Here is a 144,179-nt window from a genome sequence, read left to right as displayed (position 1 = left end):
AACGTACTAACGCTTCCAGACAAGGTTTTGGTAATAACTGGTATCTTGTCTCTTCTTTGAAATTCTATTTTGTGGATTTTTTATGGTCATATATACTGACTTCCTTTTGCTTAGAAGTAAGACTAAAGATTAAACAATTTTGTCCTCAACAAGAGTTAATTACTTAAGACAATTCAATTAAAGTAAGAATTATCGAAATACTGTTCAAATGTTGATAATGATTATTAATTTTGACCTGTCATTCACAACCATCTGAACTTTTGCACATTTCTACAGATACTTGTAAACTTGTTATTTCTTTATTGATTCACCTGTGCATCTTTAAACTAAAAGACACAAAAACGAATCTTCTTTAGATACCTTTAAGTGTGGCAATATATTTCGAAAATATTTGCTTTTTAATAAATACTCAATTAATAAATAAATTTTTCAATTAATAAATAAATTGAACTCGTAAACTTTTATGTAGCATTGCTGTTTATCGTTGTTTACTAGTAGTATACTACTTGAAGTAGAATTAACCTACTCGTCTCCCGAGTATAATAAGACACTTTGTATGAGATTTTATGTTCACAATGGAGTCGTGCCTAATGTTTTATAATATGGTAATAATATTAGTGAAATATTTTCAAAGTTTTAATTTGAAGATACTGAAAGGCACTTTAATTCCTATCGTTGCTAATAAATATAGTTTCTCTTTTAAAAAGTTTGTTCTAAATATGTTATTGAAGCTATTTTGTAATTTGCAGCAGCAAGACATATGAACAAAGGGAACTAAGATAGACATGTATAACTGCGAGTTCTATAACAGAGATACATAATTTCAGGAAAGCAACATCAATCTACAAAAGTGCGATTTCCAAAGTAAAAATTTACTTATCCCATGCATAAAACATCCACCATATGAGTATTACAAAACATGAAAGCAGTAAGACTTGAAAAACAATAAAAGTAAGAAAGTAAAACTAGGAAAAAACAATGACGAAAATGCACTTGAACGTCTAAAACGATGTACTACAATGTTGTACTTAGCGCTACCACAATGCCATGGCCATTCATCTTGTAGAAATGAATATGCGTTCAGTAACGCCACTCTAAAAATTAGCCGAAGACATATTAAGTGAATTTCAGATTTGCTTCAGTAATAATATTTTACATTCAATTAGATCGATTATTAAAACCAGTAAACTGCAAACGAGAGCTGATACTTTCAACTACAGTATGCATTCTTTTTTATCTCTACGAGATATAGCATTCAAATGTGCAACGTCTTTTGACAGCAAATGAACGGCTGTAAAATGGAGAAGATAAACATTCATGAACTGTGAAAAGAAACAATTATAAAAATATGCAGGATTTCAATGTCATTTTTTCTGGAATGTACTAGCGAGTTTTCAAATTTCTCTGTCCCTCAGGGAGATCTGGAAGAAGAAACTACATCCAATACATTAATTAAAATCTTATATGTTAGAAAAGAAACTGAAGGATGATTTAATTGAGGGAAAAATCTGCAGCGGAAAACACACTTCTTTACATAATTCATTTCCTAATGATTTTACTGTATATGAAAACATGATGAAATAACAATCAACATTTTGCAATGTACTATGAAGCACTGGCAAACAGAAAACGGAAATATTCAACCAGTTGATTTTCTAAAGTTGTCTATTATTTTCTACGTTTTTACATGATATAGTTCTGATAACGTAGTTTCAAATGCCATAACAATTAAAATACAAAATAGTATATTTTAAATATTTCTACTACACAGTACACTACACAACTTCTTTTTATATTGCTAAGTTACTTACCATTGTTACTTAGCGTAAATATCGACCAAACATATACATAATTCTCTGAAACTCAACTCAGATTCTGAGAATAAGTTTCAACGAAAATCCTGTGACACCACTATGTACTCTAATATCGTATCATATTTGAACAGGCAGCACGCCACAGAACCAACATTTCTTTATGTTGAAAATTAAATGTTACTTTTAGCACTAACATAAGAATGAATAATAATATTTCAAACTAGATATAATGTTTAAGGTTTGTGTGAAACCCTTGAGATCATACTCTTCTTTGGACATCCGCCACATATGAATAATGTGAAGGACTTTAGTTTGATATTATCACACGTTTCCAGTCATCAAAAGTACTTGTTTTAATTTTACGGAGATATGGCGTCTTTATGATGCCCTATGGTATCTTATCAGCTACATTTCCTGTGCAACTGATCTCACCAAGTCGATGTCTAGTATCTCGCCCAAACACGGTTTCCAAATTTACTTACAAGTCGCTAAATCTAGCGGATTTGGAAAGGTGAATGACGTCAAAAGATTTCCAAAAGTGACTGACGACGTCTTCAGGTTGTTGTTAGCTGAAACGTTTTGCGTTACTCAAAATCCACATTCTCTTTAACTTTTGGAATATATTGTAGACAAAATTGGCAATTTCTTCATTGGGAGTCATAGTTGGTGGGAGAATGGATTTGCTAAGTTATAGAAATACATAAATAAACTGTTGAATCGTAAAAATAGTGAAAGATTGAGAATAAACACAGTGGCAGTTTCACATATTGGCAAAAGAAGAATAGGCAGAGTAGATCACGAACCTCCGCCGCCATCTTGAAACCCGTCATTTTGAAATATGTGAAATTTTGTAATGGAAAGACAGTCATGTGGCACACATGTTACGGCTGAATTTTGATCAGAAATGCAACACTGCTGTCCATTTTGCAATATCACCAACCATTTATGAATTATGGCCTATTTTATCCCTTTGGATACCATCACAACACTGCTCGAAATGATCACCCTGTGCAATAATGGTGTGTGCCACACTCCCTTTCCACTCCTCATACACAGCCAGCAATGTATTTTTAGGCACAGTACATGCATCCTCAATCCGCTGAAAAGGATATGGTAAATTCCGGTTATTGACCGAGTATAATATGGCCTGAAGGTGATCCCAGCGGAGGAATTCTAGATCCAGAGAGCGTGGTGACCATTCCACCGATTTTCGAATCCAGTACCACCTCCCAAGTATTTGTTGATCCAAGTACTCCCCGCACCCCATGGGAAGGATTCCATACTGCTGGAAGAACACTGGATGTGAACCGCCCTCCGACAACACTGACAGTAGAATATCCTCATCCAGCAGCCGTAGGTATTGCTTGGCTTTCAGAGTGCCGTAGATGAAGAATGGGACAATGACCATCGTGCCAAGACTGCCACACCATACTATAACCTGTTGACCACCAACTATCCCTTTTGTATCACTCCAATGAGGATTATTTCAACTCCAGTTTTGGTTTTGTTTGTGGTTTTGTTTGTTTACTTCTCCGTGGACGTAAAATTCACCTCGTCGGAGAACAGAACGGTCAAGGGGAAATATGGATTGTTTGCCAGTTGTGCTGTTGCCCATTCTGTAAACTGTACACGATGGTCTGGGCCGTCCTCTGTTAGATGCTTGTGAATCTGCAGTTTGTATGGATGCCATTTATTAGTGGGAAATATCCTCCGAATAGAATGCTCGACTAACTTCACATGCGTTTGATAAACACCGTGTGCTACGTTGAGAGATTTTACTCAAGAATGTGTAAACAACGACAGTGGTTTCCTCATCTGTAGACGTTTTCAGAATACCAGTGGGATGTCTCTAGTCCACAGAACCCATCTCTCGGAATTTGCTGATCAGTTTAGCTACACCATTGTCGGATATGGGCTTCCTTTCTGGGTGTATAGTATTAAACTCCGCAGCCACCACACACGACTTGCGATTTCCACACATCAAGATGATCGCAATACATTCGTGTGTCGTTAGCACTATTTGTCAGTCACTAGAATCTGCAAAGATAAACCAGTTAATAATCCATCAATGGTTAGTGATATAAGAAAACAGACAGCAGCATTGCATTCCTGACCAAAATACAGTTGTAGCATGTATGCTCCATGACTACCTTTTCATTTCAAAAAATGTCACAGATTTCAAAATGACGGATTTAAAGATGGCAGCAAAGGTTGGTGATCTACTCTGTCTATTCTTCTTTTCCTAATATATGAAACAATGACCGTTTGTAATGTCATTCTTTCACTTTTTAACCATTCAACACTGTTTATTTATGTATTTTTACAAGATAGCATAGCCTTTCTCCCACGAACTTTGATCCTCCCTCCGTTTCGTATGATACTCATACGCTATAACTCTGAACATACACATATTTTCACATCCTCTATCTGGCGCACTTTGTCCAGTCCCGCAACTAGATTTATCCATTTGGACCCTTTACTTGTTAGGCACGAAACGGTTTATTGATATGTTCCCTTGAATTCAATTGTGGGCTATCTTAAATGAATAAAGTTATTTTTAAAGTAAATAAAACACTGAAGTTGTTATTTTGTAATAATTCATAGAATTATGCTTTTTGTTGTTTCCTACACACCTTTCCAATTTAAGGCTATTCTCCGTGTTCCAGGTAAGTTTTAAACTAATACCAAAGATACACGGAATGTATTTAACTAATATTTCCAATTGTTGCTTGCTTTAACTGAATCGTGCCTACACCCTAAGTCAACTAATTATAAGGAATCTTAAAGTAAATAATTTTTCTCTATATGGTTTGCCTTTTTCTTTCTTTTTTTGAGAGACAAGCACGAGTTATTTTAACGTTCGTTTCCAGAGCTTGATTTTTAGTACAGTCATTCAATTGCTTCTTTTCAGAATAAGTTATAGCGTAGATACAGTACAATTTGTAGGTTGTTTGGAAGCGAAGAAAATACTGAGTTTTCTATTATATATTTTTCAATATTCTTTTATTAAATACTACGACAGTTAGCAATCAAATCGTTTCCATGGAGATTGTTGCCAAGTCTCCAACGGTTTGATGGAGATTTCTTCAGCTCTCTCTGGCCACCATTATCTAGCTTCAACCTACGTCACTACGAGTGAAGGAAAATAACTCAAGATCTACTTGATTTATCACCATCAATTTTGGACAGGATGTGGAAAATCATAAGGTTAAAGTAAAGTTTCTTGATGTTGTTACATCCAAAATAGAAGTTTTAAAAATAAACCATTATGTTTTTACGTTAATCACTAAATAAAGATGGAGAAAGCAAGAAGTAGTCTCCTACAGTGTATTATTAATTCTAAGGTTATATTTTTCTCCACTTATACTACTTACTAAAAAAACCTGGAAATCTTAAAAATTAATTACAACTTCCGATTTCAATATTGAACTCAAAAGATCAAAAATATAAGACATATCGAGAAACGTTCTTATTCTTTTCTTGAATCAAATTAGCGCTCTAAATTATATATCAACCTTTCTCTTAACCCTTTATTCAACCCTTAAGTGGAAGCAATCTAAACACCTCCGGTTTCTGTATTGGCTACTGTAGAATAAAATGATATAAACAGAGAGATGTGATATAGAAAGAGTTTGTAACAAATTAAGGATATCAAGAGTATATTTCATCTTCATTTTAATTTCTCTACTAAAACCGAAAGTGACAGAAATATGTCACTATCTTCACCAATATTAAGTACGAATATACCAATTGCACAATGCATACTTTTTTACGTGTTGTTTAAGTACCCTGCTAATTATTCGTTAAAATGGTTACTCAAAATACAGGGTTAGGTTTCAAGTTTTTTTTTTTTTTTTTTTTGTTTATTTCTTGGTAAATCTACAGTAGAAGGTAGCCTAAGTTTATTCTAAGCATAGTTGCTTTACGCAGTTTTTATAATCCTATTTTAAAAAAATACTTTTTTCCTTTAAAGTTGATATTATTTTTTTTAAAAAAAATGTTATTTTTTAAATATATTTACTGTTCTATGTTTCAAGAGAGGTCTGGAAAGAGAAGCGAACGATCGAAAACAAAATCACAATCTTGGCATTCTAAATCAAGGCAAAAAATACAAAACAAAGATTTCCGCTTACCGCTAACCTATAGCGTAATTCAATTTCCCACTACAACTATTAACAAAAGTGTTTACAATACGCACTTAATGACAGACTTCTCTTCAGAACTGAAACACCATGCAAATGTACTCAGATTTGTATAATTATAATGTGGAACAAGAAACATAATTTTGATTTTGAAGAAAGAAATTATTAAATAAAATAATCAGAATATCAACACTACCTTCAATGGTATTTCACTCAAACGAAATACATTGTATGATATACTACTCAAAATTTGAGGAATCATTGTCATACTTAGTTGCAATATTTTAAGACTATTCAAACATTCGTATTTCTACATGTAAACGTATTTAAAGTAATATTAAACACGTGTAGTTGAGTACCCTAATAACGTTGCGTAACTAAAAATGTCATATTATTAAATAATACTCTTCTATAACATTCAATATCATACATACCTTTAGAGGTCATTCAATATCATACATACCAATATCATACTTTGCATTTTTGTAGACATTTTCCGCGACCTTTGGAGAAAATGCGCTTCAATGCAATTCCCTGGAATTTCATGGTGAAACCTTTACAATGTAGGTTACATTTTAAAAATCTTCTTGCTTCCTGTAAAATGTGTATAAAAGATGGACGTTTCTCTTCAAAATATCAGTTTATTCTGTACTATACTGAATTAAACATTACTAAACGACAAGAATCAAAATGGTAACCTTTTTACGAGTTGATACCAAAACATTCAATAAGTCTTAGCTCAGTTGCTAACAAGTTATTTTAGACATATATTTACTCCTCAGCACATTCGTTCTATACAAACTATATTTGTATGTATACATAACAACAGATCAAGATGTGTAGCGTTATTTACAAAAAAAAATAAATAATACTGTGGGGACTAGTGTAGTCTTAAATAAGTTGGACGTAATTAACTTAATTTTATACAAAGTCACAGAAATATGTTTCTGATGCAAATTCACTTTTCTATCGTTGATATGAAGATTAAATACTTTATCCTTTCTTCAAAAAATAATTATTTCGTTAATGTATCTTCAATAATGGCATTTTACAGTCTTTTATGTTGTTTCAAGTATAATTCTACAGTAAGGAAAATTCATTACTTTGAAATGTGTACTTAACAGGAACGAAAGAGTTTCGGACAGATAGTTAAGACTTATACATTAAAACCCTCAGCAATTGAACCTTAAAGGAAACTTAAAGGAAGGAAAGATATATCAATGTTTAATAATATAGAAGAGTTGTAATCTGTGTTTATACGATCATACACTATAATTATTGTTACGGTTACTAATAAAAGTCGACTTCTATTTGCAGGTGTCATCTTCTATCATTTTATGTGTGGCTTTGTTGTTTGTCTCAGCGAATGGTAAGGAATTATCTTTAATCAATTTCTGATTAAACTACATTAACTTAGATTAATTATAATCGACATTCAATAATAATTTGAAAGCTGATTTTCATGATTATGCTGAATGCTCCATTCTAGAGCTATTGAAAGTAAGCAGAAAAAGATTTACGTTTACTTGCATCTTATTCGCAGGCTCATGATATCCAATCGTTTAAAATATCGCACTATTCGAAGCATAGGTAAAAAGTTAATCAAAATAATTCATTTGGCAATCACACATTTTTGTCATTTCTGAGCTATTAACTGGAAATCACGAAGAAACTTACATGCACAATGTGTTTTCCCACAACAAATTTCAGCAAGTGTTTAAGATGCTGGTTGAATTAGTAAATAATTGGAGAGATATCGGGAGAATACGGTGGGTAAGGATCCGTTCCATTTAGCAACTCACGGAGCCTTGTATTATTATTTGCAAGACTTTTGACGAGCAATGTCACAAAGCGTAAGGACACTACCTTTATTAAATATTACTGTATGCTGCATACTACGCATTTTACTGATCACTGTAGCAGTTAGGTTAATGGATACACATTGCTTGAGAAAAAGATAATATGTTAGACAATTGGTCACTTTTGTGAGTAGGCAGGTAGTTAGAAAATTTTCCTCCAAGTTTATCATAATCCATTCATTGTTTTAACCGTTTAAGATTGAAAAACGTATCAATATTTCATAATTCAATACGGAAATCTTTCCCGGATTACTCTTAATATCACAAAACTGCATATCTATAAACAGTGATTGTGTTTGAAAGATGCAAACACAAGTGGCTCCCAGTAGCCCATTTTTATCACTTTACCTATAGCACGGGGTCACTGAATGACTATGGGATGCAGTATGTCTACCTTGTCTGCAATCGCACGATATAATCCGACATCCGACAGGCCTCTTCAATATATTTTCTCACGACCTCATACAAACTTTTTCGCCAGTTTTCCGGATTCCACTTTGAAATTCTCTCACAGTGCGAAAAAAAATATAAAGACAACGGGAATGGTGCGCTTGTCCGTTATTCCTGGTCAGAAATACAAATTGTTTGCTATGTTGTGAAGAGTGGTCCAGTAAAAATGCATCAGAGAAAATCACTCGAAATTGCTTTCCCACAATAATCTAATTTTATATGACCCTGTTCAACATCCCACTCTTTTGTGATTGTCTTGGTACTTCAGTGTTTTCCTATACATGTAAAAACTTTGTTGCTTTCTAATATGACCTTGGTCTATTCCTGTGTTAGATAATGACATTGGCACCATGTGTTAAAGCAGATATTTTATTCACGGGAACCTAATTACAGCTCGAAATGTTCCAATCTTAATAGTAGTGCTATTGTTGTGCAAGATTTCTACTCAGTGAATTATTATGTGAGTTTGCATAATATACCTGGGTAGATAAATCAGTTTACAATTATGTATCAGGTATTGTACGTTCAGTTCATAGCATAGAATCAGTTCAATATGACTTACTGCTGTCCCCATGATTTGATTTAATATGAAAGTGGTTGCCGGGTTGAATCTAAACTCCGGGGCTATTACTGTTCTTGGCTATATTGAAATATAATAGTGCTCCATCCGAGAATTATAATTATAGATATAATTAAGGAAAATTAAATGTACCCTCCATTTCTAACTTCGATCATTAGTCATTCTTTTCCAGATTGTATTAAATTATAATTTAGCACGACTTGACGTTCTTGGAAGGTAATACATTAAATTAGTTAAATATGTGTTATACAGGAAAAATGAATTATATTTTGACTAACGTTAATCTTCTAAATGAATGTACAATAAAGGTCTGGTTACTTTAACCTCATTAAAATCATAGGAAAGGATATATACTTTAAATTAGTTTAAACCAATAAACACAAAAATTTACTTTATACTAGTATTAGTAGTTTATAATTAATTAATTTTATTACTTTCTTTCCTGAAGTTGAAACCCCATTATATATTACTAATAATATGTATACTCCGCAGCTGTACAACATGGTGCTACTGGAGTAAGCGTTCAAAATAATAACCGAATCGTTTCTGGAAGTGTACCAGTTGTTGGACATGGACAGGTCACTGGAGTTAGCAGTCAAAATCACAATAGAATCTCCGTCGGAACAACTCCAGTTGTTGGACACGGTCTTGCCACAGGAGTAAGCAGCCAAAACAATAACAGAATTTCTATTGCCACGATGCCAGTAGTTGCTACATATGGAGGTTACGGACTAGAAGGGAGAATTGGTTTAACTGGACTAGGACTTGGTGGATATGGACTCAGTGGGTCATACGGACTTACTGCAGGATACGGACTTACCAGCTCTGGAATTGGAGGATACGGCAGTGGGCTGAATGTGTATGGTCTCGGAAGCTATGGAATTGGTGGAGTGGGTCTTATTGGGCAAAGATCTCTTGGATATGGTTTGCAAGGAATCGTGTACTAAGGCTCCATGTGAAAAGAGTATTAACATTATTAATAAATAAATAAAATGTAAAACTTCAGACAAAATAATAATAAAATAGGTAACTAAAAGCGAAATGATTTTAATTCCCTAGAAATTGCTACATAAGCTATTACCTTGCATTATCTGGTATTTCTACATTACATTAAAATTTTGAATATAAATATATTCCACTTTTTTAAAGAGAATATTGAGTTCCGCAAATGAAAATAAAAATAATAATATAATTAAAATGATATATTTTAATTAAATAGATAAAATAGTCAAAACACCGATATCGAAGTTTAGTTGTGTAATATAAGGAAATTGAACACATTTGTGTCTAATATATCAGTATGATATATAAAAAGGAGTTAATACTATACATTAGTACAGTTATAATATACCGTAGTGTAAAAATAGATTCATGCGAAATAAGCCAAAAAGCTCAAGCACCAAAATATATCTATCCACAGAGATATGATTTGTCTAATACTAAAATAAACTAGTAAATATAAACTCGGTGTAAAACAGAAGTATGTATCACTCGAATTTTTAACGTGTTAAAACAAGCTCATCCTAACTTTAATTTCTAAATTGTGTTCGTGTAAGTTTGAAAATGAAAAGAAAATTACTCCTATTGAAGCGCTTTCCACTATTTACACACTACAGGTTTTTGTTTCTTTTATGGTGTATGTACAAAATATCGTGCCTAAACATTTCAGTCTGAATATCTCCACCCAAGATACAAAAGGCAAAATTTCGCTTGACGAAATCTCGATGTGCAAGGTCTCGCATGTGATTATCTTGACGACCCGACGTCTCGCTTACCAAAAATTTAGGGTACAAAATTTCACCTGAAAAAATTTCAAATTTCATTACGCCAAAACTCGCAGCTGGATATCTCCTATGAGCAGAACCTCGACATAGCAAGATATAAGTTTCTGAGTTTCAAATAATAATAATAATAATAATAATAATAATAATAATAATAATAATAATAATAATAATAATAATAATATGAGGAAAATACTTAATTTAGACATTAAAATTAAGTAGCCAAAACAAATCGATGGTTTAAAATAAAATTAAATATAGTCTGAAATAAACGCGAATTAGGAATAATATTATCCAACTTACAATATTTTAGTTCAATTGTTTGTTGAGAGTGATTTGTAAATCCCATTGGTGCTTTTACATTTGTGTCAATCGTGAAATATATATAAAATTCCTTAAGCTGGAAAGATGGAACACTGCATATAAATTCCTCATTAATAAGAGCTAGAGCGTGTTCAAGCATTTCCGGTAACGCAGGCCTTAAAGTTGGCAACTCCTATGTTTTCTCCCCTTTTTCAAATCAATATAAATATTTTTAGAGGAATAACACTATACAGTTACGATCTTTAGGATAAAGGAGACGGATGATTAATAAAAGTGAAAGATTGACAAAACAATTGAACCCAGGACCACGATTACTAAAGTCACACACGTGACGTTTGTGGACGGGACCTGGACAGATGTCCATATCTCAGAATGTACGTAAAATAACGGAATGTGTAATAATACATATACTATCTCCGGGAGGATAATCCATTTTATAGAGATGACCAGCAAAATATTAAACGATGACGTTTTATCGTAGGCAACATTTCTTAACATGGATCAGTCAAGATTATGATTCGCAAAGTTATGGCCATGCGACATTGTGGACCATGAGTTTGTGGGTTCAACGTTTTGCTGCAGGTTTTGTCCCAAAATCTTCCTTTATACTGTAAGGTGGTCTTTTAATGATATGACTAGGAACTGACTGCACAATTTATTTTCTCATATATAGTCTACAAATTTCAAACCGGAAGGTGGTTCCATTTCAGACTTTACATCTTATTTGATTTGATTTATTGATTTGATTTATTGACATACAGGGTGTCCGAGAAGTCCTTCCCTGATTACAGAAATTGATAACTCAGGCTAGAAATAAGATAGAAATATGAAACTGGTGTTGAATTGTTTACAAACTATAAATGATTTTGTCTGTGTTAGGTTTGTTGTGTTTTACCAAGTCTCAATTTTATTTGTTTTAGGTTTGTAGTACGTAAGTAATAAGCCCAAGAAGCCATGCCGACCAACCAGGAGAAGGCACAGTGTGTCCTGTGGTACATGAGACACGATCACCAACCACGGTGCAGAGACAGTTCCAGACAACATTTGGGAGGACTCCACCTGATGTCAAGAGCATTAAAGCCTGGTATGAGAAGTTCAAGAACACAGGGTTGGTTGCTGACCTTCCGAGGTCTGGTCGACCAAGAACCTCAGCAGACACGGTGGAGGCTGTGCGGCAGTCTTTTCTGAGAAGTCCTAAGAAATCGGTGCGCAGGGCCTCACGTGAATTACAGATGCCAAAAAGCTCTATCCATGACATTTTACACTAACGTTTATTGTTTCGTGCTTACAAAGTGCAACTCGTTCAGGCCTTGTTGCACGACGACGGTACACGTCGATATGACTTTGCGGTCAAAATGCTATCACGTATTGAGGACGATAATGGTTATCTCAGACGAATTGCCTTTTCCGACGAAGCGACATTCTTTGTCAGTGGAGTCGTGAATCGCCATAATGTACGCATTTGGGGTTCAGAACCCCCCAGGGAGGTCAGGGAGTTCACCAGAGGCAGTCCAAAGGTGAAAGTTTGGTGCGCGTTATTGCACGATCGAATTATCGGGCCATTCTTCTTCGCTAAGGATTCCATCACATCTGCAGTGTACCTGGATATGTTGCAGCTGTATTCTGTTCCTCAGCTGCTTCAGTATCGCCCCGATGTCGTTTTTCAGCAAGCCGTGCACCACCTCATTGAGGTTTGGACGTCCGTGCCTATCTCGATAGGACATTTCCTGGGCGATGGATTGGTCTTGATGGACCAATAGCTTGGCCTCCACGCTCTCCTGACATAACCCCATTAGACTTCTTTTTATGGGGTTATGTCAAGGATGAGGTCTACCGAACACGTGTACCAGATCTTGAAACCCTGCAGCAAAGAATAACCACAGTCGTTGCATCGATCCCTCCAGTGATGTTGGCTAATGTGTGGATGGAAATTGAATATCGCCTAGATGTGCTACGTACTACCAAGGGTGCTCATGTGGAAGTGTACTGATGTGACCAAAACTTTTATAGTTTGTAAACAATTCAACACCAGTTTCATATTTCTATCTTATTTCTAGCCTGAGTTATCAATTTCTGTATTCGGGGAAGGACTTCTCGGACACCCTGTATAACACAACAGGCACAGGCCTAATTACAGTGATACATAGTACTTCGTTATACAGATTATATAGGTTAATAAAGCTATTGGTAATAATTACACTTGTCTTACAAAGTTAATAGACTTCTTAAAACTACTTACATCCATTGCCAGTACATCCAGGTTGAAATTTTCTTTAACTAACCTGTTGTAGGTTGCACTAACTCTCCATATAGGAGATCTGCTTAAAACGTTTGTTTTCGCTGTCATACAAAAAAATGTATTTTTTGAAGCAGTGCACAATTTAATGGATGGTACCTGGATACTTATTTTTTCGTTAAGATCAGGACAGTCTATTTTGCCATGAAAGAGTTTGTGTAAAAACAATAAATCAATATTTCTTCTCCTGAGTTCTAATGTTTCAAAATTAAAATTTTCAACAAGGTGAATGTAGCTTTCAACTTTTGGATAGAATTTTGTTTTCTTAAGGGTAAGAAGCCTTAAAAACTAATTTTGAGTACGCTCAATCAAGAATGAGTATTTCTGTATATTAGGGTTCCATATATTACTACAATATTCTAATTTCGACCTGACGTATGCATAATACAGCACAATTAAAGTTTGATCGTTTTGAAAATCTTTACTGACTCGATAAATATATCCCAGGGTTTTGTAGGCTTCTTTGCAAATAGTTTTAATATGTTGAATAAAGGTTAATTTTGAGTCAAAAATAACTCCCAAATCCCTTATAAAATCAAGCTTTTTTAGTTTTTCCCTAATATTGAATAAATTTTTCTTTTCTAGCGAATGTTAAATAACTGCATTTACGAACATTTAACTTAAATTTATTGTTTTTTACACCAAATTTCAAGATTTTGTAAGTCACTCTGAAGTTCTAAACAGTCCTGAATTGTTTCAATTCTGTTGAATATTTTAAGGTCATCAGCAAAGAGTAGATTTTTAGAAAACTGAAAGCACTCAGGAGGATCATTTACCGCCAAAATGAAAAGTAAAGGTCCCAGATTCGAGCCTTGAGGGACTCCAGATGTTGCATGAAAGATTTGAGATTTATGATTACGATACAATACAGTTTGTTTACGATTTTGAAGGTAGGAAGCAAAATATTGCAGAGTTGATTTCGAGAATTTAAAGGATAGCATCAAGTAATTTCTCATAGTCAGAACAATATTGGTACAAACATAAGTGAAATAAATGTACTTTAAAGCAAGGCTTTCTTGAACCATTTGATTTTGTTATAATTTGTTTCATTAATATGTAATAAGTCTCAATTTCAAATTCGAGTTTAGATCTGACATGAGTTTTGTATAGTTCTATATATGTGTCGTTCTTGGATGACGCTTATCTTCTAACTAAATTGCTATTACTAGCCAATTACTATGTTTTCATATTTAATATCACTCACATTAAGACTGAAATGAATTTGAAAAATTGCAATAGCATTAATAATAATAATAGCGAAATATTGTTCTTATTGTGAAATATCTATAATTCCATCTAAGATCTTTTGAATATGTAGTAAAAAATCATAACTGTGAGTTATCTCGTTGCTTTCCTTGTTTTGCGAAAGCCTCTGATCACCAAGTTCTTTTTTTTACACAAATCAGAATAAAGAGGTTCTTCAAGTAGTGAGGATGAACATGAATATCCTCAGTAATTTGTACTGAGCGATTGCGAAAATGAAAGTTTAACCCGATAATTCTCCACTTGTAGATAATACCTCTTTTACAATGTTTACATTACCGATCAAGAGTGTCTAAGCACCTTGGAATTTTGGATATTTCTACTGTGAACCTAATTATTCCGCAGGATTTTTTTCACCATGTCTTAGTAATATTCATAAATATTGTTTAATAAATTTTACATATTACAATGGCTGGATCTGAGTTTGAGTAATACTGCAGATAATAGTCTTATTTTATATTTTACAAAATAAAAAAGCAATTTAAACTAGTTACTATATTGTATACACAAAAGGTTAAAAGGTAGAATAGAATGCTGATATTCTGTGAAAGATATTGATATAAGGAGAGCAGAAAATAGAAAAAATGTAGAGTTTTCGATACCTGGGTAGTATTATTAGAGATGACATGAAATGTCAACGCGAAATAAAAGCAATGATACAAACGGCAAAATAAGCCTTTAGGAGGAAGAAAATACTATTTTCTGTAACCTTTAATAAAGATTTCAGATAAAAACTGATGAAGCATTGTACATGTGAAATATTGTACTGAATGGGTCAGAAACATGGACATTTCGCAAAAATGATGTAAAACTATCGAAATCTTTCGAAATGTAGGTTTGAAGAGGAATGGACAGAATTAAGTGTGTCGATCGTGAAACAAATGAGAAGTTGTTAGAAATAATAGGGAGGAAAGAGCAATTTTAGATATTATTAAGAAAAAAAGAGAAACATGTTGGGACATTGTTCAAGATCAAAGTGTATCATGACTGACGTGCTAGAGGTTCCTACGTGGCAAAATAGAGATGAACAGGGCGCAGGAGATTACAATTAATATACGATATCAATAAAAATGTACGTGAAGATGAAGAGGTAAGCGGAAGACTTGGAGCATGGAAGCTTTTCAGCTGCAGCAAATGACATGTCAATTATGGCAGAATACCTACGATGGTAATATCTGCGACAGACAATTTAAAGAAATTAATATTTACATTCTTTGCAGTTCTTTATACTTCGTTATAAGTTTACCTTGAAAATATGAAAGTTCTGTAACTTAGACAGTGTGTATTCTAACTTCTCTGCCTAATGGTCTCTTAGTGTGGTCGTATATGTAGTGCTCATCGTTGGTACTTCAACAAGCAACACTGGTAAAGTGCTTTCGAAATGTGATGTTGACTTTTAAAAATGATAACATCAGTTGAGTATACGTGATAAATTTATTTCCCTTTAAAATTGCTGTCAGTCTACGGCCTATGTTTGTCTATAGTCTTTAGACAAAGCTTGTATATTCCACGTGTTTGACACTTCTGTTTAAACTGCGCATTAGCGATATATTGTCAATTATAATTATATTTGGGGTATAATAGTGTACAATGTAGAACGTAGGAACAAACGGGAGATTCTACAGGAAATTCACGCACACTCTCGTTGTTTACCGCAAACCCAAGATACTGGAAGAGGACCAGGATCCTCACAAATCAGGAGTAAGCGCTCGGCAACTTCACGGATTCAAAATACATGAATGTAGCAATGTGAACCATGGCCAAAAATTAAATTATATGTAGAAATATAAATATTTCAGATACATTATGGTTTTATGACACTTGTAGCTCTTATGATACACTTGGTAAATATAGATGATGGTGTTAATGCAGTGGTATACCAGAAAAAGTGTATGAATTCTTGAAATTAACTGTACAATTAACAATGCAATTTCATTTCAGCAGATTTTGAAGATTCTCCGAACAAGTTAATACTTTATTCAACACTCCAAAATTACAACGGATTTTAACTTCCGATAATCTCTGCCACGCTAAACCTGTGTGCTAAGTAAGTGAACGGAAACAAACCAAACGTATTTATAAGTTACTATTGCATGATGAAAACCTTACGAAGTTAATGGAATTAATGCATATATCGTAATTTATTTCTTGGTAACAAAATGTTTTAATTTCCTGACTTTTAATGATTTTCTCGTTATTTACTCAAGCGTAAACCTTTAATTAAATTATTTGATGAAATTGCTACTGCTGCTATTACAATTTAAGAATGCAGGTTCCAAACAACTATTTGTACTTATGAGGACTTTGGGAATCGAGATACTTTAGTAAATACTTAGAATTATTCCACACACCATGTACTTAGAATTATTCCACATACTCAGAATTATTTTGACTTTCTTTCCGTTCTTTTGCATATAAACGGGTACGAAATTGTGGGTAATGCATATTTGTACAACACACAACGTACTATCCAGAACAATGAATACTTTTATTGTAAGTATCATTTATCTTTAATCATAACTTCTTATTTTCATGATTTTATTAACACTACCTCTTTAATATTAGTTTGCTTGGAATTCTCTGTATTAATTACACTGCACTTACTTTAGAAAGTTTATTAGTTTGTAGCGTAGTTATTTATTAAAACTGTGCAAGAAGAAGGGATCACAGAATATTTCTAATTTGATAAATTCCAACTCACAGATACTACACAATATACATCGTCTCTCACCCAATCTTTTGCTCTTGTTGTAAGTTTTTAAAATATAAAATGAAATATCTCAATGTAACGTCTCATGATTATATTCTTTAGACTAAAGAAGACAATGATTGAAGCAACTGAAAGATGACTGAAGAATTGGTGAAATAAGAGTGTATGCAAACGAGAATATCCGAGAAAAATCATAGACGTGCTATTGTACTCGACTAACTTACTTGGTCGGGAATCGAATCAGGGACCTTACGTACAGAAGTGAGTTCTCTACCACTAAACCACAGTGGCACCATAATATTGAGTACAAATAAATCAATCCGACATTTATATTATAGAAATTTAGTAAACAGCATCTTCAATATACCTTGCATTTACTCCAATGGTTAGAATTTTCAGTTATATATATATCCTGCTTCATTCATTACATTTGATTTAGATTACATTTGGCGTGGAATGATCAGAAATCATGGAAGTGAATAAAACATTTCTGTTCTGTAAATTATGCAGACTCAAATATCAATTTTCCAAATAAGAAACTAGGTGTTATCTTAAAACATATTTATTTTTTAATTTTATAAAATAGATTATATATGTACGCTGTGGAAAAGAAATTCTACATTGAAAATAAGTAATTGTTTTCTAACCGAAAAAAATCTGCTTTCGCTCTTCTGCTTTACAAGAAGAAACATAGCAATTCAATGACACTTTATGGAAAAACAAAAGCGTTTAGAAGTCTAAGCACTATATTCAGGATAAATCTGTTCCATAATTACAAAAATTAATCCGTGAAGTTAAAAAAATTAGATATATTCAGGGTCGTGCAATTTTATTCTTTAAATTTTTAATACTGTAATTGCAATATACATCATTGAATATTAAGTCTGGTCAGGAACGAAACTGTGTTTGGTACAAGTTTGAATGCGATTTGTTTACTTTTGTACTATTACCTGAATTCGAAGTAGTGAATCAATTAGTCTCCGTAACATGATTACCTATAGAAACCTGAATAAGAAATACGAGTTTGTGCATTCTGTTTACGAAAGTTTAAGTATATAACAAACTTTGCAGTTTCCGTACAAAATCAAACAATTCTCGTTCATCGTCTCTTCCGTATTGGACAAAATCTTTTCGACAGGATTGTTACGTTAATTGGGCATACCACTGCCATGAGAAATGACCTGAAATCGTTGAACGTTACTTGGAAATTATTTTCAAAAAAAGTTAGGAAGAAAGTAGTTATATACGAGGGTGATTCGGAAAGTGAAGAACGTTTTGCGCTAGCGGGTGCGCGTGTTCCTCCACCCCCGCTGCCGCTGGGTTATTGACCTGGGCATGCTTTAGCCTCAGTCTGGCACCAGCTGCGATCCGCTACGGTCCGTCATTGCTTCGCTGTGCGACTGTAAAATGTGCGATACAATTACTGATCCCGCCAAGTGTGAGATTCGTAGTGTGATAAGATTTTTGAATGCACGAAAAGTGCGTCCGATAGAAATTTATAGACAAATCACTGAGGTGTATGGAAATGTAATGAATGAAGCATCAGTTCGTAAATGGTGCATTATGTGTAATGACGGACGGACGAATGTGCACGATGAGGAACGCTCGGGCCGGCCTTCTGTTGTGACTGACGAACTCAAAGGAAGAATTGAGCGGAAAATTCAAGAGGATAGGCGATTCACTATTGATGGGCTGCACGGGTGGAAGCCACTACGGCAGCGATGATGAACTTAAGGAAGCTGTTAGTGATTGGTTCAACAGTTTGGCGGCAACTGTGCATGCCGAAGGCATAGAAAAACTTGTACCACGGTATGACAAGTGCTTAAATTTACACGGCGACTATGTCGAAAAGTAACTTAAGTATCACATAGTATGTAACACAAATTTCGCCTTTGTATATCAGTTATTAAAGTGTTTATACAAAAACGTTCTTTACTTTCCGAATGATCCTCGTATAACAGTATTTCAGGTAAATTAATGCAATTTATTGTATTTTTCTGGTTGAATATTTGGTCATTTATGAAAACAATGTTGTAAGACATTGACTGTGTAGAATGACGTTTTAGAATTTACAGAAATAATTCTTATTGAAGTGGTTAGTGTTTCGTCAAAAATTTTCTTTGTTGTTCAGGATACGACGTATACTATTGCTAGTAGTGTATTCGTAAATGTACTATCGATGGTACACATCAAGAAGGAATACAAACGCAAAACGTGAAAAAGTTTATACTTCTCATATGCAATTACACACACACACACACTCACCCCCATATATATATGTATATATATATATATATATATATATATATATATATATATATATATATATATATATATAACTTACTAGAGAATATTACAGATGATATTTATTTATTCTCATTATTGTAAAACCATTAAGTTTAAGAGCTAATTTCACCTTGTAAAGGTAACACTTATTTCAAGTTCTGTTGGCATATTTTAGTGTAATAGCGTATCAAAAACTAAATTGTCTTTCACTACGAGATTATGCATGACTATTTGTTTAGAACTTGTTCAGTTCTAACGGTATGAGAGTAAAAGAAAACACACAAAGACTGTTTTTACTGCATTAACAATCTCAATAAACTGTTGCATGACTGCGGAAGGACGAAACGGACAGTGAATAGACGGTGTGATATGCTATGCTGCTTGTATCATACTTTTCCATGAAGCATGTTATATTCTATATTAAATTGTAAAAATTGTGTTTTGCGTTTAATAAGTGTTACCGTTAGATTATACAATATAATATTTACTTGTTATTGTAACTGTTACTTTTAGGTAATATTCGCCCTCATCGCTCTCGTATCATCTGCTTATGCAGTTAGCATCCTTGGGGGAGTAAATGGCGTCGACTACTACGTAAGGAATTATAAAATAATTGGTTTTATAGAAATAATTTTGTGAAACCTTGGGAAATAGATCAAAACCAAACTACTTTCTTTTATATATTTTGTAGTTCGAAAGCTACGTTTATCGAACTTTAATTAATATTACAAATATTTAATATATATTACTAATATCTAACACAAAGCTTAAATATTAAATTCTTTGTAATGTTCTACCGACTATGTTCGAATAATTCATTAATGACCTTATGTTTAGTTTTAAGTAATTATGGAACATAACGCATACCTTATTAAGTTCCGCTTAAATGCATGGTTTGTTTGAATAATTGTTTACATTTGAGCGTAGATGGTGCAGCTCCTATTTTCGATGAATTCTTTGAAAGAAGTTTATTTTCTTCATGGCAACCAGAAAACTCTAATTCAGTCAAAGGAATGCAAGATGACTCTAAGATAAGCAATTCGTTAATAATAATAATAATAATAATAATAATAATAATAATAATAATAATAATAATAATAATAATAATAACAATAATTATTATTATAATTATAAACTACTTTCTCGTTAAAGTAACAAGAAAGTTACAATTTTTCACTCAAAGCCCCCTTTAACCTTTTACTGTCGTTTTGAGTGTAGATTCTAGAAAATGTACTTTCAATTTAAACTAATATAGTTATAAAATTATATACTTGTGTTATACTGAAATCAATAAAGTACAGGATGAGGTGGATCACGGGGTTCAAGAGCTTAACAGAAAATTGAACGTTTATAAACTAGAAAATTTACAGAACTTAGAATATCAAGCCTTCAGAAACTATAAACACAAATTCATCAAATAGTTATTCACTTATATAAAGATGGCTGTTTATACAATATGTGTTATTCAGTGTAAGGTCATGAAATTAAATACTTGGCCGTTATAATTAAGTAATTACAAAATACCAACATACGAGAATTTTTTTTCTTTAATTTCTTCACAATCAGAGAATTATTATACAATCTAGAACTAAATTCCAGGATGATCAGTCAGATATTTTACAATCAATTTGAAAAATTCAAGTCACTGTATCAAATGAAGGACTAATACGTAGGTGTTATTATTATCTAGTTAGTTTAAAACTTGTTGCCAATATTTTTCTTTAAAGTTAGATAAATCGTACTGTGTTAGGTTTGAGATCTAAAAATATGTTTAACTTTCATGTGACCTACATCGCTCAGCTATATAAAGCAATAAACATTGTGTCTTTTTGAAAGAAATGAACTTTCTATACTTATTTTAAAAAGCGATATCTCATTTCCAAATTGGTCTAATGATATAAAACACAAAAAATAATATACAACTGGATAAAATATTTATAGAAATTTCAATTAATGACCACTAAACCATTCATAGTATAACGAAACGGCTGGTTTTGAAATACTTATGTTACGTATTTAAAATCGCACTTTTTCATTTTTAGTTAACAATATTTTAAAATATGGTTAATAATTAAATTATATATAAAAATAGAAGTATCTCAGATACATTATGGTTTTATGACACTCGTAGCTCTTATGATGCATATGGTAAATATAGATGGGAGTTTTAATAGCAATGGCACACAAGAATAAAGTATATGCATTCTTGAAATACACTGTGCAATTAAAAACTTGATTTCATTGCAGCACATTTTGAAGATTCTTCCTACAAGTTAATTCTGTATTCAACACTCCATTATTTCATCGGATTTATTATAATATCGGTTGTATTAAAATATTACACACAACATATTTATTGGTTCTTTAAAATTCATTTTAGGCTTACCCGCGGTACCAGTTCGGTTATGCTGTGAGCGATCAACTCACAGGAGACAACAAGCAGCAGACCGAAGTTCGTGATGGTCCAGTTGTCAGAGGACAATACAGCCTTGTTGAACCTGATGGCAGCAGAAGGATTGTTACATACAATGCTGATGACATCAATGGTTTCAATGCCATAGTGAGGAGAATTGGTGGCAATCTTCTCGCTGGAGTCGGAGGTTATGGAATCCTTGGCTAAGTTTACAAAAGCAGTTACTATGTAAGCTGGACAAAATAAAAAAAGATAAGGCATTAATTACCTTGTTGTTATTTGTGAAATAAGAAATTGAATTATAATTATGATTAAATGTAATTGTATGATGCGTATTATATTTATAAACACTTAGTTCATACAATATTATATATTAAAATGTGAGTCAATCTTGGACTATATATAAATAATGAATATCTCTCCCGGGAAGCCCAGGATAATCATTTCTATAGTCTAGAATATTTAAAATATTCCAATAACAGTCTTGCGAATTTGGAGAATTACTATTGCTAAACTAAAAAAGATAATTAAAAATTCAGATTACTGGTTTAATCGTGAGATCCTGTCTGAAAAGCTTTGGTTCTTTATTACTGTGAAATGGTCTTTTTAATATATCTAAAGGAACGATTTCCATAAATGAAGATGAAGAATAGAAAGATATTTTGAAATACAAACTAGGTGTTACATAGAAGATAAAATTTAAGAATCACTTGATTTCTCTGCTAATGTACATTAGTATTACTTTCCATTTTCATTTATCAGCAAATATTGTTCATGAAAACACTTTAAACGCGCTAGCTCTTCTAGACAAGTTTTGGTAACTATAATTATGCTCTCTTCTGAAATTTCATTACGAGACTTTTTATGATCTTATATATTGACTTGCTTTTACTTTGAAGTAATATTGAAGAAACATTTGAGTTTTCAGCAAGAGACAATTACTTCAGACAATTCTATTAAAGATTGTCTGAATTACGAAGTATTGTTTAACTGATTATAATGGGTATATGCTAAACTTAATACACCTTTATTTATCCGCTTGCGCATCTTTAGATTAAATGCAACTTTATTTTTCTTACATGCCTATTACTGTAGAAAAATAATGCGAAAATATTTACTTCTGTTTAAATACTAAGAGTGTACCGAGAAAATGTACAGCCTAGTACATGCAATATTTGTTATATTTGCGGGAGTACCTGACTGCTAAAATTAGTCCGCTCAAATAGTAATATATTTTCTTTGATTTGAAAATTTTCAGATGTTTCTTGGATTTTAAAACATTTGAGAATTCTATGTAAAACATTTATTATCATTTCAAAGCGAGGTTCATTCTACAGCAAATGCTGTGCGAACCGCGAACAAAAAGCATTGATAATAATAATACAAAATTCAAATATATTTTTGTACTCTTAAAGTCGTTCTTGATAAATTGTGATGCGGTTTCAAATATTCCTCAACGTTAAATATATGTCGCTGAGATGAACAGTGATACTTCCGATGCTATGACATGCGACATGAGGGAGGAGGATATATAAAATCATCGTAAATGACGGACACTCGTACTGAGTCCGTAGGGTTCGGCGTCACTGAGATGAACAGTAACAGTTTCGATGCCGTTTTATTCCAACTTCTGCTACGCAACTTTGGGTATTGGGAGATATATTAAAATGATGAAAAATGAACGATATCAAAAAGTACTTCTGTAATAATAAAAATTGATTGAATAAAGGAAAATATTACTAACAAAGTCCTTTTTAACCGAGCGAAGTGGGTAATTGACGCTAGTGAATATATAAATATGAAGGAATGGGAACATTACTCGACGTTTTAAATCCTCAATACTTTGAAACGTTTTCTTGGACTAACCTTATTATTTTTCATGAAGAGAGAAACATTTACCATTATATCGTTAGGATACCAAATATATGCTAATAGAAATTTGAGTTACCATATTGAGATGTTTTTAGCGAGAAGATTATACGACAGCTATTTTAATTTGAGAATGAACGCGTACACTTTCATGTATCATTGCTATCTGACACACAATCAAATTTATACGTCTTGCGAATAAAATAAAAAATAAATAAGAATATTGCTGAACAAGACTGTACTTGTTTAATAAAAACACATTGACATCTGATGTTTTGATCTTCTAGACAAGATTCTCATCAGACGTACAGTGTTTCTATTTATCATTGCTATCAGCCATTGGTTCTAGAAAGATGCCGTTTCAAATAAACTTCAAAGACAAAAGCATGAAACAAAAATACTTTGTATAAAGGTGTTTTGTTTTTAAAAGAAGTGGAACTAATATTTCGGAATATGCCAAAATATTGGTGAAATATTTTCAAAGTTATTTAACCGGAGACACTATAAGATATTTTTATTTATACCATTGCAACTAAATATACTTTTTATTTTAAGAAGTTTGTTCTAAATGTTATTGAAGCTATTTTCTAATTGCAACAATAAAACATATGAATAAAAAAGATCTATGATGTACATAATGACTGCTATTTCTATATCTGAGCTACGAAGCACTCAAGAATGTAACGTCAATCTTCAATAGTGCAATAGAGCATGAACTTAGTAGTACTGATCAAATTGGATGAAACATTAGTCATGTAAAAATTACAACATGCGAAAGGAGTAACACCTGTTAAACGACACTGAAAGTAAGAATATAAGGGATAAAAGTAAGGAAACAAAGATAGTGAAAACATTCCGAAGTCCACAACGAACCAATAGAATGTTATATCTGGCAATATCACAATACTATGGTCATTCATCTGGCAGGCAAACGAGAAAGGTTGAGTTACACCTTTATAAAACTACACATGTGATGTTTTTAGTGAATTTTAGATTGGCTTCAGTTATGAAATTTTACACTCGGGGAGTTGAAGTGTTGAAAATGGTAACTGAAACTGGAAGCTTATACTTACAACTGAATTATTTATTCTTCTTTAACTGTGCGGTATGTAACATTGAAATTTGAAACTCCTTTTGTTAACAGACGAAGCGATATAGGATGGAGGAGAGAAATGTTCATAAAATGTGGAAGGAAACAATTATCAAAATATGAAGAATTTCAATGCCATATTTTTTCCCTGGTATGCTCTAATGAGCGTTGAACTTTCTGTGTCTCTCAAAACGTTCTCCTAAAGGAAAGCACATCAAATATAATAATTAAAATATTTTTTAAGAAAAACTGAAGGGCGATTTAATTGAGCAAAAAACCTAAAAAGATATTCATTTATTAATACGTGCACGTTTCTTTATACAATTCGTTTCCTAGTGATGTTACTGTGCATGAAAACGTATCCAAGATAATATAACGATCATATTTTTTGCAAAAATATTGAAACATTGGCAAATAGAAAACGAAAAAATGCGATTAGTTGACCTTTTAAAGTGGTTTATTATTGCCTAAGTTATTTTATTATATACTTCTAATAATGTAGTCTCAAAAGCAATAACATTTAAATGCAAAAATATATTTCAAATATTTCTACAACGCAGTACACAACAGAAGTTGTTCTTCTAATGTAAGTTACTTACCAAGAAACACACATAATTTTCTGAAACTCAAGTCAGATTCTTAGAACATATTTTAAAGAAAATCCTGTGATACTACAATGTACTCTAATATCCTATTATACTTCAGCAGTTACCATGCTACACAACCAAGATTTTGTTTATGTTGAAAATTGAATATGTTACTTTTAGCACTAACTCAAACCTAAATAATAATACTTCAAAGTCAATGTCATGTTTAAGAATCGTGTGACTTCTCGTCTTGGGCTCAAGCCACACATGAACATGGAACGTAGTTTGAAATAACATGAACGAAAAATCATTTGGTACTGTCACACATTTCCAGTCATCAAAAGTTCATGTTTCATTTTTACGGAGCTATTGGCGTCGTGATAATGCGTTATGGTGTCTTATTAGTGGCCTTGCCTGTGCAACTCAACCCAACAAGTTCATGTCCAGTATTTCGCGTAGTCATTGTTTCCAAATTTACTGAAAAATCGCTAAATTGCTAAATCACTGATTTGGAGAGGTAAATGACGACAAGATTTTCAAAAGTGATTACGATTGTTTCATCTTGCTGTTAGCTGAAACCTTTAGCGTTACTGAAAATCCATTTTCTCTTTGACTTTTGGAATATCTTCTTGGTAAAATTGCCCTTTTTGGTGATTTATAGTTAAAAGATAAATCGATATTACTTACTAAAGATGTTCGGAATTTGTGATTTTGAAGACGTGGTACAAACATAAAATTCAGAGCTACCTAAGCGTTTTAGGCAAATAAACAATCACGTGATCCTCTCTTTTGAGCTCTCTAGTCGATGTCCTGTTTATATATGTTTTCTCTATTTGCTAAACAAAAAGAGAAAGTAAAAGAGAATTAGGCTTCAATTCGATAAAGGAGCTTTAACAAATTTTGGAGTTGAATTTAGGAGTAATTTTCCAATACTAGTCGACAATAGTACACAGACAATTGCGATTTTCTACTTAAACTTGGGAGATGTTTCACAAGTTATTTTATAATTTGCAAAGCAGTTGTATGACAGATCTAAGTGATCCTCAGCTTTAGTGTTCGGAGGGATTTGCACTGATAGTTCTTCTTGTACCATTACTTCTTTACATCGATGTAACCTTTATCATGAATTTTGTTTGCTGTTACCATTTCGGATATTGTTCCTTACGAGATACTTAAGGTATTTGCATTTCCGTCACGCTCCGACCAAATTACCAAGAATCAACAGTTTGGTCTCTTTGGAAATCGGAGATTTCACTATTTTACATGACTAATGTGTGAATAACTCAGTATCGCTGTCCATTTAATGCTCCTTGTGTAGTGCTGAGTTTATTCAAAGATACCACATCGCTAAGGCCCATTATTCTAATGAATATCTAATGAAGAAACGTTTATCTTAAATCAATAAACATGAAATACATATTCCTTGTTTCAATTATATAGCGGAGTAGCAAATTTTTTGATACGATGAGAATGTGGGTGAAAACCGAACTACCCATGGAAACAAACAGGCACGATATTACCCACCACTTGTTTGGCGTTTCAGAAGAACCCTCGTATTTGCATGTTCACATAATTTTATTGCCTTAAGCAGTGTTGAAAATTATACTAATGTTTATTCCCTCTCCTGGTACAGATGATATTTCAATAACCATGATCAGGAAAATCCTACCGCATGTACTTAATCCTATCACTGACATTTTTAATTACTCTCTTGCCACAGGTACTTTTCCCAGAGTATGGAAACTCGCTAAGGTCCGCCCACTTCCAAAAAAGAACAACGCTGATAATATTGGAGACTATCGTCCTATCAGTGTCCTTCCCGTGCTTTCAAAAGTTTTTGAATATATTGTAAATGATCAAATTCGGGAATACTTAACAACAAATAATTTATTGGATACATTTCAATCTGGTTTTCGAAGAAATCATAGCACATGCACTGCACTAGTAAACGTAACGTAGGATATAAGATGGGCTATTGATAACAGAAAACTGACGCTCCTTACTCTTCTTGACTATAGTAAGGCATTTCAAACAATTGATTTTGACATATTACTTCATTATTGTTTAATTTTTCTGAATCAGTGGTTAAATGGTTTCATTCTTACCTTCACGAACGTAAACAAAGAGTAGTGATCAATCAGGATCACATATCGACATGGCATTGTATCAACAGTGGAGTGCCGCAGGGTAGCGTACTAGGTCCCCTTCTCTTTGCCCTTTACATTAACGATCTCCCTAAAATTCTCACCTATTGTAAATACCATATTTACGCTGATGATTTTCAGTTATTTGCTCCTTTTCCCCAACAAGATATTAATAATGCGATTCAGGAAATAAATACTGAGTTAAACAAAATCAGCGATTGGTCTACGGCTCATGGGTTAAAATTAAATGCAACAAAATCGCAGTGCATCTTAATTGGCTCCCCAAGAATTCTTTCTTCTATTAATATCCATCAGCTCCCAAATATAAAATTGTCCAATACTGTTATTCCATTCTCTACAACTGTCAAAAATTTGGGAGTCATAATAAATCAAAATCTCTCCTGGTCAGATCAATTAAATGGAGTTTGTAAGAGAGCATTTGGTGCCCTACATACGCTAAATCTACTAGGAAATTTTTTACCAATATCTTTGAAGATCAAACTTGTCAAGGTACTGGTGTTCCCACATCTTGACTATTGCGACTCAGTATATTCTGATCTAACAGAAAATCAATCAAAACGCTTGCAAAGAGTACAAAATGCCTGCATTAGATTCATTTTCAATATAACTTACAGGGAACATCTCACATCTTCTTATAAAAAACTGTCATGGCTGACGTTAGTTGGAAGAAGAAATTTACATAATCTTACCCTATTGTACAAAATACTTACTACGTCAGAACCATCGTATCTAGCCCGTAGATTTTTATATTTATCAGACTTTCATACTAGAAGCACAAGATCACAAGATAATTTCTTGCTCTCCATACCCAGTCACAATTCTGATTCATACTCAAAATCCTTCACAGTAAGTACTACACGCCTCTGGAACAGTTTACCTCAATTAATACATAACGTTTCCACAGTTGCCAAATTTAAAAAATCTGTAAATTCCCTTCTCTTAAGTAAAGATAAGGATACTGGTAGCACATGAGGCATCTTCGTTTTACCAGATTATTAATAACCCATATATGAACACACAAGCAATAGGTAACCTATGTTAATTTGTACATCTTATATGTTCATACTTCTAGTACCGCTATATGCAATATGCAATTTTAGTTTTCTCCATGTTATTTTTATTTCCTCTATTGTATATTATTTTTCAATTTTTGTTTTTGAAGTGGTTAACCATTTTTTACTTAAGTAGTATATTCGTTTTTTATGTGGTTCAGTATTCTTCTTTTGTAATTGTTAATATTTTCTATATATTGGTATTTTTTTAAATATATCTAATGTATGCACGTGGTTAAGTGCTCGGAGAAGGCTGCAGAGCCTTAACTTCGCCACGTAAAAGAAGTCATAAATAAATAAATAAATAAATTTGCCGTAAACGATAAAATAATTTATTATCTATTAGAAACTATATAAGTAGTTAGGAGTGATACTTACCTAAGAGATTTTTTAAATGTAAACTTAGAAAACAATTCAAACTTCAAACGCTTGTAGCTTCGCTCCATCTATTCTTCATCTCATATTGTAACAATACTATTCAACGCAATGATATTTTTAATGTGCATTGCCTCGACCGTCTCAGTTTTGTTCTTAATATGAGACAAGCTTCCAAGTTTTTTGTTTATAACACTGAAACTTCTTCAATTTGCAATCTTAATAATAAGCTCCTATTGTAACTTTTTGTTAAACTTGTAGATTTGAAATATGTAATAATGTAATTAATATTATTTTTAAAAAAGCTTAACGATATTGTTCATATTTTGCTATTATACAGTATACTAAGTGATTTTCCCCTGTTCATATTTGCTTCTTAGTTCATTTCAGGGATTTTTATATATTCCTTTAGATTTAAACGTTGCTCCAATTTAAAAGGCACACTGTACATCCGATGATGTATTAGTCAGAGTCTTATTGATATTTCCTCTAATTATCATTTTTGCTCTGATTTCAAGGTTTTTAAGAAGATATATTAAGTAAAAGGAAAAAAGAACATTTTAAATAACTGGATATTAAAGTTTATGAACCAATATTATTGAAATATATACTTTTCTATATTACGCAAGATTTTAATTTTGTTACACATTAAAAGGGGATAATAAAACCTGAGCTAATCACTCACTCAGTTAATGTATCAGTAGTAACAAAATTACGTTTTTCAAATTTAATAACATTTATTTTTAGGGATGTATGCTATTACAGTGTACTGAATTTCAATTGTACAATTCGTATAAGTTTTAGAAGAACTTCACTAACACGTATTGTTAGTTTGCGTTTAGTTTAGCTCCTGTCTTAGTCACGAAATTATTTATTGTTTCATTTGCTTGAATTCAATCATGGGCTATCTCAAATCAGTCAAATGGTGACTAAAGAAAATCAGACATTAGAGCTCTTATTTTGTTTTAATAATTCATGGAGTTGTGCTTTCTTTTGTCTTCTATACGCTGTTCCAGTTTATTGCCAATCTCAGTATTCCTGGTAAGTTTCAAAATAATACCAAAAATACATAGATTGTATTTGACTAATATTTACTATTGTTGTTTAGTTTGACTAAGGACTCGAGTCTACAACTAAAGTCAACTAGTGATATTTACACTTGGTGTAAAAAAAAGTGGTTTTTCTGTGGAGTTTGAATATAAACATGAATTATTTTTACGTTTGTTTTCAGAGTTTACTTTTCTAGAACCATAATTCCACTGCTTCTTTTCAGAATAACGTATATCACAATCGTTACTTGAAGTTGTTCGAAAGAGTAGAAAAATATAATTATGTTCTTACTATACTATCTACAATATTTTATATTAAAGTTTATGACAGTTAACAATCGAACAGATCCTGTGGTGATTTTATTCAAGTCTCCAATGGTTTGATGCAGATTTTCAAAGCTCCCTAATCATTACGATACATCTTCAACTCCGTCACTCCCAGTGACAAAAATATCTCAAGACGTCATGAGCTACTTCATTTATCAGCATCAATTTTGGACAGAATGTGGAAGATGGAACGTTATAAATCAAGTTTGCTGATGTTATATCGAATCCAGAAGTGCTAAAAACCAACCATTACGTCTAGTCATTAAACAAAGAAATAGAAAGCGAGAAGTAGTTTCCTACAGTCTACTATTAATCCCAAAGTTATAATTTTTCTCCTCCTTTAACTCCAAAGTAGTAGAAATTTATTACAACTTCCTGTTTCTGTATTGATCTAGGTAAAGCAGAAACTATAAAGAGTTATCAAGAAAAGATTTTTTCTTGAGTAAAATTAGTGTTCTTGGAATATCTTCTATCTTCCATCTTATGTGCTACTTCTGATATCAATATTAATTGAGAAAATAAAATTTGGTACAAACCACACTTCTTTACCTGGTGTTTACATGGCACTGTTACTTGTTCCTTAAAATAGTTGCTCAAAATACAGGGATGTAGTTTCAAGTTTTTTCTTCTTTTACAGTAGGACGTAATCTCAGTATATTCTAACGTAGCTTTGTTTTTACACATATTTGTTGTAATAATTTTTAAAAATAGAAAGAAAACAGCGACTTGCATATTTTGCGACTTTTTTATTTAAAAGGTCCTTTTCTTTAAAAATACATGTTTTTAAATATATATAGACCTCTGTGATTCAACAGAGTTCTGGAAGAGAAGCATATTAGAGACAGTGAAATTATGGTCTTGGCATGCAAGGTAAAGACAACTTCTACAAATCCAACACTTATCCTTACCACTAAACATATAACGTAGTTCAATTTACAGTAACTACTAACAAAAGTATTTACCACTGGTGCTTAAGAAGAAACTACTCTTAAGAACCGAAATTTCATGCAAATGTTCTCAGATTCATATAATTTGTAATTTCGGACAAGTTATAAAATAATAGAGATTTAAGAAAGGATATATAACATAAAATAATCGGAATAACAATAATATTTTGAATGTTATTTCACCCAAGCGAAATACATTCCATTATATTAATTACATAAAATTTGAGGAATCATGGTCATAGTTAGTTATAACATTCTAAAACTCTCGGAACTTCCGTACGTTTAGTTGAAAACGTATCTAAATCAATCCTAAAAAACATGTAGTTAAATATCCTAATAAAGTTACGGGACTAAGAATGTCATATTTAGAAATAATACTCCCCTAGAAGTTTCAATATTATACATAGATTTAAGGTCTTATTTCCAACTTTACACATTTGAGATATTTTCTCCATCATTTAGAGAAAGTGTGTTTCAATGCAACTCAATGGAATCCCAAAGTGAAATCTTTACAATGTAAGTTACATTCTATTAAAAATCTCTCTTCTTGTTTCCTGTAAATTGCGTATAAAAGAGGAAAATTACATCTTCAAATTATCAGTTCATTCTATACTAAAGTGAATTAAACAATCGTTCACGACTAGAATAAAAATGGCAAGTTTGTACGAGTTTATACCAAAAATATCCAATATTGTTTAGCTAAGCTGTTATCAAGTTTTAGTTCTACTAGATGTAATAATCAAGAAATTCGTTCGTACATAATAAAAGATCAAGCTTTGTAGGTTTATTTACAAAATTATGTAATACAATGGGGAATAGACGAGCCGTAAATAAGTTAGACATAATTAACTTAATTATATAGAACTCTACAAAAATGATTGTGATGCAAATTTACCATTTTAGTTTTGATATACTTTATTTTCATTTAGAAAATAATTATTTTGTTAGTGTGCCTTAAACGAACAATGACGTAATTTTTTTTTTTTTATGATCTGCCATATATAATTCTACAGTAAGGAAAAGGCATTACTTCGCAATATGTACATGTAGAAAAGGAAAAAGATTTGTTAAAATCTTTTAGATTCTTATTGACCAACACCGTCAGAAATTCAAGCTTAAAAAAAGGATAAATCAATCATTAATAATATCGACAACTTGTTGCCAGTGGTTATATCATGATATATTATAATTATTATTACTGTTTCTAATAAAAATCAACTTATGTTTCCAGCTCTCGTCTTCTATCACTTTAACTTTGGCTTTGTTGTTTGTCTTAGCGAATGGTAAGAAATTATTATTAATACATTTTATTTAAAATTAATTAACTTAGATTTATTAACGTCAGCATACAATAATAAATTTAAAGCTGCTTTTAACGATTCTGCTGAATGCATTATTGTAGAGCTATAGGAAGTAAATAGTAAGCGTTGGAAGTTTATTTGCATTTTATTTGCTGCTGCACAATAGCCAATCGCTTAATACTATGCATTATTAGATGTATACAGCAAGTTATTAATGATTGTGCTGACCTACTCTGGTAATTTATGTAATTTGCTTTCGATGTGCCTTGACAAATGTACAACCAAAAACTAGGGAAGTTACAATATTACACAGCCAGTTTGTGGATGCAGGAAAGTTACAAATAAAGAATTGTCCGATAATTCTGTCGAAGATGATGTAGGTTCTGGCGAATGAAATATCTACCACATTTATGTTATTTTAAATGCCGGTGAACTGACAGGTAGAATATCTGGCTAATCAAATTATTTCCTTTGGCAACCATACATAATTATAATTTCTGAGTCAAGGATTTCATTGCGTGGACAATGCAATATGGAGTTTGTAATGCAAATAACTTCTCAAAACTAGGTTCAACTTCCCAATCGTTAGGAAAAATGTTTCCTCTCAAAAAGCGTAATAAACGAATTAGAATGTTTCTTATTTATAAATCACAATTATGCCATTTAGGTTAAAGAAGACAGCAATGACTAGAAATGAATAAATTTGTAGAGTGGAAAAAGTGAGAGGAAACGAAAAAAAACGAAGAAAACCAATGTATAAGGTTTTTCTCGATTACAAATCTCAACAAAACTTTAATATGCTTGCAGAAGTAATAAATAATGAAGATATATATCGAAAGAATACGGAAGGTAAGGATGAGCTCCATATTTCCTACAGCAACTCATGGAGGCATGCACCGTTCTTTGCAAGACTCGTGATAGAGCAATGTCATGCGACGTAAAGACAGCACGTCGATCAATGTTAAATATTTCTCGATCTTATATGCTGTACATTTCATGGAGCACTATAGTAATGAGGTTGATGGTTACTCGTTGCTGAGAAAGGTATGATCCATTTGGGAATTGACTACACACAAGGGATAACAGTTTCTGTCAGTAGAGAGATGATTTAGAAAATCATCTTGGAAATTCAACATGATCTGGTCATTTGGGACGTAAAACTCAAAGATTTCATATATATATATATATATATATATATATATATATATATATATATATATATATATATATATATATATATATATATATAAGTTAATTATAGAAAAAAATAAATTATATGTGACCTATGTTAATCTTTTAAATATTTTCGAGATAAAAATCGGATGACTTTAAACTCGTTAAAACCTTGTCAAATTAGATTTAGTTTAAATAACTTTAAATCAGTGAGTAAATGGATTAACTTTATATTAGTATTAGTCATTTTTTTGGGTAATTAACTTAATTCTTTATTTCCTGGGTTAAAACTTCCATATACATTACTAATAATATGTCTACCGCAGCTGTGCAACATGGTGCTACTGGAATGAGCGTTCAAAATAACAACCGAATCGCTAATGGAAGTGTGCCCGTTGTCGGACATGGACAAATCACTGGAGTTAGCAGCCAAAATCACAACAGAATCTCTGTCGGAATAACTCCAGTTGTTGGACACGGACTTGGCACAGGAGTAAGCAGCCAAAACAATAACAGAATTTCTATTGCTACAGTACCAATACCTTCTACCTATGGAGGTTATGGACTCGGAGGAAGAATTGGTTTAACAGGACTCGGACTTAGTGGATACGGACTCAGTGGGGCTTACGGACTCACTGGAGGATACGGACTCACCGGCTCTGGAATTGGAGGATACGGCAGTGGGGTGAATGTGTATGGTCTTGGAGACTATGGACTTGGTGGAGTGGGTCTTATTGGGCAAAGATCCCTTGGATATGGTTTGCAAGAAATCGGCTATTAAAGCTTCATGTAAAAAGTGTATTATCATTATTATTTGATAATATGTAAAATTACAGACAGAGTAGTAATAAAATAGTTTACTACAAACGTAACGATTTTAATTCACTAGATTTTGTTGCATAAACGTATTACCTTCGACTGTTATACATCCATATTATAATGAATGTTAAGAATGAATTTATCTCATCTAAAACAAAAAGTAAATTGAAATCGGCGAATAAAAATAATAAAAATATAATTACAATGATATAATTTAATTACAAACCATGAGAAGCTTATGGACCTATATGACATAAAGAAATACAAATGAAATTATAACAAACTGTATATGAAAACAAAATTATCAGGAAATGTAGCCTACATGTTGCGCAAACGACAAATAATAAAAATGGCACATTTATTAAATAAATTTATGAAACAATTAAGAAAAAATAACAGGAAGTCAACAGGAAACATAATTCGAGAGTCGAACCAAAGGAAAGGGTAGAAAACCACCTATCAACGGCATCACATCCAGTGCCACTGCCTGCCTTTCCACGCTATCCAATGACACCACACCCTACTTGCATAGCACGTCGTCCAGTTGTACAAATGTTCAGTTTTGTCCTCTGTGTTACAGAACAAATATCTAATCTAGTTCTATCCCATGTGGTAAGGTGCCAAGAACAGACGACACGTTGCTACGTTGGATAGCAACAGATATGCGTTGTATTAAGAAAGATGTTGAACGAATATCTCCAGTAACGATAGAAATGCGTCTGTCTACTTCTCTAATAAAATCAAGGCTTGCAGATCCCCAAGCACCACTAGTCTCGATAGCAATTGGAGCAAAAATAAATTTATCAAGGAGGCTGTTATATTTCCTTTGCTTTTCTACTTCTCTACGACTAGCAACAGCCCCAGCATTCATAACAGCTAAAGGGAGACTTGAATGGGCAAATGTATCTCAACACGTAAAGTCCCAAACTAGTGATTTGCCTTTTAACCAAGGAACCAATGTCATGCCATCAGGTCGTTTACCATCTGAACGACAACATCCTGAAGCTTCACGTATTGAAGGAATTCCAGCTGTGGTAAGTGCTCGTAAAATTATATCATTCATAGAGGAGTGTCTAGCGTGTCTACCCATGCTCTTCATGCATGACAGGCCATGCAGGCCACGTTGGTTAACTTGATCCCCGCAAGCTGGACAGCGATGTGGCTCACAAATATCTGCAGCTAATCTTAAGGCGACAGAGATTCGAAATGCTTCATTAGTCATATGAATACCTAATGGTGGGGAGGGTAATGCATTCAACCATGCCCCAGCATGTAGGGATGAGGCAGCACGAATCCTGGCTTTATCCTCTGGAGCAATAACTGACTGTAAGAGAAGTTCATGAAAATGCGCTGCAATTGGTGTGTACCAAGATGCCTGAGAACCTATTTTGTTAATCTCTGGAAGATCTGTATCTGTTAAATATTTCCATTTGGTAGAGCCTTCTTGAACTGTACCATCTGGGTCTAGGTGGTAAACTTGCGGAAGAAGAGCCTCGACTAAACGAAGAGATCCATGTTAGGACTCTAAAAAGGAAGGAATCGCCATATCCAGGGATCGTCGAATACCAAGACCCCCTAATCTCACAGGTAAGGATGCTTGAATCCAAGATTCGTCGCTTAAGGAGCAGTTTAAAATTGACTCCAGATCCATTTTAAGGATATGATTATATTTTCCCAGTAGTGGAGTCTCATTCCAAGATGGAAAGCGTCGTAAGAAGTAGTTTAAACGAGGGATCGACAAGAGGCACGTAGAAGAAAGAAAGCTGCATGGACAGAAATCGAGGCGAGTCGAGACAAAAAATATTCTAACTTCGATATTTTGCTTAAAAGGACATTGGTAAAAGCTTCCTTTGTGAGAGCGGCGCCTAGAAGACAAGCATCCTGGTTAGTTAGGAGACGTATTCCTGGGGCAGTTTCGTCAAATTTTTTTAATAATAGGTCGAACTTGGCTTCGTCTGACCCAAGAAAACCAACTTCATACTTTGAAAAATTTAAATATAGGCCAAGTGCAGATGCCTTCTCATTTATTTGTGCTAGAGTTGAAAGAACTACTTCAGGTTCATCAGCGATAGTTCCATCATCCAAATACCAAATGTTTAATTCAGTGTTGATTGATTTCACTAAGGAATGAATGGTTATAGCAAAAAGTGCTGGGCCCAGGGGATCGCCTTGTTGTACTCCTCTCTGGGATGAAATAGTGTCTTCACCTAAGAATAGATCACTGGGTTGAGCGTAACATTGGTAAACATATGGATAGATTGAAGGAAATTCATTCAACACTGTAGTGAGCATGGAGTCCCGGCGAAGCTCGTTAAATGCGTTGCGAAAATCCAGTTTTAAGATAGCCTTAAGAGTATTGTGAATAGAGGAAAAATAAACCCTGGTTGCATGTACAGCTGCTTCGGCTCCTTTGGGAGTACAAACACCAAGTTGATGGGGAGACAAAAAGTTCTTAAAATGCTCCCGTGTTCTGAAGCATATAATTTTTGCTGATATTCTGCACCAGACATTACCAACGGCAATAGGTCTAATTCCACCAGATTTCTTTTTTAGAGCAGTAAGTTTGGCTCCGAAAAACAATGGTCGAACTTCAAAGGGAACTTTTCCTGAAATAATTAAATTAAACAGATCGCATAATGATTTTAAGAGCTTTTCCTTCGATTCAAGTACTTGACAGGATAGGAGATCTTTGAGAATCGAAGGGCGAAGACCATCGAGACCTCCCGCGCTACCAGATAGAAAGGAATTAATAGCTACCTTAATTTCATTAATTGAAACTCCTTCACAGTTGTTTGAGTCATCTGGATAATTCGGTAAATTCACCAGGACGGGCTGGATGCTTCTCCAATAACGTCTCAAACACAGAAATGTCGGGGGCTGCAATAGTATTATCTGACATTAGTAGACGGACTGCTCCACGGATGTTACCATCTGCAAGTTTGTTTTCTACAATGTTAAGTTTGGAAACATTCTGTTTTGGAAGAGATTTCCTGATCTTTGTTGGATGCCAGGTTAAGGCGTCAATACCTACATCACACCAAAGACGAACTCTTTGTTTTACCCACGAGGTAAGATTTTTTACTTTTTCAGATTTTTTGGGAGCAAATAGTGTAACTAATGGAAAAAGTAACATGTTGATCCAATCTCTTTCGTCATTTGAAATGATTACTTGAAGTAACACATCGGCAAGTGCATCAGCAACTGCAGCTCGAGCACCTCGAGGGACACGTCTTAAATTATGTGTTGAGGATCTTAACGATATTAATATTTTGCCCAATTTAGACACCGTCAAATCCTGTGTGGCCTTATTGCGGTTAGAGATGTTAGTTCTTTTAGTTTTATAATCAGGATAGCTATTATTATAGATATGACAGCAATCTTTGTCCCCATTTATAACCTGATGCTTTTTACCTATGTGTATAGATAATCCTCTGGAATTCACATAATGTTTTCCACAGTGAGGACATGGTAACACATTCTTAGAGTTAGTAGATAAGCGGCCATTACTAGGCCTGCTAATATTGGCAACTGAATCAATCTTAGGTATATTACATTCACCTGAGTTGGCTGATTCAATCGATGGAACACTTGAACCGTCACTTGATAATTCCATTAGCTCATTCTGTAATATATAAAAAATCGATGATATTAATATTTGAAATATTCTAAATATACGTTTTTAACGAATTTCTGTTGCTGTTTATTTCATTGTTAGAATACTATGTTGGAATTATAACGTTCGATAGTTCTTTCATTTCTTTATAAGAAGATAACCACTAATCCTACTTTTGAACGGATTTCACCATTTTTGTCTAGGAGACGTCGTGCACACACACATGTAACTCAAACATGTCCATCAAAAGTATTTCCTCTCTTTTGACCGAAAACCTTGCAAAGAATATCCTTAGGCTTGTGCACTGACCCCCAACAATAATTACATATTGCAAATGATCAAAACACCGTTATCCAAGTATAGTTCTGTAATATATAAGGGAATATATTATATATTTCTCTTTCATGCTAGAATTAAAGTATGAAATGAAATTTTTGAGTTTTACGTCCCACAGTATGCCGGTTAGGCTAAAGGAGACGGTGATGATTAGAGATGAATGAAACGATGGAATGAAGAAAGTGGGAGGAAACGGGAGAACTCCGAGAAAACCCACGCATACGGTGATTGTCCACCACAAATTTCACTTGGTGGAAGCTGGGTTTGAACCCGGGAACAAAAGCACCAGAGGTGAACACTCTACCACTAAGCCATCGCGGCCTCATGCTAGAATAAAGTTTAAAATAGTTTTAAACACTGAATATTATTACAGTTATAAAATACTATAGTGTAAAGACAGATTCATGTAAAATAAAGCAAAGAATGAATAAAAGTAAAGCACCAAAATATCTCTGAACATAGGAATTAGATTTTTGTCTAATAATTAAATATAAATTACTTATAACATGTAACATTCCCAAGTGTAACACTCCTATTTTCATAAAGTTTGGCAGGTAGATACTACCCATAAAGTAAACGAATACGTGATTTCTATTTTCTGAACAAAGACGGTTTTAGGGGCAAAAGCCCCTACCCAAAATTTTCAAAGTTGACTCTCGAAAGGCAAGAAGAAGTGAATCGATGTGAATGGAATAATGCACAAATATTGTACACGTAAAATGAGGGAATACGTGTTTCTTATTTCCCTGCAGAAAGCGGTTTGGTGGAGCACGGACCTCTTCAAACCTTTGAACATGGAATATCAAAAGTGCTACTAACAATATGTTAGAAGTGCCTAACAGACATGAAGAATTGGAACGCAAGCTTGAGTAGTGACAGTACCAAAAAATAACGGAATAGAGAATTTTTATTTTCTGCGGAGAAACGGTTTTAGGGGCAAACTCCCATCCAAAATTTTGAAAGTTGGCTGCTGAAGGGCAAAAATAAGTAGACCGAAGTGAATGAAAATGTGCATAGATATAGTAGACGTAAAATGATTGAGAACGTGTTTCGTATTTTCCTGAAACAAACTGTTGGGTGGGGCACAGATACTTCCAACGTTGATCACGAAATATCAAAAGTTTTAATAACAGTATGTCAGAAGTGCCTAAGGGACATAAAGAACTGCAACGAAACTTTGTGCAGTGACAATACGCAAAATATATACGAATACGGGTTTTTACTTTCTACGGATAAACGGTTTTAGCAGCAAGAAAATCCAACCCAAAATTTTGAAAGCTGACGACTGAAAGCCAAACATAAGTGGACTGAAGTGAATGGAATTGTGCACATATATTGTAAATGTAAACTGTGGGATATGTGTTTCTTATTTTCCTGGAGAAGACGGTTTGGTGGGTCAGAATTGTCTAACAAGAACATGAAGAATTGCAACGAAACTTTGTGTAGGGATAATACTCAAAAAAATAAATGAATACTTTTTTCATTTTCTGTGGGAAAACGATTTTAGGGACAAAAGGACCTACTCAAAAGTTTGAAAGTTGACGCCCAAAATGCAAAATGAATTAGACCGAAGTGAACGAAATTTTGGACTGATATTTAGACGGAAAAAGAGGGAGTACGTGTTTCATATTTCTCTGAAAAAAGAAAATGGTTAGGTGGACCAAAGAGTTGCATGGCGGAAAGAGTGGACTGAAGCAAATAAAATTCTGTGTAGATATTGTTAATGCAAAATAAGGTATTCGATGTTTCACAAGTGTCCCAATCCGATTTCTTCAATTTTGGCCGTGGCACATCAACAGTAAGCAGAAACAGTATAGCGTATTTTATAGTATTTCGAAAGGCGTCGTTAACCCTTACAATGCTTTTCTTTATAAACAAAAGCAAGTATCGGTTTATTTCTTATTTTCTGTTGATGTGCCAAATTTGAAGCAATTGGAATAGGAATACTTGGGAAACAGAAAAACTTTGTTTTACACATACAATACGTACACATAATTTCATTTGCTTCGGTCCACGCTTTCCTTCGTTACTACGGTAATATTTATCTTTTTCATCGGAGGATCCTTGGCCCCAAAAATGATTTTCAGCACAAACTAAAAACATGTATTCGTTTTTTTTTTTTTTTTTTTTTTTCGAATATTCCCTACACAAAGTTTCGTTGCAGTTCTCCATAACTTTTAGGAACTTGAGACTTATACTTATTTTGGCTTATGATATTTCCTAATTAATGATTTGGAATATTTGTGCCCCACCCAACTTTTTTTTCCTTTGGAAAATACGAAACACGTATTCCCTCATTTTACGTGTACAATATCTGTGCAAAATTTCATTCACTTCGGTCCATTTCTTCTTGCCTTTCGGAGGTGAAATTTAAAAATTTTGGTTGGACCATGAAACCACTTTTTCGCAAAAAGTAAACAAAAACATATTCTTTACTTTTTGCGTATTATCAGTACACAAAGTTTAGCACTTTTGATATCGTGATCAAAGATTTGGATAGTTCCGAGCCCCACCCAACAGTTTTTTTTTTTTTTTTTTTTTTTTTTAGGAAAATAAAGAACACGTATTCCCTCATTCTACATCTACAATGTTTATACACAATTTCATTTACTTCGGTTCATTTCTTCTTTTGTTTCGGCCGTCAACATGGAAAACATTGAGTGGGAGCTTTAGCCCCCTATGACTGTTTTACCGCAGAAAATAAAAAGAACACGTATTCGTTTATTTCATATGTAGTATCTACCTACCAAGTTTTATCAAAATCCGAGTGTTACACTTGGGAAGTGTTACATATGAAATAGAAGTATGTATCAATTTTAGGTTTAACATGTTAGAAGAAGTTCATCGCGGATTTAGTCTATATTATGTTCGTGCATTTTTTAAATACATAGAAAATTACATTTAAGAAAGTGCTTGCACTATTTATAAAGAACGGGTTTCTGTTTCCCTTGTGGTAATGATCAAATTCTTGTGACTTAAAAGTTTCTGCTTACGCCCAGATTCATGAGTGTCAACATTTTGCCAAGCCGAAATCTCGCATACCAAAAACCTCCCGGGTCAAATCTCACCTCAAAAATGTATAATTGTCAAATTTCGTTGTGCCAAAACTTGCAGATGAAAATCGAACAGACACAATCTCCCCATAGCAAGATATAAATATCTGAAGTTAAGATAATAATAATAATAATAGTAATAATAGTAATAATAATAATAATAATAACAATAATAATAATAATAATAATAATAATAATAATAATAATAATAATAATAATAATAATAATAATCCGAAAATGATTATTTGAGATTCTGAAAGTAAGCAGCCAAAAGAATAAATGGATGGTTCGAAATGCAATTGAGTATAGTTTATAACAAATCTTAATTAGGAATAATATAATCCATCCAACCTATTTTATTTAAATTGCGTGGTGAAAGTGAGTAGTGAATCCCACTGTTGGTTCATAGTTTCTCACAATTATGTAGTATATCACGAATTCCTTAACTTAGAAAGCTGGTACTGTGCATATATACCGCTCGTTATTAAAAGATTCTATGCATTTTGGATACCGCAGATTTTAAAGTAAAAGTAGACTATTACTATAGTTTTCTGTCATCTTTCAAATCTTTCGAATATATATAGTACAGCGTGATTCAAAATGATGTAAACAATAAAGAAACGTTCTATAAGTGATAATACTCTATCAACAATGAAATCTCTGCGGAAATACTTTCAATTTTTATCCTCAAGTTTTGTTTGGAAGGAGCGTAGTAGTTTAAAATTTATCCGCTAGGTTGCAGAGTGATTAATTCCAAGATGGCTGCCTGTGGTGCAGAGAGAGCATTTTGCGTTTTACTGTTTCACGTTTGTCGGTCTGTTGTTAGTATTCAACGAGAGTTCCGCACAAAAGTTCATAAAGATCCACCATCAGACAACTCCATACGTAAGTGGTATGACAAATTCAACAAAATGGGATGCATTTGTAAAGAAAAATCGCTGGGTAGGCCGTCCACTTCTGAGGCAGATGTCGAGAGTGTTCGAACCAGTTTTCAACGCAGCCCATAAAAGTCAACAAGGAGAGTTAGCAAAGAGCTTCAAATGCCTAGAACAACTGTTTGGCCTGTAGTGCGTCAATATTTAAAGATGTATCCGTATCGAGTGCAGTTGTTACAACACTTAACACTTAATAACACTTAATGCCGCAAGACTTTTTGTGAGTCATGTTGAGAGCTGTGCAGAGTTGATTATCATTTTTGGACAAACTTTGTTTGAGTGACGATGCTACGTCCCATGTGACACGAAGAGTGAATAAGCAAAATGTTCTCATTTGGAGAACTGAGAAGCCTCACCAAATCTGTGGAATTCTGCGTGATTCACCGAAGACGAATGTGTTTTCTGCAATTTCATTTTCAAAAGTTTATGATCCATACTTCTTTGGCGAAGGAACTGTGATTGCACAGAAATTTCTACAAATGCTTACTATGTTGCATGCAAACTCCATCTATCAATTGGGTGGAGCTCCATGTCACTTTCATTTCAATGTCAGAAATTTCCTCAATAACAGACTATCACACCGCTGGATTGGGCGGTCAGGTAAAAATGATCATCAGCTTCTACGTTGGCCACCAACGTAGATCACCTGACTTAAACCCTGCGACTTTTTTTTTATCACAAAACACTTGGAGAGTTTTAGCATTTAACTGTAAGATTTGAAGCTATTTGGATGAATAATAAAAAGTTATAAGGATTTGTATTCGTTCACATCCTTTTGAGTCATGCTATATATATAATCCCTCTCAAAACAAAAGGGCGTATCTCATTTTATTAATTTTTCCCGGATACAAGTTTAAACCTTTCCTCATTATTTCTTCTGTCCCCTTCTGTTAAAATTTCGTTTGATGTCCTTGAGGTCAGGTATATAACTTACGAAATAAAATTAAATTTCGACAAAACATGATAAAATAAACTTAAGACATCTTTAAACTTGTCTCCTGAAAAATTTAAAAAACTAAGATATGTCCCTTTGTCTCGGGAGGAGCGATATATATATATATATATATATATATATATATATATATATATATACAGTACATACATTTCAGAAAAGGTTTTCTGGGCCTATTGTATTTTGCAATAGTTTGTTTCATATATAGATAACTCTATGCATCCCAACTTTGGAACTCACTAAAGAAATAATAAACACTTCTGACCAGAGTATATACCCTTGTTTATTAAAAACTAGATTACAGTGTGATAGTTTCGACAACTTAACGTTGTCTTCATCAGAAACTAACTGCCTTCGTCTTTTTTCTTATAACAACATATCATCTTGCCTTCCACATTTCTAATGCGCTCTTCACCTTCACTGCTATACTCTGTTGATTATTCTATTCTTTTAAAATAATTCTTTGTTCTCTTAGTTGTATTCTTTTTCCACCAGTCTACTTCGCTACTATATTACGTGTAGGATCTTTGTAAGACTATCCTCTTACTGTCACTTATAGACAAAATTATAATTTTACATTTACGTTTCATATTCCTCTCTTCCTTCTTTGTATTTTTATTTACGTCTCTCTCTCGTACCTCTGAACCGCTTTCTGTCCTGGTATAACTACTTGATTCTTCTTGTAATCTAGTATCGTTCTGTTACTATATTATTACAGAGATGAAAATAGGGAAAAATCAATGAATATTAAAAAGAAAAACTGTTTTGTTTATCAGTGAATTGGAATTGGATCTAGTGTTTTTTTTTGTTTGTTTTTTTTTAATATAGTATAAAGCCAATAGTGGAGATAGAATCTACACCTGCGATTGTGATTCTATTACTGTTTTCACATGAAGGGTATTAACGTTGAAGCTAGGAAAAGTTTATTTCCATCCCTTTGGATTCGTATTGAGGGTTAGTGAAGTAGTTGTACTATCATTGAGATGTTGAACCCATTCAAAGAGACTGCTTCTCACTAAGTCTTATCGTTTCATTTTTCTTTTCCTTTTGTTTTGATACTTATTGACAGATGTGCCGATGAACATGGCTGTGTTATGCATTGCGAAATTTTCAACTCTGTAAGGTACCTATAGTTTGCAGTTATATGTAGAGAATACTGCGTTCTTACAAAGTTAAATACACAAATTGAATTTAACATAATTGAAAATTAAATTTAATAAAAGCAAACAATCACTATTAGTAATATTTGTTAAAGAAGTAGTGTTTGCGCCACCCTATCTACGGTAGCTTTTGATTATCCCCCCTCACAGGTTCATAGCATAATTGGCTAATAGGAGTCAGGAGGTTTTAATTCCCGGACCCGCGGGAAATCCAAAATTACCCCGTCCCCTGTTCTGTGGTATGACGTAATGAGGTCATGTGGTCTTAGACCCCGCCCTCACGGGTAATTTAAATATTAGTCCCCCACTCTCTTTTATGATCTGGATTTTTTAATTTGGAGGTCTATGCGGTTCATCTCGTTCCTTTTTATGGACATAAAATTTGGAGGTTTGTATTCTCTTTGATGAAAGCTTTCTTACGTTGTTAATAAAACTCGAACTGGCCAAATCAATATATATATTTAAGATTATATACTGCTTTGATCAGTTGAAGTTTTATTAGGAATCATTAATTTTGTTACCTTATATCGTTACATGATTGAGATCAAGGTCTTGGAGGGAGTGCATTATGTTAAAGGGAGAAGTGATTTAATCACTAATGGATATTAGTCATATAAGCACTACGTTAGTGGTCTTACTGGCTGAAAGATATTAACAAATTAATTCTAGATTTAGGCTTGAGATCAAACCAAAAACACCACTTCTACAAATAAAATTTACGGAATACTGAACGTTAATCAATCGTTAACACTACATTTGTATTTGTTAGTGCTACTAGTAAATCGTTAGTTATCCTTGGTATGTAGTGATAGCACCGTTTTGAAGACACCAAAATAAAAAGAGTATCGCTCCAAACACATCACTATTTCTCATATGTGAGGTAAGGTATTAAGAAATTAACGTGGCAATTAGTGAGAATTTAACGTAAAGCCAGCATCACCATTTTTAGATATCAGAGTTCCCTGAAATAGAAAAAGGAGCCAATCGTTAGTATTATGTTAATGCTAGTAAGTTCTAAAGACACTAAATTAATGTTTCTTCCAAATGAATGTTATTTAATAAGCAAAATTACGATTCTGGTTTGATGTGAAAAATACTCACCAGTTCTGCAAATAAGCTTTGAGGAAAATGACAAGTATCTCGATCATAAGTTTTAAGCTGAAGCTGTCTAGTGTTGGAAATTTTAAAATAATGTTGTTGTGTAATGAAGGTTATTAACTACTTAAATTCAGAATTGTGCATGTCAAGAAAAAAATACCAGTTTTATGACAAGTATTTCCAGAAATAACATATGCCATGTTAGTGCAGCGATCATAATGTTACGATTTGCTCCTTCGTAATATTATAAACACACGTCATGGAATTGTACGTACCAGTTTAAGGTGAAACAACCATTTTCGTAAGTAATATATGCGAAAATTGAAATAATGTCAAACGTAAGTGCTACTTTATTATAGGTCAGTATTAGGAGCACAACCACAGTGATTCTACGTACAGGAATCTCTTTCAAGTTATAGTGGTATTACGGGTTTGAATATAAGCCAAAACCTCAACTTTGGCATATTAGCTTTGCTTGCCATGGAAAATGTATATATCTTAAGGACTTGTTAGTGCTTGTCAGTGCTAAAAAAGAATGTTACTTCTCCTACTAAGAAAAGTTATTAACACACAAACGTAGTCGTTTTGCGGATCATTAGTTTTATTACTTTTACCTTGGCGGAAAAGGGGAAATTGTTTTTGCTACTTTCGTACTGATAAGTGCTGTATGCACAATGTTAATCTTCCTTCGTATGGGAAGTTATTTACAAATTAAGATGAAGTTCTTCGTCTCACATCAAGACAATTTTGTCATTTCAGCTTATAAGCTTTGAAGAAAACGAAGAGGGTGTCAACCGTTAGTACGATGCTACTTTAATATTGTAACGTACATTAAGTTGTTAGCTATTTAAGTGTGGATTCAGGCTTAACGTCAACCCAAACTCATCACTTCAGAAAATAACATTTGCAGGGGACAAAGAGGTGTTAATCATTAGAGCTACGTTAGTGTACATTTGGGAAGTTGTAGTAAATTAAAATTTTATGTTAGTTCTTGCTTGACATCATTTCAAATTTTTCGTTTTCTTGTGAGAAAAGCTCTTTATGCAAACAAAAATAACTTTAGTAATTCCGTTATTTGAAACTTACATATTTTCAATATCACAATCATGGAAATTTGGACAACTCTTCAGTATTATTATACAGGGTGATGCGGGCGAAACGTGTGTAATTTTAAACCACCAGTACTCGACGACGAGTAGGAGTATTGATTTTGAGCGACCGTAAGTAAACAGTTCGGATAATACAGTTTCAGTAGTTATGGAGTGTTGACGAATAAAGCTTCTGGTGTTAGCGATCGAGCAGTTCTTTAGAAACAGCGATTCTATGGTCACGGTTCAGGACTCTTTCCGTTGAAAGTTTAATGCCGAACTTCCAAGTCTCCATTATGCTACAAAATTGTCTGCACTTCACAAATTCTGTTTCACTTAGCTGCTGAACAATCATTATTTTGTAGGAATGAAATTTGAGATTATTATGTAAGATGCGATGACATTAACTTCTTGACATACCCAGCGAAACAGTCTGTCGCCTAAATGATCGTTTTGGACTTACAGGAACTGTCCTTTTCACTCTGTCTATGTTTTGCCATGTTCGAATACAAGTAAGAAGACCAGATGGTTTGTTTCTTCATTCTGAGTGCAGCAATCCATCGGAGTATAGTGTTTCGATCTGGGACTGTATCTCGATGTTCGACATTAGAGGAAAGATGCATTTCCTCTATTCCACCCTGTACAAGTGAGATTAATCGGGCAATACTTGTTTAAAGTGTCACACGGTTTATTGATATTAAAATATATTTATTCTGTACCGTATTTAAAATGAATACAAAAAGAAAGAACTATTTCATATTTTATATTTTGGAAAGACTTTATCTTGAAAACTTTCTTAAATCAATACTACATCCAATCATTAGATGGTTTTGAATACATAGCAACAATAAATATGCCGCCTATACAACAATTGAACATCATAAACAACTCTTGATATTTCGCTGCAGATTTGCAACACTCCTTAAAACTAATATTTTTCTTGTAATTACACCTGCTATTGCAAATATAACAAGAATAATATAGGCTAATCGAATAAATATATTATCAAGTATAACAACAATAAGAACATGTACGTGGAAAAATAGAAAAAGTTATTGGCAACTTGGATTATGTATCTTGCTGAAAATAGTAAACTTGTGATTATGTTGAGAGGAAGAAGACGAATAGGAGAGTTGCCGTCGAATTTTCTATGGTATTATTCACGTCAAGAAGTCCAAGAATAATAATAGGCAAATCGGTTTTGCTTCATTGATAAAGTAGGTGAATCATTAATTAGTGTTTGTAATTGGCAGGGATTCAGCTAATTTTATAAACAGATAAATGCTTAATGATTTTAACGTTTATTTAATACTACTTTCAATTAAGTATGTGACTGAGGATACAACATCTTTTTCCCTGCGCGTAATTTTGTACATTTGTTCTCTGTTTTGCATGTTTATATCTATATCTTTTGCTATAACCATATGTAATGTTGGGTTAGTTTTTACTTTGGCTATTTCATTCTTTTTTCTCCCCATTCTTCGATTCAGTGATTTGGTCTTTCAGTTTCGTTTTTGAGAACTTACTAGTAAGCCCATATGTCAAAGTTGGTAGCTACGTTGGTAAGTCTTTATCACGGCCATTTCATTCAATGAATCGTTCAATGAACCGATTCGTAACGAAGGCAGGTAAGAGCGTGCCCTGAGATGCTATAACCCGCCTTCACTCACTAACGCTCGCTCTGTAATGCTGTGTGAATTAAATATTAACTTTTGTGCAGAAAGAGGATATAGTATACGTAAAGCCGCGTCAGTTCCCGAAAGAGCTGGACGCTCATACTTTTAGGGATTATTCATTGAGTATCTACGAACTTACCAAGGGGGTAACAAAGCGACTTTGATTTACTTATCGACTGATACGTAAATAAAAAAGAACGTACCTGTACTTTATATCTGCATGTGTAGTGCCCTTGTACTTTATCTATGACTATGTGTGTGGGGGGGGGGGAATTTAACGCATATCGCATGTCTTGTGCACATGGATACTTCTTACTATTGCACTACGTAGAAAATTTATGGTATTTCATGTAGAAGTGGTAATAGAACACAGAAGAAACGCAGATCACGGCGTTCTCATGTGTACTATTACCCAGAAAGAAATCAACCGAGCGGAAAGTATTAACGGTAATAGTATACATGAGATCTCCCTGATCTGCGTTTCTTCTGTGTTCTATTACCACTTATACATGAAATACCATAAATTTTCTACGTAATGCAATAGTAAGAAGTATCCATGTGCACAAGACATGCGATATGCGTTAAATCCCCGCCCCCACACACATAGTCATAGACAAAGTACAAGGGCACTACACATGCAGATATAAAGTATAGGTACGCTCTTTTTATTTTCGTATCAGTCGATAAGTAAATAAAAGTCGTTTTGTTACCCCCTTGGTAAGTTCGTAGATACTCAATGAATAATCCCTGAAAGTATGAGCGTCCTGCTCCTTCGGAAACTGACGCGGCTTTACGTATACTATATCCGTATTAACTTTGTCCATCTCATTTATGTTTCGATTCAGTGATTTCTTTTTTCGGTTCGCGCAATTTTATGAAAAATAGTCAAAACATCCCGAACCTTAAACTAACACGAATTTACTCTTAACCTGCTTATCCCTATCTTGCTCTAATCTACACTATACCCTTTTAAAGCCATCCTAATTAACGATGTGCGGCTGGAGCATCGGAACCGAAAGAACAAATCACTAAATCGAGAAAAAGAATAAAATGGCCAAAGTAAAGACTTCCCGTAAGGACTTTTGGTCAAAAACCAACCGGACAACGAACTTTGGAATAAATGATCTTTAAACAATCGAAACTGAAACTAAAACAAACTATTGTTTTAAAACACAATGTAACGGCAAGTCTTTACTTGGGCCAACTCATTCAATGAATCGTTCAATGAACCGATTCGTAACGAAGACAGAAAACAGCGTGCCCTGCAAGGCTAAAACACGCTTTCATTCGCTAACGCTCACCCGAAAAAAAAAAAAAATGTGAATTAAATATTAAACTTTGCTACAGAAAGAAATCAACCTAGCTACTAACATATTTATATGGGCTAAGAAGTAAGTTCTGCTAGCTGTGCACTAAACAGCACGAATGCTATTTAACCGAGTCAGTGCAAAACAGAAGCAGGGTGCCCGAGCGGCCGTGAGCGGTGCAGGGAGCAGGCCCTTTAGCAAAGGCGGATACACACATAAACGAGCGTGAAACATTAAATCTAGCAGAAAATTGGTTTCATTTGCATTAATTATTTCTAAGTTAGTAGAAACGTGGTTGTTTAAGTTTAGAAATACACTTCCGTTTTTTCTTCTTATTTGAAAATTAGGAAAATATACGGGATGAATAAGGTAAGAAATGATGATTTGGAGTTTTTATATGATACTTAAGTTTGGCAGTAAACTTATGTTTAATACGAGAAAAGATATGCACAACTGAGTACTATTTGCAAGGCTTGAAACGCGTCGATGATTCTGCAGCATGGTAATCGTATAGAATGACGAATCGGTGCTGTGGTGTTTCAGCATTGCATTTTACAGGATTATTTAAGAATAATGAAGAGAACCAACTAAATTTCTGAGAACACAGACTATTGAATTTAAGAACACATGTAAAAAGTATGGGAAGGTACGAAAATCAACAAGCGCATAGCATTGCGAATCGGTGCAATGAATGTAGTGAAAGAGTGACGGGCAAGTTTTCAGTTTGAGTAGAACATTCGCTGGAACCTAATCTAACATACTTTAAGTGATAATTGAAGGTTCTATGAGATCTGTTTCCATCACTGTTTTAGTCTAACTAAAATCTTACTCAGTGACCTAATTTTATCTAACATTTTAAATTTTTCAACTGTTTTTGTAGGCTTGAAACTGGAGGGATATCTTTAAACTTCTGACAAAGACGTCATAAATATTATCCAGATATATCTTCATTGCTTGCATATTTGTTTCAATGTAACTTAAAATATTTCTGGTGTAATTTTCACATTTATGTAGATCCCTTAACTCTCGGTTATTTCAAGAGTTGCAAGTCATGAGTTGGCCCATTGACTTGAGATACTCCACTCCACAACATTTTGTATACTGTGGTTACTTCTTAGCATATGGTTGAATCCGTGCATAATCTGTGCATATGGTTGAAACCGTGACTTTAATTTATTTATCATGGAGTAATGTTGATTCAATATTTTCTTTTGCTTGGAAATTATTTCCACATTTAAAACGCCTATATAAAATGTAGACACAACTTTCGCTATCCTTTCATATTAAAAAAACACACCCAAACTAGGAAATTATGCGTTTCTTACAAGTAACTTTTGCTACAAACGGGCTATCGACTTGAAAATTTAACATCTTTAAATAAATTGTCATTCATTTTGATACAAATCGATGAAGTAGTATTAATAGTAGAAGTTTGAGGGCAGCCTGAACGCACTAACTTCCTACCCTTTTCTATTACACAAAATCTATAAAATATGTATTTTAACGGAAATTAGTATTTTTGTCCTAGCGCAAACATGCAAGAGCTTAATTTTTGATATTGCAAATCATGATGGCCTAAATATCTAAGATATTAGATATTTACTATTATCATTATTATTTGGCGCAGTATTTTAATTAACATATGTGGCATATATACCATACTGCAAAAATATTTCGAGAAGGAGTCTAATTAACTACAACTTTATAGTCTTTAAATCATACATACTTATATGAACGTACATATTTAACGCTATATTCTCTGTTTTATATTTTCTTCTGTTCTTCTCTTCTATTCATTCTTTTAATATCGGTATCAAATCGTCTTTCTTTATAATGTCTCTAAGCCACTGTATGTGCTTCATCTTCTAATAGGGGAAAACGGGTTAGTGGCACGCTGTGCATAATTGCACGCATCCCCGTTTACAAAGAAGCAGAAGTAAAAGGCATGGTGCTCAACCATACCAAAAACGTGCGCAACAAACCTCACTTGGGTGGGAGAGCGCTCAGAGAATGTACTGCGGAGTATGAACATATATTGAACATCTCTGTTTTTCTTCAAAAATTTCACCAGTTTTCCTTTAGAGGTTAAGCTCAAACTTACCTCTGGGGTACGGTATTGTTGTAGTTAATATGTATGAATAGTCAACAAAGAATAAATATGTGGTTAGTATTTTGTTATAACATTTACGAATGCCAGTCAAGAGCAAAAAAGGCTTTGAAAATGTGGTACGTTCTCCATGTATCCATAAGCTTTTATAGATGCTGATTTTGCTGCAAGTGATCAGTGTTGTAGTCAGACTGAGAAGAATATGGAAGCAGACCTTTCTCATGATGCAATGGAATCGACGAAACAAAAATTTAGTGACGTTTCTGAACTGTCAGTTGCTGGACCATCAAGGGAACTCACCAATTCCAAAACATTCTCCGCAATAGTCCTGTTAACAGCAATTTCTCCAATTCTTAGGCAAAAACCATCGTCAGTGAAGGAGAAGGGAAAGCACTAAAGCTCAAAAATTCTAACAGCAATGCGTCGTAAGGCTCTTCTGCAATAGAAAAGAGCAAAGAAATTAAATACGTTTAGAGAATGTCATCATATGGAAGTATAAAAAGGAATTTAACCAGGAACTCAACTATCGTGTGCTATTACTCTCAACTGCAGGGTAACTGCACGCAGTGTAAGGTTTCAAATTTCCGTCTGCTACCTTATAACGGAGGGTAATTACGCAATAGTTCCAAGTTATTTCATAGTAAACATATGTAGATATCTATAGCACTACTCATTAGATTCCATGGTACTCTCTCATTTCTATTCTGAACAATTAAAAAAACACTTGTTATTACCCCCTTTCCCCTTATGTATCTTTTGTCATCGCTGGAGATTATGCTAATTTGATTTTTTCCATTGAATAAACATTGTGCATTTTATTTCGAATTATATTATATCTCTGTTTTGTATTACTCCTTATTTTTAAGACACAATTCTCATAACCTCCCCCGCCAAGTGATCTTTCTGGGTGACAAACACTGTGTGTGTGGGTTTCCTCCGGGTCCTCCCGTTTCCTTCCAGTCTCTTCATTCCACCATTTCATTCATTACTCATCATCATCGTCTCCTTTAGTCTAACCGGCATAAGCGTGTGACGAAAAACTTCACTTCATTTCATTTTTATAATTCTCATAACCGTTGAAAAATATTTCTGATATAACAATAGATTTTATTCATTCCGCTTTCCTTATTTGATTTTCCCTTTTTCTTTGTATCACTTTCATCATCTCTATCTCCCTTTTTCTTAATGTCGTACTTTTTTTATTTAAGACCTACAAAATCCTCTATTACAGCACCTTTAATAGCAAACTTGAATTTTAATAATACTATCTTGCTAACACATATTCATTATTTTCTTTGTAATTATATGTATCTTGATGTTCATACATACCTTTCATATGGTCATGCGCTATTACAAAGTGACTATCACTTATCAATATTTTAACTTTATCACCACATTTTTCTTTAAGATATTGCAATAGAAATCATACACACAGATTTCAAATGTATCTAGAACTGGCAAACCAACATACACAGGCTCCTTGAAAGTGAGTTTTTGCTTCCTACATAGGAGTAGCACGTAATTGTAACAAAATATATTCCTATCTTTAAAGGTAGGTTTCGCAATTAATTTTTCTACTAAACTTTCATTATGCACAACCCTTATATCAACTCTCTATCGTATATTCTTCACAGTTTTCAGGAAATAGGATTATCGGCCGGGATACAGAATTTTAGATTTTTTAATCTAACATATTTCTCTTTATCGTATAGTGTTGTTAGTAATATTGATGCTTTTACTATTCTGTTCTGTGTTTCAAATTACAACATGGCTTATTCAAGTACACAGAATTCAGTATTAATTCCTTTTATTACGTGTCTGGTTGCTACACACTTCCCCGCCAAAGGCGCAATGTAACATCCTTTGTTAGGGGTTAATACAGAACACGCATTTTAAAGTTTCCCTTGGCGACCAAGACAAAAAATACTCTTCTTATATTGTGTGTCAGATTTGTTACGTGATTGGATAAAAGGAAGGCGAAAGGGTACGCCTTTCGGTGTGCCCACGGTTTGGCGAGAACTGAAAGATCATCTCAGTCACTGTTATTTCTGACTGGTCAGTACGAAGAGTATTGGGAACAAAATCCGAGATTCTATGTTGTATCAGGGTAATTCTCTCACCAATTCGACCTAACTATAAACCCCCGGTTTCAATTTGTAAAGCTTTCGCCTCCTCCGAAGATAAAGAAAGTGAAAGGGGAGAGGATGGTAGAGCTTGTGATAACGAGTGGGGAAACGCCTATGAAATCCAAAGACGCATTTGACACTACCCAGACAGCAATTTAAACTTGCTGCAAGTTGCCACAAACTTGCAGTTGCAAGGTCAATTAGTTTGCCGCAAGCTATCCTATGCAAGCCAATTAGCTTGCTGCAAGCTTGTGGCAAGCTAGTTAGTTACATCTGGGCAAGGCTTGCGGCAAGCTTGTCTTCACAAGTTAAACACAAGTCAAATTATCTCAAACGCAAGCCAAGTATAAGCGTATTCTCATCATCTCGCAAGCATTATTGAGCTTATTGCAAGCGAAACACACACCAAACCAGTTATATGGAAGCTTGCAGTAAGCGAATTTAGACAAAACAGTATGATATCCGTATAATTTAACCGTCTGACTAAATCTATGCTACAATATATTGTCCCCTCACCTTCCCAAGTATTGAAGCAAATGCACAACCGTGAAAACACCTGTCTCCGATCCGCTTCTGCAAAACATCAAAGTAAGCATAATTGTTATAGTTTAGTTGTGACAAGCAACGCGCCGTTGCTTCTTACAAATATCCAATATGTTGCTATATTAGCTGCGAGTACTTGAAATTTCTACCTTTTTCTATACAAACGCAGAAAAATGTTTATACTTTAAACACAGCGTTCAGATAAAGTTTATACTGTAAGTTAAACTTGAAGTTTATATTAAAATATCAGCAAAAGTTTTTTATTCTTTCGCGAAATAAGTAGGCTCAAATCTGCTGCTGCTCACATTTATGCTTTATACATAAATACTACAATTCGTTATGCCTCATGGTTACCGAAATATGAGGAAATAAACAGCGACATTATAGGTACGTGGGACTAGAGTACTAGAGTACTAGACGGCACAATTAAAAAAATAATTAAGTTTGTCCTTTATTCAAGCCGAAAGCTAACAAGACGCTAACAACGCGAACACTGCCTTGTCGCCGAAAGTTAAGGGGTCAGCGTCACGTGGTTTTTGAGAACAACTGAAAATCGAACGCGCGCTGGCTTTTTACTTCAATCTAAAGAAAAGCGTCTAGCAAGTGAAGCGTGGGTTGCCCGCACTACAGCTTGCGCTAAGCAGAAATAAGCTTTTGTGTATAATCCAAAGCAAAGTAAAATCAAATAAAAGCGACAGGCAAGCTTGCGACAAGCAAACATGCTGTCTGGGTAAACAATCATCTACACTTCAGCAGTTCATCCAGCCTGCATTGAATGAGTTAGTGCGCGATTGTAGTCTCTGCAAGATAGTTGCTGAGCTTTTAGGTTCCAGACTGCAAGAAAAAATCTGTTGCATCATTCGGCACGAGTGTCATATTCCCCAAACCGGGAAAAGGGTTTTGTAAACTACTTTTCACAATGCAACAACTTATTACAACCATGATATTACAAGAATTCTAACTAAATTAGGCCTTATTTTTCATAATCCAACAGAATGGAGATTATTTATCGACAGTTTGATGCACAGTCTCAAGTATGATGTTTTGGACAACGGAAATGGTTGCTGATTCCAATTGGTCATTTAATGCATTTGTGAGAACAACTTAATAATATTAAAATTGTCATTGACTTACTCAAGAACAAGGAACATAACTGGTTCATTTGTGTTGATCTCAAAATGGTCAACAGTCTGCTTGGACAACAAAAACATTTTACGAAGTATCCGTGCTATCTACGTATATGGGACATCCAAACTCTAGAGCAGCATTGAACACAAAAAATGGCCTATCCGTGACACTGAAAGTAGGAATACCAATCATTGTGAAAGAATCAATTGTCAGTCGAGATAGCATCATTCCCCTCACCACTCCATATCAAGTTTAGTTTGATGAAACAATTGGTGAAGGCACTAAGTACCGATGATGACTGCTTTTAGTACCTAATTTCTAACTTTTATGTTTTCTCTTATTTGAAGAAAAAGCAGGCGTGGTCGATGGACAAATTCGTGTTCTTATGAGTGATGAAGATTTTCTGAAGGTGAAATACAAAGAGGAGGCAGCATGATTGTTTTTCGTCGAAATTATAAAAAAGAAACTTTCTAGGAGAGAAAAATCGGATAATTATAAAGTTCTGGTTAAGTGGATGCTATCGGCCTTTCGCAATCTTGGATGTAACATGAGGGTGAAAATTCATTTCTTTATACAGCCACCTTGACCAATTCCCTGAGAACCTTGGAGTTTGTAGCGAATGAACTGGGAAAGCGCTTCCATCAAGACTTAAAGACGATATAAAACTTTATCAAGGGCGATTGTACAAAAATATGTTGACAGATTATTGCTGGATTATTAAATGAGAGTGCACTGTGGTTCTCCATAAGCTCAAGAATTACAACTGGAATTCTTTGCTTCAATAGCAAATGTTTAAACTTTCCAATATTTCATATGCGTCTTTTGTATTACTGTATTATTGTCTGGATACACATGTTATTCTCAAGGAAGAAACTTAAATATATTAATTAATTTATCAAAATGTGGGTAATTAGCACAGATGAATATTTTCGTATTGAACTATACCTCAACTCTAATGCATATTTATAAACTTTAAATGATCAATATCATCATTTTTTAAATACATGTGGTGCTTATATGAAACAATGTGTCATTCCCCTGGAAATGCCCTAAATTTACATTTATATTGGGATTGTACGTAATAGCACTGAAATCGTTCATAGCTCCCATTTTAAATGTATATTCTTTAATTTTACAAGGCTCAACATCGCTTTTGTATAATAGACGTGGTTTGTATTGAGGCATATATTTTAATTTATGCGTAAATACTTATATTCATATCCATAGTTGGTGCACATGTAATGTCCGGAAACAATTGCGTCATTTTTTCATATTTTCAATATATATTTGCATATTTTAATGCATTTACACTCTTTTCTGGATAGGTAGATTAAATGTTCTTGAGAATGTGTTTGTTCTGACCCTATTTACAGAATATATTACCAGATTTGTTAAAGTGCATTGCTTCACAATGCGACAAGCTCCAATTGTAAAATATAAAAATTTCAAGAATTGACATTATCGTAAAAAACAAAAAACACTAAATTGCAAAAAAAAGAGTGAAGAAAAACTAGACCTTACACACAAGAATGAGGTTCATATTTGAAATCACCACATCCAATTTAGGGTAAACGAGATGTTGATACCAATGCCATAAATTGTTGTTCCTTAGTGTTAATGACTCAGAGCATAGAAGTCTTGAAACAAAGGAAAGTAACGCAGAAATTTGTAACTGTAGGGAAAGAAACCTAACTTAAAAACAGTAAAGACAGAAAGAAACCTAGTTATCGTGCTTGAGTGGGCAATATGGAGGTACTCAGACCGGAGGTGGTGATTCTCCGGTACTCAGATTGGTAATGATTGATCGTCGACGATACGCATTATAATCTTAAGAAATGTGAATATTTGGATGTTTCAATATTTGAACTGTTAACTATTATTATTATTATTATTATTATTATTATTATTATTATTATTATTATTATTATTATTATTATTATTATCTCATAAAACTCTAAATTTAGAAGCTCATCATCCCTCAGATCATACCGTTACAAGCAGAAACGTGACATTTAACAGGAAAGCTGCCCACGGAAAGAGAAATTACTCATTTCGCTTCTGAAACAAAACAAAGTCGAGACCGGAGTTAACATTTTAAATTCGAGATGGGACAACGCTAACTCCAATTGTCGTCTTTCATTGTAGATGAGAATAGGGTCGAGGCGAAAAATATTGTAAAAATTTCACATATCTCGATTATTGAAACAGTGTATTCCATTCTTTAGTTAACAATTGATCTATAGACTGAATCTTATATGCAATTTTTTTACTTGAGATTTCGGATTTCATCGAATTAAGGTTTGTGTAGGTATTTTTGCAGTAGAGCTTTTATAATTCGTTCTGCAAATCCTAAATTTAGTTTATTACTTAGTGCATTACTTTACAATGATATTCAGTTATTTTTATTATCGTTACTTTTCCTTAAAACGTACAGTAGTACTTTCCAAAACTTTGTAGATATAACTTTAGTCGAACGCTTTCGTTTAATATTTGGGTAGTTGCAGGGACGTATGCGGAAGTGCATTCTGAAGGTCCAGATCTTTTCCCTGAAATACCGACTTTTCTTTAAGTTTTACCTAATTTTAGTACAACTTTAAACATTTTAATAAGATATTTGAATATTTGGATGTTTCAATATTTGAATTATTATATATTATTATTATTATTATTATTATTATTATTATTATTGACGTTTTCTAAATTTAATTGGTCCCCTGTTCCAAAAAGGTTATGTGCTTTCTTTATGGTTGTTCCAGTGATAGAGCGCTGTCTGAAACAAAACCAGCTCCCGCAATAGTGGGGTTTGTGGGCTAAAAATACCATTGGGGTGGGTTTTCTCGGGTTCTCCTGTTTTCTACCACATTATTGGTTCCACTATTTCATTCATTCTATTCATTACGTCTTCTTTAACCAACCGTTGGAGGTTAAATTTAGATGTTTCATTTTATTTTTTCTTTAATGCTATTTTTCGGGAACAATAAAATAAAATAAACTCTGGTGAAGACAGAAAAGGGGATACACAATATTTTCTAAATGAATATATTCTTGGTACTCTTAAGTGATTACAAAATACCATATCTCGCTATTTATTAGCGTTTTGCTTTATAACAGTACAACCCTAAGTAGTTGATTTCTGGCACATGCAGTTTTCGCAGAGATTTAATTTTAAGATACTTAAGTCATTACAAAAGGCTCCTTCTCGCTATCAAAAACTTCATATATATTGTCATACAAAGTTTCAGACATTTTATCGATATTGTTGGTAGGATTGCTAACTTATATATTCTTTATTCCGTAATATTTTGTGGAAATCGGCTTTCTTAAAACCATAATTGTTGGTATGTTTTGTATTCTTTTTTAAGTTATTATTTCTTATAATTCTTATAATAATTCTTATATTTCTTTTAATTCTTATAATAATTAAGTTATTATTCCATGATATACAGAAGGTGAATGTAAATTATCTATTTTTGTAATTGGTCCGGCATTAAAATTTATTGCGGTATTTTCTTTATACGTTAGTAACAGGTCTAGTACTCTATCCTTATTAATGACATCGTATGACTTATTAAGCTGATTCAATTAAGGAAGATTGCTTAATTCTATCACCTTACATTTCTGTTTTTGTCTTGGCTTAAAATTTACTAGCAGTTACTGTCCGTTTCCCAACCGATTTCTACAGCGTTAAAATCATCTAATATTATAAAATTGCCGTTTGTTCTCAACAAGCAAGAACTCAACCAGTCACAGTAGCCTGTAAAATTCTTTAACGGTAGTGTAGGTGAAAAATAGTGCAAATAAAGTAAAGCGGTTTATTATCAGTGATTACAATTTTTATTACTATTACATCTAACCTATCGTCAGAGACTTGTATTATTCAGTACATTGTATGAATAAGTATTGTTTATTAAAATTATACAACCATTAAACTTAGTTGTGTTCTCTAATGTCAGGTTCCTGTCCCTTCTAATGATATTGTGCTTATTACATAATTATACGATATGTATATTTGTTTCCTTTAGCCATGTTTCTGTGGTACAATAGATATCGTGATCTTCACAATTTACTTCGTTCCTGAAGGGCCTTTCTTTTGTATTAATACCATTTACATTTTAATAGAATAAATGCAAGGTATTTATATTTTGGTTTCAGCCATTAAGAAAGACAAATTTGTTTACCTGACTTATCTTCCTTTTCCTTCAGTTCATTTTCAGGTCCTTCCACAACCATTTAGGTTTTGGACGACACATAAACCTAGTTAGCAATACAGCATCTAGCCTTAAGTTTGCATTACATACAGTATCAAACTCATTTTCTTGTACATTTACATAAAATGAAAAATAATTGTTATGTTTTGTCTTCAGCTTTACGCATTTTACAACTTCAATATTTACACTGTCTTTCACGAACTCACTAACATCAAGTTTGGACAAGCCATGTACAAAACAAAACAGCCACACGAGTATGTTCTTATTACCTTCAACTTACAAGGGAATGAAGGGTGAATTGATATCGAGTTGGAACGTTGTGCATACATCAATCGAAAGCACTGATGATGCTGATTAAGAATCAGTAACAAAAAGTTTCCACATAAATGTCTCGAAGGAGTTATGTCGATTTGTCACTTTTCACAGTTTTCGCACTTTTTCACGTTATTTCAATTCCAATCGCTACCAAACTCATACAAACGACTAATTTACGCACTAGAAATCGTTTGGAAATGTTTCCGTTACTCATATTTGAGGAAACATAACGTTTGGAGCATAACAGATTCAAATGTATTAGTTGACATAAGATGTGCAGTAATGATATTTCAGAACACACTCAGGGTTATCAACAAGAAAATGGTTCAAGCAAAAAATGTCTTTGTACCAAGAGCAACGGATTCTCACAAGTTCATCACAATGCTTACTGTTGGCGACACCAAACCTGATACCAAATTTGCTTGGCGAATCAAAAGCTGGATATTTACCAGTCTTATAGCCAGCTTTAATAAATGCATATTCATACAACCCAATGTATCTTGGAGAACTCATCTGATTGTGTAGAATAGAAGCAAATATAATGAGGTGGTCTCGTTATATTTTATACCCGTCAAGTTCGAGTTTCACATAGTGTTCAAGTTTCTTCAAATAATGTTTCCAAACACCAAATCCATAAACGGCTAACAGAATCGCGTGCAGTTTTTCGGGATATTCTCAACTTTCAACATTGCGCCATTTGGCAAACACGCGGCAATTCGCGTGTGGTCTGTTACGGACACCAATGGTCAAGTAGAACGATATTTTCTTCGTTCGGTGAAATCGCTGCAAACAGAAAGTCTTTAATAAACTTGTCGCGGCCGTCACTTGTCATGATGCCACTTTTCGATGCATTAAGCACTAGATTTTCGGATTTGATCATTGTTTCCCACACCCTTGGCCCAAATTTTCCGCTACACTCTTGGAGTGTTACCATCATTTTGTCATGAACAACTCCGCTCATCGCAACTATTGGCAACACAGTGAAAGAGTGATTTGTAGCATTTGTTGACTACACAACTTTTTCAACTCTATCTTGTCCTTTGGCCGCCAGAGTGCGATGTTCTGTCATTTCATATTGAACACCACTCTGATCGGCGTTCAAAACGTTTTCGTCAATACGTTTTTCATTGATTGTGTTGCTGATGCGGGTCGCAAATTTGTCTGCTTCCGTTTTTGAAAGCTCCTGATCTTCGTCACGCGACTCGTGATTCGGCGGCTGGTAATTCCACGGGCTTTTCTAAACTGTTGTACCCACCAAGACGAAGCCTTGAACGAATAAGCGAGATCAAGTTTGGCTGCATTTTTCATGACTCAGATTCGTATGTCGTCGTCGTGAATTGAATGCCCAGCCGCAGCAGTTGCGTTGAAATCGGCAAACGTATCGTCGCTTTTTTGCTTCAGCTTTAATTTTCTATTGCCACCAGATACGAATTGCCTTTTCCACGCACGAATGACAGGCCAGTCTGGTGCCCAAGAGTGTTTCTTACAGATGGCAGTGATTTTTCTGCATTTGTCTCGCGGTGTCCATGCACAATCAAGAACCATCCTCATCTCGTCGTCTGTGTATTTCCTAGTGTCTGAATTTTTCGGACGACATGCTGACGTCGATGGTTCATAATCAGGTTTTTCATCCAAAATCGAACAGCTCCTTCATGATGTATGTAAATGTGCCAGTGGTGTATCACCGTCAATCACACGAAAGTCTGTCAAAACCAAAGTTTCTGAAATGACATCGCATTTTTCACAGCTTTCAATAATCATGTCATTAATGGCGGATGCAAAGTCAATTTCACTTGACGTTTGTTCAGCAGATTTGATCCGATTCCGCTGGATATAGTCGCTGACTTGTTCAGTTACAATTGCCAAGAAGTTGGCAATATTCATTTGCGGCATTTTGCACCTTGACGTAAGAAATGAAGAACATTTGAGTACACATCAAAACAACCGCCTTGTTACCTCGGCGAGAGCACACTGGCAACTGTTCGCGTGTGTTTACAGTCCCAAGCTAGGCATGGGAGAATCGAAGTTGTTCTGCACTTTACCGCATAGGGAGACTTTATTATGCGTGCAATATGGCTTATGATGCTTTCTCATTATGCATTTCACATAGATGATTAGCTTTAGAAGGCAGCAAGCTCTGTGATTTGTGTTCATCGTTTTGTTTTCACCTACTTTACTAATTTCAAAACAACAAAACAACAAAATCTCGCAAAATGTGAAAAGTGACAAATCGACATAACTCCTTCAATACATTTATGTGGAAACTTTTTATTACAAATTCTTAATCAGCGTCATTAGTGCTTTCGATTGATGTATGCACAACGTTCCAACTCGATATCAATTCTCCCTTCATTCCCTTGTTTGCTGTCTTCATTTTTCCTTTTATTAAATTGGCACGATTTCTGTTGTTGAGACCTTACTCATGTATTTTGTTTGTTTCTGACTGTCTTGCTTGGGCATTACGCCTAGGACGTTTAGTAAGAACCTTGCACTCACTATTACCTACACTTCTGTCTTCTAGTGATGTGCTGTAAGCTAATTCATTGACCTTCCTTCAATTAATAATAATAAAATAATAATACTTCTAGAACAGGATAAATCATTTGAATTATATATAAAATTTGAGACATGTACCAAATAAATGTAATGTTTAAAAAGTTTGCGATGAAAATTTCATGAGATATAAACGTTTGCTTTGGTACAATGTTTTGGAATATATAGAATATATATAATTGTAGTTTGGTATATATTTATATATATAATTGTAGTTTTTGAGGATAACGTAAAAGTTAAGCTATCCGCGCCATCAAGAAACTGAGTATATTTGCAGTTTCAAGTACAAAAAGCCAACATTGAACATGAAGCTATGCATAATATCCTATTTACTTAGCATTCAACTTTATTGGGACCCACTTTGATGGTAATGCTTCATGCCTAGTTACTTATAAACATTTTGATGAATACAGTTCACCAATATCGCTACTATATCTGTACTGTTACAAATCCGTTTCTAGTTCTTATGATACCTCTTTTTAAATACATCAAACGTCGATTATGAATACTTGCCTAACTAACGGTCCATCTTTTCTTTCTTCTAAACCGGAAATTCGCTACTTGATTATTTTCCATTAACAATTTTGTTCAGCAAAATAATCATTATTTGATTAATGCTCTCCCTAACATTCATCGTTGTAAAATACACTATATTTTAATAACTAAGTCTGATGCACGTATTCCATATTTTCTTGTTGCACCATTCTCCCAACTTTCAGTAGCATTAGTAAGAGTCTTTTGTCCTCATGTTCAGGGTGTAACTGCGGTATGTAAAAGAAAGCAAATTGTCACATATACTAATTGCGATATGTATCTGCCCCTTTGCATGCTATGTCTGAAACTTTCAAAATCTATGCAGTATATTTTCTTCCAATTTTGATCTTACTCTTTTCCTCTAAAATGTAAGACTGAAATTATTAAAGGTGCCAAGAAATGTAGAGACTATTAAATAAAAAGGATACAATTTATAAATAAAACTAGTGATTTTTTCGAACATTTTGTATCAGTCTTTCCTTGATTTGCTTCAATTTCCTTTAGACTCATATTATTTAATTTTCAGAAATGGAAGACAATAACGTAGCGAAGGCAGTGAATCCTAAGTGCTGTGGCTGTTTTACGCTGAGGACTTCCATACTCATTATTGCATGGACATACTTGGTTAGTATTATATTATTTTGCTGAAAGTTATTTCACATCAATATTTAAAAGACAATATAATCTTTGGTTTTAAGTTGTAGATAGGAACATTTTTTAAAAAAAATACTACACGCTAGAATAATCCATATCATGAAATAACTCAATAATTGAAGACCATTCACAGTAATTTTGTTAATTATATACGTACATTATTTTACTAATTACAAGAAGTTTCATAGAAAAAAGATCGTGATGTGTGTCTTGTTTTAAAAAACAGATATCAACTAAAGATATTTTAAATATGCTTCATATTTTAGATTTTAAATTTTGTCAATGGATAATCTTTAAGGCAAAATAAAACCAACCGTAGGGGACTACAAGATAAATTACTAAACTCTGTAGGTTGAAAAACTTACATCTAAAAATTACCAAGACATGATAAACAATGTAATTTTCACTATCTCTTGAGACAACTTGAGAATAATAATAAGACGTTATTAAAGATAGTGTGGTATGTTACCGTAAGTATCCTTCATTTCCGGTTACTAGCATGAAAGTTCGCTATTTTGTTACATGTCCAATCAAGGTTGGAAAATTACTAGGAGAGGGTACGTAGGGTCATTATGGTCGATACTGGACGCCATATTGGAAAACGGCTTACTTCTAACAACTTAATCTAAATATTTACATGAAAGCTTTAGAAAACACTTTTCTTCTTCTCCAGTCTGCTGCCAAACAGAATAAGAAACAGTTAATAGCAAACATTTTCTGATTTTAGTCCTTAACGCTTTGGGGACAAACAGAACAGATCTGTTGCATAACGTCGACCTTTGGAATTCGCCTTATAAATCTCTAGTTAAGGTTTTCACACCAGGTTTTTTGCATTTATTCAAACGTGGAAGCATCAAAGAACGTGTTTCGTTGGCATATTCCAATCACGAGTGCAATGGCTACGGGTGATGACGTTACGAACATTGAAGAAGAAAAAATTGGGTAAATTTTAAAGCTTTTCTGGCAATGTTTGCCACGTTCCTATTTATTCTAAGATCATGGTTCGTATCTCGTTGTGTTCGTAATGAAGCACAGTGTCCTACTGTACTATTACAATTTCCCTATTATGTATCAGAAGCGCGAAAATCGAGTCCAAATTGAAAACAATTAGATATTTTCAGGAAAAATCCCCTTTTCGGGATTCCCCCTCAGGGACACGATAGGGACATGTGGGTGGTACCATTTAAAAGCTATCCTAATTTGACACGAAATCATTTGCGAATTGTGATACTTAGATAAATAGGGACGTATCAGGGATTTTTTGTTTTTCGCTTAAAGTGGTACGTGTTATGCTTTCCACTTGGTGGAATTTTCGTTACCGCCCTTAGTTTCCAAGATATGAGATTGATATTTTCCACAGATATTACATGCATAATGTAGTATGTTTTAGGCTATTTTGAGATCCAAGCGTTAAAACAGGGAAAGAGGGACCCAAACTTGAAAAAGAGTGATTTTTTTCTGACGAAATTTCCCTTTGGAGGTAATTTTCTGACAATAGGTACACGGTACCCATATGCAACTGGTACCACTCAAAAGGTTGATTCATTAAAATGACAACATTGTACGATTCATGTTCCTACAAGGATAGTCTTTATGCTAAAGCTCATTGAAAAGCAATTGACTGACAATGTATTATTGGGGGAAATTGGTAAATCAGCTAGAACATCTACACTAATTTTGGGGAGACCATTCTTCATACCTCATTCTATACACTATAAACCAAAGTTCTTTTGGTACCACTTGTATGTTCGTGTCAAGCACCACTTGCAGGTTCGAGGGGAGATATTGGATCCATTTATTTTTTGTAATTTGGTTTTTCCCACTTTGGGCGGGAATTTCCCACCTTAGGTACAAAGTAAGGAACTTTGACTAGTACAGTTGGAAACACAGCTTTATTACAAAAAATGAGGTATGAACCATGATTCTACGATAAACAGTTTCGTAGCAATAGATGCTTCATTGAAACTTTAAAATTAATCTAAAAAGGCAAGGTCACGTAAGGGTTAACTGCATGAATGCCCCCTCCCGGTCACCCCACCTCACTGTAAGTTTATATTATAGATGTATTGTATATCAAGTTCAAACTAACACAGTTTATCATTCTACAACTTCAATACGTTTTCTATAATGTGACATATCTACATAACTCACATACACTTTCACATTAAAAAAAGGTTCAGATCCTGTGTTCATAATGATATGACTTTGATCATTGTCCTTCACATTCGCAAAGCAACGTACAGGCGAAGACGTTCTTAATATAAGTACATTTCTCAGTGCAGGGTAGTTTGCAACGGCATGTCACTAGTTGTCGACTGTTATCAGACATACTCCTCAACGTAGTCCACACAGGTATGTGACCGAGTCCGTCATCTGTTTCCTTCCAACCCCAGTTCAGGGGTTAAACATCATGCACATCCTTTTCGAGGCACTGTCGCCTGATCTTGCACTGAAGAGTTGCTCTTCTTGTATGGAGATTCAATGCGTCTTTGGTTGGAGGCAATCTGTCTATTGCGCGATTTTCTTGATGAATAGAATAGGTCTGGTTTCGTTGACTTCGTCGCAAGTACTTGATCCGTCGTACATGAGCGTAACAAATCGCTGGATTAGCATGCGAGATTGGAAACTTACAACATCGTGAGAATGAACGACTGACAGTTCTCGGAAAGCTGTATCCACATCTCTAAACGCCATCCACGTATTCCATGCACTTGTCTTGCCAACGCCAAGGAAGGCTGACACTGTGTCACAGCCCGTAAAACTGTGAAAAAACGGCAGCAAATCTATCGTTCCAGAAGGTACGTTCATGTATACGGTGTGTATAAGAATGAAACGTCTAATTTTTTCAGAACCAAAATCAATCCATAGCTTCTCCAGAGTGAGTGATAGATGAAGAAACGCAGAGAGAGTGATAACAACAACATCGGAGTCAACTGTACGAACTCTAATATTTTTCTGTCCCTTCTCGGCTGCATGGCGGACGTGCAGAAGGATATTTCCATCAGCTTCTATGTGGGATGAGGGAGAAATACCAGTAATATCTAAGTCTCAGGAAGAGGATAAGACTTCATTTCCTCTTGTGCAGAATATTTCTTTTTCTGAAATATCAGCTGCAGTTATTGTTTCGGCGAGGTAATGAAATAGTCTTTCCTTATTGTCATTGTTTGCAAGAAACTTCTGGAATTTTTTTTGGATGCGGTCCCGTTGGTTTGACAAGAAAGCGGTCGCCGTTCCCACGCTTCTGACGCGTCTGTGTTTTCAAGCTCTTTTCAATGTAGCGGTCAAAGACCACGTCTAACCGTTTAGTGTCTCGAAGTGTGAAAGAAACCCAGATATTCACAACTGCGGCATATTCTGCAAATGTTTTCGATGCTCCTGGTTGCAGTTGGTGTACACACATCGCTCCATCGACGACAAGACAAGAGGAATATGGGATAAGAGTACTTGTACACCCATCAAATTTTTCAAAACATTTCAAAATATCTGATTTAGAGGTAGGAAGTCTGAGATCTCCAAATTCAGATATTGATGCAGGATAAGTTGTGTTTCCATGTGAAAAGGATTCTCTGATATTGCCCTCCCTTTCCTAGCATAACAAGTTAGAATCTTTGTGTGCACTAGCAAGTTTCATTTTGCAACGAACTTTCAATGAGCTACAGTCGGAAAGCTGCATATTAACTTTCTTCATAACATCGTGTATGGGCTGCTTGCATTAGGCGGTTATAAACGAAGTCCTCATATATTTTGGTTCCTGTGGTAGGTGCGATGCTGACAGACTGGCACGAATCTTCTGGCGTTATATGTCTGATGAACCAAACTGCAGGGAGAGATGCTCTTCAAAAGGATTACCAATATCACGAAGTACATCAATTGGGTTCTTCAAGTGTGTTCTGTATTTGCTTTGGAATGTATCCGTATCCTCGTGGTGTGACCTCGATACCTGGAACTCAGTAGAGTATCTGTCTTCATACCCAGCCAGTAAACGATAGATTTCGGGACAACTGACTATTTTCTTCAAACGAGTAAATGAGTTATCGGAAACTCCCCATAAGAAACCACTTTCTTTTATTAGTTTGTTGTTCTGTTCGTGAAGCTGGTCGTTGGCATACGTGAAAAATGTCGCTAAGATTTCCTACTGGTGAAATGTCCCTTAGAGTATTCCTTAAATACATCAGGATGACGAACTGGGAGTTGCTTCAGAATATGAAGAAAGACTGGTAACCATCGCCCGTAGTGTACGTGGTCAAGAACCTAAGTACCAAGGATACATTGACTGGAGTACTTCTACATAAAGCATGAAATTACCATCACGCACATTTCTCACAAACAGTAACAGCAGTGCTTCTAGCTCCATAACTGTAACCCAGTATTGGAATTGAGCCCAGTGTTGCCTCTGCTGGGATATCCACATTGCTATATTACTAGTTTCTATATTACTATATTACTAGTTAGGGGGCCCGATTCAACCATATTAACTGTAATATCTGCTCTTGCAAGCCTACCGTGAAAACTTTAGGAGGGGCAGTAGAAATTTAGGGGGTGACTCCCATGACCTCCGTGGATACGGGTTTGTCGTGACCCCCCTTCCCAGAGATGTTCACTTGATATATATGTCAAGTAACACAATAGTCTCATTTTTGGTGTACAAAAAATAACTGCGCCCTCCAGAATATCTGTGTCTTTTCACTAGCCTTCGTCAAGCAAGTAAAGCTATTGTCGTTATTGTCTAGCAGTTCACAGTTTTCTATAGTCGTTTTGCCTGTGAATTTGAGCTCAAAGACGGTGTAAATCGGACAAAATTTGGAGAACTTGTGAAAAGTGGGCCACTTTTCAATCTAGAGCAGTCTATAGGCTAGAAACGTATATGTAACATGCAATTCCAGTTAAACATGATGCAATACTATAAATAATCTGGTTACTCTGTATGTAACTCTCTTGTATTTGTTTTCTTTTGAGTTCTTTTGTAATAAATTCTTTTTATGGAATTCTTATTAATTAATTAATTAATTAATTAATTAATTTATTTATTTATTTATTTATTTATTTATTTATTTATTGGAATCATCTAATAAATTAGTTGCAAGCTAAGAATCCTCATATTTATACAGAGCGGTCCAGGTACAATCATAAAATAAAGCCTCTGAGTTATGAACTTCTATGCTACTTCTCTTTCAGTAAGGTACCAGGTACTTGATTCCAGACTATGGGCCACACAGAGCGCTTAGCTCGAGGTTACTCACGTATTAATATAAAATCCATCGGCTAAAAGGAAGAATACGAGAGAGAGAGAGAAGCTATAATATAATCACCCATACAAGAGAGAGTTCTCTAGAGTCTCTCTTTAAATGGGAAAAGTATAGGGTCATTTCTTGGAACCTATTCTGTTCGTATGCTGTGCAGGTGGTGGAGCCCCCAAACCATACTCACACATCAACAACAGCAATCAACCTAACACACAAAACGTTACAATGTTTGATGCTCAGGCGCCGAATACGCTTAGAGCCTGACCTTAACATCCCAATCCCCAAAAACGGAAAAAGGTTTCGTCTGAGACGCCGCGGATACAATATTTTTGGTTTCTACACTTTCACATTTAACTTGGCTTGCTTGGTTATGTTACCGCAGGAAAATGTAGTTAATCTTTATTTTCGTCTAAGTTACTTACTGCTAACATTATAAGTTGTGATTCGGAATCTACCGAAATATTTTACATCATAGTCAAAATCATAACAACAATAAATTTTAAATGCTAATAGTGAACGTACATAGTAGTGTGTAATCCTGTGCTTATTGGGGGCTTTACGTGACAGTGTTCACCCTCCTAGCCTAATGGTGAATTAATAGCGGGGTAAAGTCAAATATTTTAAAGAAATTACAATTTGCGTTCAGTTATATGAATTAAGTACGTCAATTATAATCAAATACTTTCTTGCCTCTGTGAATCATGAAATATGTTTAATACCAATTACTGAATTATCAACGACTAGTAGCACCTGCTATCTTCATTTTCTCATGCTCTTTACTTCCTCACCTGTACCTTTCCTTGGGCTGTAACCTATCCCAGTTGCTGCACAGCAGGACACTAGCCCGATGGCTCACCGGCGATAAAGGGGATTCGCTCTGGTTCATGGTGTTATTCAAAGCTTAAAGCAAATTTTTATTATACCTGCAACACCTAAGGACATGAAATAACGATCACTCAAGGAGACTGCTACATTTTTCTTCTCAATACTAATGTGCTACATTAACACAAATAAATGCATGGTATCGCATATTCATGAACACCTATGTACCTGTTCAATATTTAATCAAAGTAAGAGAAAAAAGGATAGAAGCAAAATAAAATAAAAGAAAAGAAAACAGAGAATTGAATTAAAAAGAACAGGGATATCAATATAATACGTAAATCCAACATTCCGTTTTTATGAAAAAAATATACAAGAAGAAGAAATTATGTCTATACTGATAAATTAAATCTAGAGTTAAATTCTTTAGTCCTGTACGATCAAAGGGAGTAACGCAATGATCCACAACACTTTTGTCTTCTTCCTTTCATTGCTAAAATAAGAAGAAGGTTAACAGGGCCATTGTCACGGACGAGTACTCGCTGAACTGAACATTGCAAACAAACATAAGTTTTTCGCAGAAACTAAAAACAAAATTGCTGCACATAGGCAAATCACATTGTCCTAACACACCAGCTCAAGATCGAAAGCATTATCTTATAGATAGATGACTAAATGCCTTGTGCACAAATTGCCACAAAATGAAATCGCCCACTCAATATCCTCCCTCTCCATTTAATCCGGGGCAGCTTAATAATTCAGCGGAACTGAATGTTAGTGCCGATGAAGCAATATATTTTGACCCTCCTATTATTAAAATATAGGAACTTCCATTTTCTTGTAGAATAGTGACGCCACTAGTAGCATCTAGTCCAGTAGCGACTGAATCAATCCCAGCGCCACCGAATGCCGGAACATGTGAAAAAGCGCAACTTTATCCTAGAACCATATTTATTGAGACACAAATGAATGATACCCCACTGCGAGTCGATCCGAAGACTTTAGCAAACGAATTAAATTTAGCAGATGAGTTGAAAAGAGCAGGATTGATTGTGGTAGGTCCAGTAGACCCTCGAGAGACTATTGAATTAGAATCTACTTCAGGTGTCGTTCCCAATACACTATCGAACATAATTCAGAAGAATGAAACAGAATAGTAGTTTTAGAAAATAAGTCAAACGCAACTGAGACGACAAAAAACAAATTTATTCACACGAGTCGGAAGCAGTATATTTTCCAATTATATACGAACCATCCGAGATTCCTAATCAGTCTGGACTGGAGCCCGTGTATGCTAACATGAGAGTGCACCTATAGACGTTAATATGAACGAAGAACTTATTTACGCGCATACTGATGTTGAAAATGAAAACGAGAGTAAGGTAAATGACTCGCTTTCCTTGAGTGAGAGTAAAAATGATGAAATTGTAGACCAAGTTATAAAGTCGTTAGGGACGAGATTTTCACTAGTGGTAGGGACCTTAATTCGACTCTGGGCTAAGCAAATGAGAAATAAGAAAATACAAGTTACAAAACAGTTGCGTCGTTCAGACGTGGGTTACGAGAAAATAGGTTTTGTTTTACAAACCGATCCTTTAACTGTTATAGAGGGCCTGCGCTCTACAGAGTTGGTGCTAGGAAAAATTGACGTATACATACAAATTGAAGCCTTGCTAAAAAGAGATGTTGCTGTACAGACAGATTATAGGTTTCCTAAAATGATACGCTTTGAAACGGACCCCGATCTTAAGGTCCTACGTTCCGTTGCTTTGCAAGCTCATTCTATTATGTTTGACAAAAACATACAGTTGGAACAAAAATTAAATCAGATAGGAAGAAAATTTAGATCAATTAGAAATTGGTAACGTACTTAGTTTCGTTAAGAGTATTAGATAGTCAAATGGCGATGTTATTAGTTTTGACAAAAACGTACCGTTGGAACAAAAATTAGATCAGCTAGGATAAAACATTAGATCAATTTGAAATTTGAAATTTACTTACTTTCGTTAAAAGTGTTAGATGGTCAAATGGCGACGTTAGTAGTGAAGATTCAGAGGATGACCTGTCTTTGCAAAACGAATGGTTAGGCTACGAATTACTTGTTAAACGTCGAGGGCACAGAGAAACTTAGATCAGTATGAGGATTTTTACGGAAATATGAATTAGCCAAAAGAACATCTTTATATTACTTTCTTTACGGTAGTAAAAGATCGCAGTGATAGGTTTACGGTATGAGACTATCTTCAAAAATTAGTACTCAAATAAATCTAAATTTCTTGCACTAACGCAAACACAGACCCTTTTATTAAAATATACAGAAGCAATATTTAAGCATTTATTGAGAGAAATCAACCCATGGAAAAAATAAAGCTTTACTACTATCTTATTTCAGAAATATCACAAAGGACGTAAACTAGGAAATATGATCATCAAGTGAATTTAATCATTTATTATGCCTCTATAATCTGGAGTAGAATGTAATAATGATAAAACTTTGTAACTTTTGTAATAATGATAAAATATTATCAGTTGTTAGGGATTCCATTATTGGAGAGGGCATCAGCTTACATTTCGCCATATGAATCATCTTAATACAATACATAAAACCAAACTTTATTGAGAGAGTCATAAAAGTATTAACATATTTCTATTTCTGTTGATTCCTAGCTTTTCATTGTCTTTCTGTAACCCAACTTCTGTGTATATGAACTGTTATTTCCTTTCATCAACAACATGGTATTCAGATTACTGAGGAATGCTGTGATTTAAAACTGTGCGACAAAGGTCTCGTTTCGGCATGATCTGAAGACGTTATTCGGAACTGTTTCTCTGAGAAATACCTCTTTATGTTGAACTACTCAAGACCATACGTACTAGCAATTTAAATGGCTTATTTTATTTGTAGGACTCATTTGGGAAATTTATAATTCTGAAACCCTATTCGAGCATGTCTTACGACAATAATATTTTGAATTTGGATTTCAGTGTTAAAGGTGTATGTGTTGATTTCATTGGGGAACAATTTTGTGCATGAGAAGGTTTCTGGGATGGTTCAGTTCGTATTCCAAAATATAACTGTGTTCACAGACTAAAGCTAAAAAAGAAAATTATAGAACAACAGCTTGATACTCGAAATGTATGGAACAGTTTTTTCATAGTATGTAAAATTACGGGAACCCAATATCTTGTGTATAGCAGGTTCAGTTGCTTCGAAGAAACTTTCCTCTGTTTGTCATAGTAATATCTAACTTCCAGGACTGACTTTAAGGAACCATTCTCTACTTATTGTGTTATTCTAAGGAGTTTTAACACATGTGAGTCATTACATATTTATTTTCGTCTTTTCCTCAGAAATCAATCTACGTAATTATTATGGTCCTGCTTTCAATTTGAAACTCTTAATTGTATTTTCAACTCATGACTGTCAATTTAGTCTTAGAGCCTAAGTGTAAGAACTAATATTTGAACACTTAATTTTCAACATTTTGGGGTATATCATCTTTTCCGTGAAGTTAGTTTTAATGAAGATTGATATATTTAAATGTAGAAATAAAATTGCAGTGTAATAGTTACCAATAATTGTTTTATGTGATTTAAATATGTATATTTATTATTGCATTTGCTTTGTATATTTCACTTACTTCGTCGATCACTCCCTGATTTATTTTATCTCTCTCTACATATATATTAATATACTTTCAGGTATTTGGAATAATTGCCATAATATCTATAGCTGCGCTGTTTTCTGAAGTACGTTCCTTCGTTAATGAAAGATTTGATGGAGATGAATACAGTAAGTTCTATTGCATATTCTTGATACAATGACTTAGCTTAATACGAGAGCTGTCTAAAAAGTATCCGATCTTTGGCCAGAAAAATAATTGCGAATACCTGACAGATTTGGGACCCTAATCCCCTTCAAAGTAGGCCCCTTGTGCTTGCACACACTTAGCCCACCGATTCTTCCACTGCTGGAAGTCTTTTTTTGGAATGTTGTTCAGCTCCGTCGTCGTGTTCCGCATTATGTCTTCTCTACTCTCAAAACGGGATCCCTTCAGAGGCGTCTTCAATTTTGGAAACAACCAGAAGTCACAAGGAGCCAGGTCTGGAGAGTAGGGAGGTTGGCGAACGGTTGTAATTCCATGTTTGGCTAAGAACTTGTGGATCAATTGGGATGAATGTGCTGGGGCGTTGTCATGATGGACGTGCTAGTTCTTCGCTGTCCACATGTCTGGTCTTTTGCGCCGGACTGCGTCACGGAGTCGCCTGAGAACATCTTGATAGTACTCCTTTGTCACTGTTTGTCCTTCCGGTGCGTACTCGTGATGCACAATTCCACGGGTATGGAAGAAAACAGTCAGCAACATCTTGATTTTGATTCGCACCTGCCGCGCTTTCTTCGGCCTTGGAGATTCGGGATGCTTCCATTGAGACGATTGTTGTTTTGTTTTTGGGTCGTACCCGTACACCCATGACTCATCTCCAGTTATCACGGAATTCAGATACCCAGGATCAGTGTTGGTGGTGTCCAGAAGGTCCTGTGCAACGTCAAAACGGGTGTCGTTTTGTTCCTGAGACAACAACTTGGGTACAAATTTAGCAGCCACTCGTTTCATGTTCAAATCGTCACGCAAAATTGCATGTGCAGAATCTTTACAAACTCCAACATCTTCTGCAATCTCTCGCACTGTCAAGCGGCGATCTGCCATCACCAAATTTCGCACCCGCTCAACAACAGCTGCATTCCGAGCAGTTTGGGGCCTGCCGCTACGCTCACTCTCGGCTGATGTGCGGCCATCTTTGAATCGGTTGAACTATTGTTTAATTTGTGTTACACCCATCGCATCTTCTCCAAACACCTGCTGAATCTTACGAATTGTTTGGCTTTGAGAATCACCCAGCCTTTGACAGAATTTGATGCAGTATCTTTGCTCAATTCGTTCAGTCATCTTGCGAGAAACACTAAATCCGACGAACACTACCAACAGCACCTCACTTCGCGATCACCAGCTCACGACTGGCACACGCGAACGCGGTGAAAAAATTCAAGCATGCGCATTAAGATTCCTCCTTTCACCGTGCACGGTGACGCCGCCTGAGAATCACTACTTTGCATGGAAAAAATTAAGGTCGGATACTTTTTAGACAGGCCTCGTATCTGTTCTCATTGTTTAGATAATTTTATTAGTGACCACAAAATATATTTATCTTGTATTTGCATCACATTTCGACGAGTTTTGTGTCGTCATCTGACAGCACGGCAACTTACGTTTAGAATCTGTGCTATGCATCGAATGATCGCATGGCTCTTCCTATCATTAGCGTCAGACATAGTTTATCCAATTGTTCTTAGTGCTAATAGACTGAACATGAACAACGTATATTATTCTCCACAACATTCCCGAAGAAATGCTTAGTGTAATGCAAAGCAAATCTTTTAAAATCAATTATGACGACTAAGCTAACTATTATAATCCAACACCCTGCAGGATGCCCAGCAAGAAAGTGTATATTTTGAATGCTTAATTAATTTTAATGTACAGTAATAAGTACAGATAAATAAAGCACCAAATTATGCGAGATTTATGATTCCACTTTGTGTAATACATTTCAAGTAAATAGAAGATAAATTGAATTGAACATTTGACTGTTTGGAAACAAAATTGTATTTCAAAACGATACTTTGTACCCATTCTAAACTAACATCACTCTGTATTGACAACATGTTTTTATCGTCAGTTTTAGAGGTATCTGTTGAACTATACTCTATTTAATTGCCATCTAAACTACAAAAGTTGACATATCCATTTTCCATTTCATTAAACATCCACATGATTTTATTCCGGAAATTCTAATCATTCCACTGAACAAAATTATTTTTTTATAAACGAAAAATTAACATTTGATTCATATTAAAATACTTTCATACAAATGACTAATGCAATATAAATATTTCTATATCATTGATCAATATAGCTCTTCACAACATAGTACAAAGTTGCAATTCCCCGTAACAGTGACAGCTGATCTGCAGATCATTCACAAATAATGTTTTTTTCGCCCATTCACATTCGAAGACATATCTTGCAACAATGTAGGAAGGTACCGAAATGGAAACTAGTAGTTTGGTACAAGAATATATATATATAAGAGAGAGAGGGGGGAGAGAGCAATTCTAATATTGTCGACGTGGATACAGTCTATGCAAGTTTGAGAAATTTTTCAGCGTACACATATACATGTACCGTAGATGGGGGTTCCTTGGACTCAAGTTTGCAATAAATCCGTTCTTTAATCCTGTATTGATGCACGAAAGCTCGAACGTTTTTGTCAGAACCCATATTAAGTGGAACTACAGGCTTTATTGTTCATATCGAGGGCAGTTTTAATTACATATGTTGATAAAAAAAACACAGTCGATTATTGTAGAAAATGGGTCCAAGGGAGACTCGCGTTCGGGCTACTTGAACCCAGCACCATATTTGCTTACAGAAAACCATTAAAATCTTCTCAGACTAAATAGGCGTTAAAACAACAACACTTTTTATTTACTGTAAATCGCAAGCCCTGTTTATGTTAGCAGCGAATCTAGTGGTTGACTGGGGGTGCAGTTTCAAAACTAACTTCACCAGATCTCGACTGGGAAGATTGTCTTAGAAAGCAATGACAGTTCTCCCATGTATGGCTAAATAGGACTTCACTGTTAAATTGAAATCAAGTTAATCAATGGGAAGTCGGAAATCACAACTTTTATCAAGATGGCTAACAAAGGCTAATTCTTCTTCTTCAGCAAACACTTTCGGATAGCCCGGATTCTGGCTTGATCTGTTTTTTTTATCTTCTTCTTATGGTGGAACGACTTATCTTGAAGCGAGCTTTTGCTTCTTTCTGCGACAACTTCCCCGACCAAATTGTTGGTAAACATCCTTCAAATTCTTGTGTAAAATCAGCATATTTTCGACCTCCAGGCAATCTTTTATATTGATATACCATATGTACTGGTATCCGTAAGGAAACAATGAAACATCTTCCCTTGTGTGACACGTGACGACAGATTTCATTGTTTCATTGATAAATATAACAAACGATGGGGTGAAAAAATAAGCCTATATTCCAGGCCATGTGTACACACTAGTAGTAATTGCCCCACTCTGCCTAACTTTTGATTATCCTCAATGAGGGGCCCCAAGGCCAGGGGTCAATGACCTAGGGGTACTTAGGACCACCCCCTCTAAATTTTGGCAGGGGTACCTTGGCCCACCCCCTAAATTTTGGCAGGGGTACATAGGACCACCCCCCTTAAATTTTGGAAATTGCCAAATTTAAAAATTTGGTATGCTAGCCTAGGACCATAGTATGTACCTCTATCAGTATTGGGTGTAGATGTCGTTCCCTTTCATGGGTAAAAAATTGCCAAAAAGTCAAATTTCGGGGGATTTTGACTTAATTTATCCCCTTGGATGAGGTCCTATTACCTTATATAGTTATATGGGGGTATACAGGGGTCCATTCCCTTTCATAAGACATGGGTATATTAATGCACCCCTTGAAAAATTTGGGAGGGGTACCTTGGCCCACCCCTTAAATTTTGGGAATTGCCAAATCTAAAAATTTGGTATGGTAGCCTAGGATCATAGTATGTACCTCTATCAGTATTGGGTGTCTATGTCGTTCCCTTTCATGAGTAAAAAATTGCCAAAAAGTCAAATTTCGGGGGTTTTTGACCTAATTTATCCCCTTTGATGAGGTATTATTAACCTATATGGTTATATTGACGTATACAGGGGTTCATTACCTATCATAAGACATGGGTATATTGGTGCACCCCTTTAAATTTTTGGGAGGTGTATCTTGGCCCACCCCTTCAATTTTGGAAATTGCCCAATTTAAACATTTGGTACAATAGTATAGAACCCTAGTATGTATTATTATAAATTTGGGTGGTCCACTTCGTTCCCTTTTAGGGGTACAAAATTGCCAAAAATATAAACGTAAGCAATACGTTGTACCACGTGTTTGTTCTTTTGGTCCAATTTATTTCCTTGGATGAGGTCCTATTACCTTATATGGTTATATGGTTATGTATAGGGGTCTATTCCCTATCATAAGACATGGGTATATTGGTGCATCCCTTTAAAAATTTGGCAGGAGTGCCTTGGTTCACCCCTTAAATTTGGAAATTGCCCAATTTAAACATTTGGTATAATAGTATAGAACCCTAATATAGATCACTATAAATTTCGGTGGTCTATTTCGTTCCCCTTTTAGGTGTATAAAATTGCCAAAATATAAACGTAAGCAATACGTTGTACCACGTGTTTGGTTTTGACCTAATTTATTTCCTTGGATGAGATCCTATTATCTTATATGGTTATATGGTCATGTATAGGGGTCCATCCCCTATTATAAGACATAGGTACATTTGTGCTCCCCACGGGAATGGTATCTTGGCCCACCCCTTAAGTTTAGAAATTGCCAAATTTAAACATTTGGTATCATAGTACTGGACCCTAATATATATTACTATAAATTTGGGTGGTCCACCTCGTTCTTTTTAGGGGCCATTTTGTTCAGCTTTAGGGGTGAACATGGATACCTTGGAATCGTCCCGAGTTCAATTCTTGGAAATGTTGAATTTAATGTCCCCGCGAAAACGATGGTGATGAAAAATGGTGAAAACATGAACTTCCTTGACTGAGGATTGAAGCAGGGACCTCATACACTAGAGACAAACGCTAAGCGACCGTACACGTGTGTTGATTACTATGCAATGGTCCCGAGTTTGATTCTTGGTGTTAGTTTCAGGAAATGTTACCGTTCCCTTGAAACGATGATGAAAATGAGAAAACATCATAAACTTACTTGCTTGCGGATTGAAGCAGAGACCTCAAACATCAGATATAAGAGCTGAGTTACCATACTCCATTGAGAAGTTCAGTTTGTTGATTACTATGTCATGGTCCCGAGTTTGATTTTTTGTGTTAGTTAAAGAAATGTTGAGTTTAACGTCCCCTTGAAACGATGATGAAAAATGATAGGAGGAAACAGGAACTTACTTCGTTGTGGATTGAAGCAGGAACCTCACTCGTTAGAGACAAGCGCTGAGCCGCCGTACTCCATTTAGTGCGAACAGTTTCGCGTATGAAAAGAAGACGAACAGATTATGTTACACTAGGTTTATGTTTCATATAGAAAGATAGAAGATCTGTGTTGTCATCTTTTTACTTCGTGTGCAACTTTGACCTTGAAGAAAAAACCTTTGCTGACTCAGTGCTAAGCATTGGCGTATACACACAATCTTATTGTTTAGTTGGCTGTATTTAGAGATGAATCAGACATGTAAGGTTGTTGGTTCGAATCTAGTTGTGTTCGCTGTAACTCAGTGCCTGAGCGATACTTACCGAAATTTTCCAGTGTTGCCAACACTATCAGAATGAATCGATTCATTTAGTCCGAGCAGTTTCGTGACGAAAACTGATTTTTGTTTTGTACACAAAAATTTTTTCTGAAACAGAATTTTGTTTGTACATAAAAATTTTTCTGAAACAGAATTTTGTTTGTACATAAAAATTTTTTCTGAAACAGTTTTTGTTTTGTACACAAAAAATTTCTGAAACAGAATTTTGTTTTCGTACACAAAAAATTTTTCTGAAAACATTTTTTTTCGTACACAAAAATTTTCTGAAACAGAATTTTATTTTGTACACATTTTTTTTTGTACACAAAAAAATTTTCTGAAACAAAAATTTAGTTTGATTTTTTTCCCGTAAAACATTGATTTATTTTACCGGTAAACTGATTCAGAAAAAAGAAATTGAAATCGCAGTACAGGAAAAGAATTTGATTTTATAATGTGAAATAAAACACAGAATCATGTTTCTGTACATTTATTTTAGCATGTGAAACAGAATACAGAATTTCTTTTTCTTCAAAGGAAGACGTGTCCGTGACGGGTACAAATTCTGTAAAGAGAAAATAAAAACATATGAATATACATGGTAATATTTATTTTGTTTCCTGTGAAAGAAGAAAAACAGATTATTAACATAAACTAACTGTTCAAGAGAGAGTGATGTGAGAAAAAGAAAAGCAAATGTGACGTACCTGAATTCCTTCTTTTTTTTCTCCACTGGTTTCTGCAAGGTGATGTCATCTGAGTTTGTCTCCGCTCTTGTATCGTTGAAGCATGTCCCGTACACCGTCTTGATTCTTTGCCATCTTTGAGAGGTGATGTTGGTGGGATTAGGGAAAAATATGGCTGTTATTCTGTTCTGGCTTTTTTATACCCATAGGGCAATGTTTCGTATGTGTCTGGTATTAATCGGCGTTTTTTATAGTTGAAACTGTACTTCTTTTCTTCAGGTTTTGTGACAAGATGATGATCGTGGGTTCTGTAAATTTTGTGTGGCGTGCTAATGGAGATTTTTTCACTGGATTGATTTATGATCATTTGCTCCAGACTATTAAAATTTAACTTTTGACTTGCAGTATAATTGAGTGTAAACCCACGAATTTTGCATACATAACTGGTTGATTTCGTTTCGGGATTGTAGATTTCCAAGGCGTATTGTTTTGGGCCACCAGACACGAATTTTTTAATGTATGCTTTTGGTCCAATTGATTCCAGTTCATTTGACATTGAACCAAGAAATACTTCTGGTTCTATTGTGGGCTGTGATGGTCGCTGTGTGAATATTACGGAATCTGTATTGAAATACAGTACTCTTTCTTGCAGCACTTCTAAATATTTGTAGAGTTCCAGACGAGCTTGACACGTTGTAAATGCTCCAAGGACAACATTAGCATTGTGATTTTGTACTGGAACATCATCTTCATACTGCCAATAAAGGTATAACAACGAATCATTAACAGGTAAAATTTGGTTGACTTTTATATCTGGAGCAGTTAATTTCTGATACAGTTCTTTGGGATCATTAATGATGGTCGTTTGGATGAAATTGTCTCTTATAGCGAGTCGTCCCCAGAAGGCATTCAAACAGAGTTTTGCAAGACTACGACGTGCTGAATTTGTCGCTATATTTGCTGCATCCAAAGTTATGCCTTCACGTTGTTGTACCATTTGAATATACTGCTGCTTTTCTTCTTCGGTGACGCAATTGGCAGGCCATCCAGAAGCTTCCAGCTTCGATTTCAAAAATGTGTTAATGTATTCGCTGAATAATCCGCCAGTCTTGGTTTCTGGATCATATACGGTGATGTCGTAATCCGAAATTTCGTAAATTTCAATGACTTGATACCCAAGTGCAATGGCTTTTTGAATTTCATAGAACACCCACGTTCCTGTTAGACTTCGTTCAGTGTCCGAATGTGTACATTCAGAATCTTGATTTAATGCTGTGGCACAGGCAGCACAAAGTGGAAACAACAACTTCTTATTTGAGCGAAATGGCAGCACTGGATGAAACGCATTTCTGCTAGGCAAAATCTTCAACTTGACCAATCCGTTGACATCTTGAATGTCGGGCATTTCTGGATCTCCCTGTAGATATATTCGTGGATGCCCTATTGGATACCGTCCACATTTATTCACATAAGGATACAGGGAAACGATATCCAAGAATTTTATTTCTTCGTCTTCATTTTCATTTGCGACGTGATACAATTTAATGGCATTAACACGGCCACCATAGAAGCTGTCTCTTGGATTTAATGGTGTCTTATTCATATAAGGATGTGTGCTTAAAGAAGAGGCCAATGCTGGATTGGATTTTAACACTTGACGAAATTCACATTCCCACATTTCATGTACTTTATATCCCATGGATCGTAATAACTTCATTTTACGCTGTGTTCTCTCGTAGCGATAGTTCATCGTTTCTTCGGAGTTCTCATAAATGGGCTGATCACGGCCTGTAGGGACACATAGAGGACAGCCATGATAAAAACAGCCGGCATGCTCATACACGTGTTCCTCTTTAGTGTCGGGATCTTGGTAGTAGCCGTCCAGATGAAAACCAGCAACATAAACTTCTTTTCCTCTCGCAGCATGTAGAATTGGATGGCCCTCTTTTTCTTCCATGTAGGCAAGCCACTGCAAAGCAATCCGTGACTGATTGTTTCTGTGACGATATCCTCGTGCAGGGAGAATGCTAATAGTATTGGGTTTTAAGAAATTTCGTCAAAATACTAAATTGCACGCACTCGCCAAAGTGATAGCCTCCAGGAAAGGATTGACGTGAGTTTCTTGTTCAAAAGTGGTCATGAAAGATATACAAGCCATTCGAAGTACGTTGACGTCCTGGACACAATAGTTCACCAATTCTTCTTGGAAAATAAACGTATCGTTCTGGTGTTCGTTATACCATGTCATGAATTTTTCTCGTTCATCCACTTTCATTTCATCTGCACCATAATAATGGATGTCCGGTAATTTTCCCACATACGCTTGATTTGCAGCAGTATTAAAAAAGTGTGGAAAATATCCTTTGGTCGCTGGTAAATGAAATGCCTTGGATAATTTACTTAAAGCCATTGGCATGAAATTTAAGGAGTCAATAAACGATAAGTGATTCACTTTCATGCTTAAAATTTTTGCTCCGTTCAAGATCAAAGTAGGTTTCAATTCATGTTCTTCCACTAAAGATTTAAGAATAAAATGACCATCATATCCCTTAAAGTTATGTGCCAAAGATACAATAAGTTTGATGTGGGGTCGTGGTTGACGTAAATACGCAAGAAAGGCATTGATCGGATCATCTTGAAAAATATGTTCCCGCTGTCCACAAACTTCACACGGATGATGTATATCTTCCTCTTGAACACAGTTGTAACATACTTGTTGGGCCACCAGTAAATTGGGCTTATGAATAAACGTGTCTTCATCGAAGAAAGTATCCTCTGTGGCTTCGATATCATAGAAAACAATCATAGCCTTCTTGGCATGTAACACTGATGGAACTCCAGGTTTTAATTGAGTTGTATCAGGCTTCATGTAGCATTGGTGAGTAGACGTAACGTGTTTATGGCACACATTACAAAAATAATCTGTACAATGATGTTTTCTTTCCCCTGTATGGACAAACGAATAAATGCGTAGACATTTGGAACACTGTTTTACCATCTTGCATATTGGCTGGCCTTTATGGTATGGTACAGTCAGATGATTTGTATAGCATGTTTCACCATAAAATTCACGATTGCATTCTGAACACTGTTTCTCCGTATTGGTTTTACTGCATGGTAGTTTCTGCAAACATTTCTCACACATGGCCGAACAGTTCTTGACGTGTGCAGTGCGATGTTCATATTTTTTGTGGCATGCAGCACAATAGTACTTAGTAGAAAAAACCGACGTTAATGATATGATGATATCATAATGTGAATTGATGCACATTAAATTGATTGGAATTTTGTCTTCGCCACCCGGCCCTTCATACAGAATTTCTTCTCCGGAAAAGCTAGTGTATACGGTAAGTTTATAATTGGTCAAGTAGCGTTGCAATTGTCGCAATTCTTCCACAGATCCCCCATGATCTAAATTCACTGATGATCTGGACAAAAGTTCATGTACGGCTGGGAGAACGACACACTTGCTCTGGTTCTGATATTGTCTGTACAGTTTCTTATTTGTATCCTTATATTTCTTTAGACCAATAGCAATCACAATCGCATAAGCCAAACATTTCTTGTCGGTGTTTTTCACTCGTAAAATGCCAGTCTTGCGTTTTAGTAACTCGTCGTTTAATAAAAGACCTCGACGCATTCTCCCAAATCCACGGGGCACATCCACATGATGAAAATGTACAATGAACGGTTCGTTCATGATAAAACTATCGTTACTTTGAAGGATGCGATCAAAGGAAGCCCATAAAGTCTCCAGTGTCAAATTACTTGCACGCCGAAAAGATAAATAAAACGGTTTGTTCTTCTCATCATGAGATAAAATCGATAATCCAACCATCGATGATTCGTCAACATTTTCCAATAAGTAATCCAACATCTGTTGAAAGGAGGCCTGAACCCATTCAACAATATCGGTGCCACTGGCCGGAGCATTAATTTGAATTTCCAGCATTCGTCCTTCAAGATTAAAACGCCGATAATGTCTATTGATTTCTCGCAAGACAGTAAAGCCAGAAGTAGCCATATTCAAATAGGAAAAAGGTAAGGTAAGCAAAAAGGAATAGGCAAAGAAAACAAATATCTAAAACGAAAAAAAAGCACGAATTAAAATTGAATTTAGAGATCACTACGTTATCAAAATGACTACACGATCAATCCTAAAAGAATTATCATATCTCAAATAGTTCTACTACTGAAACGTTTTATTGTCGTCATACTGGAAATCAAACCCGGGACCAACATGTAACTGACCTAACTTTCTGTAGTGATAAAAAGAATGAATGAAATTGTTTTTCTAAGCGTGCTAAGAGAATCATTGTAGTAAGCATTTTTCCTCTGACACTGAACTTTAAAACGTATAACGAACATGAAACGAAAACAAAATCTCATGCGCTTGCTTTTCTCGAGCTAAGGCAAGAAAGACTCGAATTCGTTTCTCGGCGGGAGATCAGATCCCACATTAAACTGCAAGTCCACGTCTCACGTTGTAGGGAACAAATTCGTGCGTAGTTTCTTTGTTTACGTTAATCGTAACTTTCAGAAACTGAGCTAAGTGGTTAGCGTTACGCACATCTGGCCCGGGTTCAACACCCAGTATGTGATCAGATTCAACATTAAGCTGTATTCCTAGCCCTCCACTACTGAAGGGACGCTAAACCAAAATCAACAAATTTCTCGTGCTTACTTCTAATGTGTGGCATGTGGCCCGGGTTCAACACCCAGTATGCGCTCAAATTCAACATTAAGCTGTATTCCTAGCCTCACTACTGAAAGGACGCTAAACCAAAATCAATAAATTTCTTGTGCTTACTTCTAATGTGTGGGATCTCCGGTCAAGTAAGTGAGGGTTATTCTTCCATTTGCTAAATATTTCATGTTAAAATAAAAAACAGTGATAACAATGTTAACCTCATGCAAAAGCACTCCATTGATATTAAGAAACACGGTTGATACTTACCTCAAATTCAAGGAACGGAGTAAAGTCACGCTGTCACTAGAGGTACACCTACGTTCATTCACGATCTTCGTGGAAGTAGGATTTGAAAATGAAATTAAGAATTTTATTTAGGTCTGAAACGGTTCAACTATAAAGTGACAACACTATCAGCCAATCAGAAACGAGGAAATGAATCAATGACATCACGGAGAACCAATGAAAACACAGCTTTCATCATGTATCATGAGCCGAAACGTGATGTAAGAAACAATCTGATTGGTTGTGACATTATTCACGTTTTCTCCTTACACATCAATTGTTACGACATCTAGTATCGCAATTTTGATCATGACATCATACCGTTGACTCGTTAGTTTAATACGACATTCAAATTACCACATCTAAAATGTGATTCATTTTCCTTAAACTTGATTGAAAAAATGTAACACTCATCGATATGTTATGAAACTGTCTTTGACATAAATGTAAAGTTGAGCTTTAAAAGTCCATCAGCTGAGAAAAATGCTGATGTAGTAAAACCAGATTCTGCGATTTCACAATAACAAACTTCTATGCGTAACAACGAGCAGAAATATGTAGTAATGTAACATAATCTGTCCATGTTCTTTTTTCATACGCAAAACTGCTCGCACTGAATGGAGTACGGTGACTCAGCGTTTTTTTTTCTGATGTGTGAGGTCTCTGCTTCAATCCGCAAGCAAGTAAGTTTATGATGTTTTCTCATTTTCATCATCGTTTCAAGGGAACGGTAACATTTCCTGAAACTAACACCAAGAATCAAACTCGGGACCATTGCATAGTAATCAACACACGTGTACGGTCGCTTAGCGTTTGTCTCTAGTGTATGAGGTCCCTGCTTCAATCCTCAGTCAAGGAAGTTCATGTTTTCACCATTTTTCATCACCATCGTTTTCGCGGGGACATTAAATTCAACATTTCCAAGAATTGAACTCGGGACGATTCCAAGGTATCCATGTTCACCCCTAAAGCTGAACAAAATGGCCCCTAAAAAGAACGAGGTGGACCACCCAAATTTATAGTAATATATATTAGGGTCCAGTACTATGATACCAAATGTTTAAATTTGGCAATTTCTAAACTTAAGGGGTGGGCCAAGATACCATTCCCGTGGGGAGCACAAATGTACCTATGTCTTATAATAGGGGATGGACCCCTATACATGACCATATAACCATATAAGATAATAGGATCTCATCCAAGGAAATAAATTAGGTCAAAACCAAACACGTGGTACAACGTATTGCTTACGTTTATATTTTGGCAATTTTATACACCTAAAAGGGGAACGAAATAGACCACCGAAATTTATAGTGATCTATATTAGGGTTCTATACTATTATACCAAATGTTTAAATTGGGCAATTTCCAAATTTAAGGGGTGGGCCAAGGCACTCCTGCCAAATTTTTAAAGGGGTGCACCAATATACCCATGTCTTATGATAGGGAATAGACCCCTATACATAACCATATAACCATATAAGGTAATAGGACCTCATCCAAGGAAATAAATTGGGCCAAAAGAACAAACACGTGGTACAACGTATTGCTTACGTTTATATTTTTGGCAATTTTGTACCCCTAAAAGGGAACGAAGTGGACCACCCAAATTTATAATAATACATACTAGGGTTCTATACTATTGTACCAAATGTTTAAATTGGGCAATTTCCAAAATTGAAGGGGTGGGCCAAGATACACCTCCCAAAAATTTAAAGGGGTGCACCAATATACCCATGTCTTATGATAGGTAATGAACCCCTGTATACGTCAATATAACCATATAGGTTAATAATACCTCATCAAAGGGGATAAATTAGGTCAAAAACCCCCGAAATTTGACTTTTTGGCAATTTTTTACTCATGAAAGGGAACGACATAGACACCCAATACTGATAGAGGTACATACTATGATCCTAGGCTACCATACCAAATTTTTAGATTTGGCAATTTCCAAAATTTAAGGGGTGGGCCAAGGTACCCCTCCCAAATTTTTCAAGGGGTGCATTAATATACCCATGTCTTATGAAAGGGAATGGACCCCTGTATACGCCCATATAACTATATAAGGTAATAGGACCTCATCCAAGGGGATAAATTAGGTCAAAAACCCCCGAAATTTGACTTTTTGGCAATTTTTTACCCATGAAAGGGAACGACATCGACACCCAATACTGATAGAGGTACATACTATGGTCCTAGGCTACCATACCAAATTTTTAAATTTTTCAATTTCCAAAATTTAAGGGGGGTTGTTCTATGTACCCCTGCCAAAATTTAGGGGTTGGGCCAAGGTACGCCTGCCAAAATTTAGAGGGGGTGGTCCTAAGTACCCCTAGGTCATTGACCCCTGGCCTTGGGGCCCCTCATTGAGGATAATCAAAAGTTAGGCAGAGTGGGGCAATTACTACTACACTTCATTAATAATAAAATTACGCTCACATCTTATTGTATATGAGAAAGATTACCATGGTAGTTTTATTAACCTATATATAATTACTTACTTGTTTACTTAGAATTCAATCCACTTGCTTGCAAATAGTGTCTGCACATAAAAGTTTGGAGCTCAATAAATACACTCTTTTCGTCAACGACCGTTCTCACCAATGCTACTTGGTAACCTACCACAGAACTAGTTTCGACGTGTGTACGCCTACATTATGATCCCATCTAACGGATCTAACTCTGAATTCACTCAACAGTGCATTGTATATGGGAGTTTATTTGAGTTTTTAGTATTGGTCCAAGTAACTCATTCATAATGCAAGTAGCCTGCAATCACGGTCAGCATTTGGAGTTAATATAAGTAGTAATATTTCTAGGAAAATCTGCACAGTAAGTTATGGACCGTGGGCGAAATGTTTTATTACTCCCCCTCCCCATTGAGCAATTTTCGCCACTATATTAGCAATGTTCCTTAAAGTCCTCAGAATCAAAAACTAGTTGTTGGTGAACACATATCTGGGTTTTAGGACCCTTAACCTATTAACAACCGTCTATTTTCAGAGCAATCAAGGGGACTCTTCAAATTCCCGTAGATCAGGTTGTTAGTGCAACACTGGAACAAGTTATACATCGATCGATCTGTAAGAGTATAGACTTTAGTTTGTCATGAACGTGACTTTTCCATGAAAAATAATTATGGAATATTTAACAAAATTTCCCTAAAAGTATATCTTTTCAAGAGTCTTTTACCAAGTACTTCATAGCACGGTAAGCTTGGTGAATAATAAAATGGATTCTTGTCTCCTATTTTATGTTCACCTTAAACTGAAAACTTCTTGTTGATCCATCAAATGATTTTCATAGAAGTATAAGTATGACTTTGTATCAATGTTCCGTTTCATTTTTTTTTTTTATCGAAAAGGAGTTATATAAGTTATTCTAGTAGCTTTTTCTCATTCGTTATATTACGATAGATTCCCAGTACCGAGAAATCCTTCAAGAAAGTCTCATATTTGTTTGGTCCATGGCATAATAGAAAAAATATTTCAAACCAATAATTTTATTATTGCCCTTTTACATTGAAAATGCTTGGTGCTCTGGTGTTATAGAGTTTATACAACTTCAAAATATGTCTGCCGATATATGAAGTTGCCAGAGTTCTCAAAGGTAGTTATAGTGTGTGTATTCCTATTGCATATCCACACAAATAATAACACATACTATAATATTTAATACGTAGTTTTTCAATTGCCATGATACCAAACAACCTCTTACATTCTTTGTGTTTTTGTTTCTTTGTACGTTGATAATAGTAGCGTATTTCCCGTTAAATTCACGTCACCTTAATTATTCTGAACAAAAATGACAAAAAAAGAAGCCAGTCAGATAGACGACAATTTCAGCAAGAAAAGGGTTTGCTGTTGTGAAAATAGAAAAATGTGTGCAATATACTACCCACAAAACAAAACTGGCATGAGGTTAAGAAATTTCATCTAAAACGCTTCCATAAAATCTGTCAAGTCAAAGAGCTGCAACAAGACTGTGGCACTGGAAAATTGCACCGCTTCACGTCAAGTTGCATCTAAATTCTTACATAACACGACACGAACGAAAACGTTCTATCTCTGGGACTACGATAGTTTCCAAAATTACTGCGATTCTTAAGTCAGTCTGCTGAATCATGTGGAGAGTAAAATTTGTAAAATCTTTGTAGATAATTCACCATATTTGAAGCATACTGCTGCACGACAATGTGGCCGGCATCCTGTTTAACGAGGAGTGCGTAATTTGCCGCTAGATACAGGAATGGAGATCACGAAAAAGTGGACGGGTGAGTTATGGGAATCGCTGGTGACATATATCACTAGAATTGCTGAACGTGTCATAAAAGAAGCACTTATTTGAAACGAACATAAACTACTACTGTTACAGATTCGAAATATCGATCTTATAGCAGCCGAAATGAGGTAGCACAGAACTATACAGGAAGAGACTGGACACAAACCTAGTGAAGTAACCCCGCGAGGCATAGTCGCTAACTCTCTAGACTTTGGTGTGAGATGTCCCAGGTTCTTTTCCCGGTGGGGACACTCGGTCGAACAAGTGTAATAACTTGAGTTTCCCCCATTCACAACAGACAAATGCCTGGATGATTTCTAATGTAATGGTCACAGGCCGCTTCTTTCCTTTTCATCGGATAGTGTGCTCACCGATGGACATCACGACTTACATCACGTGACGGACTAAATGACCTTTGGTGCTGACAGCCCAGGAATCTTATTCCTAACCCTAATCCTAAACCTAGTAAAACAGAAACATTAAAAAAATGCTTATAGTCCACGTAAGGAATCATTTTATGCCGATTTATGCACATGTCCAGCAGACATAATTAATCCGATAATGTATGCTCAAGAAAACACAAACAGTGTTAATCAGGAACGTAAAATGTGTAAACTGAGAGAGAAATTACTGAAACATTCCTCACCTATCCTACAGTTTGTTATTTTACCAGATCGTCGAGGTAAAATTATTTATGCAAGAAACATACCTAAAACTTTATTCTTTGAAGGCGCATTCCGCTCAGACATGTCAGTAAATATTTTGTTACTGAAGCAGCTTTACTGTTTATGTAAGCTGTTCTTAATTACCACCATGTAAGTTCCATCCTGGCCGCCCACGGAGGGAATGCTACTTTTAAAAGCGCAGATGTATCTCAACTCCTCATGCAGTTCATATCGACCCTTTCAACTAGAAGTTATATGGACCCAAATCCTCAGAAATTATCTCATCAAAACGGGAAAAGCACAGATGAATCGTTTAAGACTGATGGCTGGAGGTCATCACCGCTTTGGACAACACAAACAAACATTCCTCTTTCTAAATCTAATGTTTGTCGATATGAAGAGCAGTGACCTCTACAGTTTGCACCTAGGAGCATATATTTTGACATCAACTATATTCTACCTGATACAGCTGAACAAAAATCTTGCGCTAAATATTTGGCGATAGGGGTTTTCTGAGGATTGGTGTATGTATTACTTTCAGCTAAAAGGATAGATATAAACTCAGTAAGGAGCTAGGTAAGTCTAAACTCTTGGGATGTAGCATTTTTGCCATGTGTACTCACAAAAGGCCGAAGCTCGATGGTTATGAATAACAGCTCACAGTAACAGTAAATCTGCTTCAATAACCAAAGAACAATCTGTCTTCCATCTTCAACGAATTTATCTTTAGATATGCTTTTACATAAAGAATTTCATCCCAACGACCTGATAAAATAACAAACTAGAGAAATGCTTCAGTTATATCTTTCTCACTTTACATATTTTGCATTCTCGACTAACACAAAGTGGGTCTTCCCCTTGAACATACATCAGGTATTCTTCACGGATAGAACTTGAAATTTCTACATTGTACAGTCTGTGAGGAAAGTAAATGTGCACCTGCTTCATGAGTCTGGCATTCCTGCGCTCCATCCATGGAGAGTATGAGAATTGAATCAATCAAATGTTTACTCGGGAGCAAGAAGAAAAGTCTTATCTGAATAAGACAATGCAGAGGGGCACAAGCTGTGAATACGAATAGTGCATAATGTAAATAAAGGACGACACCGAAAGAGGAAGCCAGAAACAGCTGCTAAACGGAGAAAAAAGAGTAAAAATTGTCGAAGAGGGAACATAAAACACAAATAGAACAAATACGCCGAGAACTAAACGTTCAGGAAGCAATGATCTTTGTGTAGTGGTTAAGGTGCTGGCTTACAAATTCCAATGACGCGAGTTCAAATCCCCGGAAAGGAATTCTTTTTTTTAAATTTTTGTTAATAATACATAGCTCATGAGAGATGATAAAAGAGGTTGTATTTGGTCTTTCGTATCAATTATTATTGGTAATGTTTAGTGCTGATAATACGTTTTTTCTTTGTGTATTGCTTTTATCCTTGTCTTCGAAAGAGAAGAATATCTGAAAAAATGCCACCAAAATTCCTCTTATTTTGAATGTAAAAGCCATTTGCAATTAGTAAAAAATAAAAATTGAACGTTCCGACGTAGCTGCAAAAAGTAAAGAAAACATGGAAGTGGAGGGGTTTGAAATCCATGATTTTTTCTGAATACCGAAGTTTAACTGAATTCCATAATTTTCCGATATCCGGAAACAAAGTTCCGCTTACGAAAAATGAATTTATTTTGGTTAATATGTAATCGTGGCGGAAATAAGTCTTTGACTAGGTAATGGCGACTGCTTTTAAAGAAATGGAGAGTATGAGAATTCAATCTGTCATATTTGTAGTTTTGTGAGAAGAAAAAACAAACTTGTGAACCAACGGTTTAAGAACAACTCAAGTTATTAATATAAAATTTGCCGAAGATTATTCACTTATATCATCATAAAAGAAATACGAAAGACATTTTGAATCGAAGAAATATAACATACACATTTGCAAGCGGAGGCAAAGAAACCTAACGTAACCAGACTAAAGACGAATCCTTTACCGCGTAGCGATCGCGGTTCAGTGGTCAAGGTGCATGTTCGAATCCACGTCGCACATTTTTTTTACTTTAAGATTTTTGATGACGATTGATCGGCGATGATATACTGTACGTTTTATTATATTGAGATATTTGAATACTCGGATGTTTCAATACTTGAACTGTCAAATCTTCAAGAATATTAATAGTAATAATAATAAACTAATAATAATCATTAATATCTCGTAGAAGATTAAAAGCTAGGAGCTAATTATGCCTCAGGTCATACAATTACAAGCAGAAACGTGACATATGGAAATAATATTTCGGTTTTGTTTAATATTGTCCACGAGAAGAGGAATTTCTCATCTCGTTTCTAAAACAAACAAAATAAAGAGAATTAACATTTTGCATTCTAGGCGGGACAAAGCTAACTCAAATTATCATCTCGCTGTGGAGACGAGAATTCAGACGAGACGAAAAGTATCGTAAACATGTCTTGTCTTGTATTGATTCTCGAAATAGTGTATGTTCATTATTTAAGTAACAGTTGCTCTGTAGACTGAATCACATAGGCTACTTCGTTACTTTTTACTTCATAGCTCATTGAATTGTGGTCTGTGTAGTTATTTTTGTAGCAAAGGTTTTATATTTACCTCTGCATATCCTAAAAATTAGTTTATTTTATGCCTTACTGTTGCGTGATATTGAGTTATTTTTATTACCGTTATTTTCCTTAAAACATACAAAAGAATACTTTCTACATGAAACTTTAGTGGAACGCTCTAATTTAAAATTTTTGTAGTTGCAGAGATGTCTCTTTAAGGTGCGGAACCCTTTTCCCGAAATCTTTACTTTTAAGTATGTTTGCCAAATTTTAGGGCAATTTTAGGACTTTTGATATTATTATTATTATTATTATTATTATTATTATCATTATCATTATTACTGACGTGTTGTGAATTGAATGGTTTACCCTGTTCCACGCAGTTCCTGCCTAGTCGGCATTGTGCTGAACAAACACCATGTGTGTATGTTTTCTCCGGATTGCGCTTCCTCCCGGTTATTTTTATTACCGTTATTTTCCTTAAAACATACAAAAGAATACTTTCTACATGAAACTTTAGTGGAACGCTCTAATTTAAAATTTTTGTAGTTGCAGAGATGTCTCTTTAAGGTGCGGAACCCTTTTCCCGAAATCTTTACTTTTAAGTATGTTTGCCAAATTTTAGGGCAATTTTAGGACTTTTGATATTATTATTATTATTATTATTATTATTATTATTATTATTATTATTATTATTATTATTATTATTATTATTATCATTAACATTATTACTGACGTGTTGTGAATTGAATGGTTTACCCTGTTCCACGCAGTTCCTGCCTAGTCGGCATTGTGCTGAACAAACACCATGTGTGTATGTTTTCTCCGGATTGCGCTTCCTCCCACTTTCTTTATTCGAAAATTTCTTTCATTCTCATCATCGACATCTTCTGTAGCTTATCCGCTATAACCATTATTTAAATCAAAGTTTCTTAGGGCTTTTGTGACTTCCGTACCCCTACTTTCTACATGAAATTTGCATGAAAACTTTCCTTTTAAAATGTAGCTAGTTGTACGAACGTATGCAAAGAGTATGTCCTAATGATCCTCACACTTCTCTCCAATCCCGACAATTTTGTAACTTTTGCCTAACGCTAGGAGCGCATTTATAGATTTTAATACAATCTGTCCTCATAAGAAATTTATATTCTATAGTATTACTATTATTATTATTATTATTATTATTATTATTATTATTATTATTATTATTATTATTAATATTAATATTTTACTTACCACTAATGTCGTCTACCACTATTTGCAATGCAATGTGTTACTAAAAAGTAAAACAAGTAACTCTCCTCGCCACTCACGCTCACGAACTCGAAAAACATGATTTACAATTCTCTGTGTTAGGGAAAAGAACATTTATTATATTATTCTTTCAAATAACACATTTCACAAGTTACTTCACTTTCAATGTGTAACTTCATATCCTCACTACAATCATCTTGTTCCGATAGGAAAATATCCCCCTTGCAAGAGAAAATGCCTGACCGTAGCGAAACGGCGTGAAACTTCTCTAGGTGATTAATCGGGTCCAATATTTCAAGAAAAGAGAATAAGTCCCTGCACACAAATATTTTAGTAAAAGAGGAAAAGTTACTCAAACTTTGTGAATACCCATTTATGGGCGAAATTTGGTTTCCCTGGAGATTTTTGCGAGTTTGAAGGGCCACCACTTTGAACATTTTCATCAGATTATTCTGGTTAACGAACTTACTCAAGATATTTCAACAAGCAATGTTTGAGCAAAGTTTCGTCTCAATCCGCTGAAAATTACGGTGGTTATGACATTCACAAATATCATTATATATATACACACACACAAATAGATAGATAGATAGACACAGAAGGAGACAGAGAGAGAGAGAGAGAGAGAGAGAGAAAGTGCCTATCATCCTTCTCCCTTCTCCAACCTGTGCTGCGTCAGAGCTAAACCGTGCCTCTTTGCAAAACGTAATGGCCAGTCTAACCAAAACACAAGCCTGTTAGTAGTTAACGTAGAAAAATGGTCCAGACGTTTAAGGCATATAGTGATTGTATTTTTAATAACCATGAGTATGGATTTCAAACCCCTCCACTTCCATGTTTTCTTTACTTTTTGCAGCTACGTCGGAACGTTCAATTTTTATTCTTTACTAATTGCAAATGGCTTTTACATTCAAAATAAGAGGAATTTTGGTGGCATTTGTTCGGATATTCTTCTCTTTCGAAGACAAGGATAAAAGCAATACGGAAAGAAAAAAACGTATTATCAGTACTAAACATTACCGATAATAATTGATACGAAAGACTAAATACGATCTCTTTTACCATCTCTCATGAGCTGTATGTATTATTAACAAACAATTTTTAAAAAAATGTCCTTTCCGGGGATTCGAACTCGCGTCCTTTGAATTTGTAAGCCAGCACGTTAACCACTACACCAAGATCATAGTGTGGTGAACGTATAGATGTTGGCGTATTTGTTCTATTTGTGCTTTATGTTCCCTCTTCGACAATTTTTATTCTTTTTTCCCCGTTTAGCAACTCTTTCTGGCCTTCTCTTTCGGTGACGTCCTTTATTTACACTATGCACTATTCGTATTCACAGCTTGTGCCCCTCTGCATTGTCTTATTCAGATAAGACTTTTCTTCTTGCTCCCGAGTAAACATTTGATTGATTTAATTCTCATTCTCTCCATGGATGGAGTGCAGGAATGCCAGACTCGAAAAATAGGTGTACATTTACTTTCCTTACAGACTATACTCCTTAATTATGTGCCTATGGACATATGCACAATTGTGCGTAAAATATTTGGCTGAACATTCGGAAATGAAAAGACAGCATCGGAAGGTTTGTTTGGTTTGGGAAACATGAGAGTGATCGATGATTCCCAATGAGTCGGTATAAAAGGCGTGCGTAAAACAAACGAATAGATAGGGCAAGTAAATGAAGGAAAATATACGGAGCCTGTTTAACACGGCAGTAGGAAATACAGTCAGTACTTGTAGCGAAGATGCGTTTGCTGGCGACTGTCCTGCGCATATCTCCCACCGTAATAGGAGCTAAGAGAAGATTGTTACCTGGTAAATAATGATTGAAATTGGGTTGAAGATCCGGGATCAAAATTTAAATTATCTACTGAATGACGGCGAACTGACGGATCTTGTGAAAGTGTAGTAATAATTCCTTGAAGATAATGAGCAAAAGTGTTTTCTTTAGCTCAATCGTCAGGAAGTGGTTCGTCTATATCTAAGAGATGATAAGATGTGTGAGATGTGCGGCGAGTGAGTTGGTGGAATCTCTTTCAGTACTTTGTAGGACGAATGGTGGTGAAACGATCATTGCATGCAGCGTGGAGACGGAGAGACTCAAGGTTACAAGTGCGAGTGAAGTTTCGATCATGTGCCCGGGAACGTTTGATGAGTGTAAGATATTGAGGGGGAAAAAGGTTTTGTAAGCATGGGCGATGCAAAGCGCAATACATTTTGCGAAGAGGCATTGTGGATGGCAACAGTAATAGTAACCAATGCTGCATGAAGGTTATCTTCTGTATAAGGTTCCAGAACATTTTCTAACTGATTGAAGCAAAGTGCGACAAATGTTCCAGTTGGCTTTTTTGAACATGGGATAAGAGCTAGTGGGTGAAGGAGTAGCAAGAGACACAGAACATGGAGTTGTGATGGTCAAAAGTATTGGCACATCCGAGACGATCAAGGACATCTACCGTGCAGCAAGTCTTTAAATTAAGAGAAGTGATGACAACATCCGGATTTTATTCCTACAAGGTCGTGTAGGCTTGCGCAATGGATAAAAGAGGCCGGAACTATGCGTTATAAGCTAGTTGCGGAAATATTGTTACTGACGATGAGCGCAACTGTGAAAATTGAGATTAGCTAGAAATATGTAATTGCGATATTTGCCAGAAATATTTTGAATAAACTGTATACGGAAGAGAATGGCCAGGACGGTTACATATTGTCGCAACTTTGATGTTAACCCTTAAGTACTATGGACGAAAATAATCACGTAATTACTATGGAACGGTCTGTCAGACCGCATTGTTGTTTCAGATTTTCTGAATAGTAGTTTCATTGTATATTTTTTAAATGATATCCTACATATCATAGTTGCTTATAGAAAAGTAAAACATAGTAATTTCACAATGTAAAAAAAGAATTTTATACATATTTAAGAGAATGAGAAAGAGAACATAGTCAAAATTTGCAACAATGCTTTCATTGTTATTCTAAAATTGTAATTGTTGAAATATACATTTTTTCCGTTTCTATGTAGCCAAAAATAACACTAATTTAAAATACACTGTTCTTATAGATGCACAGAGAATAAAAAATAGAGTAAAAACGGAGAAAAACATGGAATTTTATCTTTTTAAAACTTACAGGAAGGTACTGTTATAGTTGTACTCTTACATTTTTTGTAGTGAAAAGGTAATGAATAAAACTTATTTTTAATTTTTATATGATGGAGAAAGTAAACAAAATACGTTTAGCCGGTAAAGAAAGTACCACACTAACTTTTCTGACAGCTTGCACTTCCTTCAGATAAGCATTTATATCTTATTTTTCTGCACTGCAAGGAAATCGGTACCCCACACCGCTCACTCGAATGAATATCTGTGCTTTCCGCTTACAACTCGGTTGGCAGAAGACTATGTTTTCCTTTTCAACTCCTTATGTGCGATGGTGGGAAACTCACTTTCAAGCTGTAGTATGCTCTTCATTGAAAAACTCAGCTCTCGTGGCAGATGTCCGATGAACAATCTACGTTCTATGTGAGGCCTAACAAGTCCTTTTGCCAACGTTTTCATGAAATCAAGTCTTGTCATCACTGCGGACTTAGAGTAGACTTGATGCAAGACATACGCATTGATACCACACGCAACATCCACTAGCATAAAGAAAATTGTCAATGGCTATCGTCTTGTTCGACGACTTGATGTGTAATCTGTACATTTTTGTCTAGAGTATCCACTCCGCCTTTACTCATGTTATAAAATGTGATTATCTCAGGTTTTCCAGTCTCTGGGTCATTAATTGGTGTGTGGTGCAAGACGTGCCACACGGTAAGACACAAAACTGCTAATAATCAGTAGATAACGAAAGACAACTGATGAGCAATATACTCACGTAACTACTATAGTACGTCTGTGAGACCGCTTGACACCTCCAGCGCCGCGCACAGGGGATCAATTATAACACGAACTTCACAATGCGTAACCATTTGCTAGACAGGAAGGTAGACGAAAAGATCCACTTGTAGTAGTGACTGTGGAAAATATAATGATATGAAAAGTCGTTGCGGTCTGAGAGACGGTCCATAGTACTTACGGGTTAATTGTGTAAAATATAATGTAATAACTATATGTTCTGGTAGTGGATGAATAGGATGGTAGTAGGTTTAATAACAGAGAATCGATGGTGTCGTGTGATTTCGTTAAAATACGCAACATGTATGCGTTTCCTTGAGCGTTTTTGAATTTGATTATAGAAAGTCCATCATGTTGGAGTTCCTGAGCGAAATCTTATCAGAGAATAATGGGTCAACTCCTCGGATGACAACAGATAATGGAAGTTCTTTGCGTGGCGGCGATGGTTGATTGGCTGATTAAGCATTGAGTTGGGAAATAAAAGCTTTTTTCCCAAAGATTTCATAGGAATAGGTGTTGATAATTGTGGATGCGAATTTATCATCTGACGTTTTAATAATGATGCCTTTCCGGGTGTAGATGATTTCTGTGATACTTGTCCGTGAGATGTATTTGTTAATGCGTTGATACAGTTTCTTCAGGTCCAAATACTAAGGATCACAATTGGTGAGTAGAAATGAATGAGCAGGTGGTTTAAGAGAAGTAAATGCAGAAGTTTCAACGTTTATATGATTAGATGAGTCGGAGTCAGTGGATGATACGCTGAGAGTGTGATGGCTCTTTGGTTTATGTGACTGAGGGTGTTTCTGATGAACTACGATCAGCTTAACTTTCCCTTCGATTCTCGGCGGATGCTGAGGGAGCGGAGGTTCCCAAGTCCAGTAGCCATGATGATGAGCACAATAAACACAAAATAGCTAATAGGGTATGGTAAGTAAGTAGAGTGCACTCATTCGGATACTGGCTTAGGTGGAGAAATACCCGAGTGTAACCTTATTGGCAGCTAGCTACGCTGTATTAGATGAGTCTCGTAACTGTTGCGCTTAAGATTTCTTAAGGCAAATCATAAAATGGAGAACAGGTTTGATTGAAAAAGGGATTGCTAGCGACCGATAAAAGTGTGCATAAATTTAATGTGTACTACTAGTAATTCACCAGCATAACGCATCACCTACGAGAAATGTGATAAAGATATTTATAAGTCCTTACTTGTCCATAGGTTATCCAATATCTTCACTGAGACAAAGTAAACTTTATGAAATAACAATTATACTAATTTATAAGTATACTACTGCTAAAAGTGTAGAATTACCTCAATGTTCATAAAATAAATCGTAGTGCGATCAAGTGTTCTAAGGCAGCATATAAAGCTTCAAAACCAATTAATTTTAATAGGGGCATCCAAATCCCCAAAGTGCAAACATGGTAAAAGTTAAACTGCTGACTAGGGCAAAAACCCATCAAGTTCAAAAAGTGAAAGTGTAAAGGATATAGTTTCGCAAGAGTTTCTCTTTATGCGATTTTCTTCAAACTTGGCACATTTTGTACTAGACCTAAAAGAAATGAACACGTACAAATCATCATCATCATATCCTTCTGAAGAATCAAAGAAACTGACTAGAGATAGGCTACCTGTAACTGTATTAACTGATACTTTCCACCGAGACCACTGTCAATATGGGAAATTGCGGTAGTGCCCGAGTTAAATCTCACCCGTAGAACCGAAACCAATTTTTGTGCTAACTTCTGAAAATTTATGTGTACGTTTCTCCACTGCCTTGGGACGTGAAATATTTGACATAATGAACCTCTATGGCAGTGGAACCATTAACTCGGTATTCGCTGGGACTCATGTGGCAAGAACATTCTTTGAATTGTTCAACTTCTGTATTATTTTTGTCATATGTAATGCCCAGTAAACGATACAACCTTCCTTTCCTCTCTCTCGCAATTTTTTCCTATATCATGTCAGTACAAAATGCATAAGCTACAGCTGCGATCCACTTTTTTCAATAAAATTGTCTTCGTATTTCTTGATATCATAGCCGTTTCTCGAAACTCTTATCTTTTACAGTGTATTCTACAATCTATGGATTTCTCTTCGGAGTGGTATCTGTTCCGGTCGCTGGTTTTCTTTTCCTCTTAGGAGTATATAAGGTAAGATATGCTCTTAAAAATTTGAATGATTTCCAAAACGAAATACGCTAAGGGAAATATCAAGAATAGTTTGATTACGCTTACAAAATCAATTTCAACAAACCAACACTTTTTTCTTTTCTTATGAAAACGGTGTACGATGACCCTCGGAAAGATTCCCACGGTACTGCGGATGAGCTACTCCGTTTGTTTTTTAATAAAGATTAAACTCAAGGTCTATCTTAAATTGACAGCAGCCAGCAGGGGTAGCCATCAAAGTTATCTGATTGTACGGAATACTCACGGAGTTCTCCCGTAAAGGATTTTCATTTCTTATGATAATGGATATGTTGGGATTTAAACTCACAGAAAACTAGTTTGATCGTGTTCAATGCCTAACACCGTTTTCAATATTATCTGAAATGTCCTTGGTAATCTTTGTCGTTGCTAAAGTTTTGTAGGCCACGATTTAAATGTCTGTAAATGCAAGACATTCAATGCGTTTCATTACAGAACTATACTCATTAAATGCATTGGACACTTGCCTACAAGAAATTGTCGCAACACAGTGCAGTTGTGTTACATGACCAAATGTTCTCAAAATACAATGCAGAGAATCCATGTGTGACAATATGAAAATTTGCCCAGCCACTAGTTTATCTTGTAGTTTCTCCCACGACTATCACATCTGGAATGCTCAACATTCCTTGGCAGGGAGATTTCCCTGGCAAGCCGAAAGTACAACATAAAATTCTGAATTTGTTCGCGTTATATATTTCGTACTTCTTTCGTGAAACTCAATTGTTGACTAAGTAATGTAGTATGTGGCTGCAGTCTTGAATTAATCGTGTACACGAGTTATCATCATTTTTGTTTGTGAAAGTTCTATACATTAATACGAACTTCCAGTTCCGCCAGCTCAATAACAAATCATAATAAGCACATTACAAAATAATTTCGATGTCTTACCTGGCTTCTGCTGAGGGAAGTATTTAAATGTAGTTTCAAACTTTCCTCATTTAAGTTGGGAATCAAACATGTAGTGAGGGTTTTCTAAGTCCAATTTGACGAAACATTTCGAATTTATATTATAGCTTCAAGAAAATTATTTGTAGCAGAATTAAAACTGAACTATATCCTGCAAGTTACAAATCTTGTCAACTTCACCTTTCGATCGGAAAACTGCGTGGTCAACTTCAAAATTTACGTCTTTTATTTGAGAACAATGATCTTAAGGAGGAACACAGTTTTGAATCAATTTTATGTGGGTAACATTATCTACGTTTTATACCTTATTTATTTTACTGCCCCTCGTGTTAGGAATTATTTTTATAGTTCATGTATTATAGCATTCCTAGTATTGCATTTGTGATTGAAACAGTTTAGGTTGTAGTATTCGGGTATATTGCATTTCGTGGCTGAAACAGTTCGTAAGCTTGTAATAGTGTTAGCGCTAAAGAACTAGAGTGGTGCTTCCATACGCGGTCAAATTTCTTTCAGAAATTCCCATTATTGGAGATTTTCCCTAAACGAGAATTCGCCCTAATGTAAGTAATAAAATTTTATACTACATTTGAACTCATTAATAAACGAAATCATGATGATCTTTTAATTCTTTACTGTTAACAAGTGTCCAACCTTACAAGGAAAGAATAATATTTAGGCAATATATATGAAAGTAAACTTTATAACGATTAATAATAATAAGTCGAACCCTTCCAAAGTATCCAAAACTATTATATGGCAAACTGATACAACCATTCTTCATATAATAAAATAAAGATAAATGTTAAATAGTGTTAGGATATGGAAGATAGGTAACGTGTGTATCATGTGAAGTAGTTAGGATGCCTACTTTTTGTGTTGTATGGTACTTGTTCCCATACTTATTGTTTACTTGAACTCTTCTACTAATTCTGAACTTAAAAATCGACAAAATTACTATGTAAGCGGATCGGAGTCTAATTTGGGTTTTAGCTACGACCTCATACTACGTGGCAAGATCACACCTTGTAACACATATACACGAATCAAAAATACACAGTACACACAAATACGTACGGCACACTACTAACAATAATATTAACATTATGTTTAGGTGCTTGGTTATGTTCTGGAGGATTCCAAACACTCCAATACATTATAATTTTACACACACACACACATAAATTTATATGTATGGACACTATACCGCAACCTTAATCTGAGCTTTTAGAGGGTGAAGGAAATTTCAAACTGATGCACTGATCTTCACAAACTTAGTTCAGAGAGATCACAAACCACGAGTTTATGATCTAAGAATCATTCGCATGTTAACCGGGATCAATAGAGAGTGCAGATATCTACAATTGATATGTTATCTGAACATTCATCTATATATATATTTGATTATGTTTCAGTTCATTTTAGTATATTTTTCCTTACGAAATTACAGTTCTCGATTACTTAGAATACAGCAAGAGATAGTGAATGATATATTACAGCGTATTACAAGAGAGAACTCTTATAGTTTTGATATCGTATATGTTTCTAATAAAAACATGCTTATATTATTAATTGGGGATTAAATTACAGAAACTCATGTTATGTGCACACAAAATATGACTGTTTGTCACACTTGAAACATATGACTTTTCTCTACTGAAGCAATGGTTGCTGCAAATTTAATTAACACTGCAAATCTCTTTTTTACTTTCTTAGATTGTCTTTCTTTTTCCGTTTTATTTCTTTTTCTTTTTGTTTCGTTTTCCTTACAAACTGGAAACCAGACAATATTGTTGTTGGCTTTAATGTGTAAATGGAAAATAATAATAATCCATTTCTAAAAAGTGAAAACTAGGATGGTTTTGCTGATAAAAAAATCCCTCAAAAGAAAGATGGAAGTCAAAACACGTCAATCTGATATTTTTTAAACTTTTTTGTAGATATACTAAAACTTATAAGTAACAACTCTGAAAATAACGTCGAAACGAATAATGTAAAACATTCAGAGATTTTACAAAATGCTGTAACGTGTGAAATAAAATGAATGCTTGACCAAGAATGATTTTTCCTTAGTATATCTAAGGTTAAATAAAATTTGTCTGTAACTCTCTCATGATATCAATCGTTCTGTACATACTAAACGATGTCTTCTAATGATTTTTCTTCGTCGCAGAGGTATGGAAATTGTTCTATTTTTGAAGTTTGCTACATTGACATGTTTCGAACAAACTAGAGCACTTGTAGAACGCCTTCTATAGTTCTCAACCACCAAACCTTAACAGTATTGTTGGTTGTCTAGCGCTGCAGGATATGAAAATTGGAAGTGTGAATGCACTTTTGCTCGTGTGTATGCAAATATACAGGGTTATTCAAAAATAAAGAACAGATTTCAAACATTTATTTCTTCCAAACTACAAAAGATAGAAACATTATTCGAACGTTACCTGATTAAGAAAATGTACAATTTAGACAGCCGTACATAGAAGATCCAATCACGGCCGTACTGGCGCTGTTGTTTGTTGTTGTTTGTCTGTAGTGAAATGGCGGCGTCACAACAGGAGAAGTCTTTTTGTGTGCTACAATTGGCAAAACTTAAGTCCATTTTTGCAGTTCAGCGAGCATTTCGCCGTCAATTTAATAAACAACCGCCGCATCATAAGCAAATGTACGAGTGGCATCGAAAATTTGTAGAAGATGGTTGCATGTGCAAAGGGAAAAGCACGGGACATCCACACACATCGAACGAGAATATCGAGCGTATTCGTACACTTTACGAAAGCAGCCCAAAGAAATCCACATCGCGAACAAGCAAAGAACTTAACATTCCTCAACCAACGGTATGGTGAGTTCTAAAACATCGTCTGCACATGAAGCCATACAAACTGCAATTCTTGCAAGCATTGCATCCTGACGACCACAACACAAGGTACGAATTTTGCATTAGCATGTTAGATGATATGGAAGAAGATAATTTTGCTCAACGATTGATTATTTCCAATGAATCCACTTTTCAACTTTCTGGTAAAGTTAATCGCCATAACGTTAGAATTTGAGCAAGTGAAAATCTTGCGGCTGGTATTCAACATGAAAGAGATTCATCAAAGATGAACTTCTTCTGTGCGATACTGTAACCAAAGTTTATGGGCCTTTCTTCTTCATGGAGAAAACTGTGACAGGATTAACCTATCAAGACCATGCTTCAAAACTGGTTATTTCCCCAACTTGAAGATGATTCAGATAACTTCATCTTCATGAAAGATTGTGTCCCGCCTTATTTCTCTAACCACGTTCGACGTTACTTGAATGACACCATTCAAGGACGTTGGATTGGAAGAGAAGAAGCAGAAGATCAACTTTATCGCCGGTGGCATCCCAGGTCTCCAGATCTCAATCCGTGTGATTTTTATCTATCAGGTTACGTAAAAGACCGTGTTTTTATCCCTCCTGTGCCTGACACTTTTGAAGGTCTATGAACTCGAATTATTGAAGCTGTGAATTCGATAACTAGAGACCAGCTGATTCGTGTGTGGCAAGAAATGAGCCACCGTTTTGACATTTGTCGTGTAACACACCGTGCTCATATTGAATGCGCACCATAATTACTAACAATAAATTGTAAACTTTTCTTAATCAAGTAACCTTCGAATCATGTTTATATCTTTTGTAGTTTGGAAGAAATAAATGTTTGAAATCTGTTCTTTCTTTTTGAATAACCCTCTACATTATAATTATTAGAAGAAAATTATGTAGTATGCAATTATTATCTAACTGCTAAGTAGATATGTAAGTTTGGTTGCCAGGTTTATCAGAACGAACTAGTTATGTAAATAACGTCACTTTATACATATAGATGCTTTGAAACATAATTTTTGGAATTAAGTGTTTAATTTTCATTACAGAAAGTTATTGTGTTGATTTATATGGGCAATGTTGTAGTGGTATTTGAATTGCTAGATCTAAGCATCTACGGATTTATCATTGCATTACGTTTATTTATGTATGGTGTCACTGGCGCAGCAGTAGGAGTTATATTCCTATCCCTTTTTGTATTTGGTAATGTATTTGCATTTTATTTTACTCATTCAGTGCATTATTATATGAAATCTTTAGTCATTTAGGAGAACTGAGAAAACACATTATTTCATTTTGAGGTGTTCCTGAATACGACATCGTTCTTAACATCTTTCGTAAATATAAATTATTTATGGATACGTAATTATCATACGCAAAACTGAGGCTTTAGGTACAATGGGAGGATATGTGGTTGTAATCTTGAGTTATACTGTATATTTGTTTTTCATTACCCCTTCTTTGTACTAAAGGATGTTAAATTTTAAACAAATTATAAGAAGATTTCAACTTTTGTGCCATAATATCTTAATTGTTTCCAACATTTAAAACTCCCACCATACAGGTTATTTGCGTTCCACGAACACAAATGTTGAAGGTAATTTAATTGTTTATCTGTTTATTCATTTTAATAACATTAATTATATGTTTTTTCTAATGAATGACGGCTTTTAAAAGGTGTATAGTTTTAATATGGTCAGAGATACAGAAGAAAAAATGCATATTGAAGGAACCTTAAGTTTCGTTCAGCCAATTTTTATAATTTAACAACTACCGGTGACAGTGCTAGTATCTCCGATAAACAGAATGGCGTTGGCAGTCGAAAAAACGCAATGCCTCTGGTGGTTAGCAGGAAAAAATGTGTTATTCAAGTTCAACGAAAGCTTCGACGTGTTTACCACAAGGATACTCCATCACGCAACAGTATCCAGGCATGGAAGGATCAATTTTTGTCAACGGGGAAACAACAGAGTTGTGGTAAAATGCGTGTGTCAGAAGAAAATGTGGAAGTAATATGAAAATGTTTCTCACGTAGTCCGAGGAAGTCAATTCGTGCAGCGAGAAGGCAATTGACAATTCCAAAGTCAACGGTGCACGATGTGGTACACAAACGATTATGTTTGTGCTCGTATAAGGTGAAATTGTTGCGAGAAATTGAGCTCAACGATTAGCCACAAAGGGCAATATTTCCTTCTGAAATTCTGGACAGGATTGATTATGACCATCATTTCCTATTGAACTTTTTTTTTCTTTCTTGATGAGGTAACATTCCATTTATCTGGCTGTTTTCACAGGGACGCAATGTTAGGATATAGGGATATGAGAATCCGCATGCGACATAGAAATTCCAGAGACAGCCTCAACTTGAATCTTTGGTGTGCATTAACACATAGCGTAGTTATAGGCCCCTTCTTTATCATAGAACAAACCATAACAGGAAATGTGTTCTAAGACTTGTTTCAGCACTTTAATCTTCCCCAGTTACAACATTTGCAACCTCAAATGTTATTTCAATTGGATGGTGCCCCGCCACATTGGAGCCTACAAATGATGAAATATATTGATACTGAAATTGCTGGCCATTGGATAGGCCGTGATGGTCCAATTAGGTGGTCTTCACGCTCCCCAGATGTAACCCGCTTTTACTTCTTCATGCGGTGTATGTGAACGAACTTGTGAATTCTGGTGAAAGGGTGCCTAACCTTGATGAACTGAAGAACCGTATTAGGAATGTGACTGCTTCATTAACACCTCAAGTGGAGAGAGATTGAGTTCAGGCTAGATATTGTAAGAGTTTCAAATGGAAATCACGTGGAATTACACAGAGTTAGAATGACTTGTAAGTAAGACCAAATAAACTTTTTGAGTCTCCTTTAAAATGCATGTTATTTTTATTCTGTATCTCCGACCATATTAAAAATGTACACTTTATAAAACCGTCAGTCCCATTCCGGACACCCTGTATAACGTCCCACTAAATGTACAAGTATATACCAGCATATTATTGTTCACTTCATTACTTGATAACTACTGCAACAATTTAACCCTTAAATGCATATTTACCACAAGTAGAATTTCATGTTGTAAATTATAGGAAAACAAATTTAAAATCCTACGGCCAAAATTTAGGTTAATAGATTATTATTAATTGTTTGTAGCTATTTAGCTACATAATGCAATTTACACTTCGAAGTCGTGTCGCAATCAGGCCCGTGCTGGCCCACCGGGACACCGGGACGTGTCTCGGTGCGCCCTCTGAAACATCACAGTATAAATAAAGGTACAAAATTTAGTAATAAATTCTTACAGTTTTATTGGTAAAGAATCCATGAAAGGTGCAGTGTGCCCTTAACATTAGGCGCCCTTGCGAGTCTACATCAAAGATGAACGATTGTATTTACTCCTCTGTATACCACAGTTCTGTACAATAAATACATACAGTTACTATTGGTAAAGAATCCGTGAAAGGTACAGCGCGCCTTCTACATAAGGCGCCCTATGAAACATCACAATGTAGATAAGTGGTTTTAGTTAACCTGTGTGCCAGTTTTGTATAATAAATTCGAGTAGTGATTGTTAATAAAGAAGCTGTGAAGAATACAAGGCGCCCTTTACATGAGATGCCCTGCGAAGTATCACATTTTTAAAAAATATATTCTTCTGTATTTCAGTTTTGTATTATAAATTCATACAGTTGCTATTGGCAGAGCAGGTAAAGAGTATAATCACTTACAAAAATATTATGAAAGAGTATAATCACTTACAAAAATATTATGAAGTTATGTAGCTATAATACGAAACAATGTAATACATCAAGAATAGTTTGGATAGTCAAACATACGATGCATTCATGAAATACTACAGTGATACTAGTCTCTAATTTACGATTTTTACGGCATCGAAGGTTTCACAGTCTTAATAAGCATCCATATATCCGAGCATATTGATTGTTCCTGTGTGTTTTAAATCAGTGTTCGGATAATCAGTACCTATTGTAATTCTAAAATATAGCTATATTAATTTCCGTAAAATGTGGTCTTCCTGTCGCAACGGCACTTCGCGTCCTCAGGTTATGGATCGAGAAGAAGGCCTCTGGGATATACAGGTTAGCTGCGAATATACTGAATAGGCAGTCGCAGACAGACAAGGGGTGATCCTCCAGCTTGGGAATTTGGTGCGGGGCTAACAACTCATCCTGTAAAAAAAAGGCTTGTTCAGATATATTCGCAGAATCCTCGGATCAGAACTGATAACTTGGCACGAATTCAGCAAAGTAAAATCGACATGGGAATTGGAACATGGAAGATAAGAAGTCTCTATAGGGCAGGCGCGTTAAAATGTGTAACAAATGAATTTAGAAATAGAAGATGGACCTAGTGGGATATCAGGAAGTTAGATGAGAAGGAAATGGAGGAGTCAAGTCGGGAAATTTTACGTTCTTTTACGGGGAACGGATTAAAATTTACCAACTAGAATCCAATTAAAAATTACCAACTTTTCGTTCACAAACGAATTCATAATATCAGCAATTACATGGGTTGAATTTGTTAATGATAGATTTTCTTTTACTTCTCTTAAGGTAGGTGGTGTAATATTATGTTTTAAATGAACATACCCTAACAGAAAATAAGGATGACAATAAAAATAGTTCTTACAAAAGAATAGAACAGGTATTTGATCATCTCCTGCAATACCATATGAAAATTCTGTTAGGCGGTTTCAATGCGAAGGTAGGACGATAGGGTATTTTTAAACCGACTATAGGGAATAAATGTCTGCATAAGGAAGGTTGTGACAACGGCGTTACACTCGTGAACTTTGCAAATCCAGAAACATTATCGTGCTGATTACAAAATTCCCACATCGCGACGTTCATAAATATACTTGGACCTCATCAGACGGAAAAACACATAATGAAATCGATCACGTTTTAATAGATAGAAGAAAACAGTCTAGCACAACTGATGTTCGGTCATTCAGAGGATATGATTATGATAATAAGAGAGAGACTATCGTTGAATAAAGGTAAAATTCAATATCTGAAAACGGAGCGGTTTAATTTAAAGAAATTAGAGGAGAGTCAGATGAGAGAGGAGCCAGATTGAAGTGTCGAACAGATTCTCCGTTTTAGAAGGTTCGGAGTGCACAAGTGTTCACATACTTGGTTGAAATTAGAGATAACATTAAGATTTCAGCAAAAGAAATATTGGGACACGCAGAAATACGTAGGAACAAAGCATGGTTCAACCAGGAATGCATTAAGTAGCAGAGAAGAGAAAACAGAAGAAACAGCGTTGGCTACAAAATCCGAACGAAATAACTACATAAAATTTTACTGCCATCTGGCGAAAAACTTCCAAAACCTTTAGAAAAAAAGCGCAATTTTTGAAAGTTGAAATGAATTAACTTGAAGATAATAGTAAAAATAAAAATATTCGGGCATGTATAAATACATTAAGGGACTTAAAAAAAAGCTATCAATTTCGTGTTTATATATTAAATAAAGCTAAAGGAATAGTTCTCACTGATCACGATAGCATCTTAAATAAATGGAAAGATTTCTTTGACGGTTTGCTAAAGGCATAGCCAAAAACTAATGTGCGTGAAGAAAGTGAAAATCATAAAGCATAACCGTATATTCCAGAACCTAACGGCATCGAAGGTTTCACAGTCTTAATAAGCATCCATATATCCGAGCATATTGATTGTTCCTGTGTGTTTTAAATCAGTGTTCGGATAATCAGTACCTATTGTAATTCTAAAATATAGCTATATTAATTTCCGTAAAATGTGGTCTTCCTGTCGCAACGGCACTTCGCGTCCTCAGGTTATGGATCGAGAAGAAGGCCTCTGGGATATACAGGTTAGCTGCGAATATACTGAATAGGCAGTCGCAGACAGACAAGGGGTGATCCTCCAGCTTGGGAATTTGGTGCGGGGCTAACAACTCATCCTGTAAAAAAAGCTTGTTCAGATATATTCGCAGAATCCTCGGATCAGAACTGATAACTTGGCACGAATTCAGCAAAGTAAAATCGACATGGGAATTGGAACATGGAAGATAAGAAGTCTCTATAGGGCAGGCGCGTTAAAATGTGTAACAAATGAATTTAGAAATAGAAGATGGACCTAGTGGGATATCAGGAAGTTAGATGAGAAGGAAATGGAGGAGTCAAGTCGGGAAATTTTACGTTCTTTTACGGGGAACGGATTAAAAATTACCAACTAGAATCCAATTAAAAATTACCAACTTTTCGTTCACAAACGAATTCGTAATATCAGCAATTACATGGGTTGAATTTGTTAATGATAGATTTTCTTTTACTTCTCTTAAGGTAGGTGGTGTAATATTATGTTTTAAATGAACATACCCTAACAGAAAATAAGGATGACAATAAAAATAGTTCTTACAAAAGAATAGAACAGGTATTTGATCATCTCCTGCAATACCATATGAAAATTCTGTTAGGCGGTTTCAATGCGAAGGTAGGACGATAGGGTATTTTTAAACCGACTATAGGGAATAAATGTCTGCATAAGGAAGGTTGTGACAACGGCGTTACACTCGTGAACTTTGCAAATCCAGAAACATTATCGTGCTGATTACAAAATTCCCACATCGCGACGTTCATAAATATACTTGGACCTCATCAGACGGAAAAACACATAATGAAATCGATCACGTTTTAATAGATAGAAGAAAACAGTCTAGCAGATAGAGAGTCAGATGAGAGAGGAGCCAGATTGAAGTGTCGAACAGATTCTCCGTTTTAGAAGGTTCGGAGTGCACAAGTGTTCACATACTTGGTTGAAATTAGGGATAACATTAAGATTTCAGCAAAAGAAATATTGGGACACGCAGAAATACGTAGGAACAAAGCATGGTTCAACCAGGAATGCATTAAGTAGCAGAGAAGAGAAAACAGAAGAAACAGCGTTGGCTACAAAATCCGAACGAAATAACTACATAAACTTTTACTGCCATCTGGCGAAAAACTTCCAAAACTTTTAGAACAAAAAGCGCAGTTTTTGAAAGTTGAAATGAATTAACTTGAAGATAATAGTAAAAATAAAAATATTCGGGCATGTATAAATACATTAAGGGACTTTAAAAAGGCTATCAATTTCGTGTTTATATATTAAATAAAGCTAAAGGAATAGTTCTCACTGATCAGGATAGCATCTTAAATAAATGGAAAGATTTCTTTGACGGTTTGCTAAACGCATAGCCAAAAACTAATGTGCGTGAAGAAAGTGAAATGCATACAGCGTAACCGTATATTCCAGAACCTAACCAGACAAAAATAAAAATCGCAATTACAAAATTAAAGAAACACACATCTCCGGGTGTAGACGAAATTCTGATTGACTTGTTTTAGCTGGACTGGAAAAATTGTAGAGCAAGATACACAAACTCATTCTCCGTATCTGGAACAAGAAGGAATTGCCACAAGAGTGAAAAGAATCCATCATTATTCCAGTTCAGAAAAAAAGCAACAAAATATATGTAATAATTATTGAGACATTTCTCTTCTGTCAAGATCCAATAAATTCTCTTAAACACTCTATTAGCAAAGATTGACACCATACGCAGATGAAATTATTGGAGATTATGAGAGCGGATTTAGGTAAACTCGATCAACTATCGACCAGATATTTACTATTCAACTAATACTTGAAAACGAAATGGAAATACAATATTCTGGCACATCAATTATTGACTTTAGACTAGAATAAGAGGGAAACATTGTACAATATGCTTACAGAATCTGCAATACCGAAAAAGGTAGATTAATTAAGATATGTTTAAATGATTCCCAAAATAAGGTTCGAGAAGAGAAATTCTTGTTCACGAGCATTCACGTTGAGAATAGCCTGAAAGAAGGAAATGCATTGTCGCCATTATTATTTAACTTTGTTCTGGAGAACACTATAAGAAAAATCAAAGACTGGAATCAGGTCCTAGGTTATGGCGTATGCTTGTGATGTAAATTTAATAAGGGATGATAGAACAATAGAAAGGAATTCACAAATCTTACTTAACGCTTGCGGGGATATGAGCTTAAAAGTAAATGCACAGAAAACTAAATAAATGGAAGTTTGTCTTGGTTGTAATACCGCATTTTTTGGATGTGTTAAATACCAAATAATATTTTCTTTCGACAAAGTGGATACTTTCAAATATCTAGAATCTTATTAAAAGACAAAAACCATAATCACTAAAAGAATTGATTTCAACTGAAAGCAGGGATTTCGTGTTATTATTAAGTTAAAAATCTTTTATTGTCGCGAATTCTGTTGAGGAATTTGTAGCTTAAAAAATAAAACGATAATCATGCCTGTTGTGCTGTATGGTTACGGAACATGGTTCCTGACTCTGAGGGAAAATGGCAGACTGAAAGTATTTGATAACATGATTATTAAACCAATATTCGAACTCTAAGAGGAACGGGAATGGCGGAAATTTCATAACGAGGAACTGCATAATTTTATACCGTTTATAAAAAACATTGTTAGGGTCATCAAGTCTAGGAGGCTAAAGTGGGCAAGTTATGTAGCCAGAATGGAAGAAATTAGGAACGCTTTAAAGTTCTAACTTGAAATCCAAATAGAAAACAAAAATTAGGAAGACCGATGCGCAGATGGCAGGAGAATATCAAAATGGTTCTCGCAGAGATTAAAATATAGAGTAGGAACTGTGTCCAGTATGCTAAGGACATAAATCAATAGAGAGCTTTTGTAAACGCGGCACTGAACCTCCTGTGACCATAGGCCATGGAGCTATATTAAGTTGTTAATACATTTAGCTTCTTTTTATTTGACAGGACTGTTATTAGAGGAACTAAAATTTTTTCTCTAGTAAAGAGAATTTCGATTCAAATTTTCCACAAATTAGCTATTTACGTTAATACTAAAACTAATTTGGTGGTGATTTTGATATAGAAAGGCATCCATACTTTCTTTATATATATATATATATATATATATTCCCGTTTGTATGGGCGCCCTTTTAGTAGACTTGTCCACCGCCCTCATTAGTATCCCAGCACGGCCCTGGTCGCAATATCTGCTCTGTAGTTATTGTTTGTTTTTATCATTAGTAATATTAAATCTTGAAAAGTTCTTTTGCACATTCACAGAGATTAGACAAGTAAAATAACTAACTATAACTAACTTACTATAAAATAACTAACAGGAGGACATAACTATCACTTCACAAAAAGTCTTTTGTAATGAAAGAAAACTGTTCTTCAGAGGATTTCCCAGTATTATCGGATACGGAACGCTTCTAAAAAGTTTTTTGTTGTTGTGGAAGCATAGTACTACCACACACGGGTTACATTTGACTCAGGAGAATCCTTTACATGTAGAAAAATTGCACCTTTGTCTTATTTCCAAGTGTGAAGGGAGGTGACCCACTTGAGATGTGTCTTGGTTGCAGATGTGATGTGGGTGTTCTGATCTTCTTTACTTGAATCTGTTTCTCTAAGACGTTGCTTGGTCTTCCAAGTTTAAGTCCATAGGTACCAGATTGATGTAAACATTGAGGAATTTTGATACAAAATTGACTAAGATTTATAGTTGTATTGATTCCCTTGCTTTCTGTTCCTAGTCTGTACATAATCTATGAGTTCACAATTCCCATGTCTAGAAGATGATAGAATTTCCTTTCGAGATCGCATAAATATTTTGAGTCTACCCATAATGGTATAAAAAAATCAACCCCTCCCATGTGCTGTTGTAAAATTTTATTATTTGTGAACATGACACATTAATATTCAACACATCAGAATTATGTTGCGGTCTAGGGAAGTTTTCTTGTAGCACTTGCAAAAGCTTGGAAACACGGAATGTTTACAAGCAACGTCAAAATGCACTTACGAATAAAACTACTATTGTGATATGCGCAAGAACTAAGTGTGTATCTAATCAGCTACATGGTCCATTGAAGGGTTAAGTTCTCACATCACTTTGTATGCAACAGTCGATAACAATTTCTTAGGAATTAGTGAGTTCACCTTTATTGAAAACACTTAAAACATTTCGAGGGGGTACAAAAGAATTCTATGACACGATAGCAAGAAATCATTTCAAATTAAGATACGCTAGTACAACGATTGATTTTGAGTTGATTTTTGCGTTTATCGTCCCGTTCAGCAGCGAGGCTATATGAGACGTGGACCTACTGATTAACGTGGAATCCGAACCACATGAGCTCCCGTCGGGCTAGTACAATGAGTTTCTTAAATTTTTTTTGAGAATGCAAGTAAACATACTTAAACAATGGTAAAGTATGTAGGTCGATATAAGATTTAATTTAAGCAGTTACTTAATTGTACAATTTAGTAGCACCAATAACGTACACACTGTTCATTCATTCCAATTACAAGGTTGAACTTTGACATTGAAATAAGTTGATATTCTTATATTTCTTTGAAAAGGTGGAAACCTATATTGAAGTAAGAGATAGGTGGAGATTCTTTAAATAGGTCTCTGATTTTGAAAAAAATCAAATAAGATGTTACTTTCCAAATTACGTAGTACAGAGAAATTGAGATAAAGATCTAGAAGTGAACTTTTGTACGTAAAAGGTCATTTTGTCTCTAACGTTTAAAAGTAGGCATTAACATTTACCTAGTATCAGTCATTCAAGATAACAAACTAGATTAGAAAACTCATAATGCTTAAATTATGTATTAGATCAAAGTTTTGATTTAAATATTATATAGGGTATTTTAAAAAGTTTTTTATTTTCTAAATATTTAGAATTACATATTGTTTACAATTTGATTACTTCTAAAATCGTATTCTGCAATACAGTAGTATTTAAATGCTCTTTAGTGAGCACAAATATCGCAATTTTTACGTGGTTAAAAGAGAAGAACTTGATTGCTGTGTGAAAAGATTTTAGCCGATAATCGGGCAAAATTATCCGGCTGCCATGGGTGCCACAGCAAGCCTACACGTCATGAACATGAGATGGAGGTACATATCTCAAGAGCGAAAAATGTATTATTTTAATAGTTTTGTAGAGAAAAAGTTGAGTTAAATATGGGAAAATTATGATGATAACGTAAAAAATAATCATAATTTATTAATTCTGCACTGCCAATTATATCATATTAAATCATACTACGGAAGAGGTACTATTAAATCTGTAGTAACATCATAGTCGAGTTAGACAGTATGGACGTATCCTAAATAATGTCCAATTTCTGGCTGTTCACTCATTGTATCAAAATAGTTATTGATTATAAATACAGCAAAGTATTTAATCAGAATAGTTCTTTTGTGAAGCGAAAGTGAAGCGTCAGCAATTTCTTTTGTTGCGCTTTAGTAACGCTGAACATGTATAGTTCAACTCATATTTCATACATTAATATTATTATTAGTGGGTTTTCTAGTGGTGCCCGTGTGCAATTTAATGGTAGAATATTGTGGATGGTATCATTTTGTTCCTTATAAGATACGGAATAAGAAAAGCAATGGTGGGCATGTCAGACACACGACTGTGAAGGTGGAGAGAGTGGGGGAGAGATGAGTCATCGCACGCTTAATCCCTTATAACTTCGCTCCTAATCATTCCATTTCAATTTTCTTTTTTAAAAAAGATAGGTCTAAGTACATTGTACACATTATGTTATTAGCACCTTTTATATAAATGTAGCCGTTTTGGTTAAAATTTCAAAAAAAAAATCCTAAGAAAAAATATTTCATTTGACAAAATGATCATTTTTGTATTATTTATTTATGCCAAATAGCTAAATTTATAAACCAATCATGAAACACGAATATGTTTTTTATTTTTAAAATCGTTCTTACATAAAATGTTAGGAAAAGAAGAGTACAGGAAATATAATATTTCACTCAAGAGAAACAATTATTATATTTTAATTATGATTACACCTATTCCTACAATTTATTATATTATGTTATCTAGGGGTAAAAGTAGATCTGAAAAGTAGGGAGAAGCATGACGAGATGCCGTTCCCCGTGCATATCCTTGGATTTTCTAAGGAAGTTGGGGAACGCTACAGATATTTTTCGAAACGAGAAAACGGTGTTCCCCCGTGTCCCCCTCAATTTTACCCCTGATGTGATCCATATTAATATTAATTCTGAAGAAATTCGTAAGTATTTGAGAAACAGTTTTAATTATCATGGAATAAATACTACAATTATTTGTTTTCTTGCTATACACATTTACTGAAAACTTAAAGGATACTCTTCTTTTGGTGTATATCCACATGTTAGTCATCGGGACACTTCTAGAATCCGGAGCTATCCTTCTTACTTCTATCTTTGTATCATTAATTTATCTTAATATTTTAATATACACTACACTACACAATCACACCATATTAGGAACACACTAAGGAAGACAAGAAATTGTTAAAAAGGGACAAAGGAAACACACAAACACGTAGTGATTTCCGTTCCTTCACGTCAGAGATATTTTACACTGTTCAACTTATCGTCAGCAGGTCGAAATACGGACGGACTGGTTCACAAAAGCATAGAATAATGAGTCACATAACAAAAGCTTTCAGTTAATTGAGTTATGACAGTGCTCAGTTCCATAGGGTCCCCCCACTTCCTGAAAAAGTCAATGGGCAAGCGTGACGTCATGCTTCTCCCTATTTCTGAGATCTACTTTTACCCCTATATTTCACAATATAATAAATTGTAGGAATAGGTATAATGATAATTAAAATATAAAAATTGCTTCTCTTGAGTAAAATATTAGATTTTCTGTAGTGTTCTTTTCTTTCGTTTTATATAACAACGATTTTGAAAATAAAAATCTATTCGTATTTTCATGCTCGTTTTATACATTCAGCTATTTGGCACAAATAAATAATTCAATAATAATAATTTTCTCAAATGAAATATTTTTCTTAGGAAAAATCCTTGTTTCAAATTTTAACAAAAACGGCTACATTTACGTAAAAGGTGTTAATAGTATAATGTGTAGAATGTACTTGGACCTATCTTTAAAAAAAAAAGTTAAAATCGAATGATTAGGAGCGAAGTGATGAGGGGTTAAGCGAGCGATGACACATCATTTCTCCCACCCCCTCCACCTTCCTTGTCGCGGATCCAACATCTCCACCATCACTTTTCTTATTCCGTATCTTATAAGGAACAAAATGATACCATCCACAATACTCTACCATTAAATTGCACACGGGATTAAAAAAGTGACTACTAGAAAACTGACTATATTCTTGAAAAAAAAAAATATATATATATATATATATATATATATATATATATATATATATATATATATATATATATATATATATCAATGTTTCAGGACCCAGGAAATAATATCAGGTCTAAATATTTAAGAACTTAATGATGATGAATCACTAGCATCTTCCATAGCTAAAGCGCAGGAGTTGGAATTTCTACTTTCTGGTGCAGTAGGCGATAACGATATTGTTCCGAGTAATAAAGAGACGATTGTAAGTCATTTACATTTATTAGGTTTATTTTAGATAGGATATTTTGGCGAAGCAGCGTGAATTAGTAATGTCAAAATAAACTTCTTAATTTAATGAGCGAATGTAATTTACTAAATACCAAAAGTGAACCAATGCAAGGAAGAAAACAGTTCATGTGTAAATCTGGATTGTTCAAACAAAATGAGTCGTTATTGTAAAATCAGAAATAAAGAAACAAGAATCTTAAAATTTGCCACAGACAAGCAGCTAGTCTGCTTTCAGAAGTGGTGTCACATAAAGTTTACCCCTTCTGCAATTTTAGAATCATTTTTATTGGTAAAATTGTTGGTAACATTTCAAATACATCTGAGTCTATGCTGTAAAAATTACATATGCAATGGTTTCCAAATGATATTTGTAAATAGTTTGCAATATTGTTATTTACTTGCTACATTCCAAATAAAATAGACTTATTTAGTGGAAGACTGGTCTGCTGATATGATAATGAAATAAAACTATTAAGTTTTACGTCCCACGAAACTGGTCTGGTTTCACGTGAAGCCCTATTATCTTTCTCCAGCTCAGAAATAAGTTTCAGCTGCTCCATTGATTTTATTCACTTGAACCAGACTGCTCACCTTAATACTTTGCACAAAAATAATGTGAAATTTGCACTTGATGATATCAACCATAAGTTTCAGATTTCAGCTGTAGCGGTAAATAGAAACTTTTTCATAATATAGCAATGACGCTCTATTATCGCAGTCTTGTGCTTAACAACTCAATCCTTGGATGCTAATGCGATATGATTAATCTATTTATGCGTTGAAATATCTAGGGCCCTCTTTCAAAATTTGAACAATACAACGTATTACGCAGATCGAAAGAACCAGATATGGTTCTCAGTCTCAAGTTCTGAAGTGTTCTTGGATGTGGTTTGTTCCTCGTTAAATACTTTGTTTATTAAAAATTATTTTCATTCTGCTAGCAATTCATTGTTTTATTGATTAGAATGTTAAACATGTAGACACCATTAGATCAGATTACATCGGGAGCACACCAGTAAAAGATTACATTATATAACAATGGTAACTAGGACAATTTCTGTCCTATGCAAAATGTGTACTTTTATGTTGTAAGTAGAGCACGCTGTATAACTTGAGCATAATGAATTAAAACTTTATGCACAGTTGGAGCCACTGGAAATCAAGAGTATTTGCTGATGAACACCTGTGCCGTTACTAGAGCTTTTCTGCGAATTTTTTCCACATGCATTTCATGAGCACTAGCAAGCATCTGCAGCAAAATCTTCTACATCCGGATAATGTCAACATCAACATACTTGCGGTCAATTCGTGGTTACCAAAGAAACACCTTGATGTATTTCCATCATTGTCTGTTCCAAATCCTGGTTTTGGTTTATCAACGAGTAATTCTGAATACCCAAGTTTCATGTTTAAATCTGTTACCACCTGTTCCCGACGTTACCACCTTCTTATGTTCTTCTCAGTGAACTTTCCAGTGCGAATGGGCATTTTGTAAGAAATGTGTAAGAGGCGTTTGAAAAACCTTATCCATAGACTGTTTAGCAAACATTGGTGTTTCAAAATGTCGCCACCATAATTAAATATGGTTGACTAAAGTTCGTATCTGTGAATAAGTACCCGAGAAGTATGACTAGACGTTTGGAACAAGATTGTGCCTGCGGACGAAGCCCCTCAATGCAAACTCAAGCTTCCTAACCAACATGTAGTAGAGATAGATCGACAAAAGAGAAAGGAAGTCAGGTCAGCCCGTAGCTACTCAGTCAATATTTTTTACTTCCAGATTCCCTTCCCTTGTGACTAGGTGAAGACTTGTTATTATCGACTTGAGGTATTTCCTTGTATTCCCAGTCCCCTGCATTGTGTCACATGTCAGCATTTAGGCACACCAGTATATCCTGTAATGCGAGTGTTGATCTCTGTGCAAAATGCGGCCAGAGTAGTTATGGTGTAGATACTAATACAGCAACTAAACCTTGCTGTCAGGTGCAGAGGTGATAACTGTGATTGAGCTAGGGACTGTCCACGATTTCAACGTTAAAATCATATCTGAGAATTAATGATTTTTAAGATCTCTGCTGCTGATGCTAACAGTCACATAAAAGAAAATATTCCATCTTAGCTTCTGTGTCATTTGCTCAACTTTTATGTACTTCATGTAAATCTGTGACTTCATAGACATCCTACGTTCCCACCCAAATTGATCTCGTTTCCGTCAAATTTCAGGAAATGCAGCCTCAGTCGTATCGACTACCGACTGCCTCAAAACTTCACCTGCTTCTATTGGTGGTGGTCTTCGGCCAACACTAGCGTATCGCCGCCTACATTTTGTAGTTGGCAAAGCATTATCCAGCATATAGGCAAAATCAATGATACAGTTCTTTCCCGGAAAATATTAAAATCTAGTCTTATTCATAAGCCATCTGCAGTTGCTTTGAAACCTGAGAAGGTGGAATATAAACTAATCAACAATAAATGAACTGTACTTGGCAAATGTGGAAATATTCTCCTCAAACGTTAATCTTCCGAATTATGTTACGTCTACAATGGAACCTCAATGGGTATAGTCGTCACCTTGAGGAATAGACACAACTTCTCTCAGACCAGTCCTAGACTCTTTGCAGGAAACTCATTTAAAGCATCCCAGTCTTCTCTTATTTTTGGTTATATATTTTATAGATGTGGCTAACCTGATACTGGTAGCACTGCTCGAAGGGGTTTATGTGTCTCCTGTTCTCTTCATTCTCCCAAGATTCGCATTGTTTCCCAAATGCAAGCTGTTGTGGTGCGTGTTTCTTTACTCTCCCGCTTGAAATTCGTTCTTTATATACTCCTTAATCTGAAGTCAGTACGAAGCACTATCGGCTTCAGCTCTATCTATCAGATTGAACAGACAGTCTTGCTTGTTGGAGATGTTAATGCCTATCGCCGTCTTTAGGGCTTTATTGTGGACGTAAGATGATAGATTCCTTTGAAGAGAGTGGATTACACATCCTCAGTGATGGCAGTATGACTGATGTTTCCACTGCTCATGGTATGTATTCCTATATCGAGCTCTCCTTGTTCAGTGCTGGTCTGTAGACGTACTAGCGTGGAGAATGATTCTTAATTTTTGCAGAAGTGATCACTTTTCGTAATTCTTTGAAGATCTCCCTTTTTTCCTCAGTGTCGCCTCCGGCTCTTCAATCTGAAACGTACTAACTTTAGTGCCCTCAGTGTGTTTCATTACCATCATGATCTACATCTAGCTGCTGTAGTAGAAGATTTTGAGCAAAATGTTCTCAGTGCTGTTAGTCTTTTCGTTCCAGAAAGATTTACGAATTGTCCGTGCAAATGACTTCCTTGGTGGTTTGCGGAAATTCGAAAGGTTAACCTGGCTTACCGTCGGGTTCTTCATACATTTAATTATTGTCCAACTGGTGGAAAACTTCAGTGACTTCCTGTAATCCATGCTCTGGATAAGAGCCTTGTAAAACTCTCGAGGCACCAAAGCCGAGAAAATATGTGTCGTCCTTCAGTTTCCGAACATCTATCTCTAAAGTGCGTTGTCGGGTTCGCTCTCTCACTAGTAATAAATTTCCTGTTGCTGTACATGCTTTATCTGATAATGTTGTGTACCATTCAGAGGTAGCTAACACTTTATATTTCCCTTTTGGATATATATCTGAATCTATACACTACACTCTAGCATTTGTTTTTATTCGAGCAAGGCATGAGGGAATCAGTTAAGCTTCTGCATCACCAACAGTGCGCACTATAATGCCACTTCCACGCTTTTTGAGTTTGATTCTGCTATTTGTAAATCGTCCAATACTGCCCAGGGACTTCATTGCATCTATGAAATGTTGCGCAACCTCCCTCGCGATACATAGCTTCGATTATCGCAATTGTATTATCACATGTGGTTACAGGAATTTTTTCCTACCCTGTTAGAGTAAGGCTCTGGTTCTTCCCATCTTGAAACCATGGAAACCCGCAACTAGTCTCATGAGCTATAAGCTAATTACTCTTACAAGCTGCATCTGTAAACATTTTGAACGCATGGTAAATACGCGCCTTTTGTATTATTTGAAATATTATTTACTACTGAATAAATTTCAGAGTGACTCTCGATCTTTTTAATACATTATTGCTAATATCTTTAATAGTAAAGACATATTCATTACGCCTTTCTCAACTCGTGCTGACTCTAAGACCAGCTACACAATTAGTTTTAAACCATACGTAGGACAACATCATGAAAGAAATTTTCGTGTTAATAATGCTGTTAGCAGGGATGCTGTGTTAACATTAGTGGAACTTATTTTTGTAATAAGTAGGAATGTAACAGGTGACAACTTGTTCAGCAGAGTGAGTTGTCTCAGACAATTTTTTTTGAAGAAACTCACATACGTGGGAAAAATGAGAAAAACAAGAGGGGAGATTCTAAACCAAATCATCCCAAATAAGAACAGAGACAGATACTTCTCAGTATTTACCTTCAAGAACAAATACACTCTTGTGTCATATCGTCCAAACAAAAATAAATCTGTACTCACTATACAAGAAATGAACCATGATGATGCTATTGATGGAAATACTGGAGATGACCGTAAAGTTAAAATTATCATATTTTATAATCACACAAAAATTATGTCGTTCTAGAGAATCAGTTACGTCAAAAGAATCATGTTGCTAGGACTACGAGGAATTGCTCACGATGATATTTTTCATCTTTTAAATGTATGTGCAATTAACACATCTTAAATTTACTACCAGTTGACCTCAAGTGAAACGAAGGAATTTTTGAGGAATATTGCCTAGGAAATGATTAAACCTACATGCATCACCGATGTTCTATTCCCCAAGTTACAGTTAAAATATGGGAATTTAATAGAATGTTACAGGTTTTGAGGAAGAGGAAATGGCCGATCTTGAGAACCGAGGCTCTAGAGGACGTTGCCTATAAGAGAGGAAGACAAAAACTACAAGCAAGTGGTGCTTGAAATGTAAGGGATGGATGTAAGAAGAGCATATCAAAGATATCTGTGTAACGTACATGGAATCAGTCTAGCGATCATAATACAAAGTCCGTTATATTCGCTACAACTCTGTGTACAGAAGAAATATAACTTGTAGTGAACATTTTATCAACCCAGTGACACACTCGTCATTTAAAAGTGTTCTCACGCATTCTAAATACATTTTAATAAGTAGGTGACACCTGCCACCGGCGCGACTAATTATGCTATACGAATGTGCGATACGAGGGAACAGCACTCCTAAGACGCTTTCAGTATCTTTGTGTTTAATTACAAGATATCGGAAGATTGTTAATGAATGCAAGGCACTAAATGCTCATTAACAATCTTCATTTATTTGATCTAAATAGGAGAGGTTTAGATTAAATATGATTTCTGAACTGTTGTGAGAATGGAATAATACTATGAGGGTGACTCAGTGGTAGAGCGTTCACCTCCAGTGCTTGGGGTCCCTGGTTCGATCCCATCTAGCGCCGTGTGGACTTTGTGGTGGACAAACATCGTGCTCGTGGGTTTTCTCAGGGTTCTCCCGTTTCCTCCCACTTCTTTCATTCCACCATTTCATTCATTTCTCATCTTCACCGTCTCCTTTAGCCTAACCGGCATAAGCAATTGTTGGGGGAATCATGCCTACAACTGTAAATCTTTTCGTAGATGTAGTATTTACAATATTTCAGAACTTTACAGAGATCATTAATGTAAAGGACAATGAGAGTGGGACTGTAGTTACATTCCGGATTGCAGTATAAATACAATGTCATATTTTATTCGTGATTCTAATTGGAATCTTTGTTTACGCTCGTAATGGTAACAGTCAAATATTTAAGTACTAATTCAGTAAAATAAACGATAATGATAATTTCTCGAGCAATATGTCTAACCCTAGTGTTTCAAATGCCTTACTACAAGTATAATCAAGTATAGCAAGAACAATCACTTTTCTATCATCAATAGCCGATTTTGTATCACTAGTTACGTTCACTGCTGTGATTAGTTCGAAAACCAGACTGAAATGTATCCAACATATTTCTTGTTAAGTGTTCCCGAATTTGATGACTTACAATATATTCAAAAACTTTACAAAGCACTGGAATTTAGTTTTATAATGCAGAACACTAAGTTCGTAAGACATATATTGCGAAATTTCTTCTAGATAGAGCTAGGTATATGATAAGTTAGAACGAACTGACAGACAGTAAGGTTAAGACCCGAGATCGTATCCCTATATTGCTAGATTTCTTTTTTCTTACTTAGAGAAACCCAATTGGTTTCACTCCCGTTATGTAATGTTCATAATTCGTCAACGAAGTTTGTGAAGGATATAAGCCAGGGACGACACACAGAAATTAAAAGCAATGACTTCGAGTGACTTCGATTTTAATATATTTTAAACTACTGTTATATGTACTAGCTGACTGAGAGAGAAGTTTGACCAGGAAATTGCTCTTAAGTACTTAAGTATATTGCAACACTCTCGCCGCGTTTGCCTTTTCTATTTATTTTAAAGAAATGTAAACCCGATAACTTAACGTGGTTGCTTGAGAGAGAATCTGGTAGCCAAGACAGAAAGAAGTACGATATGCTCATGTTTATAAGACGACAAATGTTTTCAATTCCCACGGAATGTGAAACAAGGATTTTCACTTAGGAACGAATAGAGTTAGAGTTGCGTTCATCAAGCTCTGGTTTGTACCTACGGAGGGTGGTTTCCAAAGGTGAGGGATGAGGGTCATTTTCACGTTCTATAATTGTGGAAGTGTTATTCTCACGGAAAGAGCTGTAAATCAAGGTTGTCATATTTAAGTCTGCAAACGTGGCATTCATTGTCATATGCTCAGAAAACAATAACGTTCTATATAATGCAATTTACTTGATATCATGTTTAACGGAATTCTTTCTTTAAGCATATATACAAGGTAATCGATAGTTATACTTACAATAATATTCATCAAGTACAAAAAAGCAATATGGAGCACTGAGATAATAGTAAAATAACAGTATGAACACACACACACAAACATAAAGTTTTTTATACTATACTGAATACATAAACAGTACGATTACACCTACTATATACATGACATAATCCACATGCTGTGTGCCCTTCAGAAGAAAGATATATGGAATTCAGAGATCGCTAACAGTTCAATGTCAGGAGGTGGAGAAAATATGGAAATTGAAATAGTTATTATTCTAAAGAAAATGAAATTGAAAAAAAGATTAATAAATGTTAAATGCACTAAAGTATGAAAATAATTCACAAGACTAGCAACAAACAAGGAATAATTCAATAGAATTATATAGCAAAAATTGTACATAGTGTTTCACAGGACGTGCTATTGGGTTATAATTATGTGGTGTTCGTTTCAGCAAAGCTACTAATATAATGCTCAATATTCCCGTCTTCCGTTGCAATTTGTCCATTGTAAGTCCAAGAGTTATCAAAGCCAAACCGAGGTGATGCTGCTTTATAGAGCTGCTAGCGGTTGCGAACACAAGTCTTCATGAATTGCTATTTTCGTTCTTTTCAGTTTGTTTCTACTTGCAATGACTTTAGCCCTTGTCTGATAGTTGGTAATTTTAACTAAGATAGGTCTAATTTTGCCTGGGGAATGGGGCCAACAAGACGGCTGTGAAAAGCTTCACCTGGTGAAAGTTCAAGACCCGTTTCCCCTGAACAATGAAATTTCTCATCTTATGTGATATACCAAACCTGCGTAAACTGTTCTTCGTTAGCACGGTTCTAAATAAAGTACTCTCTTATATATAGATTGGAAATTTCTGGACTAAGATTGTTAATAAAAATTTCCCTTTCCCTTTAACTTCTGTCCACAGTCATACGCCACTTATCAGTTATATTTCGTGGTTTCTATGATATTGTCCAAATAAAACAAAACATCTTTCTAATCAGTCAATTAAACACAATGGGAGAGTGGTTTACGGTAATGATGAAATCGCTAATCTTTTCGTATCTCATATTCAACCAACGTACAAACAAATTCGGGCTAAATATTTAAATATAATATTGAAGAACATTTAGATTTAAAGTATGAGTTTTTCGACACGTTTGTTCTTTCTACTCTGAGTATCGAAGAGGTTGAAGACCATTAAGAAGTTGAAACAAAGAAAGCTCCATGGTACTGATCTTATCCCGCCTTAATTAATCATAAGTTGTGGTGAAATTCTAAAAAGAACTCCATGTCATCATCAATTAGTCAATCTACATTCCCAGATAGGTGGAGAGTAGCAACTATATTCTAAATTCCAAAATCAGAATTGAAAATATTTATAAATTATTGTAGATCAATATATATATATTTTCCTCATTTCCTAAAGTATAAGAAAATATTCCAACATATCAGCACGGATTTCTAATGAGCAGATCAATTACAACGAACTTGATCATATTAACTGATCTTGTAGCATCTACACTTAATAAAGGCGTTAAAATAGATTTAATACAGATACGTTTCAGTGTATCATGATATACTATTAAATAAACTTCGCTTCTTCAACTTTCAGAATTCATCATTACAGCTAATAGCCTCATATTGGAACAATCGAAAGCAGGCAGTGCTTTAGAAAGATTTTCTCTCATTGGCGAAACTGATAAACTCTGGTGTAATCCAAGAATCGTTCATATCGTTCCTATTATTTATTAATGATTTGCCAGTCTGTGTTAAGAAACGCGATAAACTATTGTTTGTTTACGACTTAAAGATATATTTGCCAATATCATCTGAACAAGATTGTGAAAGGTTACAGGAAGATCTAAATAATATAAATGAATGGGGCCAAGAATATGGTCCTAGGTTAAATATAAACAAATGTATGCATATAACATTTACAAAACTAAGAAATTTCTATACATTTCCATACTCGATAGGAGGAACTCCACTTAGGAAAACAGAATCAGAGAAACATCTGGGTGTTACCTATGATAGCTACTTGTAATTTAAAACTCATGTAAGAAATATAACTAATGAAACGTACAGAAACTTATGTTTGATATTAAAAATAGGTAGAGACTTAAATATGATGCATGTGTTCAAGACTTTGTACGCATCTTTCGTGTAGTCGAAATTAGAATATGCCGGCCAAATATGGAACCCGAATCATGTTACCAACAGAAAACAGATAGAGAGGATACAGACTAAATTCTAAATATACCTCATTTAGTAACGGACAGATCACTGCCTTAAATTTGACTCAGCTGCTACCCTAGTAACAAATTTTTAGAATAATATACAGAATCCCGTAATTGGATTCTAAAGGTTGTTGTATTCTTAAAGGAAGAAATGTTTGTTAAGGAAAGCCTTGTTTGATAGTTAAAATTCCCAATAAACAGAGAAACTGTTTCGTCAGAAATATGGAAGTACACCCTTGTTTTCTCTCTCTTCCGTTGATGACAATTCGAAAGGTTGGAAATAGTTGTCAATATTCCATGACTAGATTGTCCATGCTATGCAAATATCCTTATATATTTTTGTGTTACGGCCTAACAGTTCGGAGTGCCACTGTATCATGGGAAGGGCATTACTTATATGAAACCTTACCCCAAAAGATTGATTGGAGGACGAAGCGTGATCCAATTTCCGTACATCTCCCTGTATAATGTACGCGGAATATTTTCAACTATGCCGGAATATGTTAAACTTAATGTGCATCTGATCTAACTGCGCATATTGTATGATTAACTGCGGAATGATCAACTTCATTGTAGATGAAACACGAGAACCTCTTTGAGATATTTAGCAACATGCTTTTTCTAATTTCTACGATCGTTGGTCTAGTCCCTGAAAACCGGTTCCAAAAATTCAGTAATTTGCTTTAACGCATTCTACAATTAAATTCCATGTTTTCTTGTTCAGGATGTTTGTAATTTCCAGTGTACAGTTGCATACAGAAAAACAGTGAACATTTGTTACCAAATAACTGTCCTTATTTTAAGTAAAACATCATAGATAATATCCCGTAAATGAGTATCAGTAGGTCAAATTCTATTTTTGAATCACATTCAGATTCTACTTTTTGAGAAAATTTTAACTTAAGTTGATGTGTAATATATGTATTTTCTATTTCAAAGTATACTATGTAATATCCAATATGGCGAAACAGTATAGCTAACATGATGGCCACATCACCATTCAAATCAGTGTTTTCACTGATACCCTCTTGCAAGATTTCTTCTCTCTCCAAATGTCTCTTTATTGGGGGGATGTCCCAATTCCATTAACATTTTATATACATATATACAAAATGAACATATATAAATATATATAATGTCTCTTTTTGGTTTCAGTACATACACAAGCATGCAGAAGGTAGTCAATATTGATGATAGCAATCGAAATTGTGGAATGGAGAACCTGTGTCGAAAATACTAAAGTCATTGGAAAAACTATATTTATGATGGATTGGCACTGTAGATCTTGTTATTTCCACAAACAATGAAATAACATTTTGTTACAGATATTTGCCTGGTATTAAATTTATTATTATTATTATTATTATTATTATTATTATTAGTAGTAGTAGTAGTAGTAGTAGTAGTAGTAGTAGTAGTAGTAGTAGTAGTATTAATAATAATAATAATAATAATATTTAATATTTATTCTCCGTTTAGGAACTTACTCTTAGAACTTAACATCAGGTCAGATTTAAGCCACGTGTTTCTTAACTTATTGTAAGAAGTTATAAATTTACGGTCACGCTAGTTATTCATATTTTTGCTTCGAATGTTGCTCCAGAGTAGACTATCGAAATTAATTATCTTGTTTCGCTTTTTTATTTCATGCTTTTAATTTTAGATCTTTTTCTTTATTTTGCAGTTACATGTTCATATTTACTTTGTGTTACGCTTAGTTATCAAATGCAACTTAGATTGCAAAGTCGAAAAATAGTTGCAGCACAAAGCGATCATCCGATGCAACACGATGATCCATTGCAGTACAATACTCCGGATCCATATGGTGCCCCGGTACAGTATGGTTCTGCAGTGGAATATGATACTCCAGTCAAACAATAATTAATAATGCATATTTTGGTCATTTTGATACTCTAAATGCACATACTGTAACAGTAAATAAATCTTTGTGTGCCAAATCTAGTTTTCATTCGATACATTAATGAAATTTTATGAGTAGTTATCTTGAGTGAATGCAGTTAACCTACTTCCTTTGCAGTAGAATACGTTGTATTGGAATATTCTAAACCTTCAATGTAAAAATTTTGGGTTTAGCATTCAATTACTCTAGATATACGTATTTGACGTTGTCAAATAAAAAGAAACCTAAATATTTGTTTATTGTCTACGTAGAACTCAATATGATTATTAGAATATCTGTAAATATATATAAATTTTCTTAACTTTCTAATTCTTTAATACTGTAATACTATTTAACTGATAATGTACAAACGGAAATTTATAATGACTCCCTTTCATATTATTCTGAGGCATCACAAATCCAAATCACGCAAAATTCGATGCTTTTTATGTATCTGAGAAGTTCATATTAGTTTATATTTGTTATACATAGCAGGAAACGAACAGCAAAAAGGAGTCAAAAATATATAGATAAAAAATGTTGATTTTGGTATGGATATGAAGAATCTCTTGATATTAAAGACAAATACGTTGACTTGGTAACTAAGTGTGCTAAGAAAGTCGTATATGAAATAAAGAAAGAAATATTCTTGTCAAATGTGATACGTTGATTTAAAATTACACAGAATAGGGCACAAATAGTGTTAGTACAATATATATACTATACAATATATAATTGATTCCGATCTTCAAATACTCAATTACAAAGTAAAATTAGTTACAATACTCAAGATTTTTTATTGGACTTCATTTTAGGCTCTTTCAATTCACAAATTACGGCAATTTGAGCTTCTAAAATTTTGCACGTAATTCTTCAACTACATTGAATTTTAGTCCTTTCCGTAACATATTACGGAGCAGGTATCGTTATGATGTTCGCTTTGTTTAGAACATTTACAAAGAATTGAATGATTATACTGGCCGACGTCAGTTTAGTTACAGAAAGGAAAACATCTCATTCTGACTAATTTCGGGATGCTGAATTCGAAATTGATAGCCATTTTACTACATTATTTCGTATTTCGGCGTTATGCATTGAGTCATTTTTACCATTTTGCAGGGACGGCTTCAGTTGTCATCGAAGTAACGGGTCTGACAATGCTATTTGAGTAAGAAATAAATTAGATTTCACTCAGTTGGCGACAGATAGGACCCTCCTTGTTGTTGGTGTATATATACAGGGTGGGACATTTTAATTAATCCACGGAAATATCTGAAAAATGATAAAACATAGAAGAAATGTTTCAAGTACACGTTATATATTCCTAAGGGGGAAAACCAATTCCGCCAAAAGAACCCCTCCACGCCCCCATAAATGGGGGTAACTGGGGGTAACTTTCAAATGTCAAATGGGAACGGGTCGAGTAATACCTTGTTCGAAAGGTCTTGGAAAACTGAGTAACGCTGTACCAAAAGATATTCCATATTGTGCACCGGTTTCAAAATGGCCGCCATAATATAGTTCGGAAACTCCAGTACCCGTAGTATGAAAACCATTGATGGTAAATGAATGGAACAAAATTGAAATACGTAAATATCATAGGGCATATCGAACGGTGTGGTCCCTGTGATCCCAGTGGCCTCCCTAAAGGTGTCTTGGGGGGTACCTCGTTCGATAAATCTTGCAAAATCTAACATATTGCAGGAGAAAACGATTGATGCGAAATGGCAGTGTTTTCAAATGGCCACCGAAACATAGTATCCGTGTCAGAGAAAAGGTTTAGTACCCGTAGTATGAAAGCGATTGGAGATAAATCAACAAAAGAAAAACTGGAGTAGCTAACTGACGTAAGGCACATCGAGAGGTGTTGTCGGGGTGACTCCAAGGGCCAACTGAAAGGTATCCGGTGCCAACTTGAAAATTTCAAATAGCAGCTTGAAGCGAGTAACATCACGTTACATAGACAAATTAATATGAAACAGCTTCTGTAAGAAAATTTTCGACATGAGACATCGTTTTCAAAATGATCGCAAAGACATGGTGACTGTGTCTAAGAAAACGTCTAGTGCCCATAGTATTAATACGGTTAGACATAAATGAAAATAACGAAAATTAAATAGGAAAACCACGGAGGCGTTTCAAGGCTCGAGAATAATACAACAGAGATAAAAATATTAGAGTAAAATTGCCATAATGTATAGAGAGAAATCCAAGCCCTGCAAAATAATCTCTCCCTGCGCTCTGTATGTGAGTAAGGTGGAAAGTAAAGTGAAAGTTCAAACGAGAACTCTACTTTAATTCGTAAATTAATGCTAACCTTACAAATAGGTATGCTGTGGTTGAAACATTTGTTTGTAAGGATGACGCTGTAGTGACTAAAAAAGAGAAACTTTTATGCAATGCGTGCTGGTTATTCAGAAAGCATTTCGGGGATATACGTACACACCGTTTCGTCCCTGAAGCTGACAATATGACATGAATGCTAATAGTTAATCAAAATGTAACTGTGGCCATCCGCGTTAACTTAGTGCACCAATTCTCTATGCATGAAGTCTGCCTTCCAAACAGCATTGGGTAGGTCAAGCGTACGCCCGAACCGTTGTCCGGTCGGACATTGAAATTTTGAAGTTAGCCCACAAGACCCCTTCAGGGAGGCCACTGGGATCACAGGGATTACATCATTCGATATGCCCTATGATATTTAGGTATTTCAATTTTGTTCCATTCATTTACCTTCCATGGTTTTCATACTACGGGTACTGGAGTTTCCGAACCATATCATGGCGGCCATTTTGAAACTGGTGCACAATATGAAACATCTTTTGGTACAGCGTTACTTAGTTTTCCAAGACCTTTCGAACGAGGTATTACTCGACCCATGTTCCCATTTGACATTTCAAAGTACCCCCCGTTTCCCCCATTTAGGGGGGCGGGGAGGGGTACTTTTGACTAAATTGGTTTTCCCCCTTAGCAATATATAACGTGTACTTCAAAAATTTCTTCTATGTTTTATCATTTTTCAGATATTTCCGTTTATTAATTAAAATGGCCCACCCTGTATATATATATATATATAACAATGAATACCGGGAGGACAGGGATGATTGAAATGCTTGACACTTGTGTTCCTCCCTCTTTTTTGTTTGCTTGTTTTTAGACCACTGAAACAAGTTCAAAAAATACGGTTTTTATGGCAACAAAGAGCGGCACGATGACGCGGGCGAAAAAAGCGCCGACTGCGCCATTATTGCGTGCTCAGTCTTGCTCTTATGCATTGCAGTAAGTAATCTCTCAAGTGTGTACGTATTTTGTTGGGAGAATTGACTTGGAATTTTTTACGTCAATAACTTCAGTTTTAGATTGCCGTATTTTTAGAAATGCTTGGCTGTGTTTTCAGTATCTTTTTGTGATTTTATGGAATAAGTGGTTCTGCTGTTGCTCTAAGTTTCCCATTTCTGTGCAAAATATCAAGTTCTTCCGACAGAGGATGTAAAAGCTCACCGGACAGATTTTGTTATATTTGTGGCGTATTTATGGTTACGTCGCAGATTAGATCGATAGATGATGAAGTTAGGAAAGCATATTATTTTTTATTTTGGCTGCGCGATCGGTGATCAAGATAAAAGCTGGGGCCCTCATGTGTGTTGTTTGATGTGTTATGCGATTCTGACTGCCTGGCTTAAAGGATCCAAACGAAGTATGCCTTTTGCTGTTACGATGATATGGAGAGAAATCCGGAATCATTATTATGATTTCTATTTCTGTATGACGAATAGAGCAGGAAGTAACAAGAAGAAACAACGTGCCATCCAATACCCAGACTTGTAATCCGCGATCAGAGCAGTGTCCCATGGCGAAAATTTACCTGTACAATCCGCGGCTTAGAAATTGTTACAAAAATTTTAAGTTCAAATTAATAACAAACTCTTGCCCCGTTTTCTTATGCAATCCAGAAATACATGTCTCTATCGATTAGTTATTTTTCTCTTCAATCCAACTCCCTCCCTCCTCCACCTCTCCTCTCTAAAGCAGCTAATACACTCTTTCCATTCAGAGAAAAAAAACAGGAATCAAGTTTACAATGTTATAGCTTTAAAACTGTCTTTTTCATTCGTTTGTTCTGAAATATCTTTTAAGAGCCTATTTTTAAAAAGTCACACAATCTTCATATAGCTTCATTAATACTTTTAGTTTCATTCTTTCCCTTCTTTAAAGAATGTAAGCTAGTAAGATGCTCCCTAAGAAATCTATGGAAATTGCCAATAACGGCAGCAAGTTTTGTGCTTCCTAAAGTCTGTAATGCACACACAGAGCTCGAGAATATCTACTGACAGAAATGAATGTTATTCAATGATTTATTTCATTTCTTTTCAGTAATTGGAAGCAAATGTTTCAAGAGCGTCATTTGTGCAGGACAGGAGGGTGTAAGTTCCCCTCTCTTGAGCTTCATAAATACATATTGTTTGAACAAACTTATAGTAATACACTAAGAACAAGTGAAAATTTTTTATCGGCGAAGACTCTCCTCCCAACCCTGAATAAAATCTAGAATGACATTACTTTTAGCAAAAATCCTATAGAGTTACGATAGCACATTGCTAGAGTGCTTACATTTGGTTTCAAGAGTCGAAGTTTTGATTTCAAGCCATATGAGTTCCTGGGTGACATTGAGAGAGACAGACAGAGATAGAAATTGAAATTTGAAGACAGAGAGAAATGATTTATATACACAGATTTAGAGCTGGGGAAAAATGATCGGACAGCATTCGTATTATGACGAAAATTGTGATTTTGTGATACAGAAGAAGGGAAGGTTTCGAACTGCGGGGATCACATTAGGCAGTGGTCGAAGTAAGGTGGAGAACACTTCTGAAAGCATCAGATGATTACGAATGGAGAGAAAGATCTTGAGAACTGAGGAATTAAGAATTTAAAAAATCTGAAGTTTCCAAGACGGGTTTCGAACAGCGAACCTTGTAGTTATCGAACCATGACTTTATTCACTCTGCTACGGAGAACTCTGTACTCATAAGCATACGTTTCCCTTAGCTACGTTGAATGCTAACTTAATGGAATATTCCAAAAGTTGACTTGGTGGATGCGCCGCTCTGATAGGATATAAACCTCTTGTAACTTAGTTACAATGTGCATAATGAACTTCTCTTTGTTCAGAACACTTTGTAGGACAGTAAAATGTGTTACTATTGTTTTAGTTAGGTTATATTTGATAGAACCATCTGATAAAGTAGTGCCAAATCCTGTGCGTCATCGTCCGTTAGGTGAATGGTTAATGGAAGTTACTCCTACTTGTATGGTCCGAGCTTCAAATCAAGACCATTCTTATTGCTTATTTTCTTTGAGCTACGCTCACACTGTGCATTCCGCAAATTCAAATTTGAAGTAATGTAGTCACAGCTAGTTTAATTCGAAATTATTTTCATATATGATATTTGTTATTACATGGGTTTCTTTAACTTGCAATGTTTCAAACTTGACATTAAATCTTACGATCTTAATGTAACTCATTTCCCTACGGCATATCATCATGAATGTTTGCACAACGACGACAGGCAGGCGTTAATACCAAATTCAGTTCTTACTGGAATGTATGCATATATATTTAGAAAGTTTGACTCAGAAAAAAAAAACGTACATTGCAACATTGACTCTTGGAGGAATTTCAAATGAATTTACTATGCAAATAAATTACCATCTCAAAAATCTACTGTAAGGGCTAAGACACTGAAACCATTCCAGGGAGGGGAAAGGGTTATAAGGAAAAACAGTAATAGAATACAAAAAATTTTAATGTCAAATTCATAGTTTTCTGGTTCGAAGAGATGAATAGTGGCTACCAGATGGCACTCCTCACTTGTTTGTAGCCTTGTATAAATGGAAAATTGTTTTAAAAGTATATTTTACATTCAAGTATGATTGTTTAAAAAAAGCGTGTCTTTCAACATTATGTTTTATAATTATTTTGTAATTATTTTCTACTGTATTTCTTATTTATAATAACATATTTTCTATATATGTTGTATTCTATGTTATACGTTTCTTAATTATATTTTACGTCTTACATTTGAAGATGAGCTTATGACAATTCAGAGCAGCAGGAACGTACACAGAATGCAGGCCTTGACAATCCAGAGCTCCTACCCCGCGAAATCACTACTTTTCTGTAAATTATATCTAATTTTAGAGATGATGATAGACATTTTAAGTAAAACATGTTCTCAAAAAGCCTTGTCTACGCCCCTGCTAAGCTGTGAAAATTTTAGAAAGTGAGCAGTTAGTAATGCTTCTCCAGAAGTTATATCTCCGATTTTTCCGAGTGTTATATCGGTATCTTTTCATTATCACTTTTCACCCGCAGTGTATTGAAACGTACTAAAAAGAAACTGTTCTGAATTCTTCACTGGTTACCCCTATGACCTCATGCCAATAGGGTCAATCTTGAACATATCCACATTTAAAATATCACCTTTTATGTAAGAGATCACGAAAACTATCCGTTCGACAGAAATATAGAATATTTTCGATTCTTATTGCCTGTCACTCTCCCATTGTCAACTCCATGCGAACCAAGGCTTAAATTGGACTTACGCAGAATCCACAATGTCACTACTCATCTTTGCACATGAATTCGACACTAATATCGTTCGTATTTGACGTCTTTTACGTGTCATCTTCACCCCTTGGAAGGGGTGGTTTCAGTGTCTTGCCCCCATAACTATGGAGAAATTTCAACCAACGTAAGTATAATTATAAATTACCATTTGAAAAATAAGTGTACATGCGATCTTTCTCGGAGAGAATTCGTTAACTACTTTTTCGATATCAATGCATGGCCTTTTTTAAAAGTAAAATCCTATTCTCAAACACAAATCATGTCTTTCACAGCTCTAATGGAAAACGAAACGAATCGTCGTATACATGTTACATTTTTCAAGAGAAGAAGAGCAAAACATTGATTGCACAAACGAATAATGGTATTATTTGCATGCAAATTTATAACTTATAATACGTGTTGGCTTGATAGATGAGGCGTTAGTGAACGGGTTTTCTGCTGGTTGTCCTACGTTCGAACCTTGTCCATTCTTGTTGCCTTTTTCCTTTTAGCTACACTGAGTTTGTGCATTTCAGATCTTCAAGCTTGAACCTACCAGTTAGTGAATTAAAAGTAGCTGACATTATTTTCAAATACGAGTCGTTATTACATCCTTTTCATTAGCTTACAGTACTCAACTTTGATATCAACTCCTCCATCCTTCATTTAACTCATTTCTTGACGTGTTTTGTCACAAAATTCATTAATCGTGACGGAAAAATTGATTCACCAGTTAATGGTGACGGCTTTGAAAGCAAGTGCAAAGTATGAGAATTAAATTTGTTATATCTGTAGTTTCGTGTGTAGAAGATACTACAGATTAACAAATCAAGTTATCAATATAAAATTTGCCGGAGATTATCCACTCATATCATCATAAAAGAAATACGAAAGACGTTCTAAAACGAAGAAACATAACATACAATTTTGCAAGCGGAGGCAAAGAAACCTAACGTAACAAGACTAAAGACGATTTATTTAAGGCGTAGTAATCGTGGTTGAGTGCTCAAGGCACTGGATCAGTAATCTAAAGGTTCGTGGTTCGAATCCGCATCATACACTTTTCTACTTTAGGATTTTTGATGGCGATTGATCGACGATGACACTCGTTTTATTATATTCATATATTTGGATACTCGGATGTTTCAATACTTGAACTATCAGAACAGAATAATAATAGTAATAGTAATACTTATTATTATATCGTAGAAGATTAATCATGTTACTCTTAGCTTTGAAAATGTTACGTAAGGAGTTTTACTGCTATCTTTAGGTTGCATATAAATCTTTTCATTCTGGAATTATCGGATTTATTTTAACGCTTAACTTTCACATCTCTTCTGATTTACGAATATTTAAGTCGCGATTATCCCCTTAAGGTCAATTAGTGATATTTTAAATCATTTCGAATCAACTTTATATATGGTTAGTGTTGTTATATGGGAATAATTGAAATCAGAAGCAATCTCCAGACTAAGTCCAAAAGAATCTTGGCCGACCTCCTGATAAACCATCTCTTTCAAAAAGGTGATTTGTTGCAATCCGATACCCACATGTAGAAATCTTCCCGTTCATAAGAATCAGCACCCTTATAGGTTGAATGTGCCTTGCTAATTTTTTCCCAATGTGAAAGTACCTAACTTTATTGTTAAAAATGAAAAGGCCTTTATTTCTAACAAGTTGTCATTACGGTTTTCGCATTTGAACACAACACTCATGAAAAGTCATGTTAATGCGCGACATACACCCTGAAAAGGAATATTTATCTTTTTTCCCTTTCTTTTTAAGTTCTCGTGTTCCCCAATGTGCACGCGGAATTAGTGCAAGTGCCTTCCGCTCGCATTACAACGGATACGATCTTGGTACTAGCACATGTTTCGGTTTCCAGATCTCAAATATTTATCTTTCAGCCTGATTCTATGTACGAATCCGAAATTTCAAATCTAAATAAGGGGCATCAAAATTGTTAGGGGGCTACTTTATTCTCGGCGCTCATATTGTGATTTACTAAATAATTATTAAATCAAAATTAAAGTAGGGAGACCCGGGTTCGATTCCCGGCGGGAGCTCATGTGGTTCGGATTCCACGTTAATCAGTAGGTCCACGTCTCATATAGCCCCGCTGCTGAACGGGACGTAAAACTCAAAATCAACTCAACTCAACTCAAAATTAAAGTATACATTTGATATTTTGAGCAGACTGAGCAAGATAAATATTTGTAAAAGCTAGTCAATACTTGTCTTAACTGTTTATGTTTTCTTAATTGTCAATGAAATAGGTCTCTTGAGCAATTTTAAATATTCGAGTTTTGTATTCCAGTTTCAAATGTATTCTGGTTTCAGATATCCCAAATCCCAGGTGTATATCTCGGTCCTGGAACCAAGTGGACCTAGATTCGACATTCGAATTCTCACGCGGATCAAATCAGATTTTTTAGTAAGGCAAGCATTTGATCTTTAGAGTAGAATTAAGGAGACAATTAGACTTGTCAACATTCATCTTAATTTTCTGTTTTGTTCTTCACTGACAGGACTTCGTGAAATTACTTTCGGCGAATTTTAGATACTCAAGTTTATCACAATGTGGGTGGGATGTGGCTTTGGATAAGAATCAAGATCTGAGATCCGGATTTCGGATCCAGATCCTAGATTAGAATTTGGGATCCAGATTCAAGATCCGGATCCAGATCCGAGATCCGGATCTGGCCATTCCTACTGCACAGTTCATCTTCCTCTCCTCTTCTTTCCAATCTGATTATACAAACCACTACCATACATAAAACAAGGGCATCTGTTCCACAACACTTGCTATAATCTTTCTTGGTGTGCCATGAATGAAATGTTGATAATCGCGAAAACCTGTTTTTGTGCAAAATATGATAACAAAATTGGCCTAAGATTGTATGGAATTGGCGCCAGCCAATAAAATCGAAGTACGAATATTCAAGTGAAACCTGATCCTGCTCGTTAATACAGACAATTGCAGTCGATTTTCCTTAGCGAATGCAGCAATCGAGAGGAACCTTTCAATTGTACAAACCTTTCGCTAAGCAATTGAAACAATCTATAAGCGGAACCTCTCGATAAGAAACCTTTCGATTGTTAGATCCTCTCGCAATCGCGCCTCACTACTGTGTACCACAAATAACTGCATGTCATTAGAAAGAAAGTGTTCAAACCTGGCATCGAAAATACACATTCAAAATCAATATTATTCTTAGCCTCAATAACTCATAATGCGCTCTTTATACAAAATAATAATCAACATTAATAACTATATTATTATATTTCTTTTTCTTCAAGTAATAGAAAATAATATATTGGCAATAGAGCATTGTCCTTAACTTGACTTATCTACAATTTACTGAGGCATCAACAATAATGAAGAAAGATCTAGTATGAAACTAAAAGAGCTGTTGAAACTTAGCAAACAAGCAAATAATATAGGAATTCTTGATTGGTATAAAGAAATATAAATTCCTGCACAAAAAAAGTTGTTAATAAAGCCAAAAGAGACTATTCTATTAATAAAATAAACAATGCACAGAATAAAACAGTGCCGAAGCATGCTGTAAAAAACTGGGTAGACGCACAAACACACACACACACACACACACACATATATATATATATATATATATATATATATATATATATATATATATATATATATATATATATATATATATATATATATGCACGTAGCCAAGGGGGAGGATCCAGGGGATCCCTTTTATGAGGAGTTTTCTATTACTTACAATACATGGTGCCGAGGTGAGCAAGATAAAGTGGAAATGCGAGGGAATTTTAAATTTCTAGACAGGGCCGGACTGGCTGCTAATCGGCCGGCATCGCGATCAGCAATAAAAGGAAAACACAAAGAGGAAAGCCATAAGTGAAATGGACAATTATTATCAGGGCATTATTTTCTAGCAGTTTGTGTTCTAGCATCAACGCAAAATTTGCGAAGACTTATGCGACTGTTTCGCAATTGTAATATACAGGGTCTTGCACTTGTTTATAATATTTCAATAGTAATTTCACTTAAAACACTTACGTACGCGAAGTATTTTACCATACATACATCAGCAGAGCAAGTTTGTTGGAGAAGCTCTCCCACGAATACCTTAGTCCTTCAATCACAACGAAAAAGGTATGAACAAAATGCTAATCTGCGAGAAGTGTTCTTTGCATGAAGACGAAGAAACAGTGGCGACAACCATAGCGACCCTTGTGTTCTTGAAACTACTAAAAAGTATTGTATTGCTATGCTGTTTTGTGTAACTACATGAAAGATGTTCGCACTTCTTCTGCTACCTCCACAGGGTTTCAGAAAAATATTGAATGTCCCATGCTAGCATGTATAATTGTACTGGGAGAGTATTATTCCAAAAACCGGGTGAGGTTAGTTTCAACCAGAGGCAGCCGTGATGTCAATCGTAGAAGAATCTGTAGTTTGATCTACTCACGCCTCATACGTTGACTCCGAAGGCACAATTCGAGAGAAATATAGGTAACTTTTATTGAACAATCAAGAAAATCAAGGTGAAGGCGTTTTTTCATATAGCTGTCTAATTACATGCCATATAAAGCTAAAATCTTTCAGCTTAATGTCCCACCATTATGCCTTTTGGGATCAGGGAAACGAATGATTAAGGCATGTGATGGATGATGGAAAATTTACTGTGCAATTACACTGTGGAAAGAAACAGGAGTATCCTGAGAAAACCCACGGTCTCGATGTTGTCCACCACAAATGTACTTGGCTACGGATGTAACTAGGAACCCCACACATCAGGATAAGCCCTCTGCCACTGAGCTATGTGACCTTCTATGTAAAATGTTGAGAAATCTTTCCAAACCACATGTTTATGAAGAACAACTGCAACAGTAACATGAAAACACATTAGAAGTTTATGCTATTCCCTGAGTAGTTTTAATTTTCGGTTAGCAGATCCTCTTCTTTCAACTTAAACTGGGTTTTGAATTATAAATGTTTTACTTACAATTGATAAATGTGATAAAATCTACGACTAATCTGTAAATTTTCCGTTAGAAAATGATTTATCAATTTGTGAAGAGTAAATTTAGCAGTTAGGTACTTGTGCAAAAGTACTGATAAAGTTTCCATACAACACGGCGCATATTGTTAGTATTTACGAAGAAGCAAATATGTTCGAATAGTATTGTTATATTTATACATATAAGGAAAATCAATTTGCCTTTTCTTTTCGTCCAAAGTTGCATAAGTAGACCGAAGAAGTTATAATAGTTTTAAAAACCCCTAAGGAATGTATAAATAACTGGAAACTTTTGACAAGTTTATTTCAAAGATCGAGATTAATATTTATTGTCAAAAATATCGAATTCATTAAAAATATAGGAGACAAGGGAAAGAAAGAATTGTTCCTACTATGCAATGAAATATATGAAACAGAAGAATGGCCAAAAGACTTTCTGAAAACGATCATGATACGGATGGCTAAGAAATCGAACCCAAAGAGATGTGAGGATTATAGAACTATTAGTCTCATATCTCATGCAGCTAAAATACTTCTCCGAATACTGAACAGAAGGTTATATGAAAGAACAAATAAAGAAGTTGAGGAGGAGCAGTTCGGGTTCAGAAGAGGCAAGGGCAGAAGAGATGCAATTGGATTATTAAGGGCGATCGGTGAAAGATTTATAGAAAAAGGGAGAGAGGTGTATGTTGTATTTATTGATCTAGAAAAGGCTTTTGACCGAGTGAATTGGGAATTGTTGTTGGGAGTTCTAATGAAGATAGGGCTGGAATGGAAAGATAGAAGACTAATAAGAAACTTATACATGAACCAACAAGTAAGTGTTAGGATAGGGGAAGAACTGATGGAAGAGAGTGCAATTGGAAGGGAAGTTCGAAAAGGATGCTGCCTATCGCCAACACTACTTAATGTCTATCTAGAAAAGATAGTGAAAAAGAATTTACATGACGATGATGGCATTTTGGTAGGAGGTAGAATGATTAGATGCATAAGATTTGCAGACGATATGGCGCTTGTTGCAGAATATGAAAAGAAAATCAATAAAATGTTAGAAAAAAATGAGAAAGGACTTTGAAGAATATGGGATGAAAATAAATGTTAGAAAGACAAAAGCCATGGTGATTGAAACGAAGGGGTCTGTGTCAAATATAAAAGTAGGAGGGGAGAAAATAGAACAAGTGAATAGTTTTCGATATCTGGGTACTATTCTTAGTAATAACATGAAGTGCGAACGTGAAATAAAAGCAAGGATAGGAATGGCGAAAGAAGCCTTTAGAAGGGAGAAAAGTCTGTTTTCTGGGACCTTGAATGGAAAGTTGAGAAAAAGACTCATAAAATGCTTCGTGTGGAGTGTTGTACTGTATGGGGCGGAAACGTGGACATTACGTAAAGGTGATGAAAATCGACTGGAAGCCTTCGAAATGTGGGTGTGGAGAAGAATGGAAATAATTAGTTGGGTCGAGCGGAAAACGAATGAGAGAGTGTTAGAAATGGTGGGTGAGAAAAGAACACTTTCAGATATTATTAGGAAAATTAAGAGAAACTGGTTGGGACATTGCCTAAGAAGAGATTGTATCATGAGGGACGTCCTAGAGGGTATGGTGGCGGGAAAGAGAGGGAGGGGATGAAGGAGACTACAATTAATGGATGATATAAAAACAGAAAGATCATACGCTGAAGCATAATGAAAAAAAAAGTCAGTGATTGTGATTTCGATTAAGAGATGGAAACATTGGTGAACATTGCGAATAGTTAATGTGCTGCCACCTATTAAGTTTCGAGGTAGAAATTGACCTATCGAACCATGTAGTAAGCAAAGGTAATGCACCAAGTTAACATGTAATTACACGAAGTCAACATGTAAAATCTTGTGGTAGTGAAATTGTTTCGAAATAGTGTCGTGAATATGAGAAGTTAAACGAAGTGTATTAGTGGTTTGTATAAGGAAACGGGAGCATTGTGAGTGAGTGATTAATATTCACAAAATCTAAATTTAAATCTCTTTTTTTATTCTTTCATATTTTTGGTCAACTTTAAGGTGAGTATTATTGTCACCCACTTGGGAATGGCCCCGACTCCTATTAGATCTATAGTGTATGTAATTAATAACATTAGATTTGGTAAAATATTTGGAATTATATTGAACATAATAACCTCTAAATTGAATCGAAATTAATGGACTTTGAATGAATTGGTTAAAGAAAGTTAAATTACTTCGAACGACATTAAACCGTGATTGCGGAGCAATTTCACCAGGAATCGGTTTTCTCAGTGTTATATTTATATGTTATTCTTTGAAGTTATTTGTTATAATAAATTGTATGTCTCAGTTTAAACTGATTCCTTCTATTTTAAACTGTTTAAATAACCTTTCTCCAAGTCTGTTTTCCGTGACCACTCGGAAAATGCAGTGTACTTGTCGATTTTTGACATGATTGCTGCAACGCGAAGACGAAGAAGTTAGCGGAAAACCGTGTAGCACGGAAGCTTCTCAGCTGCGGCAAATGACTTGCCAATAAAGGCAGAATACCTATGATGATGATGATCAAAAATTAAACAATATTTCGACAATCCTTGCTTTAGCTCTGAAGTTGTAATGTCTTACTGATTTTTTTAAATCTTACCTTCAAGTAGAAGCAAGCCAGTAAATGTGACCATCGAAGGATGCACGAAACAACAATTCAGATAAAAATATTCCAGCTATTACTAGCCAATCCATATCTTGAATGAGTACAAATGAGTGAATTAGTATGCGTACTTTATACATATTTTCATAAACAATATCTGTTCCAGAGGCACACCTATTTCCTGGTGGATCAAAGCGAAAAATATTGCTAATTGTTGGATGTTTACTTACTAGTTAAAACATTCCCTTACCTACTTGGTAACTAACCTAAATCAACAGGCTTCCGTTTTAAGCTAATAGTTTACTTCACAAGCCATAATACATTTCTTCTTAGTAACAAACTTTCTTTCGAAAAGCACATCGCCATTTCCAGCTCTTTTTACAACTCTTTCTTTTCTTTTTTAGATGAGTGCATGTGCAATAAACCATAACACTTTCTGCCCTCAACATCCTCCTCCCCTTCAAAAAGACGACTATTGTCCATATCCCCATCTATCAGGCGGTCTTCTTATTCTTTGTGATTTTCTACCATACCTTTGACCAATTGTCTCTTTTTGTTGCTCTGTATCTTCATTGATTTTTTGACTTTCATGAACAAACATAGGCTCTTGTATCTTTGTTTCATTCTGATATTTTGTCTCCAACCTTCGATCTACTCCTGTACGAACTTTATTCTTGTACTCGTTACATACTGATTCCACCCCGCACTTATTGCCTGAGTCTTTTATTACTTCATTTTCTGCACTTGATTTCCCATCTGCAATCCTTATCTGATGTCTGTGAACCCTTCTGATTGAACCATCTACTTGAACTTCCAAAACATTATTTCCCTTGTAACGTACAAAATAAGCCTTAATAAATTTTGGTAAGACAGCCCTGTAATTTCTCACCCATATAGGTGTTCCTTTTTTCAAGCCTAGTTCTCTGCGCTCTATACAGTCTTGCTCTTTAGCATTATTGACAATTACTGCTGGAGAAACATTGTACCAAGTGCGAGGCTTAAAAGAATACAAAAGGGAAGCAGGCGAACAATTGATGACTTTAGTAGGAGTATGTAGAAGAGCATAATTAATCTCAGCTAACCAGTTGAACACGCTTTGGCTGGAGATTCTACAACCATTTTCTAAATATCTTTTCTTTAATAGTTTTTTAAAAGTCTGCACCGCTCTCTCTGCACTGCCGTTACTTTCTGGAGAGTATGGTGGAGTAAAAACTAACTTAATGCTCCTCTTCTTACAATATTCTTGAAATTCATTACTCCTAAATGGTGATCCATTGTCCGATACCAAAGTATTAGGAAACCCCACCAAACTGAACAACTCTTCCAGACAAGTTAAAGTGGTAGAAGCGTTCGTGGAATTTACTTTCCAAACCTTAATCCAGTGAGTGAAAGTATCTATCATAACAAGGAAGATAAAACCGAATATTTGATAGTGGTCTACATGGATTCTATCAAAAGGTTTTTCCGAATTAGGCCAAGAACTATAGTTAGTTTTGGGAGAGCAGTCAGCCATTGCCAAACAAACTTCAC

At 34.9% G+C, this 144,179-nt stretch overlaps 1 protein-coding gene across 1 annotated transcript; it reads left to right on the top strand.

The window, feature by feature from the left end:
- Nucleotides 1–48,044: 48,044 nt before the first annotated feature.
- LOC145684886 (uncharacterized) lies at nt 48,045–128,509 on the top strand. Its single transcript, XM_081757239.1, has 5 exons — nt 48,045–48,124; nt 63,931–64,028; nt 73,826–73,916; nt 99,933–100,015; nt 128,176–128,509. Exons 2-5 carry the CDS (start codon nt 63,933–63,935, stop codon nt 128,245–128,247), a joined length of 342 nt encoding a protein of 113 aa, XP_081613365.1. The 5' UTR covers nt 48,045–48,124; nt 63,931–63,932; the 3' UTR covers nt 128,248–128,509.
- The last annotated feature ends 15,670 nt before the right edge of the window (nt 128,510–144,179 follow it).

Source organism: Thermobia domestica, chromosome 5 (assembly GCF_964235325.1).
Source record: "Thermobia domestica chromosome 5, izTheDome1.hap1.1, whole genome shotgun sequence".
NCBI classification, from domain to species: domain Eukaryota; kingdom Metazoa; phylum Arthropoda; class Insecta; order Zygentoma; family Lepismatidae; genus Thermobia; species Thermobia domestica.
Note: the sequence above shows the minus strand (reverse complement) of the source record. Positions and strands in the feature narration are given on the sequence as shown.

Bases quoted from the DNA above. Each gene is read 5' to 3' on its own strand.
- LOC145684886 (XM_081757239.1), top strand. From the start codon at position 63,933: ATGGAAGACAATAACGTAGCGAAGGCAGTGAATCCTAAGTGCTGTGGC. The intron at 73,917-99,932 runs GTAAGTTCTATT...TATCTTTTACAG, and splicing joins ATTTGATGGAGATGAATACA to TGTATTCTACAATCTATGGA. The intron at 100,016-128,175 runs GTAAGATATGCT...TTTATTTTGCAG, and splicing joins TCCTCTTAGGAGTATATAAG to TTACATGTTCATATTTACTT.